The sequence below is a fragment of the Hydractinia symbiolongicarpus genome, chromosome 13, assembly GCF_029227915.1.
Source record: "Hydractinia symbiolongicarpus strain clone_291-10 chromosome 13, HSymV2.1, whole genome shotgun sequence".
Taxonomy (NCBI): domain Eukaryota; kingdom Metazoa; phylum Cnidaria; class Hydrozoa; order Anthoathecata; family Hydractiniidae; genus Hydractinia; species Hydractinia symbiolongicarpus.
Window position 1 is genome coordinate 20,520,467 of NC_079887.1, and position 110,372 is coordinate 20,630,838.

Below are 110,372 nucleotides of genomic sequence, written 5' to 3' on the forward strand. Positions count from 1 at the left end.
TTTTAAAATCTTTTAATTAATTTCATAATTTCTATATTAAATTAAATATAATTATAAACTTTAAAAGTGACAAGAAAATAGCTAGCTAAACAGCAAAACAAAGTTCTACGTTCTACGACTGATATAGTACAGGCGATTGATGGTGCTAAACTAAAAGTTTAGCACATGTTAATTGGGGTTACAGAAGGAAAGGTGTGTCTCCATTGACTCCTAGTATAAGGCTAACCTGGTTCACTAGTGTTTTGTCATTCTGCATTATTAATTTTACAAATGTGTTGGTGACCTATGACAAATAGTCAACACTATATTAATTTAACCAAAACAATAGACTGCCTTAAGCTTGTTACTTAAGGCCATAGATCCATACCACAAGCAGGGGGGTATAAATATGGAGTAGAACACAGTTAGCCTCTTGCTCTTGAACAGTTCAGACGTTTTGCAGAACACATTCAGAAAGTGGCTGCTTTTTAACATTGGTCTGAAATTGCTCAATTCAAATAATACTTAATGGCATCTAAAAAAGCAAAAAGCAAAGGTAAAACTCTTTTAACATACGACGAAATGATGGCTGAGCCTCATCTTAGAACTGCTGGCGAGTGGTCAGAGTTAGGCTTTGAAACTCTAACCATGATTGCGAAATCCTTTCAAATTTCAACTGAAGGCCGGTTTAGGTGCAGATGTCTATTTTGTCGACAGTGATAGAGTTAATTAAGTATTTTGTAAGTATAGAGCCTGTCAGTTCATGTCAGTCTGTTATAATGAGACAAACGTTTAATTGTCATTAATTGTCATGTACTGTCAAAAGTCGGTTGCCAAAATGTCAAAAGAAGCCAGTGGCCATATGGTGCAGGAAAAAGAAGCCTGTGGGCCAATCGTTACGATAAAAACCTCACCATAATAGACATGTAGTGTCATGAGTTCGTTGTCAAAATGTCTAAAAGAAGCCAGTGGACATATGGTGCAGTAAAAAGAAGCCCATGTGCCAACTGTTACGATAAACACTCACCATAGTAAGACATATGTGTCAAGTGTCATGAGTCCGTTGTCAAAATGTCTAAAAGAAGCCAGTGGCCATATGGTGCAGTAAAAAGAAGCCCGTGTGCTAAGGCATGTAGTGTGAATTGTCTAGTCTGTTACAATAGTAATTTATTTTAGTACTTAATTTTTAACGAAGCCCTAGCACCTCAACTATACCCCAAATATAACTGCAAACTATTTAAGAATACATTTTCTACCACTACTTTGTGTCGTTTTCACTTCTGAACCATACCAATTAATGTGTGGTATAATCGAGTTTCAATATATTGAAACATAAAAAATTTAGAAAATCTCTCAGTTGACAAGTCGACTCGTTGCATTTGTTATCTCGAGACAATAATTCAGGTTCAAAATAGTTATACGAATATTTAAAAACAATATTGTGAAATTTAAGTGGCTAATATTTTTGATTTTGAAATCAGTTTAAATGTTAACTGTTAAGGTAAGTTATTCCAAACTCTCATCTTTCTCTTCACTATCAAAAATATCGAAGAGGGAAAAATAATGAATTTAGTTTACTAGACTAAAGAGGTTGCTATGGTTCTGAAGTAACAACATGAAAGCACAACAACAATGACAGATAATGTTAGAAGTATATTTCTACACTTGAGTTTGGGGAAAGGAAGGGGGGGATGTCAGGTTTGGTATCAGGAGGCCCAAACCAGATGCATGTGTTTCCATCTTTATCCTTAGTAAGGCGTATCTTGTGGAAACGTCTGCGTATCTTGTGGAAACGCTAACTCACCTGGGTTGTATCTCATGGAAACACCTGGCTATCTCGTGGAAACGCTTACACTCAGCAAATATCATGGAAATGCCTACATCTGAGCGACTCGCTTGGAAATTGCCTACATCTGAGCGACTCACTTGGAACTCGTCTATACCTCAGCAACTCGCTTGGAAATTGCCTACATCTCTGCGACTCACTTGGAAATCGCCTACACCTCAGCAACTCGCTTGGAAATTGCCTACATCTCCGCGACTCACTTGGAAATCGCCTACACCTCAGCAACTCGCTTGGAAATTGCCTACTACCTGCTATGGTGTATCTCGTGGAAACGCACATTTGTTAGGGAAACAAATGCATCTTCATCCCATTTGGCTGACAAAGGAAGCTGGACATCCCACCATCGCGGGTGCAGTGCTTCTACCTCTGGACAAAATACTTGGCAATCGCAAGTACCCAAATTTTGGATCACCAAGAAAACCTTCAGGCAAGAGCACTGGTGTAAGCGAGCACGCGTCTTTGATGCCAATTGATCCCTCTGTTTTGTGTTGTAGATTGTTGTGTGTTGTAGTTCGTAGTATCTTTGCATGTTATAGTTCGATGTAAAAGACCCTCTGGGGCTACATCAATTGGTATGGTATGCATTCGTCATGTGTCGGATCATGGTCCGGTTATTGAGTTAACATAAGGGTCGTGGTTGATTGTAGGATTAGTTAATATGGGGACAGTTGTGGACATTGATGCCAGTACATGAAGTGATTGATGTACATAAAAGAAAAAGAAAAATATATAATAACAGGGTGGGTGGGTGGGCAAACCAAACTATTAGCAAAATGTGATGATGGAAACTAGTTGACTTTAGCTGCTCCCATTTTATATGTAGGTATTAGTTATAGTTACCTTGAGGGCCCCTAGTGTTCATGTCCTGTGACCACCCTTTTCACTAGTCTACCATTCTAGATTTGGAAGAACATTGAGTTTCTAAAGTATATCCTTCAATGATGCTAGTAGCCATCTTTGTTGACACTTGAATACTAAATGCAATCAAAGCTAAGCCTCTCAACAAGGTATAAATACTTACTTCAGGAACCACAATTAACATGTGGTGAACTGTTGGTCCATCACCATTTAGATATAGTTGGGATCTTTTACCTAGTTGCCATGGCTCCTTCACTTGCCTCCCATGAAATAGAACAATTTAATTTCATTTAACCCTATTCGGTCCGGGGGAGGGGGCAGATTCCGCCCCCCCCTGACGGTTTCTTTTTAATAACTCCTGATTGCTTTGTTATATGGCTATGATACTTACTGAGTTTAAACATTTATCTATTAGACACCTGCATGCTAATTTTTTAGGTCCCATACCTTTCAGAGGCTTTGATATTGGCCATTACTCGAAACTACCCCTAAAAATCTCTATGAAATCCTTATAATGGGGAAAATATAATAACTCCTGTTAGAATTATCCTTAGAACTTGAAACTTGCAACACAACTTTTTTTCATCACGAAGAATCATTTTGAATAATTTGAACACGTGACTAATCCGATTTCCCGATTTTGTCAAGTTTCACCCGAAAATCGGAAAAAAACGAATTTTCGGGCAATTTTTGGCAATTTTTTATCTGATCCATGTAAAAACCGGAAGATATGTTAAGTAACTTTTATTTAACTTTCAGAGACTTCTAACAGAATGTAAAAATTCGCTCTAGAACAAAAGTTATTATTTTTTAAGCAGATAGTGGCATTTTTAACAATTTTCAACCTTCTGATGACGTCACAGAAAATGTCCTGACGCAAGCAAAAGTTTATTGGCGCCATTCATGTACTATAAGTTTACCAAGTTTGATTCAATTTGAACAATCCTATGAAAAGTTATTAAGGGGGGGCGGAATCCGCCCCCCCCCCCCCCCCCGGTCATAGTATGTTCGTTAAACTCACACATAAAAACTCATCGTTGTAGAGTACAGTTCTATTGCTGTAGATAGGACAAAAGTTACAAAACATTTATATATAGTAATAGCTGAAAATATATACAAGCCTGAAATGAAAGTAGAACACATATATAATATAAGCAACAACAAAGCCAAGGTAATAACACATCTCTATATAATATTAATAAGCGTGAACAAAATATATATATACATAGCATAGCTGACAACGTAAAATATGTGAAAAGTCCAAATCCAAAGTAGTAGTAGAAAATAAAATATGTCATGCAAGGTGTGATGCCATGAGTCGTTGGGCAGAAAAGCGCTGAGCAAGGGGCATGTGAAGGTAAAGAAACATACTATCAGATTTCCAGTCCCCCAATAAGGATATGACATCCAGGGGAACACCTGCCTCTAAAGCAAAGGTGGCCCCCCCACGGCGAAACGAGTGGGTACCATATTGGGAGGTAGAACACCCTAACTCTGTCAACACTTTTTTCATAACGGACATGAAAGTCCGATATGTCAATATAGTGTTGGGTAGCACAAGGATTTGCGCCAACAAAAGGCTTGAGCATCAGGCAGAACACCTGGAGTGAGAGAAAAAGCATGCAAAATAGCCCGAACTGGACAAAGAGGAGAAGAAGGAATAGCCACCAGTGGAACAGTAATTGTGCGCTGTCCCAGTTGGATGGTCTTACTCCATCTAACTAGAACGAGAATATGGTCATCATGAAAAGTAAAATCAGACCGAACTAGTTGTTTGAGCGGATTAAATATCGTAGAAGATGCTGGCAATAAATGTGACTTACGGAACAGACCAAAAAATGAAACTAAACAAACAGCCCAAAATGAAGCATGAAAGCTACAATTTAGGTTAAGGCGAGAACGAATACCAAAAAGAAGAGCAGTGGTAATAGGAAGACGTGGCTTGGCCAGAACACCAAGCATACGCTTCATACCTTTTAAAACTGTGGATAGTGTCCAATTGTTGGTTAGAGGATTAGCATATCCCATCTCAAGATGTAGAAGGCCAACAAAATTTAGATACATACAAACTGATTGTGGTAGTAAAAACCTAGCCAGATGGGCAATATATAGGCATAAAAAATCTGTGGAGGCAGGCACAAGTGGCGAAGACATCTGGCTACAAACACATTCATAAGCCTAGCGATGCGTGCGATAGCTCTTTTTTGTATTCTCAGCATAGGTGGCCTGCCGAAAAAGGACAACGTCGTGCACCAACTCCGAAACGAAGGGGGGCAACTCTAGAGGAAGGAGAATACAAAAATTAGCTACCACAGATGGTATACTTACCAATGAGAAAATAATAAGAATAGGCAGACATATGATTGATGGCAACCATATCACAGACTGAAGTCAGTGAGTTGAGCTGCAAAAAGTGCAAAAATGATAATAAGTGTTGTCTTGAATGAAGACGTGATATGTCGTCAGCAAGGACATTCTGAGCACCAGCTACATGGAAAGCCTTCAAACGAAAATTGAAGGTAGTCGATAACCAAAACAACTGACGTAAATAGTTCATCATAACAGGGTGATGGGTAGTTCCTTTATTAAGCATAGCAACAGCAGCAGTATTATTGCAGAAGACATGGATAGTTTTGTTCTGCCAAGTGGGAGCCCAGCGAATAGCAGAAAGAACTACACACAGGGCTTCCTTAAAATTAATATGCAAAGAGGCAAGAGGGGAATGGTCTACCCATAGATGAGAATAGAACCAATCACCCTCAAAAAAGGCACCAACAGCGTCAGAGCAAGCATCAGTTTGCAGACTGGTAATAGGTCTTTGGTCATAGAAATCGCATTGTCCATTAAACACACCCAAGAACTGATCCCACCAAGCTATATCCCTGTGAAATTCGAGCGTCAAGCGACACTTCGAGGCAGAGGAAGACAAGGTGTTCATCAGATCCAGGACACGTCTCAAGAACGTTCTACCACCATACACGACTTTACAAGCCCAATTTAGGCGACCAGCAAGACGTTGCAACTCTTTCTTAGAGGCTCTCTGCTTGGTTAAAAAATGTGACACTACTTCCCTCAATGCATCCAGTTTAGCAGGTGGAAGAGAAAGGGTAAGTGACACAGTGTCAAGCAGAATTCCAAAAAAAGTAAGTTGCTGGCATGGAGGGACCAACTTAGCAGGGCTAAGCTGAAACCCTAGCGCAACAAGTAATTTACAGAGTGTGTTATAGGCCTCATAACATTCAGTCTGTGTTCGGCCAATAACAAGAAAATCATCTAGGTAGACAATAACGAGAGGAAAACCTCGTCTTAGCATCATACGACGAACAGATTGTGTAAGGCGATGAAATATTCCAGGAGCACTTCGACCTCCAAAAGGAAGTCGAGTATCGACCAGATATGAGTATCGAGTGCTTCCAGAAAACCGCCATTTTAGACCAAGCGCAGCATAGTTTGATGGATGAACAGGTACTGACCAATATGCATGGCGTAAATCAACCTTGGCCATAAAATATCCCTGTTTGATCATAGCACAGGCATCATTGATAGTTTGAAATTTTTGTTTTTCAATATCAATGTATGTATTGACACCCTTTCCAACTGACATGGAACAGTCATGTATAATGCGTACATTGAGTAAGAACATAGTTACCAGTTTTAAATTCATCCAGCAGAGTAGCTTCTACTTTCATATGAGCTGTAGGACTGGTAACAGAAAAGTAGTTATTCATTTCGGCAGGCAATAAATCAGAGTCCTTAGGAAGAAGCTGAAAACCACAGTGAATTACATTAAGGAGGAAGTCACGATCTGGGTCTTCAGCCAGTTCATTGGTCCATAAGTCAACATTAAGAGGAGTGCGAAATTCTGAGGGTAGTCAATTGTCAGAATTGTGGTTTTGTCCAGAATGAGGTTTGCCACAAGCCTGATTACCAATTTTGCGGTTGCAGACGTGGGTGAATTTACATTCTGTTTTCTGGCAACCTTTTTGGCGGTTAAAATTACGACATATTTCCACACTGGAAGAAGTATGTGTAGGAAACCCTGAAGACGATCCTGAGGCAGGTGAGCCTGATATTCCCTTGCTTAAGGTACTGGAAGGGTTACAGACAGGAGGGGAGGCCCAACGAGGTATAAGCATCACTTCATGCAAATGGCTATTGTCAAAGCTCCATGGATAGCCATAAGTGTGCTGAAGAATTCGATATTCATCGTCATACTTTAGCACAGACTCCCAGGTGTACTTTCTAGCCAACTCTAAGATCTTAATGGAATAAGACAAATAGTCACGTAAATCGGACGAGGTTGGCAATCTGGCAGAAGACAATAATTCATAAAAAATTCTCAAATTAGCTATGTTATATTGTTCCATGGAAAGAGATTCCAGTCTTGGCTTCTTATTTCCAATGGCCAACATTAGCGTAGTTTGCGAACCAGGATCAGTAGAAATAACTTTCTCCTGCTCCACAGGACGAAGCCGAGAAACAAAATCGACTATACGAAGTGGCTTACCATTTCCAGTGTTTGAAGAAAGTGCAGGGCGCAGAAACAATTCTGAACTACGGTCTTTTTGCTGGCGAAAAACATCCGATAGGGAGCGTGTTTGTTGTTGTGACAAGACAGTGCGATTGGTCAACAAATTGGCGGACTGTTGCGGAGCAAGCAAGGAAGCAAAAAAAGATGGCGGTTGTACGTCAAGAAGCGAAGGGCGGATTGTCTTGGACACGATTGGTTGGATTTACAGTTTGCTGCAACGGGGATGTGCTTAAAATTTGTGCTGGGCAGGCATTTCTGGAAGAAGCTGAGCGTAGCCTAGCTAACTCTGATTGTCGAGCAGCAATCTGATTGAGAAGGTGTTGCTCTTCTGTTTGTAAACTTTCCCTTAGGGATAGCTCTTCCTGTTCTAAGACAGCCAGCTGATTTCGAAGAGCAGCTAGCTGAGACGGTGAAGAAGATTTGTTTGGGTTGTTTAGGTGAGACTGCAGAGGCGAAGATCTTTGGATTAAAGACATTGGGTTATTAGCGATAGTTAAGGAAAGTGTTGAAGCAGCTGATGTGACAGTGTTGGTAGCGCTAGAACGACGACCTGGACAGTGACGACTGGGAATACCAAAGTCGTGTAGAGCCAGAAGTGCCTTGCAGCCAGGACATTTTGGGATACGTTTCTTTTTGAGTGTGGACGATTCCTCAAGAGCGACAGACATTGCACCAGATTGGAAGGTTTGAGAAGTTGAATCTTCATCTTCTGAGCCATCTGGCGTTTGAGTGGGTGAGATAAAATATAACAGCATCCATATAGGTGATAAATTCATGTTTAATTAGCCAAAGATTGGTTTGATTGCAAATTGATTGATTAGATATAAGTGGATTAATAAGCAGCAGACATAAGCATAAGAAAAACTGCTAGAACTGAAAAGGAAAACCATGAGGCAACTGCAGCTTAAATACTAGCAAGACTGCTGACCAAAATATATGCTGCTGACCAGAAAAGGCACATAGGTAATGGTGAACTAACTATGGGCAATACAAACTAGAGTACTGTAGGAAGAAAATCTATATATGTGTGCATTTAAACACTCATAAATATATATTTATGAGTCACAAAAACCCCGGACCGAATAGGGTTAAAAGAGTTTGGAAAGTTGTCTGGGAGTTTAATTTTTTCCAGTAATAATGCATGACATGAACTATATAGCTCTGACTCAGGTGATGTTGTATTAACAGTTTTGGTAATGCATATTAATGTTTTTTAACAAAATTTGTGCTTGATTCTTCTGATAAGGCCATTGAAAACTGACCTTCTGGTTAGCATGTATACATATATAGTGTCCAACAAGTAGATGTATGCTATTTATATTTCTTTCTTTAGACTTAGTATGACTGGCAGTAAAATATTTAGTATATTTGTGATATTAATATCTGGTGGTTTTCTTGTCTGGATTTCATACACAGAAACAAACATAAAGACCATTTTGCCATCATTTAATTCCAAACTGAAGACTCGAGAAAATAAAACCATTGTATTGTATACATCATTTTTTGGTGAACGACCTTGGTTATTTGTACATGAGCACCAAGATTACACAAAGACATGTGGATGTGATTTCAATTCGTGTCGTTTGACTTACACTACTAGTGAAGTTTCAAAAGCAGATGCTGTTTTATTCCATGCAAGAAACATGCCTGGCTTGGCAGAATTAGACAATTTAAATAAGGTAAGAAAACCTAATCAGAAATGGATATACTTTATTATGGAGAATCCACGCAATGCACCTGATGTGCGGCCATTGGATAAATACTTTGACTGGACGCTGACATACCGTTTAAGTTCAGATTTTAGAATGCCTTATGCACGACATATGCGAATTATTGGTGAAAAACCAGCGTTGAATGTAAATTATGCACAAGGTAAAACGAAGCAAGTAGCCTGGTTTGTTAGTAATTGCAATAACAAACGAGATAAATTAGTTTTTAAATTGGAAGAACTTGGTGTGCAAGTTTCGGTTGGTGGAGCATGTGCAAATAAATTCCCTCATCAGATACAATGCAGTGACCGTGATTGTAAAGATGAATTAAGAAATCACAGGTTTTACTTTGCTGCTGAAAATGGACTTTGTGAAGATTACATCACTGAGAAATATTGGTACAAATCTTCAGAAGTGAATACTATTCCAATAGTTTTAGGAGGTTCAAATTATTATGACTCTAAGTTGGCCATTCCTGGTTCTTTCATAGATCCATTTGACTTTGAAAATCCCGAAAAACTAGCTAATCATCTTCAGGAGTTGACTAAGAATAACACAATGTTTAATAGTTACTTTAAGTGGAAGACAGAATGGAAACTTTATGGTCTTGGCCGTGGTTGTGAAGAATTTATGTGTGATATATGTACAAAACTTCATGAAAAACCTCTGATGAAGAGCAGAAAATTATCTTCTCAAATAAACCCTCAACGAGAATGCGATCCAAAAGAAGCCGCGTTTATTAAGTGGCTATCATAATATCGCTATTTTCGCTATGTAAATAATTTTTTCATATTTTTTTGTATTGTATATAAATTTGTGTTTGAAAACCTGTTCTTGTTACACCATTTTTTATAAGATTCGTAAGGGTGATAGAGGATAAAATGTTTGGTGCATATTGGAGCATCTCTTTTCCATCACTTTTTTTGCCTAATACCTTTATTAAGACATGTTCAAAAGCATGCAAGGATGTGAACATTCAAAAAATGCCAAATTTGATCTCTCTGCTATAACTTAAAAATTATTTCCTTGATTTCCATGAAGCTTTGTATAAAAAACAGTCTTTTTTAGGAGGGGCGTGCGATCGCACAAGCACGCCTTGGCACACACCTAAATCGTTTCAGGTATGTGATTAATCGCACGCCTGAAAAGTTAATATTGAGTTTTCAAAATACGATACGATTAAAAGTATTTGGATTTTTTATTTTTATTTATTTTTTTTTATTTCAAAATATTTATACAGGATATGTACATTTCAGTTTTAAAAAACTGCTATAAATATGTGTCCTGTTTAAAGTATAAAAGTAATGATTTAAAAAAATAAATTATATATAAAATATGCTCTAAAATTACTATAGATATGTTAAAAAGTAAAAAGACATTATCAAGAATAGTAGCACTGGTAGAAAATAAGAAATGGCCATATTTGCTATAATATTTGTCTTTTGAAAAGGCAGTGATTGCTACATTAGAAAGGTTCAATTTGTTTGTTTTTTCTCCGTCAACCGTATGTTGTAGGATAAAACCCACTTATTTATTTCTATTCATTTATTTATTATCCGGTACGTTTATTTTATTTATTAATCTATCTTATATTTGTATAATCTTTGTAAGTTTTGCAATATTTTATTTAGTTTGAACATTTATTCACGTTACAAACGATAGTCATTCTTATTTCAATCAATTACCTTACATATGTGATGAAAAATATACACCACTTCCCAAACCATTTGCTGTATTTGACACGAACGTAGAATTGATTATTTTACAGTATGTTTGAAATGCTGAGTAATGAATTGCTCTTCTATTTTCTGCTCAATTGTTAACAAACACGCAGTTCGAAATGACTGTTAGACTTACTTCAATCATATATAATGCACCGCCTTTGTAACCTTTGTTGTTTGTAAATTGACTGTCCTTCAATATAAAGGCTGGTACGATATACACAACCATTGGCGTTACTGTTGCTCCATTTATAGTGGAATTTAAACCGTACAACACGAACGAATTGAAAGTTCATCGTAAATCCCAAAGGTCTGAATTGAGAAATAGAGAATTTTTAATCGTCACTAAACTCTCGTTTGAGTAAGGCTGGTAGTAACATTTCGAAATAAGCAAGTGTCAATCCTAAAACGAAACTTGCCAGTAATATGTATCAAATTTTCTGTCTTTGGGTTATCCCTTGCTTCACATTGAATGAATATTATTCTTCCAGAATACGTGGAATTGAAGTTAAGAATATTTGAATGATGAAAGTGAGTCATTATAACTGTTAAAAATATATTGAATATATAACCTTGTGCGTCATTAAAGTCATAATGTGATATGGTTGCAGTGGTGTTGTTAGCAAATTCTACCGCTCCTACCTTGTGAAAATCTATATTTGAAATACGCAGATGTCTGATTTCGTTACCTGTGTTCACCACAAGTTGATTTACGAGTGAGCAGTTATCACCGGTCGTTTTAAATGCGGATTGTAATTTTTTATAGCCAAATCAATCTTAAGGTGTATTGTTGATGAAATGTATCTATACATTTCATCAACAATGTATATCAGTTGGCTGATCTCTCCTCCATCGAGTCTTATAGTGTCTTTTGATTTGGCTCGGTTGTCGATTGCATAAGCAATAGGTGCGCACGGTGAAGTGTAGATGCCATATGTTTAGTTGTCATGACTTTTACTTTCGATACAAAGACCTCTGTATCCTCTAAAAATATTTAATTAGAATTATAGACAAAGCTTTTGAAGAAAAATATTCTGTTATATTTTCAGCTTCGTTTTTGCACATGTTCTAAGTGCGATTGTATTGGGTACATTATTTACCATGAGAGTTGCCAAATGTAATTTCTCAATTAATCGCCATCTCAAGGTTATTGCCAGCCTAATCAATCGTTTTTTTAATAAGATGTATTCCAAAGTACGCAAATTTTTGTTAGTTTTTTTTGTCGGTCTTCTGAGAGTTCAAAAAAGGGTAGATGCAACTGCATGACCGATATCATTGTAAATTTTAAAAAGGAATGGTATAGTCATAAATAAGTATTTACCAAAAATTGCTATTGGTAAAGAAGAAACCCATTATTGGTAGCTTAAGAGAAAATTGTAAGATAATTGATATCATCTATTGTTCTTATTTTATGGGACTCGGGTTGTTCTGAATTTGGAAAACAAAGATTTGAGCCTTAGGTTGTTCATATTCTATTTTTATTTTTTTTCACAAAATCTGAGGCTCGTGTTCTCGTAAAATTTTTCTTATAAAACAAAAATAGTGTATAGATTCTTATTAGTTGATCAACTTTAAAGAATTAAAGTAAATGCAGAGATTTTATAAGTAAGCGACTACTAATACCTTTCAAGTGGCTGCTGGAAAAGAAGAAATATGGCTTTACACCTAGACTGAAGCCGCCTTAACAAAAATGGAAGTCATGAATGCTTTATTGTTTGCCTAATTCCATTTGGACCGAAAATAAATTTATGTAGTTTTGCTTGTTTCGTTGATTTTTGTAGTTTTGTAGTGGATCAAAAATAAAAAAGAATGTAATATAGTAAAAAAAGCTAAATCTTTCTTTTCCTTTTATCAAAGTTTGTTGAAAATGGAACATTTAAACTGGTATGTGTCAAATAAAAAAATAATGTCGCTTCATGTTAGGAAAGTTTTAGTGTTTAATTTTTCTGGACTAACTTGGAAAAAATATCGTATCAGGCATTAAAAATGAATATTCTTCGCTTCGCTACGGTTTAGGCTGACAAACTCTTCGTTTTTGACCAAGAGTCTTCTTTAAACCAGCGTCAGATGGCTTAGTATACTTGTCGTACGAAGAAGGGATGAACGCCATAAATGCATCGAAATGCTGTTTTCGTCTGTTTGGGCCCCAAGGAAGCCATGTTGTTGGTTCAACAAAAAAATGCTGGCATCCGGGTGCTAGTCTATAATTCCCTTGTCCATACAAGGCCTTTTCTACTTCTTCCAAGTAGTTTTCCTTAACCCATTTTGTCAGATTGTCACTCACACGTTTAATATCGGTGCTTGATAGGTCGCTAAGTTTTTTTTTCAGCAGCCTATGCTTTAGTTCTAAGCTGTTGCTGTAAAACCGTCCATCAATTTGAAGTTTTTCTCGTGCAGACATAACTAAACATTGCTTAAATATATCTGTTCTGTGTTTTTTGAAACCAGAAGTGAAAACCAGGCATAATGTCGTCCCAAATAAATTTCAAACTTGTCAACTTGATGTCAAAATCCTCTTCATCGTCGGCATCTGCAAGCCCTTTGCATTCTAGGGTGTTTATTTGCATACCATATATATCTGCCATTATTCTTCCAACGTTTTTTTGATTGATTCCCATACTTTTCAATTTTGTTGCATCTGCTTGTCGGAGGTGTTGCGTGCACCATAAATGGCTTGCATTATGGAAGATGTCATTTACACCGTTGGCGATTGCGTGGTCCAAATCATGTCCTACTTTCTTTATATTGACGAGCTTTGGTTCTGCAATCACAATCTCACCAACGAAACTTCGATAGGAATTTTGATTCTTCTTGAATTGCCACTGACTCAGGCCTAAAAATAATATTTTATTACCATCAATAAACTAAAATAAATATAAAGTACATGTAGGAGTTGACAGTAGAATTTTTTTAACATAATAAATGTTGAAAAATGTACTGGGAATGTTGGATGTTTGCCACTGTCATCAATCAGTGTCTCATTCGTGTATGATGAATGAGTGAGCCACAATGACATATAGCATTCCCCAGTGAAACGTACATAACGAACAATGAATCCATTGTGAAGTAAGTGTACCTAGACTAGGAATATTCAGGCCTAATGTCAATTTAAAAATGTTTAATTTTAAGAACTTACAATGAAATATTTTTCGTTCCAACCGGTTTAGTTATTTTGTCATCTTTATCTGTGTCTTTTTGTCTTCACTAAACACAAAAATCAAAATATAACAATACGTACACTAACTTTTGAAGCATTAAAAAGTAAAAAAAGAAAAACAATATGTTAAAAAATAGAATTATCTACCGTTTAACTTCCTTCACAATGACTACTTTATCTTCAGATGATTGCTCAAAGTCTCAGCTGCTGCAAATACCAGGAGAGTAATCCTAAAGGGAAACATGTATCGGTACATTATATACTTATGCAACGGAAATTACGTGCAAAACAATTTCTGCGAAAATTATTACGCCAGAAATTATTACGAACAGGGAATAGTAGAACAAAGATGCTAATGAAAAATATCTACATACCACCGGACTATTGCACTGCTTTTCGTCATCCTCACTGCTTTCCATGCCTGGTCACTTATTAACTAGAATCGATCAAGGTCTTCTTAACAACTTTCTTCTTATTTAGTTTGATGGTTACACGTTCGCGCATTTGATATGACCTTCAACTTTTTAAACTCAACAAAAATAACTGCTGGAAAATAACAACCTGCGCGGCAGAGGAAAAACTCGAAAAAAATGAATAGTGAAATGAATGAAATTTTTGTTTCATGCATGTCTGGAAATTTATAACCTTTTTCTTTTGGTTTTTCTATGTCTGGGTATGATACATATGTAGATGATAATCTCGTCTCCAGAGCTCTTCTACGTCCATGATATGCCGACACATAAGCGTACAAGAGCCCTGGAGACGAGCTTGTATAATATCTTCAACATTCCTGCCCTATTAACGGTTTAAGAAGACAACTAAAAATGACATGGATCATGCATATCGCGAGCAACAACTATTTTATATTGAACAAAAACTAAACAAATTTAGAAGTTTCATTTTTAAATGTCTAGACATGTTTTTCTTTCTTTTTTCTTCGACACGAAACTTTTTTCGCAAAGTTACGAGAAAATGAAGCTTTCGGCCTAATTTAAAATGACCTGGGGTTTTGAAGATATTATCTGTGAAATAAATATTGCAGAATAAAGCGCTAATTTACTCTCGTGAGTCATCCGTGGGTCACAGAGAGAGAGAGAGAGAGAGGGAGAGAGAGAGCACAGGTTTTATTATTTGTTAACTGCTGGTTTCTGGTCCTTTTTGTTTGTTTCCTGCTTGTTTCCTGGTGGTTTTTGGTGGTTTCTGCTTGTTTTTGGTCGTTTCCTGTTTTAGTAAATACGGGCTTCTTCACCAAACCAAGCTGCGAATCAAACTTTTTTTACAGAAAGAGGAATATTTGGTTGGATTAGTATAATTATTTAACTGCCTTAATTTCAGTTCTATCAACGCTTAAGATATTCTCTTCATTGTGTCTATGTTTTCACATATTAAGATGAAAATATCATTACGTTTTCTAACCATGTGTAAATCTGAAACAAACCAATTTCAAGATTTTAGCTAGCTTACGTAGATTTCAAGGTAGCATCCTGCTAAAGCCAGCTAGCTGTAGCTAGCCTTATTTATTCTTATTTTAAAGTTTGGTATATTTTTAGCTATTTATTTTTATGTTAGGGTTGTGGCTCTCTTCTTAGTTAGCTATTTAGCTACTTCTGGCAGAAGAGTAAAAGTAGCCAAATGCAGTTTGGCTAGCTACAACAAAATTCTTAATCAATATTTCTTATGCTAAATGCAGTTAGTAGGTAGCGACACCTTTTATTAGAGTTATAAAAACTTACTCCACAAAATAGAATTTCTGAGTGATTTTCTTAGCAGCACAGGGTAACGACAGTCTGTTTTTCCCGTGTTCTTATTTAAACCGAAGTTGCAATGAAGTTTTTTGAAAAGGGTATTACGCCAAAACGCATTGACGACACAGTTTACCTTACTGAGCGCTCAGTCCAATGTTAATGACGGCTGTTTCCTGAGTTTCTGTTTATCCGAAGTTACGATAATGTTTTTTTTCAAAAAAGGGTATTATGTCTATATGGATGTGTCATTGTTTGCCTGTACTAATCCCTCAGCCCAGAGTAATATTTATTTTTGAATTTTTAGCAGGAGCGTTCTCTGAAAAATAAAAAAGGTTGGCCAACTGTTTTTGCTATAACAGAATAGCAACGAGTTGTAAACTGTGTTTTTATTTCAGCTAAAGTTGTAAAAAGTTACTTTTTGAAAAATATATTACACCGGAAAGACCATAATGTTCTGCGCCTCACTTAATTTAAGACATACTATACTAAAGCACTTCACCTGAATGTGTGGCACAGTTTACACTTCTTATTAATCGCTCTTCCAGGCGTTCAACGCCAGGTAACACAGTTACTTGTGGCTTAACCCGGCGTTTCGACTCCGGGTTCCCCGGCCAATTTAAATATTAATACCACTATTATTATTATTCCGAATATTTATACAGGATATAGCCACTTCAATGTTGGAAACATTGTTATCAATGTGGGTCCTGTGTTCTGAATGTATACATTAAATATACACCGGCAATACCTACCCAATTTCCCTCACATGGCATGGGTTGACCCGTAGCTGTTGTAAAGGCACTTGCTAAACATCCCGGCGCTGTAGACTGGACCACGGAACTTGTGATTACGAAGCGAACTCCATAACCAAAAGGCCACGCGCCAAGGCCACGGAATCGCATTTTGGATTTAGTCCTTTGGATTTAACCTTTTTGTTTCTTTCACCTACTTCTATTTTTTTTGTTTTGTAGGATCCCACTTTATGGCCAAATCTTAGATATCTTAAACTTGATAAAGATTTTATTCATGTCACTGGTATAATAAAACATTTCCAAAATATCGCTACACCACAACCAATAATATTTAATAAATTAATATGCTAAAGTGTTGTGTAGTATTTTTAGAGCATTAATTTTCACAAATCACATTTTTGTATATTTGTACTACGTGAAACATTTTGCAAGTTTAAGATAATACCACGGGATAATACCTATTTATTTCAAATAACGGAACTACATTAAAGTTCTTTACAAAACAGGCTACTTGCGAACTCGATAGGTATAGGGAACCAAATTACACACAAACAAGAATCCGAAATCTTTTAGCCTGCAAGGGCTTTTCACTTTAATTAACATAAAATTCACAGCTAATTCAGTTGACATTTTTTATCACGGAAGATTTATTAGAGCTGTCCTTTTTCTGATATAAACTAATCTTTTTTATTAAAACCTGTATTCTAAATCAAAAGCTACACTATCTTGCCACTAAAAGAGAGAAATCGCTGATTTTATTCATGAGTACAATATGAAGTTTTAGCCGGTCACAACATGTTTTAAAGTCGATTGCGTGTAGCAGCGGTCATTTAAAAAGGTCTCTTTTTGTACGTTTTTACATAATATGATAAAAATATTATCACGTTTTTTGCATGTATAAATGTGTAAAGGCTTCTTTCTATTCGACTTCATTTTTCGATATATCGCTAAAAGTTTTTTGTTAGTGTCTCTTAATTTGCCAAACTGCGCACGCTTGCTATATGCTGTTCTGTCAGCTAAATTTTATTCAGTTTGTTATAAGTGCTTTTTCTCGAAGCCAAGATTATAGGATTATGTAGCCACCTAGGTAAAAACTGAGTTATACATTATAGCTTGTTTCTACAGAATGTTTTAGCTAGTCTTTATTAAGTTCAGTATAGTAAGATAACTACATACTTAACAGTATTATAAATTTGGTTGAAAGTCTTATTGAGATAAAAACCTGTATTCTGCGCGCAATACAACATCAGTTTCCGAAACACGGAGATACGTGATACGTTAACAGTGAGTTAAATTTGTTTAATTGAATTTCCGCGCCCGAAGGCGTAGGAAATTCTTTAAAACCCTCGGGGGTTTTTTTCGGAGCATTTTTTGGGAAAAAATCGACCCTTGATTTCTTGTTACCTAAATGTTTAGGCGAAAATTGGTCCAAAAATTAAAACTACTTTATTTTTGACAAGAATTGGCACAGTTAACAAAAAAAGTATGCTGAACATGATGGTGACATCAAAATTTTGATTTCTTGTTACCTAAATGTCATTTTAGGCGAAAATTGGTCCAAAAATGAAAACTACTTTATTTTTGACAAGAACTGGCACAGTTAACAAAAAAAGTATGCTGAACATGATGGTGACATCAAAATTTTGGTTTTTAGTCACCTAAATGTCATTTTAGGCCAAAATTTGTTCAAAAATTAAAACTACTTTATTTTCAACAAAATTTGGCACAGTTAACAAAAAAAGTATGCTGAACATGATGGTGATATCAAAATTTTGGTTTTTTGTCACCTAAATGTCATTTTAGGCCAAAATTTGTCCAAAAATTAAAACTACTTTATTTTCGACAAAAATTGGCACAGTTAATAAAGAAAGTATGCTGAAAATGTTGGTCACATCAAATTTTTGATTTTTTGTCAACTAAATGCCGTTTAAGACCATAAACGTCTCAACCGCAAGACTTTCAGCCATGAATGATAGGCTGTATTTTTTGTTAGCAATTTCTTTTAAAATGTGAGTTTATTATGACACGTTTCGTTTTGTTTGCGTTTGTTATAAGATATAATGTCACTTGTGTGCTTTATCTTCAGAGCTTCATGCACCAAAACTCTTCGAATGTTTGGCACGATAACACAACGAATTAGTAGGTTGTCATCAAATATTTTGGTAGCGAGCGGAAATTCTTAGAGCCCCCAGGGATTCTTGTTAATTTTGAAACAGCAAAATAAAAAATGTCGAAAAATTTTCTTGGTAGAAACATTGTGAATTAGACAAGATACGAACACCGAAAAAGAGAGCCGGTGAACGAAGGGACAAACGAACGAAGGGACGCAAAAGCAAAAAAATTTGTCCTGGTTGATAATTGTCCGGCTCATCCATCAATTGATAACCTCGTATCAGTCGATTTAATTTTCCTGCCACCAAACACGACTCAAAGCTTCAGCCAATGGATCAGGGTGTCATACGATCTCTAAAAGCTTACTACAAGTCATTGTCTGTCCGACAATTAATTGATGCTATAGAGAAGAACAAACCACTTCCTCAATTTTCTATACTGGATGCAATGTGAATGCTTGACGTAGCATTGGAAAAAGTAAAAAAAATTATTAACTGCTTCGCAAAAGCTGGTATTTCAAAAAACTTTGTCAGTGGCTGATGATCCTTTCAACGATCTACAGGAGCAGTTGGATAAGTTAGCTGTTCACGTGCCTGAGTTTTTCCCCGAAGGAATCACTGCTGCTGACATTGTATCTGCTGATGACTCTGTCAAAAACACGGAACCAGTTATGACCGATGATGAGATCAAGATGATTATGCAACGGAAGAAAGCGATAATTACACTTCACATAATCAACCAAGTTGTCCCAAATCTGATGACGTTCGCCTAGCAATGGAGGTCTTGCGCGAGTACATGCTGTTCAGTGAAAATGGTGAGTGCATACACCAATGTATTCACCAAATTGACACAATTGTAGAGAATGAGTTAGCCTCCAAATTAAAACAAGTGGATATTCGAGATTATTATCAAAATCAGTAATCTTTGACTATACAAAATATGTTACTTAATTAGTTTTTTTTAAAAAAGAAAATAGCTCGAACTATTATCTTATTTTTCCTAAAGTTCGACTTAACGGGAGCTTCGCTTAAGTCGAACATTCGTTAAGTCGAACTAATTTTCCCAGTCCCTTGGACGCTCGAGTTAAGGGGAGTATACTGCAAATACAAAAATAGCTGGGGCAGAACAACTTGTCTTATCACCAAGTCCTGTCTTTAAGCAATAAGAAAAATAGTTACAATAATATCAAATATAAATGTCAAATATAGTAGCTATATTAATATAGTATAAACATAGTGATTATATCTAACTTTATTGCATCAGATAAAAAAGTATTCCAATAGTCCCCTCCCTGTTTCTAAATGAAAATGTGCTAAGAATAATAAAAATTTTAGTACTTTGTAATGATTTTTTGAAAATCTGGTATTATATTTATGTTGCATAAAACTAAACTTCGTTACTGCGAAATTTAGTTCTAGTTCTTCCCCCTCGGCAACTACCAACTATCCAACTCCACGACTCCACATTTACCCATCCTCAAAAAACTGTTGGTCGGAAGATAGAGCAAAAATTTGGATCCTTTGTGTCGAGTTTTTTTTAATATCGTCCCTTGTTGTTAGCCCAGCAACAAGTCTTAGGGACCAGGTTTACGGAAGCCGATAGGTGCTAAAAATCTTTCCCGAAATATGTGAAAATCTTTTTCAAAATGGTGAAAATCTTTTTCAAAATGGAGAAAATCTTATTCAAAATGGTGAAAATCTCTTCCAAAAAAGAAAGAAATCTTTTTCGAAATGATAAAAATGTTTCCCGAAAAAAGAAAAAAGATTTCTCAAAATACATGACCCTAACCTCGTTTCCAAGGTATCTTGTATCGACCACAAGAACACAGCGAAAGACTATGACTGCAAGGCGTAAAAAAGCTTGGTAACGAGGTACAAGACCTCATTTCTTTTAATCTCCAGAAAATACAACCGAATTGATATTTGGTAGGTGAAATTAGCTATTTTAGCAAAATTACAGAGTTAGAGACTTGCCCCTTTTTACCCAGTGCACACAGCCCCACCCAGGCGAACTACTGTTGGAACAAGTTTTTACTTTTTCGCCGCAGATACAGGACGCTAATCAATCAGAATACAGAGTTTCAAAATAAACGACCACTTCGCTATCTATTGGAAAACAGACTTCAACGGAAAAACGATTTCTCACTCCTTTAAACTTCCTAGTAGTTATTACTGGACTAAGTGTCATTAGGGATTCAACATGGGCGAATATGCAATTATCTAACTCTAAAAATAAGGTAACACAAAGAGTAGTTCATCTTTATTTTTCCGCATGTGATAACATGACGGTATACAAATGTGTGGAAGTGGAAGTTCTTAGGTGGCGACATTCCCAGAAAATCAATCGTAGTTGAAGTATGACCACAAAATTTTCCAGTCAACTACAATCCACACTCAGAGCAAAACGTGATGAATATATAATAAAGCTAAAGGACACAATGTCCATGGACTATTCCCTGGACTGTCCATTTCATTCTCTTTACTTTACTTTTCCCGCTAAAAAAGGGAACTTGAGGGTACCGCCATTATACTCAGCACTAGACCTTAACTCGTCCCAGTTCTATTTAGAGAAACATTTTCACCATCTTTCGAGAAACATTTTTACCATCTTTCGAGAAACATTTTTACTATTTCTTGGCAATAAACATTTTCACAATTTTTGAATTACATTATTACTATTTCGGCAAACATTTTTACCATTATGAATAACATTTTCACCATTTCGAATAACATTTTTACTATATTTTGAAAAACATTTTCTCACAATTTCGAAAAAGATTTTTTGCATCTATCGGCTTCCGTACAGGTTGGACTTTTTATATAACCCTGGACGTCACACGAAAATTGAGTATTGTGTAAGCGGCCAGCCTGGTATGATTTTGTTTTTGAAATGGGGAGTCTATAAAAAATGCAGATCTAAGCACGGAAATTTAAACAAAAGAAAATGGAAGTCATCTGGTCATTTTTTTGAAGTCGCTGATCTGTCTTCCCCTTTTTATGATGATAATTTTATGCTCAATAACAAGGAAAGAGAAAATCGTAGTAATTGGAACCAATTACGCTGATTTTCTCTTTCCTTGCATAGCCCTACGCGCATATTTAGCAACGTTCCTTGTTTTTGATCTTTGCTGGCTTGCTGCACGTAATGCTTTTTTTTTACACTTCCTGGGTTTGAATGGTTTTTTTTATATATAATACTACATAATGAGAATTGTATATTAAAAACACGTTTTATGTCTTTGCAACAACCAATTTTTGCTTTGTACCTAGCTAGCATCCATGGCTAAAGTATATTTCCACAAATGCTACAACAGACAAGTTTTTGTTGGGTATAAACTGAAGTAAAGTTGAAATAAAGTGGGTATAAACAGCAAACAATACACTGACCTGAATTTTTTATATGATATGCTAAGATTAATGTTTTAGGAACATTTTGACAGAAATGTTTGTTTGCCCCGAAACATTTAATAATCCTATTGGTTTAAAAGCAAGTCACATGATTTTTTTGCCAGAAGGTATAGCTATACATTTCAGATATGAAGGAATAGATTCTATTCCCACCACCATGAGGCAGGTAAACTCACTTTCAACGTTGTTTATACGCAAGTGAGGCACGGAATTTGGCAAAAAAGCCTTCCCATTTAGAGCTGCAAAAGTGTGGAATAATCTTCCAGACCAAGTGACCTGTGATGGAAGTCTGCTTTCGTTTAAGACTTCCATCTCTAATGTATTTGGCAAATTCTAATGGAGATCACTTTTTAACTTTTTAATTTTTGTTTTTTATTCTTTTTCTTTTCAATTTTCACAGATTATAAATGTTACTATGTTTGATTGAGCTGAGGCAGTCTAAGGTTTATCATTTTTTGTTTCTTTTTTGTTCTAGTGGCCCCCAGTGGAAACAATCCACTAACTATAGGTTTTTGTGATTTTCTGGGCTAGCCACTTTAAATATTTATTATTATTATTATTATTATTATTATTATTATTATTTAACTTTCGTTGGACCACTACTTCCTATCTTTTCCAGACTTGTGATTTGTAAATTCTCATTTTTCTTGAGACATGATAATGTCTAGCTATATTAGTCAATGATTGAATAGATAAGTGGTATTATTTTTTTAAAACCCTAGAAAATGGACATAAAAATAGTTTAAGGCTAAGTTACATTGATTACTTCAGAATATCTTGCTTCTTATTTTACAGTTTTACCCACTGGTAAAATTGCACCACCCCACATCCCATTGCTCCAGGCCATCTGCGATATGCGTGTTTAGGATTTCACTTTATTTTTAATCGCTTGTGTCTGGCAATGTGTGAAACACCAAGCGCAAGGTATTAGTGTTTTTCGTAAAAAGTGATGAAATTGTACCATCCTACACTAGCACTATTTGTATGCCAGGGTTGTAATGCTTCCTCAAAACTCCTGAATTTTCAATTTTTCAAGTCTTTTCGAAACTCCTCCAAAATTAGATTTTTTAACCACATTTTCCCCAGATCTGCTCAATTTTAGTTTTACAAAACTAGCTATATGAAAAAATATGTATAAATCTGCATCTCAGTGTGGTATTCACAGAGCAGAGATATGATAAAAAATTGATATTTAAGGGGTCATTAACAAATGAGTGCTTTTAGCATGGGTGAAGTCAACCGCAAATGTATTAAGGATAGAAGCAGGCAATTCTTCATGAAATAGTTTATGTAAAATTAGAATATTGTGACATTGGACAATATCAGAGAATTTGAGGAGCTCAAGATTACCATACATGTGACTGGATGATGCTCTTTGAGATTCAAAAGACATGAGTCGAATTGCAAAATTTTGCAAAAACGATTAACATCAAGACTGTTTGACTGACCCCAAATTTGATTACAATATTGGAAATGTGAATGAAAAATGGCATAGTAAACTAGAATAAGTTTAGCTTAAGCTCCATTGGCCCTCTTGAGCTTGGCAACAGTATCATTAATCTGAGACTTCCAGCCTAAATCAGAATCTAATAGAACACCAAGATATTTAATACAATTACTAGGTAAAGCCTTTTACCATTGATAAAAAGCCTAAAATCGTAATTAAGAGGTTTCCATGCATGTTTAAAAACAATGTGCTCAGTCTTACTAGCATTAAGAGAAATTTTATTGGCATTGAGCCAATGGCAAAGAAGCTTGAGGTCAAAATTCATTTATTTGGCCAATTGTTTCAAAGATTTACTGAAGTTTAAGAGATTGGTGTCATCAGCAAAGTGAAAAATTATTTGAACAATGCAGGCCGTTATATAAATTAATAATAAAAGAGGTCCTAAAACAGAGCCCTAAGGGACACCATGCCTGATAAGATTACTAGTGATGTATTTTCATTGATGGATACAAACTGTTGACGTCCGGTTAAATAAGACTTAGATAGTGAGAGTGTGGTACCACGAATTCCATAGTGAATAAGCTTTTTAAGCAAAATTTCATGATCAACCGTATCAAAAGCCTTTTGAAGATCAATGAACACTCCACGTGCATAATTTCCTTTATCAAGAGCATCCATAATGTTTTGAGAGTTATTCAGAAGAGTTTAAGAAGCCAAATTGATGCTTGTAGAGGGCGTTGTTTGCTTCCAAAAAACCATACACTCGTTTGTATATTATTTTTTCATATATTTTATCAATATATGAGAGTAAAGATATAGGTCGGTAATTTGTTAATTCCAATTTGGATCCTTTTTTATAAATAGGGATGGTCTTGGCAGTTTTTAGGTTTGTAGAAAAAAATACCAGTTGTGAAAGACAAATTAATAAGTTAAATTAATAAGTGGTATAGATAATTCAGATTTAACAAGAGTTAAAATATGGGCAGGAATACGAAATGTTATATCTGCAATTGAAGCAAAAAATTGTGCTAAAAATATAACAAAAAGTGTTTTTTTAATAGCAAATCTTTATATGGCTATCATGTTAGATACCAAAAATTGTAGATATGAGAAACAAAAACTTGATTTTAAACATGACTGGTAGCCCAGGTCAAAAAAATGCTTTTTTGTTTGCTTTATGCTCCTTTTCTATTTCCATATTTTCCACTGACAACAACTTAATCTTTATACCTGTCACAACAAAATTACTGCCAAGTGGCTTAGGCAAGGTGATTTTCTTCACTATGATAAACAAATTTTTGTGAAACATCTGTGTATTCCACATTCTGCATCAAACTAGCCTCAAAGTTTTCTTCTGGCACTAAATTTTTCTTTTAATTTCTAAGCACAACTTCCAAATGACAATGCCTGGATTTTAAAAAGTCTTTTCCACAGAAACTACAGTAGTCAATGTCTTTGATTTTTTCCTACTGAGCTCAACCAACAAATCTTTCTTTGTGCTGTGCTTGAAAAAGCTGTTGACACTGTCAATCATAACATTTTGTTTGAAAAGTTAAGTCCTACAACAGGCAAAATGCAGCCGACTCTTTTCGGCAACCATGGCAAGTTAAAAGAAGTTGAGAACAAAACTATCATTTATATGGGTATTCCTTTGAAGAGAAGCGATAAAAGTTAAATATCTTGGGGTGATATTTAATTAAAAAAAATGCAATTGGAAGAGCACATTAATGACATAAATAGAAAAATCTTTATTAAATATTCTAAAGTTAGAACCATTGCATCTTGTTTAACACCTTGTACTTGTCATGCCATATTTTAACCGCTGCTCCTCAGCATGGGTTTGTGCCACCCAAGGTAGATTGGGAATACTAGAAAAACGATTAAAATGTGTCCATACTTCTCTTGGGAAAAAGAGGGAATATTCATTGAAAAATTTACTTATCAAAAACAATGCAATTTCAAAGCTATAAAATCACATTACTCCTGATTACATGTGTGCAAGATTTCTTTGACAAAAAACTGCCATAATCACCAAACAAAAGAAGCTTCCAAAAACATGTTTACACTTCCCTTAGTCACACAGAATTTGGCAAAAAAGCCTTACTGTTTAGAGCTGCAAAAGTGTTGAATAATCTTCAAGACCAAGTGACCTGTAATTAAAGTCTGCTTTCTAAGACTTCCATCGCTAATGTATTTGGCAAATTCTTATTTTAATTTTTGCTTTTAATTTGTTTTGATTAAGTTAAGGCAGTCTAAGGCTTATCATTTTTTGTTTCTTTTTTGTTTCTGTGGCCTCCAGTGTAAAAAATCCACTAACTATAGGTTTTTGTGATTTTCTGAGATAGCTATAGATTATTATTATTATTACTATTATTATTTGAAGCCTGTACCCTCCTGTTGTATTAGCTGTATATTATTTTTTTGAATTAGTTTAGTAAAATATGCTGTTTTATGCACTGGTTTTGGTTTTACCTATCACAAGTTGTTTACAATGTGACAAACTATTGATGGGACAGTTTTTTTGTAATTTACCAGAAATAGACATTGAAACACAAGCAGAAAAAGGATGTGCAAAAAATAAAACTGTAAAAGTTGAATGTCGACTTGCAGAAGGTATATTCTGTGATGAAGCAATAAACACTGGCAACTATTCCAAATTCTTCAAAGACGCACCTTGCAGATATGTAGATGGGAAGTCATTTAATACTGCTTTATTATTGTCAATTTTTCTTGGGGTGTTTGGTATTGACCGCTTTTATCTGGGATATCCAGCTATTGGAATATTTAAATTTTGTACTCTTGGATTTTTTATGATTTTTCAATTTATTGATGTTGTCTTGATAGCAACACAAGTTTTAAAACCAGCAGATGGTTCCGACTATGTAATGGATTATTTTGGACACAGATTAACAAGAATTGTTTTAAACAATGACACATATTGTCTGCCCCCTTGAAATCCAATGCAATCATTGATGGAATGCCATGCATGGATACCGCAAAGATGCCTTTTGGGTCAAACAAGACAAAAAACTTGGGTTTGTTGTGATATAATGAAAGTATAATCACTAGAGTAAACTATTGAAATGGAAATGGACTTTAATATACTTTTTTAACACAAGAATATTATTTTTTCATTTGCCATCAAATAAATTTGATTTATGTAATACTACATACAAAAGTATTGAGGTGATTTGTCCATGATTAAAGGCAATTGACTAAATGTTCTATACACCTTGCTTTTTATTATTTTTTATTTAAAAAAAAGAGAGTTCAAAGGTATTGACATTTTAGAAAATGTGTGTTGCTATTGTAATATCTTTTAAAATGCTCTTGTATGGTAACAATTTATTTTGTTTAAAACAGTTATACTTTTCTGATACAGGTGCTATATATAAATAATTAGCTATGGGGAACATCTATACAGTTGGTCCAAATGAAGCTCTTGTTGTTTCTGGTAAGTCGAAAATTATTATTTAATAATATTATGCAAAAATGAAATGTGATGGTTTTCTGTGTGTCAAAATCATAAAAATATAAATGTTTTATAGTATATACTATATAACATTTTTTGTTATTAGGATGTTTTAAATTTTAAAGAAAAGTTGTAAGCAACATTCTCAGTAACCTTACTTAAATGCGTTATTCTAACTAGATAGAAAAAATTGTTTTCTCTAAATATACTGTTAAGTACAGAAATGATTATAAAGCACAAATTTTGTGTCAAAAATGCAAAAGTTTAGATTCTGGAAAAATGTAAGAGACGTTTTTTTAAATTTCCATGTGCTTAGCTTCGATGTTTTGCTAAATTCTTTTAGAATTAGATATGATCCTTGATTATCATATTTTTGCAAATTTTTATGAAAATCATTTAATTGGAAGTGTTTGCCATGGTGATAAAGGGTGCATTTTGTCTTCTGTTGTTAACTTTGGGAGATGTGTACAGTATGTGTGCAATAATTAACTTGTGCAATTACAGTAGTCTATCTATTGCTTTGAAGTTAATGCGCAAAAATCAGTACGAATAAGACTTTCTGAAATCAAATGATATCAGCAGTTCTGCACATCTATTGAATTTGAAATGTTCTTATCTTGTTTTAGGTGGTTGTTTTGGTCAACGAGTAAAAAGGACTATCGTTGGTGGCTGGGCATGGGCATGGGCTTGTGTATCAGACGTACAATCGTAAGTGTTTTTTTTTTTTTGCTTTTGAAAAAACAATATGATAGGTCAACATGTCAATTTTATTAGAAAATAATGAATTCTACTATAATAACGTATCAGTTTCATCTGATTACTAGCTAAATAACCAATCAGATTAACTGCATGGTGACCCTGGTCCAAGAGATTCTTGAAAAACCCTGGGAAAAGAAGTTTGTCCTGCTAAATCTTGAAAAATCATGGAATTTTGACAAACAATTAAATAAGAATACTTTAGAATCCAACAAATTCAATTTTTTTTTTTTATTCTAAATTTCTTGGAAATTTTGTCCTGCAAAATAAGAAAAATGCCTGCTATATCCTGCAATTTCAATTTATCTTGGGTCTATCTGAAGTTACCATGGACACCCACTTTAAAGTAGGTATGAGAATATAAGAGTTGACTCTCAAATAATCAGGTAACCATGTGATAACACTAAGTTTTAGTTTCAAATGTTTGTATGTTGCACTTAGAACCCTTATTTTTGCAGAATTTCTTTGGAAATCATGACTCTAAACCCCCGTTGTGACAGCGTTGAAACAGCAAAGGGTGTGGCAGTAACCGTGACAGGTGTTGCGCAGGTAAAGGTTATCAAAGAAGATGATCTGTTAAAAACAGCTTGTGAACAGTTTCTTGGAAGAAATCCAAAAGAAATTGAAGACATTTTGTTGCAGACTTTAGAAGGTCATCTCAGAGCCATTCTTGGAACATTGACTGTGGAAGAAATTTATAAAGGTATTTAAACAAAACTGTTGTTGTTGAGATTTTTATTTGTACTTTATTTCCTTCAATTTATTGATAAAAAGTAAATCTGTATTGCAACAGAGAATGTAGTTAATTTAACTTCTATTTTTTTGCGTGTATTTTATCAGACCAGCCAAATTTGGAGGGTTTATTGTGCTAGTTGTTTTAGAGCAATTTTCTGTTCATTGCAGTGTAAAATAACCCTCATCATCTAATTTTCTTCTGACCTTTTCTTCAGATCGAGATACCTTTGCTCAGCTTGTTCGTGAAGTTGCATCTCCAGATGTTGGTCGCATGGGAATTGAAATTCTCAGTTTTACCATTAAAGATATTGTTGATAATGTGAATTATTTGGATTCTCTTGGAAAAACACAAACTGCTGTCGTAAAGAAGGAAGCTGATATTGGTGTCGCAGAAGCCAATCGTGATGCTGGTATTAGAGTATGTGCAAATTCCTAACATGTTAATCGTGTTTCTCTCTTCTGCAAAGTAACAAATGATATTGAAGATTATTAAAATCTAATGTTAATTTTGTGCTAGGTATCAAAACTTTATTTGCTTAAAAAAGGCGTTGGGAGAACCTAGAAATGTGCGCTTGTGTACTTTATTTCTGTTTTTCTATGTGTGTGCAGTTCTTGAACGTTGAGTTTTAAAGATACCCTGTTAAAGTGTATTCCTTTATAAAAAAGATCTTTATACTTATTGTTGCTAAGGTTGAAAAAATAAAAAAAGATTTAGGATAATAAAATGTTCAATGTTCCTTGTATCATGCGTTCGGCTATGATCTATAAAAATTATTTTTTTCTCTCTAGGAAGCTGAATGTGATAAGGATCGTCAAGACGCCAGGTTTAAGGCTGATACCAGTATTGCTGACTCATCACGGGAATATCAGATGCAGAAAGCTGTATACGACCAGGAGGTGAACACTAAGAAAGCCGAAGCAGAGTTGGCTTATGAACTGCAAGTAAGTTTTCTTGCTATCTGTCAGAGAGTAAAATGTAAACACACTTAGCATACATTCGTAAAATATTGCGCATAAAAGATAAAAGTAAACTTTTACTAAACCAAGTTTTAATAAATGTCAGTTACTGTTTAAAAATTACAAAGAATGAACAGAAACTTAACGTTTCATTGAAAAACAGTCGTAATGATAATGATAATATAAACTTTTATCCCTGTATTGTTTACTTAAATTCTGTTTTAAACAATAGGCTGCGAAAGAACGACAAAGGATTCGAAATGAAGAAATAGAGATTGAAGTTATTGAAAGACGAAAGTTGATTCAAGTTGAGGATAAAGAAATCGAACGTCGTGATAGAGAACTTCAAGCTACTGTAAAGTCTCCAGCCGAAGCTGAAAGTTATAAAGTGCAAGCGCTCGCTGAAGCAGCAAAGTATGTAGCAACCTCCTGGTATTTTTGTGCATGTTTGATTGTTTGTTTGTTTGTTTATTTTAATCTAAAGTTTTTTTTAAAAAAAATTGCGCTAATAGATTTTTTTTCATAAGTTTTTTTCTACTAACCGTGTCGTCTGTCATCTACCAAGCTTCGTTTTATCACCATGTGTTAATGTGTTATTCTCTACACTAGAACAAAAAAAGTTTTGGCTGCTCAAGCAGACGCTGAAAAAATTAAGGTATGGTTATGTTGTTCTTTAATTCTTCTTATATTAAATGTCGCTTTACATAAAGAAGTTTTTAAAATACGAAAATTCAGGGTAAATTATCTCCTTACAAAAGGATTTAAGTAACCCTGACATTAAGTTGTGATTTTGTTTGTATAATATATGTATATTTTTCACTTTTACTTTCAACTAACAACTCGCAAATTTGCTAATTTTGCCCCGATTTGCGAAAGTTATTTTTTGCCAAGCATTTACACTTTGTGAAGATAAACACTTGCGGGAGAAACATGTTGACTTTTTCTCTCGTATCGTAAAAAAACTTTGTTATTCAACATCAGTCTTTCCTCTTTAAGAATTTTCGTTATAAATCTTTTTATATCTCTTTGTCATTCGCAAAAATTTACCTCATACCCACGTGGAAAAGTTTTGCCAATAAGGTTTTGAGTGCTAAGTCAAAGCCAGCTTAACGTAATTTAATCTGCTCGTCTTCTTAGATGATTGGTGCGGCTGAAGCAGCTGCAATTGAAGCAATTGGAAAAGCTGAAGCCGAACGCATGAGACAAAAGGCTGCTGCTTACAAGCAGTATGGAGATGCTGCTTTAATGTCTTTAATCTTAGAAGCTATGCCTAAGGTATATATTCCATCGTTGACATAAAGTAGGTACATGCGTTAAAAATGCACGTTAACTGCAAGGCAAGATAACGGTGCTAAACATGACCCATCTGGGTTTCTTCCTTAGCCTTTGATGGTAGCTGAGTTTCTGGAAAGCTAATTTCTTTTGGACCAAGAAAATGTGTCTTTAAAAATGGGTGCGTTGGAAAAAAAAATTCTAAAATATCTTCGAGTCAATTAAATCAGACCTGAATTAAACATTGCTAAAAGTAACTTTTTTTTCAGTTTTAAGAATATTACACGAGCAACTAGTACGTTAAGCCGATCATATACATAACGTTCTTACGACGAGCAATAAAACACAAGTTTTTAATACTATTAACTTTCATGTAAATGCATTTTGTTTTCTTATAGATTGCTGCAGAGATTGCTGCTCCACTGGAGAAAACAAAAGAAATTGTTATCATTAATGACGATAATAATGGTAGCCGCGTCAATAGCGAGCTTACTAAATTGGTCGGACAGTTACCACCTGCTATACAAGCTCTCACTGGAGTTGATTTGTCTCAGGTAAACATTACTCAGTGAAATAATTTTTTAGTTCAGGATCCTTTCACTCGATTAGTATACTATTTTCATTATTTTCAGGCACTTGGAAAGATACCTGGAGCACAAATTGCGTGAATATTGTTAAAACCTATTCTTGTATATAATCAATGTATGTGTAATAACTAGCCATAGTGGTCTTATTATTTCTTCCAGTCATGTGGAGTCGTGATAACGGGTCAATAATATTAGGTTCGCATAACACTTGCGTATATGACATGCAAGACTGGAGTTTTAATAGGTTCCAGGCGGCGCATCCTTTGTCCACCTGCTAATCTTCGTCTTTGCTCAGGTTCACATTATAGTGCTAAACTTGTGTGTCAGTCACCAAAATGTAAAACCAACAGCCTGTTTCGTAGCTTTTTAAATAAAGCTAATTTGTTTATTTTATTTTTTATATGGTTTTGTTTTCTTTATTTTTTTCTGTTGTATTATTATCTTACCGAGATTGATTTTTCTATTTGAGCAAAACCTCCTCTCATCCTCTGCTTACACTCCACGAAATGGAAGCATACCTTCTTGTATTATCTAAATTGTATACATATGGAATATATAATCATTTCAAATGTAACTGCGTGTTTCTTTTTTAATCTGCTCTTGCAAAGTGCATTTGAGCGTCAGCGTCAATGTGTAGTCAGATGTACAGTCAACAATCAAATTAACGAGAACTCTGCAAACCAGACACCTGTAGCAAGAGTGATTGTACTGGCAAAACCATCGTCTATATAAAAAGCAAATTAAGGGACAGTTTTTTGTTTCATGGAATAAACAACTATTGAGAATCTTCTCTGATTGGCATACTGAAAAAAAATAAGTGTTTAGTTTTACACAATCAAAAACTTACTCTATGTTAAACACTCCCCCTGTGAGTCAAAAATCGTGGCTGCGAGTAGCAAAAGGCTAACGACTCCAAAATAAAAATACAAATTTTATAAAATATGCCATTTTTTATCTCCCTAAATATCCTTGTAGAGCAGGAAAACGAGGCCCTCTAAAATTGATTTCACGATAAATTAACAGCGTGTGATGACATCATGGACATGTCCAGTTCATCTAACAGTTCGAAATTATCGAAACCTATGTTGTAACCCTCATAAAAGGGTTAGGGTTAATTCCACTGGTTTAGGGTTTACACGATTGGTAGCATTGTGGTAGTGTTCTGCCCAGAATGCGAAAACAGCCTGTTTATAAACAAGACGGCCGAATTATGTACGCATGGTCCGATTATGTTTTTTTTGCCCTGATTATGTCACGGTGACCGGATTGTGAACGCTGATATAATGGCTGACCAAGGCAGGCTGTGATTGGCATTTTCTTCGAACTTTTGTGAATAAACCATTACGAATTATTGTCACATGCCATTTTTCTCTGCAAGATAACACACCATTAAAAACTCGGCATAGCGAAAGAAAATAGTCTCGGCGTAATTTTTATCTGCATGATAAAACACCATTGAAAACTAACTAGATTTTGCGGATGGGTGGGTTCATTATTTTTTTTCGCAGGAATTTAATTCTGGGCATGACCTAAATTATTTTCCTTTTGCGGGAATTAAGTTTGGTGAAAAGTTATTAAACTTGCGAGTCCCATAATTTAGTTTCCACGAAATTTCGTTTCATTTGAGAACAACAACAACTTTGCCGCCAGGGCTGTTTGCTTCTCACGAATGATATAAAAGCCGGTCGGCCCCGATCATAAGCTGGCCCGCACGACTATGTTCGTTCATGTTCCTTTTATAAGTGCCAAAAAATAGTTTTTAACTGCCGTAAATATTAAGCCGATCTGTTCTGATTATGTTGCCCTGATTATGTATTTTCTGCCCTGTTTTTAACCAGGGCGGGCTGCCGTACATAATCAGGGCAGAACAGTAGAACGTTCGCTTCCAATGCGGAGAATCGTGGGCGCAATCAGCGGTCACGTGAATCGATCTTTTCCGCTCGACGTTCACTAGAGAATAGGATTGACGTCTTAGAGTGTTGTTTAGTGGAACTGGAGTTGTGCTTCCACAGGAGCTTTAAATGGTGAAATAGTTCTAAGGCGATTTTAGGCCAACGCCAAGCAAATAACGTTAAAAGATTTTTTTAGAAAGTTGTATTAAAGTTGTAATAAAGTTATATTAGCATAAAACCTTTAAACGTTTATTAAAATTCTTGTTTTTTTTCGAATTTCCGATTATCCGAACATTCGTTAATTCGAACAAATAATTTAGTCCCTTGCGTGTTCGAGTTAACGGACGTCTACTGTATATTCTATTCATTTTTATGCAAAGCAATTAAAGTTTAATTTGATTTTTAATTTTTGTTTTGAGAGAACATGTGGTAAACATTGTGGTAGTCAAACCGCATAAAAATCTGACGCACGAAAGTAAGTAATTTTTACAACAAACTTTTTCTGACACACTAGTATCCTTTCCACAAAATATCACTCTTTATCTCCCATTCTCCTGATTACAATTTTGACAAAACTGATTGTGGTAGAAAACGGAAGAAAATATTAACATTATTTTCCAAACCACCACTATCCTGCTTCTCATCGTAATACTAACGTAGGGTATGTTGAGAAAAATGGAATATATGTCGAGAAAAGCAGGAAATCGGGAATACATGCTTTTTTATGAACCAATGAAATTTAATTTAAACCTGGCAATTTTTATTTCTAAAGACATTTTAAACCCGATTTTGTCTTATCATAGAGGTCTTACTCAGCCCTAGTTTTTTTATTTATGCATTGCTGTTTTTGTTGCTAAAGATCTGTTTCCATTAAAATTCGATCTCTACAACATTTATTGTGCAACATCTCTTGCAACAACTCTGTTGCTCAAAACTTTTATGTTAATGGAACTGGCCTAATCTTCATGATCAATCGAGTCAGAAAAAAGAAACGACCACCAGCAATCGTTATCTAAATAGAATATTTGGTCAGGTTTAAAACTCTACACGAGTAGCACCACGAGCGACCACGAGTTACCGCGAGTACGCACAATAAGTGACCACGATTGACCATGATTGACCACGAGTGTCTACGAGTGAATACAAGTGACTATAAGTGACTACAAGGAACTACCAGTGATTTCGCGTGACAACACGAACGAAAACGCATATCCAGAGGTTTTTTATACAGCTACATAAACAATAACAGTGCACTTACCGTAGCTTAAACCTACAAAGGAGACCGAAGACAAGGGTTAACTTTTGGTGTTTTGCAAGTTCATACTATCTTATAATTGCATTTGGTGTGAAGTAATGTACAAATATTACATGCCTATGGAAACTAACCTTTGTATACTGTTTTATGCAAAATCAGCCGGGGGTCACCAACTGTTTCACACATTCGGGTGAAGTGCGTTGGTACAGGCATGCAACATGGCGTAAATGAAGTAAAGCGCACACAACATTGTTTCGGGAGGAATATTTTTTAAAACATAACTTTACTTCAATTTTGGCTGAAATAAAAAATAGTTTACACCCCGTTGTTACCCTGTCATAGCAAAAACAATAGGTGAATATTATTTTATTTTACAAAACAAGGTCTGTAAAAGTTATAAAAATAACCATGACACAGAAGTGAGCACTCAGGTAAACCGTGTCGCACATGCGTATAGGTGTAATACCATTTTTTCAAAAACTTTTATCGCAACCTCGGTTCAAAAAAAAATTACAGGAAATAGCCCGTTGTTACCCAGTCAAAAAAATTAAAAAGAATATTTTGCGGAATAAGTTCTCATAGGAGTAATAAAAGGTGTAGCACACAATACAAAGTATTTAGAAGAAAAAAAATTGAAAGGAGACCTACAAACCATGTTGATGCCGCGAATCACTTGGATTGGTTATTAGTGAAAATGGACTCTTGTCATTGGTCTATTACGCGTGAGCGGTCAAAATAAAGTCGGGGTTGCGGGGATTTTTGAGTCTTGCTAGTTGCGGTGACAGGCAGATATTATAATATAGATAATATAGACATATCTGCGAATAAGAATATGAAAAAATAAGAAATTGATTATTAGCAAGAAATTGATTACAACTATGAGATGAAGAGATAGGGAAATGCCGATGTTAGTGCAATCACGTTCAGTAATCGTCATCGTCATCGTCATCGTCATCGTCATCGTCATCGTCATCGTCATCGTCATGTTGTTGTTGTTGTTGTTGTTGTTGTTGTTGTTCCTCTATTCCTCTATGTGTCTATAATGGCCCCTAGCGTGCGTGGTAATAGCATCTTCTACAATTATGCGCTTATCATCATCCGCATTGAGTGCGAGCTTGTTTGTTTTTATGGGGTGAATATCATGCTTAATGCATCGAAAGGTCGTTTGGGTTCTGTAAACATTTACACCCACGAACAGACACCTCTTGTAGTTATCAAAACCCAAGGTCTTCCTCACCACACACCTCTCGACCCCCTTACACTTCTTATCCTCCCTACCACATAGTTGTTTGTAAGCGTAGGTCTTCGCCCGAAGGGCGACAAACTCGGTCATCACCTTACCGTCCAGCTCGTCCTTCATCAGACCAATAATCTTCTTATTCAAACCAATGGGCAGAGGTCTGCCATCTTTCATATCGTAACCAGAAGTGTCAAACCTCTTCTCCACATCGTCAGCGATATCTCTATAGAAATCATACGTTTTGATGTGGTAGACGAATGAATCCGTGTCCATGTAGCAAAGTTTTACATCCTCACCATACTTAGGTCTCATGTAGTCGTAATGGAACTCGTACATAACCACCTTCGATAGGTCGAGAATTGCCATTCCTAGGTAGATTGGCTTATTCAGTTTGATCTTGATCTTGGACATCTCTATGCCCATCAGTGTTTCCGAGAACCACGTGCTACCCTTGAAGTTGGGCTTCATCACCATCTTCTCGTAATTCTTTTGGTTGGTGGCCAAACGTATATCCTTTTGCTTACGTTGATTCTCCATTGTCTTCCCAAACACACTGTTGTTCATTAACTTGAAGAAATCCTTTTCGAAGTCATTCTTCGACTCCGTGCGCAGCTGTGTATTGAAGTCGATGTAAGGTTTCAACCATGCACTCTGATCAAATCTCAAGACCCTATGAACCTTATCCAGAACAAGACCGTGATTCAAAGCTTGAGCAAGCGCACGGATATGAATCACATAGTTCTTCTTGTCTGAAAGACACGGTGTCAGCTTCTCGACCCCATTGATAACCTTCCTCTCAGGCATGAAAGGAAGATCGTTATGAGAATCGTGAAGCTCCTGTGGATAGCTCACATCGACCTCAAGGATGTACCCCTCTTCACCGTTTTCCACAGCTAATTGCGAAATCAGTTCAGGTGTGAAGTGCGAGAGTTTACCGATGTCAACCCACTCAAACCCTCCAGTCGGTAGCTTCTGAATCATGGCCCAGCCGTACAAATTATTTGCATCGAGGTACTGGAGATAGCTATCCATCTCCTTCCTCTCCGATGTGTTGTACTTGTCCCCCATATACTTATTGTTGGCTTTGGCGTAGCGGTGGACAGCCTGACACAATCCACCCCTAATACCCCTCTCAATGAACAGGACCATCTCCATATCCGACAATAAATCTAGACTAACCTTGGTCTTTTTCAAACACACCCTCCAGGCTAATCCCGGAGCAGTGTAAAAGTGAGCCGGGTCTAGATCGTAGTTTCTCAAGCATGTTTCCCTAAAGGTCTCAAACACATCACTCAGAAGCAGCACATCAGTCTTGAGATATATATCATGGTACACACCAAGACTTTCAACCTTCATGACTCTCCAAACCTTCTGAGTATGCTCACAGTCAGCATCACTGATGTCACTCATGTTCAGCTCGCTGAAGAAGGCATCCTTCGACGGGAGCTCGGATTCAGTGAATCTATCGAATGAATTAACATATTATATATGGGTATACACCCTTTCTTTTCATTATTTTGAAATGCTCATCATTATTGAAGAATTTTCGAAGATTTTTACACTGATCATCAGAGAGATTGTTTACCAACTTATCCAGGCTACTAGCCATGAAACGAACCGAATCGATGAATCTTAATTTTATCTTTTTGGCTTTAGTCTCTCTATTTTTGTCAATGTATTCACCAACCTTAACATCCGTCGAGAAAGAGATATATTTCTCTTTATTTTCAGCGATAACGCTCATATTTTCTTCTCCATGCTGCTTCGCAAGCTCTTCGATAAATAGATGTGCATCGTAGCCACTCAGATTATGAAAGACAACCGGAATATAATTAGGCACTTTGTATCGGGTATTACATTCTCGATGGGCAGCCCCGCGAAACTTACCGGTAAAATGACAGTGATCTCTAACCTTGATGTCATCTTCGTCATCAAATTCTTCCATGCAAATGTGGCATTTAGTGGCATTTTCATAGCCATCACGTTCTTCTTTTGTCAGTGGATCCATTGCTTTCTGAGGAAACATGTTATATAACCTTTTCGCCTCAGAAACTACATGATCTACAAAGCGCGGAACACAATCCTCACCGCGGTAAAGCTTCAGAGGGTCCGGCACTTCACCATGAGCATATTTGCTATAACAACAGAAACCCGTGGGAACATGTTTACCAACTTTCTCGGTGGATGATCCGCATTTTCTCTCTTCTTCAGGCAACTCTTTTGTGAAAGCTTCGAAATCGGCATACATGATGAATGGGGCTTTGAGCTGAAACTTACCATCAGTGAAGGTTAAGGTGCTACCCTCCTCAGGGAGTTGAATCTTAGCAGCATCGTTATTCTTGCAATACTCAAAGTGCTCATCCCTTTTCTGTTCGCTTGGAAAACCAGAGAGACAATTCAAGCAATAATGCTCTTTATGTTCATGCTTCGAGTTGACTTTACTCAGGACACCGCTCAAGTTCTTAACAGCGATATAATGTCTCTTATCCCCCTCACACAGTAAAAACAAAACAACCGTCTCCTTACGATCCAGATGCTTAGACTTGCGACACATGTAGATACCTTCTCCCTCATCCTTTGTCAAAACATGCACAGCGACATCAGGGTTCCTCCTCTCGAAGAGATCTATCTTGTTTAGCGCCATTGGGAAAGTTAGACCATCCCAGTTATACTTATCATGCTTCTTAAGGATTGAGATACGCTCAGGATTACTTTTGATCTGATTGTGGTTAAGCGCGGCGATAATAGCCCATCTGAAACATTCATCATCATCTTCATTTTTAGGATTAATCACAGAGAATTTTCCACTGAAATTCTTAGGTAGTGGCAAGTAAGAGCTTCCTCTCGTTAATTTTAGCTTGTGAAAGTCCACATGCATATGCAAGATTTTATCGATTGTGAATCCACTGGCGGGTAGCGCAGGGTTTTCAATCTGCTCGATTATCTTATTACACATCCGATCGAAAACATCAGAAATGTAATCGTGGGCGTGCAGTATCTCCATATAGCTATTGAACGCTTTATCGACATGTACACACGGGGCATCAGCTGAGCTGGTGTCCTCCCTTACCCACTTCATCCACAAGGTCGCCTGAGTCTTCAACGACTTCTTCTGCCCGAGCACGTCCTTCATCAACCTTTTAACGATAGGTTGAACCTTTTTGAAAAAGACCTTGACATTCTTCCCGCCGTCAGGGTTTATCTTGAACCTTTTGTAGGAACCTACAAACGCTTCTTCAATAGGGGTATAGGGGTTTTCCTCTTTCACCTCTTCCTCCTCTTTCTCTCCGCTGCCCTTTTTATATAAACCCAGAACCTTATCCTTCATGGTTCTGTAAGCTTTACTCGCTTTCTCCTTTATGGCTTTCGGTAAATGATTTATTAACCATTCTCCCCATTCAATCAACTTACTTTTTACCTGAGGTCTAGTTTTAGCCATTTCTTGCCGCTCAAACAAATCCATGTCTTGTTGGCTAGGAATAATTGTTACAGATCTCGGCGCCGGCACAGGTCTAGTGGGTCTAGGCACCGGTACGGGTCTAGTGGGTCCAGGTGCTGGCACGGGAGGGGGTGCCAATAATTCGATCAGCTCAGCCTTTCTGAGTCTTGAGTAGCCACGTAGGCCGCGTTCTCTAGCGAGAGCTCTTTATTCAACAACAGTATTTTTAGAAGTCATGTTCGTGATATGTTTGTGATATGATATGGCGATTCGCAACCTTTAAGGTCTTTTCCCAACTTTCCAACTAAAAAGACTCGTAACATTTGTTACTCGCGTTAAGTAACAAACAAGCGAGGTCAGTTTATTTTTTGGAGGACCCCCTTCTCTTGTTATTATAACGTTTTTGAGAGCTGAGATATGCTCCTCTGTTGTTTGTCCTCCAGTTAGAACAGTATCCATACCATTTCTGTTTAGTATCAAGATCAAGAGTATAAGATGGATCCTTATCATTCTTTTCAAGCACCTCAATCAATTTAGCTTTATTCATTCTACAAACATATTTTATTTTACGAGATGTAGCCAATTCTTTCAACGCTTTGAGTTTCATTGATTTGTAATTTGATAGGGGAGTATCGCACTCTGGCGAGAGTTCTATTTTGTCAGTCATCTTTGTTGATTATATATAAGGAATAAAAATACGTTTAAGTCACTTTTGTCGTGCTACATCATAACAAAAAGGAGATAAATAACGGTGTGCATAAATAAAACATGTCAAACTCTAAACTTCAAGAGACTTACTATCAACCTCAAAATTTATGGAAAGGACAAAAGGCTGTTCAGAATTTAAGAGGATTCGGCTTCAGGCCAAAGGAGATTAAGAAGTGGCTATCAAAACAAGCATTTTGGCAAGTACATTTACCCGCCCCAAAACATGTTGAAAGACCACATTATGAAGTTACTACCCCTAATGATTTACATCAATTCGATTTATTGTACATGCCCGGTGACATACTGTATGGTAATAAATATAAGTACATTTTGTCGGGAATCGATGCTGCTTCCAGATACAAAGTAGTCCGACCTTTGAGGAGTAAGAAAGCCAAAGAGGTTGCCGCTATTATTGAGGACATCTACAAGGCAGGACCATTAACTTATCCGAAAACTTTCCAATGTGATAACGGTTCAGAATTCAAGGCAGATGTATCAAAATTGTTGGAGAAGCATAAGGTTGAAATTAAAAGAGCGACTACAAAATATAAGCATACCCACACAGCTTTTGTTGAGGCGTTGAACAAGATACTTGCCGAAAATTTATTCAAAATACAAGATGCTCAAGAACTGAATGATTCGGAAAAGGTATCATCTACATGGGTTAAGCATTTGTATAAACTGGTTGATAGGTTAAACGATACAAATACGCAGATGATTGGTATGAAACCAAAAGATGCTATTAAAATGAAAGAGGTGCCTCTTGCTAAACGAGAGAATTATCCACCTGAAGTAGAATTACCTCAAGATGGCCTGTATAGATATTTACTACAACCGGGTGAAGAGCATGATGATGGGCGGAGACAGGCAACCTACAGAATATGGTCAAAAAACACATATAGATTGCGTGAGGTAATAGCGCAACCGGGTAACCGTGTAATGTACTATGTTCAGGACGGACCTAGACGAGCTTTTGTAAAAGAGGAATTGATGGTAATACCTGAAGATACAGATTTACCTCCTGATTATGTGCAAGGTTGGTGAAAAGGGGGACGATACATAAAAAGTATCTTTACTTGTTTTTCTAGTAAAGATGACAAAAGCCCCGAGGATCGCGCGGGGCGGCTGACAGGTAAGGCCGCTATGGCTCAGTCTTGGGGGAAAAGGGGACGATCGCGCCACATAATGTCATAATTAAAAAACCGCCTTTCATGATTCTTTTGGGAATGCGTGAGACCTTTTGATCTGACAAAGGCTGCCCTAGAGTCCCAATCATAATTTTTTAATTCAACGCAAAGTTTTGAGGGCAGCCACGTCTTATATATATTTCCTCTTATGTCTTTGAACTCTGCATACATAGCTGTTCCATAACCGGCCTTGGACGCAGGTGTGTCTATCACACCCACAGATTTAACAAGGTAAATCACGTTTTCAGGTAGCTCTCTCCACTTTATGATTGGAACAAATCGTTCCATGTTTTGTTCAAATGTTTCAGCTGTTGGAAATTCCATTGTTTGTTTTGTCTATATGTTTACGATTATATCTCTTTATACCACTTTCAAATATATGAATGGTACACAGGCACACATTACGAACTTTGTTCTGGATTTAACGTCTTTTTTAGATTTTGAATTTCCGCCATTAAACTTTTCTCAAACTGATTGCGTGTTTCACTCTCCATCTTTCTATCTGTTCTGGTCATCTTTTCCAGGGCTTCGTAGTATATACCACCCAAAGCTTGAAATTCTTTGTGGCTAATATTTCCGTCATTCAATGCTTGTGAGATAGTGGTTTCAAACACGGCAATCGCAGATGTTACAACATCATATAATTTCATGGCTTTGTCGAGTTTCTTTTGATATTTTTTAATCAACGCTGTGATAATGCTAGCGGAAATAGAGCCGGATAGGGCCACACCACCTAATCGACAGAAACGGGAATTCCAATAAGAGTAGCGCCTGTTGCTATTGAACCAATACCAGAGGCAATGGTTAGGGCGCCCGCGCCGGCATTTAAAATCACTAATCGGTGTAGTGCTTTGTTGTATTTCTCATACTTGGTGTTGAATTTGTTTTTTAATTTTATCAACTCTTCAGGTTGAGAATTCACTATACTTGTGTTAAACTTGTCTTGCTCACTCGAATACTCGGGAGCGGTGGGTAACTTTGGATAAATCTTCAAACTCATTTTATTTTAGAGATAAATTATATTATTAAAAAAGAGAAAAACTACCCTCTAAATAAGTAAAATGGCAGACATTGACATTGACCATTTTGGAGACCATGGGAGGCCAGATGAGACAACAGATGAGACGTTTCCTCTCATACCCACTGGAGACCGTACGAGTGTACATGCATCGGGTGAAGAAGAAGCATCATTCGGAGGTCCCGGTCAGAATACTAGAGTTTTGCAGGAAATAGTTGAAGGGTTGTATGATAGATTATCTAAAAGATTCCAACCAAAACCTGAGGTGTTATATACCGACCTGTTTGAAATTAGAGATGGTGAACTATACTACAAAGACGATAACAGGCCATTGACAAACAATGGAAGACTAAGGGCTACTGGTACTATATCAGATATATTAGGCAAGAGAAGGCTGCGTAATTTAGGCTTTGACATACCAAAAGGTAAGATTACAGCCCGACAGGCAGCTAAGCTAAACAAAATACAAGAAGAACTACCCTCATCATCTAAAATAGAAACAGCAAGTGATGTAGAATTAGAAGCTATGTCTGGGGATGTGGTAAACAGTACGGAAGATTTAATTTCATTGGTCAAACAACAATCTGTAGACCATGAAGCAACCCAGACCGGTGATCTATTTGAATATCCTATGCGTGAATTGCTAGGATTGGATAGATCATTGAGAAACATACGAGGAAGCCTTCAGGATGAAGTTGCAAAAAAGGTTCAGCTCGAACAGCATATTGACAGAGAAAAAAACAAGTTTGAAGAGATGGAAAACACACCAAATATGACTGAGGAACAACAAAATGAAGCGAAAGAAAGGTTGAAAGGTTTGCAAAATGAGTTGATAGGTCGACAAAAGATTATCGATATTCTCAAAGGTAAACTTAACAGTCAAATAACAAGCATCAAGAAGACGATTACTAAACTCCTTGACAAAGATACCACACTGTCCGAAAAGATACGAACACTATTCCGTGAACAAGGTATCACTGTCGTCAGCGTGCTAACGGCATTTGGCATGGCTATTGGTGTCCTTGTGGAAGCTTTGCTACCCGGGGGTGGGGGGTCATCCACCGGTCAATCACAAAATCATGACAAAGGTGATGATAAAAAGGGCGGTGCAAAGGAATGGATAAAGAACAAGTTGAATGCGTTTGGGTCTCTCTTAGGGCGGTTGGCGGGCAAGGCTGCAGCGGCCCTACCGGGCATATTAGGATCCATCGTGTCATGGATACTCAATCGAGTGAAAGAAGTGGTGGGTTGGTTGAGTCAAAACCTGTGGGCTTTGATAGTTGGAATCGGAGGTCTGATATACACCTATCTCGTGACAAAGCGCTAATGCTCCTACACACATATGTGTATGTGTATGTGTATGTTACATGATACATGTAACATAGTTTTTGTGCTACCCATGTTTATCTTTCAAAATACCACACAATTCCGCCAATTCCGATCATGCTCAAAGTAATAAACGCCAACTCCCTTTCATGTTGATCCTGACTCGGTGTATAAAAGTCACTCAATACAGGTTCCCGGGGTAAGTTTATCTCCAAACACTCTGCTATATTCGCGCATTGCGTCGTTTAATTCTATGAATTTGCCTTGAGCTTTCTTTTCAAGTCTGAGCTGCTTATTAATAAAGTCTATTCTCTCTTGTCGTTTTTGCTGCCATTTGATTTGAGCCTTTTGTAATTGTTCTATGGCCAAATCATGACGCTTTCTTTCCTCATCAATTCTGTCTTTTCATAAGCTTGAAAAGAGATAGCTTGAGCCTGTAAAAGCCAAAGCGTTGGCTAAAGGGGTCATTCTCCAGGTCATTGCTCAATGCATTTTGATTGTTTATTCCCAAGACTGTACAGGCCCCCATAGAATACATGTGAATGATTGATTGCCCTAGGGACTTCACCATCTGACCCGATAGTTTGACTTCATAGATACTAAAAAGTTTCTTTACCTCTTCATCTTTGAGCTTTTGAATTTACTCCTCCGTGTACATTTTCCCTAGGTATAGCTTTTTATTTCCGGTTAACACACACTCAAGCAATTTTTGCTTTTTATCACCCCCGGGTAGAGATTCACCTGGAATATCATGTCCAATTAAATTATCGATTGCTGTTTCCGCCATTTTTAATAGGGAGAGGTATTTTTTAATACAAAAATAGCAAAAGCTCAACAGGATGCTCAATAGCATGAAGTTGACATATTCTATCATTTTGTTATATCTTCCTGTAGACTTCCTATTACTTCGCTGTATAAGAGTTTGCTATCTTCTTATGAGCTTGTTGAAATTTGTTGTATAGCAGTCTTGCAAGAGCCCATAGTATTCTTATAGCTTTGTTACAAGAGTCTTGTAACAAAAAACGTCAACCTGCTCAGCAAATCACATACGTTCTTGGGTGTTCCATTCTCATTACTAAATGTGTGTATTTACCATCTTTTAGTCTTTCCTTAACCGTCTGGATCTCTGATCGTGATTCAATGACATCATTCTCTTCATGAATAGTTGCGAGATCTTGTCTATCTTTTGGATACCACACATATAACATTTTAGCTTGCCGTCGTAAATTTTTAGGCATAGCTGTGTATGACTGTGTAAGTAACCATACCGAATGATTTCGATGCCTACCGCTAATTGCCAACTCGAGCAAAGGCTGTCTCTTTTTGTCCAATTTTTCATCAGCGATGATATCGTCAATCAGGAATAAGGTTTTGTATCCGGCACAGAAAAAGTCCATTTTCGTAATCCATTCATATAACATACCTTCCGGCTCAATTAAAATCACATAGCTGTCGGTCCAAAACCATTTTTGGTCCCTATATGTTTTATTCCATCTTAATGTTGGACATATAATCACGATGAAATCAAAGTGATCAAAGTATTCATTTTCTAATAATTTTACAACACGTTTAGATTTTCCACAGCCCGTGGGACCGATGAATAATGCCATGTGGGGCTCTTTCATGTAAAGTGTGTTACTTTGTTTCGCCATTTTACTAATACAAGACAGACATAAATTCACCGTTTTGAATGTTTAATTGAGCGTCCATGATTAGATATATATAGGCGTTTAAGGAGCCTGCGGTTTCGGCGGTCTTTTCAATTTGTAAAGTGATGCCTTCACTTGCATTTTCAATACGTCGACCGGTCCCATGCAAAGCATTTTCATGTATGGTTCTGAAATCTAGCCATAGAGCATATTTGTCTGTCAAGTAATCAGAGACTTTTACATCGTGTAATTGCAAATGTTTTTGGATTTCGTTGGCATTGTCATCCTTTGGTTTTTACTTCGGCAAAATACTTGCAAATTTCATTGTAATGTTCAAACGGCTGCATCCGTTGGGCAAAAAGTTGGTTAGGCTTACCTTCAACAATGACAGATACCTTTTTAATTTTCGGATTGTAGAATTTACTGGTATCTCGTTTGTAGGCTTGTTCGTCTTCAAACAAAACCAATATACCCTTCAAAGATTTACAAGGGGTATTGAAGGACCAATTCCAAGTAGTGTCCGACTTGTTTACCCTAATTTGTCTGTGTCTCAAAAACCTATCGTAGAGTAAAGCCATGTTTTGGTATTCATATGAAATGAATCTGGCCAAGGTGGGCTGTGTCACAACTTCGTATTCCAGAGATATGTTGGAGATTTTATATTTAGCGTCCGGGGCTACTCTTTGGCCTGCGGCAGATGTTGGGGAATTGGAATAAATAACTCGGTTATAGTCGTTAAATGTGACCTCATAACATAACATATTACCTAATCCAGCTTGATAATATGGGATCGTGCTATCTAACATTTCAAAATCGAGAGGAATGGTAAACTTGTTTTTGTATGCATCGGCAATGGCTTTGTCCGAGACATCAGAGGTGTCTTTATCTGAAGCGTTGATCCTCAATTTCATACAGTTTTCTGTACACCCCTCATCGAAGATGATACCTTGTCTTATTGCATTTCTTTTTTCAGACTTGGTTAGCCATAAATCTCTGTAGCACCCAAAAAGGTCAAAGTCATCAATGCTCAAAATCTCACTACCCTCAAACTTGACAGCCAACTTTTTAACAATCGCCCTTCCAATATTAGAGACCAATGTTCTTTTTGTGTCGGCTTTTGACTCGAGTTCAATGTCAAAACTTAGTTTCGACGTCCCGGGAATAATAACGTCATCACTACCCAAATTAGGAAACCTAACCAACAATAACTGGTTTTGATCAATCTCACTTGGATTGTGTGTGACAATTACTTTTTGGCGTGAGCCTTTTACGCCTCGCGCGGTTCTAAGTGAACGTTCAGGATTTAACCTTCTTCCGTATTCCATGTTTGTTATTACTTTTATTTTATTTTTACTTTTATCTCAGTTAGCGTATGTGAAGGACAATACCCATTGCTTCGTCTTTCACATTTTTTATCATATTACCATGCTGATCCGTGATTTTCAATGTGAGAGAGGTAAATACACCCTTTTTAAGTTTTTTGTAGTAAGGATTTTTAGGCTCAACATGTGTGACGTCTCCATCATATTTAGTGATGGGAAAGGTTAGTAAAGAATCGCTTAGCTTTCCATTCTCAAAATTTTGAGTGTTGTCGAGTTCGGAGAGATGCAAATTAATTTTGGTTATTTCGGCTAATGTATTGGTCTTGATTATTCGGGGGTCTTTGTCTAATAAAGCAAGTTCTACATTGCCTGCTTAAAATGCCTTCAATTCTCTGCTAGTGTATTTTCCTTGTGGTAGCAACTTTTCGGCTTTTCCATCCCCGGCAGACATAGTCACTTTTAGGGGAGCCGTGATTTGATAGGTAACATTGTCTGCAAACGTCTCAAGTAATGCAATTTCTTTTGAGCCATCCAAGTTTTGGATGGGGTAAGACAAATAGATTGTCTTTTCACTATTTACGTCATTTATTGTGATATTCATTCTTATATTAGAGAGTAGAATTATTTAAGGTAACAAGAATGGATAGCATTTTTAAATACAATCCCAATGCGACTTATAACCGAATGGGGGACAGGACCTTCAGATATTGAATGGGAAAGATTTATACAAACAAACGGTCGTTGTCTCTGAGGATGGTTCCTTTCCCGCAAGCTTTCCTAATATTTTTACTAATTACGTAATGGTTCAAAATGAACAACGTATGAAAATTTGGCAGGAACAACCATTTAAATTATGGCAAACCCAACTCAATTTTGCCAGTTGGTGTGCTTCAAGTGCTTGTGGGGTCGGTTCTGAACACCTGAAAGAAGGTCGCCCTATGATTTATATCGTTTTCATGTCTATTATCACATTAGACGAATCATTAAGCGCTTGCAGATACCTCTACCTTTTGAAGATAGTTTTAATCAATATGACAATCCTTATTCAAACGAAGAGTTTTTAAAAATCTGTAGTGAATATGGCGTCGATTCTGATCCTATGAAATTCAGAGGTCAATATTTTTTAGCTCATATCAAAAAAAACGTAAAAACTATCCAACCCCGGGTCCGAGCTATTTCACGGACGACTCCGTGACACGATGGATTGTGGAAAAATCTAATGGCTTTACAAAGATAGGCCTTGTAAAGAGTTCAGACAGTGTTAGGGCATATGCTTATCTTGTTCTTAGTTCGCAAGCCTCGGCCCGTTCTTCTATCTTAGGTAATGATTCAAGCGCTTTGACGGCTCAAAGAGTTTTTATGAACAACTGTGAAGACATTGTTAACCGCAGGGTTGATATTCAAGATGACATTAAACGTTACATTAAATTACGCTTCAAGAAAATTTGATTATTCAGTTGGACAGGGCATTTATATGTTACCCAGTGACATGAATCTCAAAATTAGAACAGGGGTGGTGGGTTACAACAATAAGATTTTAATATCGGGTGAAGATCGACGATTGGGATTAATCAAAAAGTCAATGCGACTGAATCACATAAAAAGATTCCTAATAAGCATATCGGCAATATGCTTATTCCTGTGCCTTACCACAAAGATACTACTACTGCACATGAGGATGAAAAGATCGCTCTTGTGATGGCTATGACAATGGCCTTTGGTATATGGTATGCGTTTCGACGATGACGATGACGATGATGACGATGACGATGACGATGACGATGGCGATTACTGAACGTGATTGCACTAACATCGGCATTTCCCTATCTCTGATGATGTAAACACAACGAAATCTCATTGCGATTTAAAATCTTATTTCGGGTAAATCTTTGTCGGGTCCATGTAAAGGCTATCTAAGACTGGAAGCTCTTATTTTTAGCATAGTTAATAGAAAAATAACTATGTTTTTATACTGCTTCAGCTCCAAATGTTTTTGTAAACTAGGTTCTTAAAAAAAACCTTTTTCCATCATTTATAAATATTCTAAATATTATAATAAAAAGACAAGATTTTGTGTTTCACAGTTGTTGTTTTTAATTGTTTGATCATAGAGCAGTCTAATATCTTAGCGATCTGGGAAAACGAAATCGCCAAATTGTTTTGTATTAGGGATACTGGGAATTCCCCTGATAAAATTCTGCTACTGTTATTGCTTGATTAAGCGTGGATATTTTTAACGAGGGAAAGTCTTGTATTTACATTTCATTGCAAGAACACAGCAAACACAGGTAATTTTTTGTGTTTTATTTTTTAAGAAAAAAAACTTACTATTTATTACTGAATTTTTGTGATATAGCCGTACATACAATGTTTCATTGTACTAGAGTTCCCTGTAAACTTCCCCCTTTTTTTTTTAAAAAAAAGGAAAGTCTGTTTCGAAGCTTCAGTAACTCTCATTCTTTTTACACTACCTCCTTTAAAATTTCGGGTTTGTGTACCAAATATCCAGAAAATCGGAGAAAATACGTTTAATGTTGACGTATTCTTTGAAACCGTTTGATACGTTCATTTATGCGTCATTTGAATGTCGAAACAAAAGTTTACGACAGCAGTATTTTCGGAAAATATTAAGTTTGCTCATTTCTTAAACACTCATGGAAAAAATAAAGGAAAGAAACTTCAACGATTTCGCGATTCTTGGCCTAAATTGCGAAAGATTTGATCGCGAAAATTGAATCAATTCAAAATCATTTGGATTTATTGTTGTTGTTGGCATTGTAGCACGGTAATTTTAGACTTCAGTTGGAAAAAAGCTGGGAAATTTTCATAGTTATTTTCATAATATGTTTTTTTTTAAATTTTAGATTTATGATTTTATTTTATTTTCTGTGGATTGGCATGTCAGTTAGGGTGCGCGTATTTTTTAACTTGATTTGTCTTTTGGCGGTGTTACTAATTTCTAAGCAGACGTTAGGTATGACCTAACTAACTCAACACTTGCAGTAGAAAAGGACTTTGAAAAGTAATTCCATCTCTATCCCAAGAATCCATTCAGTATATTTAAAGTAATATGCAACGACTATAAGCTAGGCGGGACGATTATATATCGTTTATTGACCGCATACACGCTGCAAATTAAATACAGCAGGTGCAGCTTCATAAAAAAATAGAAATTTAAGCCACGTGTTCGGATACGATTTAATACTCGTACCAATTACTCACTAACTAGCCAATTAATCGGTCACATCGTTGTCTTTATACATGTTCCAAAATGTTAAAAAAAGAAACAGATTGACCCATGTCGGGCGCCGATCCAGGGTTAGTCAGATAATTCGCGTGACTGAGTGTAAATTCGACGATACCGTTGTTGTAGACGGAACGCGTTAATAAATCCGTCCAGATTATTTTTTTTAACGGCGTAAAGCTATGATTTACAGCCCTTTCCATTTCGCCTATGGCGATGTTAACGTCATAGTTGGTACGTCGCTACCATATAGACTGACAGTCTCGTTCCCAGGGCTCTTTTTATTTCTTATCCAGGCTCCAACCGAATAAAAATAAAGCAAAGCTGGAAAGAAGACTACTTCTGCTAAAACTTTCTAATTCATGATCCTTTCTGTTACGTTATTCATTATCCAACTACTCAAGAAGGCCTGCGAACGACCAAAGAAACATAACGCGGAAACTCTCTTATGTTTTCTGTTCAAAGAAGTTTTAAGGAAATTTGGACAAATTTCAAGAAATAGATATTTCAAATATTTTTTTATCAGAATCTATGGATCGATAAACTAAGATATTTCAATTAATATCCTACTTAGAAGAGAATTATCATTCTTTCTTTTTCTTTTTTTTGTGATTTGCCATTCCACTATCAACAGTTGTAACCATATGTTTATTGTAATGTCCAAAGTAATTTTCCCTTTTCTCAACTTTGTTAACCGCTATCACACGATTATCTAATACAGTCGTAGGATGTCTTTATTTAGACATTTTTCAAATATTTGACTGGTTTCATTGATTTTCGTGACTTAGACTTTAGCACACCATTTTTGCAATTGCAGTTCGAAAATAGGTATAATGTTTGAGAATAGGCTCGTACATTATTCCTTAAAAACGTTTTTTATTGAATGAGCCGTTGATTAGCAGTCTGTTATTTCCATATGTTGCTTATCTCTAAAAAATCATCAAGTTTTGACTCAGTGGTTTTTACCAACTTTCATTTCATACTGACTAACCATCATATTTTTACCCATCTTTGCTTTTCCCTTTTCACAGTTTAAATTCTCAAATAAAACCGTCTTATAAAAAAAGAAAGAAAATTCGTCCATTAACAATCGCTTATTATCTATTTTTAATTCAAATAATGTTCGCTTTGAGGGAAAAATTCCAAAAAATAGTTGGCAAAAACTCTTCTCGTCCTTTTAATACCGATTTTTTTACTCATTAAGTAGCGACTTTAAGTAGCACCGGGCAGTGCTTAAGAGGCTATACAGAATCCAGTTGAGTTCTTTTGCAACGATGCGGGAGTTAAACAAGTAAAAATTGTGGTTTTCGATAAAGATTTTCTTAACCGTGTATTTTTTAGCACATTTCCTTCTGTCATATGTAAGTTGAGTTACTTTGAAAGATTACGCAAAACTGCTTATAAAATGATATAATCACCATTTTTATTTTTTTGATTCGAAGCAAGTTTATATTCATGTGCGTTTCAGCTGTCAATAAAACATCAACAAGCCATCATGGTGAAACGCCCTACCCAGTATTGTTAAATAAGTTGAAATATTATGATCACTAACGTTAGTAGGAGATCAATAATGAAGTTTGAAAATATCTTAAATTTTGTGAGATGTCACTTTTCGAAAATTAGTTTACCAAGCACACGTGGTGTAATATGAGTTTTTGAGAACCATATAAATTGTTTTCGCACGGCAGTAACAAAAAGACTGAATGCTCAAGTGGGTTCCAACGAACAATTTAGGTACGCTTCACTTTTTATAAGAATAAAAGATTTCAGGTTAAAAACAATAGGTCTATTGTTTAGAACATTAGAGAAGTAAGAATAATGGTCAGCCTGCTTACAATTTTAAAGGGCCTACGAACCGGTTAAAATGTTCACATTCCGCATATCCCGCGCACATATTAAAAATCCGGCAAACGCGTTTTGCGCAATGAACAGACCAGCGCACTTTGCTCGCTTGTTCAATATTTTTTTCGAAAAGTATATTACAAAGAAATATTTCAGCGAGACTCATTCTGGATGAAAACATGATTAAGGCTGGAGAAAATAAAAATTCTAGATATATCTATATGTTCGAGTCTGTAAATTACATACATGCCGGAAAAATAGCCATTTTTGTTTTTCGCCGCCATCAGCTCGACTTTCGTGTGAGTCACTACAGTCGTAGCCCCCTTAATATTTTTATAAAAAAATGTGTAGCTAATTTTTTTGTGCAACTTATAAAAAATGGCTTTTGTTTTCCAACAAGTATAACTTATTAGGATTTGTCATTTGCTATTTTTATGAATGACGTAATTTTCATTGTCACTAAATTAAGCGCTAATCAACTTATCTCAATGAGTATATTTTTTAATGACGCGATACTATCTAAAATTGAACTTTTCGCACCATTGTTATCGCATGCAATTTTGAAATTCCCTTCGCCGTTCTCACTGTCATATAATTAATGAACTATAAATTAATAATCTTAACTCTTCGATCATTGTAATAATATTTGATGTGGTCATCTTTACTTTTTCTGAGGGATATATTCTTTCTGTTTTTAGGAGGGGTTACTAGATTATTTCATTGTTTTTATTTTCACATCTTCTTTCAACAAAACCAAGCCACTGCTAAAATTATTTGATCATTCTACAGGACAACGCAAATTTTGTATTTTCGCGCGCTTTAATAAATGCAAGGACTCGATGTATGGCGTATCGTCAAAAAGAGAGATCCTGCCACTACGAAGTGGATGTGTGGATTATATGTTTTCCCAAAGAAGGTTTTTTCGACCGTAATATACATTGGGAGGAAGAATTAATCTAAAACAAATTCTGGCACTGTCAAGAAACTCTATGTATCTCCATTTTAAACCGAGAGTGGCAATTTACACAACAAACACATGAAAGAATAAGAGAATAAGATAATAAACTTCGATAATTTTTATCATTAGACACATATCTTTAATTTCTTAACAAATTTTAAATATGCTTTGATAAGTTTGATAAGAAAGCCCTGCCTAAAGCATGAAGATACATACTCTAAAAAAAAATTTTTGGCGAGTTTTTTAATTTCGTGATTTAAAGTTTAAAATATTTACGTAGTGTTTATATTTTTTCGATTTTTAAAATTTTGTTTGCCCGTGAAAAATCCTCGTGTGCGCCTTTCGCACATATCCCGATCTTCAGATTATTTACCACCGCACATATTCCGAGCAAAGCTATTTCGCCTACCGCACATATTCCGCGCATAGCTATTTCGTGCATCCTTAGCATAAAGTAGCAATTTGGCTACCATTTGAACACAATACAGATATTATTATTACTAGTATATAGTTGCAACTACTTGCCGCCCTTGTTTACCATGATACGACAGTTGTTCTTTCAAAGCTGATACATATGCACCCCTTATTTTCCAAAGCGATGATTAGCCCCAACACCAACCTTTACCCCACGGCTGATTTTCTTTTTATAAACCCTGGGGTTGAAGTTGCACCAACACGCGAAGTGAACAATGAAAGGATACTCAGTGCGTTTTATCTGATCACGTGTGCACATTCTAACTCCGTAAGCTTCTATGCTAGGTTCAAATCCAGAAGTTACATGCACATTCGACTTTGTTTCTAGTGGATTTTTTCAAGAGCAGCAACAGTCTATAACTATTAGGATCCGGAAAGAATAGCAAAATATTTCCAGTTAAATTTTTTAAAGAATTATTTTGCACAGTATCACAGTGATATACAGCTAAATTTCTTGCTACATTCTACCTCACTATAAATTAGATTATATTTACAATTGATACTTTCAAAATGTTTAAAATGCAATCTGTGAAGCATTTAAAATAAAACTTTATAAAATATTTATTTAAAAAAGAAATTAAAAATCCCAATCAAAAAATAAGATTTTAGGACAAAATAACACTTTGTTCAGACACACGCATAAAAAATGTAAAAGTATATATCATACAACATAAAAATATAAAAAAAATCAGGCCGACGATTTCTTTAAAAATATTAAAGCTGCAGGTCTACTATAGACCTGCAGCTTTAATATTTTTAAATCAAATTTATAGGTTAAAAAATTTAAAGGCATAATCTATAAAATCTGCAAAAACAAAATCTATTGATATATGCATCAGTTCATGTTAATGGTGGCAAGTTTTTCTGCAACTTCAAGCCAAAAAACCTTGTGGTTTAACGTATCAGACGGACTTTTCCTTTAATCATTTACAAGTACGTCCTTTATATTTCCAGTTAGGATCTCCATTAAATTTGTCCTTTTTTTGACTCTAAAAAAATATATAATTGATCAAATAAGCAATCCAAAAATGAAGTTATAGTTTAAGGATTAACCAGTCACATGCGGGTAAAACAGACAAAAATCATTTGTCAACAACTATATAATGGGTCTATTCAAAAATGCGTACATACTATAAATCGTCAATCTTATACTCCATTGTATGCTTTGCTTTCGACTTACCCCTTTCCCAAGTTACAGATCACCCCTCCCCGAAAAATCAACTTAATGACTATTAATTATAACACGTTACTTGAAAAAAGGACAATTGGTAACTGTGGCAAGTCTAAGGTGTTAAAGTTGAAATAACCACGCACTTTTTGCAGAAAAGATACCTAAAAAAACGTTTGTCATGGTGGGTGGGTGGTTTCGTCAGGAGCAACTGTAGAATTTGTCCAGAAAAATCTTGGTTATCATATAAAAGCTGCAAACGCAAATACGCACTTCTAGCTACACACAAAGAATGAGAATTTCCAAGTGGACTCAATGAGTAAGTGCGTAACTGTGTTTCAGTTTATATTTTATTAAATTTTTTGTGTACATTTTCTGAAGTTTGACCGAACGTCAATTGGACGTTTGGAAAAATGCAAGTGCTCTCTCTTTCCCAAATCCAAACTTACACATTTTGCACAGCTGAATTTCAGGGGTGACTACTTTACAGGACTTTACAGAACTTTACATAAAGAAAAACAATTAAAATACTGCGGCTACTTACATTACATAGACATATAGCTAACTCCCTCCAGGGTGTAGGCTTTTTTAGCAGTGTTCAAATGATGAGTCCAGCATGGAAATTGATCTAGGTAGCTATCAACATTATCAACAAAGTATTTTTCACAGCTATGTTATGCAAGAATGTATAAAGTTGTCATCATTAAAATATTCTTCCAGATCACTGTCATCATTGCATCAGTGTCAGTTACACAGTGATCCTCACTCAAACCTTTCTATGGTCGCCGCCATGAGTTTGATTGCCCAAACCTGGCTTTTAAGTACAGCTCCACAATTAAATTTTTCTTAGGTTCTATTCGTTTATTTTAAAGTTTGTGCTACTTCGAAGCTTTACTACTTAAGTAGTTTGTTTACACGGACATTTTTCTTATAAAAAAGGCGGAAAAACTGGGGCCTAAGTAGTTGTTTTGTATAAAAATCAAAACTATTTTTTTCGTTGAAGGCGTTGCAACATCACAGAAACTATGACAGCTGGCTAAAGGACCACCAAATCGCAAACCTACTTCGTCCTTACAAACATTGAGTCAAACTTAAAACAGTCAGAATGTGTAAAGCAAGCAATCAGATGATCAAATCCCAAAAATTTAATACAGGCTGCATCAGTCTCCCCCAAGCTTCAGATGTACAGAACTGATGAAACCCCGGGGGAAAAGGGGCGGCGAGGGAAGAAGGTCCCCCTACACACTTTTTCAGAAGTATTTTAAATAGCTTCTGAAACACTATTTTCTCCATTATAGCTAACACAGTAAATCTTTGGAATATTAATAACGTTTTTAGCCAACCTAGATAACTTAAATTTAAAGATGGTTGGGCCTGTAAAGTCAGACTGAATATGATAAGAGAATCTTACAAAACCAAGATAGTTTAATGACAAAATCTTGATGGCTTAGTTAAATAAAAGTGTTACCCAACCAGTAGATGTATATATTTAAAAAACAAAAGAATGTGAAACTCAAAAAGGGACTACACAAGCGACACTGAAGCTGTGACTGTTCGAACTTTCATTTTTATTATCGTTAACAATTTTAAGTTAGGGGCGTCATGTTGGAAATATTGAATTTTTGTGGCATGTCACTTGTTTGATTGTTGGCTGTGTTTACAACACGACATTCCATAAATTTGTAAATAGTTGTGAGTTTTTAAAATCTTAACTTATTGTATAAAACTGCAGTTTCAATCTCACAGGATGATGTTGTTTTAGCTTCCAAGTGTTTAAAATTTACTTCTTTCTTCCGTAGGAAACTTTAATCTGATCTGGCTTCAAAAATAGTTAATTTTATTTGTTCAACTAAGTCAGATACCAACTAGCAGTTCTGCAAAATTTTTGATTTAGCGCCACTATTTTTGAAGCAAGGGATAACCAAGAGTCGCAGTGTTTAGTTTTTAAAATAAAGATTGCTTTTTAGTCAAATCTGCTTGTACTAGTGTCGTAAAGTAAAAGAACATTGGCAACAAGAACGATGCATGGATTTAAATTATTATAAAATCTCATTGTTGGTTATGTTGATAAAAAAATAGAATTATTTTTTGAATCTGTTATTGTCTAGCATTCTAAAGCGCACGTAAACGCGAATGTTTCGCTAAACACATCACGTGCTTTGATTAATTTACGTCAAAAATTTTTCCATAAAATCTCTATAATAATACGCAAGTTCCGTGTGTCTGTCTGTCACTTTTGCAAAGTGGATTACATTCTTCAAAATTTTCTTTAACAAATTCTATAAAACATCGCCTATAAAATTGTTCTGTAATTTACCGATAACTTTACCGATAAAATAGTATTGACGTCAAAGGAAAGTTAATTAAGATTAGTGAAGCCATTACAATGCACTTAAAATTTTGAGGCCAAATAACTTGGAAACGAGGTGGTGACGTCAATGTTTTTTCACCACGTGGGTAGCTAGGGACAACCTGGGACCAATTTGGGTAAGTTTTCCAAACCTGGGTCCCCGAATCCGTTTCGGAATGGACGGGTTAATTACGTCATCAAAAATCTTCAAACCCTATTATCTCTGCAACCGTTTACTAAAAGTACATGATCCTATACATTTTCTTAATCAGTGCTTCAAGATCTATACGATGAAGGCAACAGGTATACGAATTTCTTAAAAAAAATTTTGGGTTTTGACGGTTCATTGCTGACGTCAGCAAAATTTTTAAAACCTTATATCTCCTTAGGCGTTTGTCGAAAACATATGATCCTATACATTATTTTGATCAGCGTTTTAACCTCTACACAGTACAGGCAACGAATAAACTAAACTTCGCCAATTTTTTTTGTACCTGCACTGCTGACGTCAGCAAAAAATCTAAAAAAACCTATTTTCCATTGTCCCTCTGCCTAAGTGGATTACTCCACGGGCCTTATCGATTAGTCTATATAATAATACGCCAGTTCCGTGTGTCAAGGAAGGAAGCCCTGGCCAAGTTCTTACCCAGTATCTTTTTGAATTGTTTGGCAATTGGGTTAAGAGTCACACTGACTGACTTTAAACAGAACTGGCCGGTATCTATCCCAGCTACCTCTAAATCACTCTTTACGACCTTTGATTTTATCGACATCTTTCTTTTACAGTTGTTAGCGTTTCGATATATTGCATCAAGATCGGATAGATCTGTTACAGATTTGGTCCTAGAAATGGAAACGTTAGAGAATGTAAGCAATCAATCTGACAGTGATAGTGATATTTATTAACATATAATTATATATTATCGTGTTTGTATTTGTTAAAACATTTTGTTTCTTAGGTAATATTTTTTATATTTTCAGCTATACAATTTATTTTACTTTAAATAGATGTGCAGCCGTACTTTAATTTTGATCAATGGTAGCCGTACCTAACCTAATTTCGTTTTTATGGAACATTTGTAGCATTTGAAGATGTTTCTTATACGATAGGACCCAGCCGTACCTTAATATTTTCCAGCCGTACCTTATTTTAGCTAGCCGTACCTAACTTAATTTCGTTTTTATTGTACATATTTTAGCATTTGAAGATGTTTCTTATACGATAGGACCTAGCCGTACCTTAATATTTTCCAGCCGTACCTTATTTTAGCTAGCCGTACCTAACCTAATTTCGTTTTTATGGAACATTTGTAGCATTTGAAGATGTTTCTTATACGATAGGACCTAGCCGTACCTTAATATGGTCCAGCCGTACCTTATTTTAGCTAGCCGTACCTAACTTAATTTTGTTTTTATTGTACATATTTTAGCCTTTAAAGTTGTTTCTTATATGATAGGACCCAACCGTAAAATATATGTTGTCTTATAATTTTCATATTTTTCCTCTCTTTTCCTAACCTATCCCCTTTATTTTACTTTACTTGATAAGTCGCATTGAAGTTCACCGCTCGTACTAACCACTTTTTTATTGCCAGCCGTAGCTACTTAAATTGTTGATTTGGGAATCACCTTCCCGCGCTCTCCCCCGTTTGGTTTCTATAAGAGCAAGATGTTTTGTTAACATTTTTCGTATTTTGCGAGTTCATTGGCGATTGACAAACAGAAATTCAGTGACACAACAAATTTACCACTACGATTAGCTCAGTTTTTTCCATTAAAATACATTACCTCACCTTAAAAAGAAAAGTGTATTTACGTACGGCTAAGGTACGGCTTAGGTACGGCTGTTAGGTACGGCTAGCTTTACCTAAGCCTACAAAACGTACATTTTGAGGCAGCTAGCTATAGCTAGCTTTATTTATTCCTATACTTTTAAAGTTTTTATTCAGTTTGGTATATTATTATTTATTTTTATGTTGAAGTTTGGTCTACCTAGCTAGCTCCTCTTTTAGCTACATCCTGCTAAAAAGTGAAAGTAGCCAAATGCAGTTTGGCTGCAAGTGATAGTAGCCAAATGCAGTTTGGCTGCAACACAATTCTTAACAATTCTTATGCTAAATGCAGTTGGCAGCGGCCACTTTTAATGCTGATTTAAAAATTTTTTATGCAAAATAAAATTGCTGAGTAATTTTTTAAACTGAACCGGGTTAATGCCAGGCTGTTCACTGATTTCTTTTAAAACCGAAGCGATAAGGATTTTTGGAAAATGGTATTACCCCTATGCTCATGTATGACACGATTCACCTGTTAAGCGCTCAGCCTGGTGTTAACGACGGGCTGTTTCCTGTGTTTTTATTTAAACCGTTGTGATAAATTTTATTTGGAAAATTTTATTACGCCTGTTACTCATGTATGACACTATTTACATGTTAAGTGCTCAGCCTGGTGTTAATGACGTGCTTTTTCCGTGTTTTTATTTAATCCGTTGTGATAAAGTTTTTTTACCTGCAATAAACATTGTGATAAAGTTTTTTTACCTGCAATAAACATTCAACCTGGTGTTAACAACAGGGTGTTTTGTGTGTTTTTTATTTAAATTGAAGTTGCGATAAGTTTTTTTGGGAAAAGGCTATTATGGCTATAACGCATGTGTGACACCATTTACCTGTACTAAGTGCTCAGTCCGGTGTCATGATTTTTTTGTTAAGGTTTACTGAAACGTACTCCTCAAAATAAAATAATATTGACTATTTTCTTTTCTTATGACGGGGTAACAACAGGTTGTAAACTGTGTTTTATTTCGGTTAAAGTTGCAGTAAAGTTATATATATACATATATTTTAAAAAGTACATTACAACCGAAACACTATAATGTTGTGTGAGCTTTACTCAATTCACGACATATTCTGCATACCTGTACTAGATCACTCCAATTATGGAGTTTTTTTAGTTTTTTTATGGGGTAACAACTGGGTTTTTTCTGTGTTTTAAGTTAAACCGAAATTGCAGTAAAGTTTTTTATGAAAAGGGTATTATGCGTTCTCGGCCCACTGTCATGATTAAGTTTTGAACTTTTACGGAAACTTATTCCGCAAAATAAAATAATATTGCCCGATTGTTTTTGCTATGGCAGAGTAACAACGGTTTGTAAACTGTTTTAATTCAGCTTTTGTTGCGGGAAATTATTTTTTTTTAAATATCTTACAGTCGCAACACTGCAATGGTGTGTGCCCTCCACTTGATTTACGACATACTGCATACCCGTACTAAAGCGCTCCACCTCACCGGGTCGCACAGTTTGCGGTTCACCCGGCGTTTCGACGCCGGGTCTCCACGGGATTTATCGACTAGTCTATATAATAATACGCGAAGTGTGTCCGTGTGTCTGTAACAGGCAAAGTTGATATGGTCATTTTCCTTTGATGTTGCCGAAAAAAATCTTTGATGTTGCCGAAAAAAATATGTCTTCTTTGTCGTGAAAATCCGCGAGTTTTGTGTGGTTTGTTAAATGAAGTTCTAGCACAAAGTAACGGAAATTGTGTTTGCAAAAAAGATGGCTGTCCTTTTTAAGCATTTGTCTTCTCTTGCCTTCAAAATAAATCTTTACAAAAGCATTTAAAAAGGGGCATGGTATATAAATGAAGTATAGAAAGGTTTCTGTAAGGTTTGTTTATGTTTTTTAAAGTTTTGATGATATTATTGATGCGTGACATGTTTGTTAGCTAGCATCAACCACAACAACAACAACTAGCTAGCTAGGTAGCTAGGAATTTTAAATATGTAGCCATGTTCTTTATACCTAGCTAAGTCTCCAGTTTATATTTAAGTGACCAGCTATTAGCTGCTGTAGCTACCTTATGTTAGCTTCAGTTTTATGTTGCTTTTTACATGTAAGCTAATCTTAGTGGTCTTTGCTAAGAATGTGACTGTAACTTATTTTAATTGACATTTTAAGCTTAAATTAACAAGCCACAACAACTTTTAAAAAAGTATTACATAATATTTAAGAAGAGTTTAAGGACTGTTTTTAAGCAAATAATGTATTTTTCACAATTTGTGTATGCAAAAAATGTATTTTTCACATTTTGTGTAACTAAACTTATATACATCGGTTACATGCAATATGACGAAACAATTTTTATTTAACATGTAGTAATTCTGGTACCTTAAGTGTAGTGATTTTTGTTGTTCTAGATGTTCTGACTAAAATGTTTTTGTTTATGGCATTTTGTCTCAATTAAGAAAAGTTTCAACTTTTTTGAGGGAGTACAACACCGAAAAAACTTGTGTTTTTTTATATTTTGTATAAATTCTTACCGGGCAGGACTCTGTACAACATACCGAAATGACTGATCCCTCTCTATTTATAAATTTGATGCGTTCCAAATCACAGTTTTTTGAAATTTTGGGTAATATTTAATGAGTACAAGATGCAAATACTGATTTTTGTTGAATCAGAAGTATTTCCTACAACCATTCTTTTTTTACACTTTTGTGGAGAAAAAGTGTATGCAATATCATCAGAATAACTGATTTTGTTGCAAACTGTTTTTCTTTTTCACATTTTGGATTGAAATATTGTTATAAAGGGCATATATCAATAGACATATATATATATATATACCAAAATAATTAAATTCTGCAAACTTTGATTTTGTCGTTCACCTCTCATCTTTTATATTTTGATTAAACTTTTGAGGAAAACCATAGGAATTATTTAGAATTTGTATTTTGTGTTGCAAATTTAGTGCAAAAATTTAACTGTTGTGAGGGAGGACCATATGCAATTATATATACTAAAAATAATAATTTAATATTCTACAAGTTGTATTTTTGTATGCACTTAAATGACTGCTTTTTCTGAGTTGAATTTGATGGGTTTCATATCAATTTTGTGGAAGATTTTATGGCTGAAGACAATATAGAACATGCCAATTGAACTGATTTTTGTTCATAATTTGATTTGCTCCTCATAAACCTTTGTGTTCTATATTTATTGTAAACTTTTGTGAGGAAGGACCATATATATATACAATGTTTTCAAAATAATGATTTTTGTTGATTTGAAATTTACTCCTTGCTCATTGCTTTTTCGACATTTCAGGTTAAAATGTTTGGTAAAGTCAGTATGGATCATTAGACAAAAAATTGTTTTGTTAACCGGTTAATTTTTACATTTTGTGCATATTTTTGCGGGAGAGGATGGTATGCAACCGAATAAATGATTTTTCAAAGTTTAACTTTTTGTTTTTAGGTGTTTTGTGTTTGTTTAAGTTTGGCCTTTTGATATTGTTTAAAATGCGTAAAGAACTTATTTCATAGATCTGTGCTTACTGTTGCAAGCCTTTCTTTTCGACACTTCAGTTAAAAATATTGAAGGTTTTCAACATAATCACATAATAAGATGTATACATATTTGAGATATGTGTTATTTCTGACATTATTATTATTGTTGTCGCAACTGTCTGGGTTGTGACTGTCAATGTTGTAACTTTCTACTAACTAGAATCACATAATAAGATGTATACATATTTGAGATATGTGTTATTTCTGACATTATTATTATTGTTGTTGTAACTGTCTGGGTTGTGACTGTCAATGTTGTAACTTTCTACTAACTAGAATCACATAATAAGATGTATACATATTTGAGATATGTGTTATTTCTGACATTATTATTATTGTTGTCGTAACTGTCTTGGTTGTGACTGTCAATGTTGTAACTTTCTACTAACTAGATTTTACACCTTGCACGCCGTTGTTTTTCATATTTTGTCTGAAGTTTTGTTGGGAGGATTTCATGCGATTTGACATTTGATATTTTGTGTTAGATTTTAAGAACTTTTTTGTTAAATTATGACTTATATACTTTCTTTTTATGCATTTTCAGATTATTTTTTTTAGTAAAAGACATATTCAATATACTGAAATATTTGCTGATGTCATCAAAATTCAAATGACAGAACTTTTCAATTGTTTTTCTGCCTAAGTGGATTTTTCCACGGGCCTAATCGACTAGTTTTAAATATTTCGCTATTGTTTTTATTTTTATTTTTGAAGACGTTGCATTGCCGCGGTTTTGCGTTAGTCCGCGAAGAGACAGACAGACGACGGCTATTATTATAGAGACTAGTCGATAAGTGGAAAAATCCACTGATGCAGGATAAAAATTTTGATGACGTCAGCAACCTATCCATTAAAAATTTAGAATTTTTTTTTCAAGTTGCATCTATTGTGTAGAGATTAAAGCGCGGATCAAGAAAATGTATATGATCATGTGCTTTTGATATGAACGGTTAATGAGATATAAGGACGGGTTTTTGTTTAAATGTGTATACCTGTTGCCTTCATCATATAGATCTTAAAACGCTGACGAAGAAAATGTATAGGATTATGTACTTTTGTCAAACGGTTGCCAGAGATATCAAGGTTTAAAGGTTTTTTGATGACGTCATCAATCCGTCCATTCCAAGATTCGGGGACCCAGGTTTGGGAAACTTACCCAAATTGGTCCCAGGTAGTTCCTAGTTACCCACGCAGGAGATGACGTCAGTTATTTCCACCCGTTTCCAAGTTATTTAGCCTTAAATTTAAAAGTGCAATGCAATGGCTTCACTAATCTTAATATACTTCCCTTTGACGTCAATATTGCTCTAACGTCAAAGATTGCTAATTTACAGAACATATTGATAAGCGATGTTTTATAGACTTTATCAAAGAAATTTTATCCACTTTGTAAAAGTCACAGACAGACAGAACTGGCGTATTATTATATAGACTAGTTCTCAACCCGTGAAAAGATCCATGGGGTTGCCAGCGCTTTTTATATCGCATTTCGTGCTTCCGTAACATGACGGTTTTCTCGCAGATACACAGACAAAATACGGCTGCTATTAAAGAGAAAAGCTTCAAGCCTTATTCACATGTAAATAAATTTTTGTTGATCCTAAAAAACAGCAAAACAACGACAAAATGAAAGAAGGAAGTGAGGTGTAGGAAGGAAGTGAGGTTTTTGCTTCATTTCAAGAGGAAGAGGAAGTAACATTACAAAACATAACTTCTTGTTTTTGTATAAAACAAATGTTGAGAATTTTTATTTTATACGTGAGGATAATTATGAGCATCGTTAATAGTAAAATGATATAAATGATATCTTGGACAAAAATCCGGCATTTAATAGAGTGAGGCGTTTAATTAGAGGTATGAACAAGTAAGATTTTATTCTCTTACGTTTAAATTTTAGCAGAATCTGAATGTGATTATTTTTTACACGCCACAAATTTCCCCTTTTTGTGTTTTTTTGAGAAATAGGAAAATATACGAACAGTTATTTGGATGTTGATGATGTCATTGTAAAAACATAGTAAAAACAACTGCCTGGAAATGATTATTTCTTAGTGATTCTCGACTCAAATATTTTTGTTCTTGTAATCTATAAAGGAATTTAGCCTGATTACGTTCATAATGTGTTCTCTGATAAAAAATATCGTGCTGACTCATGTATTTAAGTTTCCTTTAAAAAATGAACGCCGCAGGATGACAGCTCAATTATGTTATGTTCTCAACATTGAGTGTTGTGAATATACACGATCACATGTGTTGTGGCTTAGATGAGCGTCAGAGGTAACGAGATAGTGAATTTTGTAAGAAAATTAAATGATAAAGTTAGTTTTACCCAAAACCATTAGGAAAGTAAGTTTCGTTTGCTATATTGTCAGATCTATTATTATTATTACCCAAGATTCCTGCAAGCCCTCTTTTTGTTTTATCTCGTAGATACAACCTGATCGTGTCGCTGTCTCAATATAAATGAGACAAAATGAATTGGAAATGAGGTTGGTTTTAATAATAACATGTAAATTCCGGATAAAAGCGCAGCTATCTTTTCCGTTTTTATGATCCATTTTTTGTTTTCGGATAATTCTTTCTAATCGATAAGATTTTGAAGTCAAGAAAGATAAAGATTTGTTTGTTCAGGGATGCTTCTTATAAAAAAAAGGAATTGATGGAACAAAACTAAAAATTTATTAAAACCTGACATACCATTTCCCGAAAATAAGTAAGTCTAATTTGTTGATTCTATCTTTGCTTGTTTTTTATATATGAATGACGTAACGAAAAACGACGGCTAGTTTGAAACACACACATACAGAACAACACATGCAAGCGTAGATTTTTGGGCAAAAATAGCAATATCGACTAATCTACGAAATAACGGGATAAAACAATCGAGTTCCAGTTTTATCACTAAATTTCAATAAATTGTTCTTGAGAATGATTAGAATAGAGGGCTTAATTTGACACTACAGACTGACAGACAACAACAACATCTGCTTTCTGGTCCAGTTCGAATTTAGTGTGTTGAAAATAGCCGCCTTTGCAGTCGCGAAAGAGTATACAAGTAATTTAACGAACACAGGAAATACAAACGAACTAATTTCTTTAACAAGCCATACAGTGTTTTTACAGTATTATTCTGTGTATACTTTTGCTTTTACGAAAACTAAAAGCGCGTTGTCATCTTCAAAGATATTCTTCCCTCCCACGTGCTTGTTTCAATGGAACTTTGTTTTCGGGTGAGTACAATGTATAATCGATACGATCTTTCAAACACTAAAATACTCTACGAACAGCATAACATGACGTTGTCCGCGGTCAGACTAATAATTAATGTTGTCTTAATAAAAATTCAAATAACGACAGTCTGTTTAAAAGAGAACACTGTAGTCATGCTATTCGTGGGAAACTTGGATAAAGAAAGTCAACTCCCCGATCCCTCTTAAACAACGAGAGAACCTATTATAGTGTTGCTACTAAATAAATTCATTTGTGATCAATTTCAACATATAAACATTTTCCACTCCCGACTATTAGATTTCGAGTTTAAAAGAGATTTCTATCTTCTGCCCTCCCCTTCGCCCCAACCTTTCACAACTAGGCTTCACATTGTTTGCGAACGCTAGATTTAATATTAACAAAAATCATTAGCAGGACAAACCATTGGGTTGTCGAAGTGACAGGCGGTTTTACTACGAACACATCCATTTAACCATCAAGTGTATATTTTACAAAAAAAGTCTAAAACTGACTATTGCGTAATGCGAGTCACGTTGTGGTAACCCAAAACATAAAGTAAGTTTATCTCTCTTCAAAAACTTAAAAATTTGCTGAACATAACGATAAACATACCTTTGCAACAAAATCAAAGGGAAAGTTACAAAACTTGATACGCGAGAAGAAGTTTAATTGACTGAGTGACTTTCTTTTCTTCCGTCATGTCTTGAAATAGAAATTTAAGAAGTGACCTCAAGTATCTGTAATGTTTGAACCCAACAGATTCCATATTTGGAGGTTTTACCAAATAAGGAATAAATAAGTTATATTGATTCTTAATACTAAGTAGATAATGAAGAATAATTCGTATAAAAGCTTGTTCGTATACATTTTGATACTAAAACCCTTTTTAAAAGTTAAAAGTCAAATTAATGGAACACCAGGAAATTTGTTTTTTTACAATTGGTTTTAACACTGGTCAAACAGTATTCCATGTGTAACGTAATGTAAAAAAAAAACAATCTTTATTGCATTTATTCAACACAGTGATTGTTAAAGCCTGGGAAAAAGGTTGGTGCTTTGTTAATTTTTCTTTTTGTGTTTTTTTATTGTTATTATTCAAGTCCCATAAAAAAGTAATTTGCTTTTGTTTGTTTGTTTGTTTGTTTGTTTGTAAAACTGGTAAAATAAAAAGACTAATAGATCTTTTGATTAACCAATTCGGCATGGAACTAATGTTTGAATCTTTATTTATTCGTAAATTAGTTTCAATGTCTCTTTTAATTCGTCACCTTCTCTTGAAATATAATACTGAAATTATCTTAAGGATATCAAGTAGTAGGGGCGTAAAAATTTTTCTCAAATTCATTTAAATTCATAACTTTATATTAATAATTTAAACATTTGCCAACAAAACTTTGCATGTTTTTACATGGTCATCCATACGTAAAAAAGCTGGACCATGGAAGTGGCTATTACTGAAATCTTTTTTTTAAATGGATTTATAATACTTCTGCGATCTGTTGTTTATATTTTTAAATACAGGAATAGATGTATGACTGTTATTCTCAACTTTTGTTTTGACCACTCAAAACTCTTTTTTTTGCAGAATACACAGAAAGAAACTATTATTTTGATGGATTCATGTGATGATCAAAAAAGGAGTGGGTACGAAGTTAATTTAATCGATGATTTACCACAAAGATTAAAATGTCCACTTTGCAAGAATCTGATAAGAAAACCCATTCAAACACAAAGAGGAGAATTGGCATGTCAATTTTGTTATGACGTCAACAAAAGGTATGGTTACGTGGTTTTGCTCTTGTTTGTTTTGGGAAAACAATATTGTTCATATTCCATGTTTGATTTTTGCGTTCTACCAACCTCTTCCCCAGGGTTCTTCTACGCCTATGATGTGCAAATAAGATGGCTTAGTCGTCAGCAAATTTATTTGGTAAAGGGGACTGAGAAGAAGTTTAGTGTTCAACAGCTGTTTAAAGCGTTTTAAATTCACCAAAAATGCATTTTCGTACCCACAGCCTGTCCAGTGCTGACGGCAGCATAGAATAAACATAGAAAAACGTTGGGAACGAAGGTGATATTTTCTTATTCAAAATGCAATTTAGAAATTATAATGTTTTGTTTGTTTACACTATCGATGCATTAAAACAACCTTGTTCTCATGACCTTTAGCGTTTCTTTTTGATGACGAGATTATACCTATCGTATGCACAATTCACATAATATATTTTTACTGAGAAAGTTGATTCATTAACCCTTAGGCTACGGAACAAAGGCGAAATGCCGATATACTATCTATTGGTCATAACTCGTGCTCACTCAACTTTAACATATGAAAATAGAGGCCCCTAGGTTGAGGTTGCAGACGCCCAGAAATCGCATAACGAAAAATTTGTCAACGAAACGCAATGGATATTTCTAGTTTTTCGAAAACATGTTAAGCAGTTTAAAGGTTGAAGGCTACGCAAATTTTGCACCTGACTGCGCTATTCATGTCTTGTACACGTATAGCTGCAATTAGGTGAAAAGTAACCATCCTTATGTGTTACTGCGCGTTGTTGTTCGGTTCACATAAAAAGACAGAATTTTGTAAGATTCAACAGTTTCTTTCCAATAATAAAGTACAAATCCTCAAAATCCGTAGTAAACTGTTCTCGCTGTTCACAACGCTAAGCAACTTTTTTACACAGAAATACAACTCTATTTATACACAAAAGTGACACAAAAACATAACAATTACTGCACAGCTACGATACGCACGACTAACACACACAATGACATTAGCGCACCACAAGGGACAACTCAAACACACAAACTATAATTGTCTCTAAACGAAATCCCATAGGGGCCATTTCATCTGGCTCCCCTCAAGTTCATCTTGAAAATTGTGGCTCCTCGTCGGGGATTCGATATTCTAACAATTGTATCAATTTCGTGATTGGTCGATCCAATATTGTACCAGCACGGCTACCAAGCTTCACGCTACAACTCCGAACCTTTCCATCTGCACCCGTTTTTACAGCCACCACTCTTGCCAGTGGCCACCGTCCTCTTTCACAATCCTCATTTTGCACCATCACTATATCACCAGCAGCAAAATTTCGTTCGTTTTTATTCCACTTTGTTCGTGTCTGTAGTGAACACAGATATTCGCATTTCCATCGTCTCCAGAACATATCCAACACATACTGAGCTCTTTTCCACTGTTTCCTGCAATATAACGACGCTTCTTCAAAATTACCAGGAGGCGGTAAAACTACCTTTGATTTCATCGTTAGAAGAGCAAGTGGTGAAATTGGTGTTGCACTGTTTGCATCGCTGATTGCTTCGACGCATAAAGGTCTAGAGTTAACGATACTTTCTGCTTCTGTTAAAATAGTGTGCAGCGATTCTTCACTCAAACGCGAGCCATTATGATTGAAAAGATCTTTTAATATTGCGCGCACAGATCGAATCTGGCGCTCCCATACTCCACCCATGTGCGAAGCAGCAGGTGTATTCCTCTTCCAGAGAATCCAATCACAACCAACACTTTGAAGGAATTGTTTAACTTTCGCATTGTCCATTTGTTTTAATGCCTTTATGAACTCGGTCTCGGTGCCGACAAAGTTAGTGCCGTTGTCGCTTCTCATCGTTCGAATGTTTCCTCTTCTAGCAACAAACCGTCGCAAAGCTAGAATGAAGGAGTCAGTTTCCAAGGTGTTGACAACTTCAATATGGACGGCTCTGCTCGCCAAACAGGTAAAGAGGCAACCATATCTTTTTACAAACTTTCGATATGGTTTTATGACCAATGGCCCAAAGAGATCCACTGCGCAGTATGTGAAAGGTGGGCATGCGTCTACTCGATCTTTGGGTAAATCTGCCATGACTTGCTGGCCAGCTCTTCCCCTCAATATTCTACATCGTACACAATGATGAATCAACTGTCGTACTGCTGAGTTGATGTGTATGATCCAATATCCACGTTGCCGAATTTCTTGCAATGTTATTCCTCTCCCCGAATGGTGAGTGTTTTCGTGGCACCATCGGAGCACAAGTTCGGAAAACCAACTTTCTTTGGGAAGAATAGCAGGATATTTGAATTGATACGCTTCATCCATGTTGCACAATCTTCCACCAACTCTGAGAATTCCATCATCGTCAATGAAAGGACTCAATTTGTATAATTTGCTGCATTCTTTCAAAGCAGACTTCTTAATTTTGTCGTTTCGTCGATCTTGTCTCCATTCCTTTGAAGCAAGAGCTTTAATTTTAGAGGCAAAGTGTTGTTGTTGTACTAATTTTATTAAACATTTTTCGGCTCGTTGAAGATCTTCAACGCACAGCACTGGGGGACTCGCCTTCTGGCTTCTTCTTGTCATCCCATGACTTGGGGCTTTTATTTTCATCTTCAGAATGTCGATAAATCGACCGACCAAGGCCATGACCCGTATGCATTTCTGTAGCCTGGAAATTCTTCTCTCGAATGTACATAAGATTCCAGAATCAGTTGCTGAAACAAATACTGAAACGTTACGTTTAAATTCGGGATCATCAGTGACATTGTTTTTCGCTGGATCGTAGGCAGCTGGCCATGCTTCCCTTTCTTCCCAGAGAAACTGAGGTCCCTTGAACCATCTACTACTCTTCTCTACATGTTTCAAACTTATGCCTCTCGAGGCATCATCAGCTGGGTTTTCATGGGAAGGAACGTGATTCCATTGATCCAACGAAGTATTTTCTTGAATTTGTTGAATTCTATTTGCCACAAAAATATGAAAACGTCTTGATTCGTTATTAATATAACCCAGTACTACGTTGCTGTCTGTCCAATAACATTCGTAGTCTACGACAGGCATTTCTTGCTTCAACATTACTCCGACCTTTACGGCCACAGTTGCTGCTGTCAACTCCAACCTTGGTATTGAAACCATCTTTATTGGAGCTACTCTCGATTTTCCAAGGAGTAAGCAGCAGTTGACGTTTCCTTCTACATCTCTGATGCGAAGATACGTAGCAGTTCCGTAACCTTCATTGGATGCGTCTGAAAAATGATGGAGGGACGTTGACTCGATCTCTTTGAAATGAAGTGGCTTGACGCATCGGTTAACTTCCAGTTTTTCAAGAAGGACGATATCTAATCGCCATCTTTCCCAAGCGCTTCGAAGAGGTTCAGAGATCTTTTCGTCCCATGATGTTTTTTCTTTGCAAAGATTTTGCATAATTTTTCTACCCTTCAACAAGAACGGCGCTGCTAATCCAAGCGGGTCATAAATTGAGCTTATGGTAGCCAACACCCCTCTCTTCGACAGAGGTTTGTCTTGCATGGTTATGCGAAAACCTAGTTTGTCGTCCTTTATCGAACAATGAACACCGAGGGCCCTTTCGATCGGCAGCGATTCGTTTTTCAAGTCCAGGGACTTTATGTTCTTTGCGCGTTCTTTAGTAGGAATGGAATTGATAACCTCTCTGCTATTTGATATGAACTTTGTGAGGCGGAAGCCACCTTTGCTGCAAATTTGTATCGCTGATTTGATGATTTTGATGGCTTCTTCGATACTTTTCACGGATTTCAAAAGATCGTCGACATAAAAATCCTTCATAATAACTTTCACAGCCTCCTCACCAAATTCACTTTCGTTGTCTGTTCCACTTCTTTTCAGGGCATAGTTGGAACAACTTGGGGAGGAATTTCCACCGAATATATGGACAGTCATGCGATGATCTACCAAATCTTTAGAGGTATCCCCATCAGGCCACCAAAGGTATCGCAAATAATCCCGTTGATTCGGCGGCACCTTAACCTGATAGAACATGGACTCGATATCCGCCATAAACGCTACTGGTTCCAACCGGAATCTACACAGAATTCCAACTAGCAGATTTGTCATATCTGGGCCTTGCATGAGTCGTCCGTTCAGGGAGACGCCTTTGTATGTAGCAGTACAATCAAATACTACTCTGATCTTCCCAGGCTTACGCGGATGATAAACTCCATGGTGGGGAATATACCACACATGACCAGGTTCCCCTTTAACTTCCTGCTTTGGAACCATCTCAGCGAAACCTTGGGTCGTCAGGTTGTTCATGAACGTGAGGTAATCCTCTTTGAAGATCGAATTACTTTCAAGCTTCTTCTTGATCCATTTCAGCCTTGCCAAGGCCTGACATTTATTATTTGGAAATGGAAGTTGGTTTATTAAAGGCAGCGGGAGTTGATATTTTCCATTTACAAATTTTACTTCCTTTTCCATTAGTGATAAAAATTTTTGGTCGTGAATGGATACGTAATCACTTTTAATATTCTTGAATGCGTTCATTTCTGAAAAATCAGCATCGTACATTCTTTTCAGCATCCCCTCAATTGTTACATCCCGTAATTCATCTTGTTGAATTAGGTGAAGTGCAGCAACTTTGTCAGTGGAGGAATCTTTCACAGCAATTCTGTTGCATCGAATTTTCTGCTTCTCCCCTTTGCGACGAAGCAAAGGTCCGACAAGACTCCATCCCAACCTTGTTTTTAACCCATATGGTCCATTTCCATCGGATGGAATTACCTTTATCGGTTCTAGCGCTTGTGGGCAATTGGCTCCAATAAGCAAACCAATCGGTATTCCAGGATCGTATTTGTGAAAGGAATGCTTTATATGTCGCAAATGAGGCCATTCAGCAACTTTCTCGGGAGTAGGTATTTCCATGGGATCTATTGGAAGATGTCTTCTACTGTAACAACTCTGTATTGTTACTTTGAAATCTCGTGTAATGGGCTCTACCATCAAACCGGTTATTAGACAAGAATCTTCACGACTCTCGCTTGTGAGAGTCTTCACGACGATCGTCGACGAAATACCGGTTAAATTCAAGCGATGAACGATTTCATCGGTTATGAACGTACCCTGACTGCAATTATCCAACATAGCATAGGTGGTGATTGACTCAGCAGACTTTGGATGCGACAACACCACAGGCACTACAGACATGCTGATGATTTCTACGTTGTTATCTGTCTTGCAACAAACAGATTTCTTCGTTCTTGCAAATGCATTTGAGATTTCAGGCTCCTCACCTTCCTTTTTATCATTATTTTCCTTGTCGTTCTTGTTGGTCCTCTTTGGTCGGATGAAACCATGCAAAATGGTTGGGTGCCTCTTTTTGCACGTCTTGCAAGACAATTTGTTTTCGCAATTTCTTGCTTGGTGATTGCTGGTAATTGGTTCCAAACACGCGAAACAAAGCTTCTTCTCCCAAACAAATTTGTTTCTTTCCTCTACGTCTATTTTCATTATTTTTCGACAATCTTCCAATTTATGTTTGTTCGAACAGTAGAGACAATCTCTGGTGACGCCCGTCAGGTTTGTTTTAAGTTTGGGTGGATCTTTCTTGTTTTTCACGTCATTATCCTTTTTATTCTTCATTTCACTGATGGCTTCTCTAGAGTAGAGAGGATCATTTTCAAGCGTTGTCTCTTGCTCCATGAAGTCAACAAAATCCCTCAGCTCCGCTTCGTGATGGTTTTTCCGACGGACGTTGAGAACCGTCCGATTCCATCTTTGTTGCAAGGCTTGTGGGAGCTTTGATTGAAGTTGTCTGAGGACTTCTGGAGAGTTTAGTTCGCTTTTTATTTGTCTCTCCAAACCACCGTAGCATTTTATGAGGAACGTATAGAACTTTCTGAACGCTTCAGAATCACCAGCACGGAGAGTGGGCCATTCTCTGAGCTCCTTTCTGTAGGCATTTGCAATTCTGAATTGATCACCGTAGGTTTTCTTCAGAAGATCCTTTGCTCTTGAGTAGCAATGTTCTGATGTATCATATATACAGCTTTTGATCAATTCTTTTGGCTCACCAGTTGTGTAATTGATCAGGCGAGTCAATCGACCTTTATTACTTTTGATCTTGGTCTCAACAACTGCTTCAAATGTGGTCATGAAGTATTGGAAGTCAAGCACATTTCCATCAAATGGGTCAATTTTGATGTCTGGTGCACTTTGCTGTAGCAGTAATTCGCATAACACCCTTTCTGTGTTATTTCCAAATGGGTTTGGAGATTCCTGCTCATTGGTAATGTTCCAGTCTTTGTTAACATCAACTGAATTATCGACCACTTGCGGTTGCGCGGTGTTTTGTGGCACGTCAGGAAGAAATTTGGGAATTTTCTTTACCAACTTTGGATGACTAGCGCCTTCATAACCGGAGCCAATGACACCTATACAACCATTATTCACCCAAGATTGGCACTTCGCATATGAGCGGATTTGTTCATCATCCGTGTCCAATGGTCTTGAGAAATGACTTTTTTCATCTTCGTCCTTGGCTTCTTCATATATGCTGAGTTTTGCTTCTGCCAAAGCAACCTGCTCTTTAAGCTCCAATCTTTTCATGCTTGCTTCAGCTTCCAGTTTTGCTTCTAAAAATGACGCCTTTGTCTTCAGTTGCGCTAACTCAGCCTTTTGATCCGCAGCACGACTACGCAAGGAAGATACTTGCGAACGACCTGAAGATCTTGTCTCTTTCGAACGTGTCGAGGGCGATCTGTGCGATCTATGCGACTTTCCAACTGACTTCGGGTGAATAATAACATCAGCTTTTAGGCTGGTAGTTGCCCGATCAACAACGGGGAACTTTGATGATTTAGGAGTTGTGAATCCAAGAGCGTCATCTCTCAACAGAGCATTTGTGTTTTCGTCAGCATGAAGCTTTGATTTTTCATACTGGTTCCACGCCCATTCATTTCTTTTTAGCCAATCATTACAATGATGCTGAAAGAGTCGAACCCTATCCTCAAGTCTAGTCAATTCTGCATTTAAATCTTCCTTCAGTTCTTCTGAATTCGCTAATGCCATACATTCATGGCTGTAAGCTTTAAATTCAGACAGTTTTACGCCAAGGATGTCCACGTTGTTAAAGATGAAGGCATAATTTTCATCCGATAAAGCAATATCCATTTCTGCAATCAGTCGATCAATCTCAAGGAGCACCTTTCGCTTGAATGATTCCTTCAAGGAAAATATATATTCCTTTCCCTTGCTAGTCATTTTCTTGGTCCGAGCAAGTGGGAGAGTATCTGAATAAGACATGATATGACGGAGATAACGTCACCAAATCTACAGCAGCTTGAACCAAGCAGAACCAAATAAACGTTGGTTGAAGAACACGAGACAAACAAATTGCCTCACTACAGCACAGGACGACGGGAATAACAAGATTGCAGCACGTCGAAATGTGGATATGACGGAGATAACGTCACCAAGACTACAGCAGCTTGAACCAAGCAGAACCAAATGAACGTTGGTTAAAGAACACGAGACAAACAAATTGCCTCACTACAGCACAGAACGACGGGAATAACAAGATTGCAGCACGTCGAAATGTGGATATGACGGAGATAACGTCACCAAGACTACAACAGCTTGAGCCAAGCAGAACCAAATGAACGTTGGTTGAAGAACACGAGACAAACAAATTGCCTCACTACAGCACAGGACGACGGGAATAACAAGATTGCAGCACGTCGAAATGTGGATATGACGGAGATAACGTCACCAAGACTACAGCAGCTTGAACCAAGCAGAACCAAATGAACGTTGGTTAAAGAACACGAGACAAACAAATTGCCTCACTACAGCACAGGACGACGGGAATAACAAGATTGCAGCACGTCGAAATGTGGATATGACGGAGAAAACTTCACCAAGACTACAGCAGCTTGAACCAAGCAGAACCAAATGAACGTTGGTTGGAGAACACGAGACAGACAAATTGCCTCACTACAGCACAGGACGACGGGAATACCAAGATTGCAGCACGTCGAAATGTGGATATGACGGAGATAACGTCACCAAGACTACAGCAGCTTGAACCAAGCAGAACCAAATGAACGTTGGTTAAAGAACTCGAGACAAACAAATTGCCTCACTACAGCACAGGACGACGGGAATAACAAGATTGCAGCACGTCGAAATGTGGATATGACGGAGATAACGTCACCAAGACTACAGCAGCTTGAACCAAGCAGAACCAAATGAACGTTGGTTGGAGAACACGAGACAGACAAATTGTCTCACTACAGCACAGGACGACGGGAATACCAAGATTGCAGCACGTCGAAATGTGGATATGACGGAGATAACGTCACCAAGACTACAGCAGCTTGAACCAAGCAGAACCAAATGAACGTTGGTTGGGGAACACGAGACAAAGAATTGCCTCACTACAGCACAGAACGACGGGAATACCAAGATTGCAGCACGTCGAAATGGGGATACAACGGGATAACGTCACCAAGACTACAGCAGCTTAAACCTATCAGAACCAAATGAACGTTGGTTGGAGAACACGAGACAAACAAATTGCCTCACTACAGCACAGGACGACGGGAATACCAAGATTGCAGCACGTCGAAAATGTGGATATGACGGAGATAACGTCACCAAGACTACAGCAGCTTGAACCAAGCAGAACCAAATGAACGTTGGTTGGGGAACACGAGACAAAGAATTGCCTCACAACAGCACAGGACGACGGGAATACCAAGATTACAGCACGTCGAAATGTGGATATGAAGGAGATAAGGTGACGTCAGGGGTTTGGTGACCAGGCGTGAAATAAAAACGAATGATGTTTTAGTCGCTGACTTCTGTTTCGGATAAACTAAAAGAAAATTGTTGTATTTGCTCACCGAAATATCTTTCTGCTTTCTTTGATGATCATCTTTTTGTCGAGAGTAAATTCTTCTTATCACGTCCTGTACCACGTATAAATTTTCTCGAACCACTACTACAGCAACTTGAACCAATCAGAACCAAATGAACGTTGGTTGGAGAACACGAGACAAATAAATTGCCTCACTACAGCATAGAACGACGGGAATACCAAGATTACAGCACGTCGAAATGTGGATACAACGGAGATAACGTCACCAAGACTACGGCAGCTTGAACCAATCAGAACCAAATGAACGTTGGTTGGAGAACACGAGACAGACAAATTGCCTCACTACAGCATAGAACGACGGGAATACCAAGATTGCAGCACGTCGAAATGTGGATATGACGGAGATAACGTCACCAAGACTACAGCAGCTTGAACCAAGCAGAACCAAATGAACGTTGGTTGGAGAACACGAGACAAACAAATTGCCTCACTACAGCACAGGACGACGGGAATACCAAGATTGCAGCACGTCGAAATGGGGATATGACGGAGATAACGTCACCAAATCTGCAGCAGCTTCAACCAAGTAGAACCAAATGAACGTTGGTTGGAGAACACGAGACAAACAAATTGCCTCACTACAGCACAGAACGACGGGAATACCAAGATTGCAGCACGTCGAAATGTGGATATGACGGAGATAACGTCACCAAGACCACAACAGCTTGAGCCAAGCAGAACCAAATAAGCGTTGGTTAAAGAACACGAGACAAACAAATTGCCTCACTACAGCACAGGACGACGGGAATGACAAGATTGCAGCACGTCTAAATGTGGATATGACGGAGATAACGTCACCAAGACTACAGCAGCTTGAACCAAGAAGAACCAAATGAACGTTGGTTAAAGAACACGAGACAAACAAATTGCCTCACTACAGCACAGGACGACGGGAATAACAAGATTGCAGCACGTCGAAATGTGGATATGACGGAGATAACGTCACCAAGACTACAGCAGCTTGAACCAAGCAGAACCAAATGAACGTTGGTTGGGGAACACGAGACAAAGAATTGCCTCACAACAGCACAGGACGACGGGAATACCAAGATTACAGCACGTCGAAATGTGGATACAACGGAGATAACGTCACCAAGACTACAGCAGCTTGAACCAAGCAGAACAAAAAGAACGTTGGTTGGAGAACACGAGACAAACAAATTGCCTCACTACAGCACAGGACGACGGGAATACCAAGATTACAGCACGTCGAAGTGTGGATATGAAGGAGATAAGGTGACGTCACCAAGACTACAGCAGCTTGAACCAAGCAGAACAAAAAGAACGACTCTTTCAGCATCATTGTAATGATTGGCTAAAAAGAAATGAATGGGCGTGGAACCAGTATGAAAAATCAAAGCTTCATGCTGACGAAAACACAAATGCTCTGTTGAGAGATGACGCTCTTGGATTCACAACTCCTAAATCATCAAAGTTCCCCGTTGTTGATCGGGCAACTACCAGCCTAAAAGCTGATGTTATTATTCACCCGAAGTCAGTTGGAAAGTCGCATAGATCGCACAGATCGCCCTCGACACGTTCGAAAGAGACAAGATCTTCAGGTCGTTCGCAAGTATCTTCCTTGCGTAGTCGTGCTGCGGATCAAAAGGCTGAGTTAGCGCAACTGAAGACAAAGGCGTCATTTTTAGAAGCAAAACTGGAAGCTGAAGCAAGCATGAAAAGATTGGAGCTTAAAGAGCAGGTTGCTTTGGCAGAAGCAAAACTCAGCATATATGAAGAAGCCAAGGACGAAGATGAAAAAAGTCATTTCTCAAGACCATTGGACACGGATGATGAACAAATCCGCTCATATGCGAAGTGCCAATCTTGGGTGAATAATGGTTGTATAGGTGTCATTGGCTCCGGTTATGAAGGCGCTAGAAGTCATCCAAAGTTGGTAAAGAAAATTCCCAAATTTCTTCCTGATGTGCCACAAAACACCGCACAACCGCAAGTGGTCGATAATTCAGTTGATGTTAACAAAGACTGGAACATTAACAATGAGCAGGAATCTCTAAACCCATTTGGAAATAACACAGAAAGGGTGTTATGCGAATTACTGCTACAGCAAAGTGCACCAGACATCAAAATTGACCCATTTGATGGAAATGTGCTTGACTTCCAATACTTCATGACCACATTTGAAGCAGTTGTTGAGACCAAGATCAAAAGTAATAAAGGTCGATTGACTCGCCTGATCAATTACACAACTGGTGAGCCAAAAGAATTGATCAAAAGCTGTATATATGATACATCAGAACATTGCTACTCAAGAGCAAAGGATCTTCTGAAGAAAACCTACGGTGATCAATTCAGAATTGCAAATGCCTACAGAAAGGAGCTCAGAGAATGGCCCACTCTCCGTGCTGGTGATTCTGAAGCGTTCAGAAAGTTCTATACGTTCCTCATAAAATGCTACGGTGGTTTGGAGAGACAAATAAAAAGCGAATTAACATCTCCAGAAGTCCTCAGACAACTTCAATCAAAGCTCCCACAAGCCTTGCAACAAAGATGGAATCGGACGGTTCTCAACGTCCGTCGGAAAAACCATCACGAAGCGGAGCTGAGGGATTTTGTTGACTTCATGGAGCAAGAGACAACGCTTGAAAATGATCCTCTCTACTCTAGAGAAGCCATCAGTGAATTGAAGAATAAAAAGGATAATGACGTGAAAAACAAGAAAGATCCACCCAAACTTGAAACAAACCTGACGGGCGTCACCAGAGATTGTCTCTACTGTTCGAACAAACATAAATTGGAAGATTGTCGAAAAATAATGAAAATAGACGTAGAGGAAAGAAACAAATTTGTTTGGGAGAAGAAGCTTTGTTTCGCGTGTTTGGAACCAATTACCAGCAATCACCAAGCAAGAAATTGCGAAAACAAATTGTCTTGCAAGACGTGCAAAAAGAGGCACCCAACCATTTTGCATGGTTTCATCCGACCAAAGAGGACCAACAAGAACGACAAGGAAAATAATGATAAAAAGGAAGGTGAGGAGCCTGAAATCTCAAATGCATTTGCAAGAACGAAGAAATCTGTTTGTTGCAAGACAGATAACAACGTAGAAATCATCAGCATGTCTGTAGTGCCTGTGGTGTTGTCGCATCCAAAGTCTGCTGAGTCAATCACCACCTATGCTATGTTGGATAATTGCAGTCAGGGTACGTTCATAACCGATGAAATCGTTCATCGCTTGAATTTAACCGGTATTTCGTCGACGATCGTCGTGAAGACTCTCACAAGCGAGAGTCGTGAAGATTCTTGTCTAATAACCGGTTTGATGGTAGAGCCCATTACACGAGATTTCAAAGTAACAATACAGAGTTGTTACAGTAGAAGACATCTTCCAATAGATCCCATGGAAATACCTACTCCCGAGAAAGTTGCTGAATGGCCTCATTTGCGACATATAAAGCATTCCTTTCACAAATACGATCCTGGAATACCGATTGGTTTGCTTATTGGAGCCAATTGCCCACAAGCGCTAGAACCGATAAAGGTAATTCCATCCGATGGAAATGGACCATATGGGTTAAAAACAAGGTTGGGATGGAGTCTTGTCGGACCTTTGCTTCGTCGCAAAGGGGAGAAGCAGAAAATTCGATGCAACAGAATTGCTGTGAAAGATTCCTCCACTGACAAAGTTGCTGCACTTCACCTAATTCAACAAGATGAATTACGGGATGTAACAATTGAGGGGATGCTGAAAAGAATGTACGATGCTGATTTTTCAGAAATGAACGCATTCAAGAATATTAAAAGTGATTACGTATCCATTCACGACCAAAAATTTTTATCACTAATGGAAAAGGAAGTAAAATTTGTAAATGGAAAATATCAACTCCCGCTGCCTTTAATAAACCAACTTCCATTTCCAAATAATAAATGTCAGGCCTTGGCAAGGCTGAAATGGATCAAGAAGAATCTTGAAAGTAATTCGATCTTCAAAGAGGATTACCTCACGTTCATGAACAACCTGACGACCCAAGGTTTCGCTGAGATGGTTCCAAAGCAGGAAGTTAAAGGGGAACCTGGTCATGTGTGGTATATTCCCCACCATGGAGTTTATCATCCGCGTAAGCCTGGGAAGATCAGAGTAGTATTTGATTGTACTGCTACATACAAAGGCGTCTCCCTGAACGGACGACTCATGCAAGGCCCAGATATGACAAATCTGCTAGTTGGAATTCTGTGTAGATTCCGTTTGGAACCAGTAGCGTTTATGGCGGATATCGAGTCCATGTTCTATCAGGTTAAGGTGCCGCCGAATCAACGGGATTATTTGCGATACCTTTGGTGGCCTGATGGGGATACCTCTAAAGATTTGGTAGATCATCGCATGACTGTCCATATATTCGGTGGAAATTCCTCCCCAAGTTGTTCCAACTATGCCCTGAAAAGAAGTGGAACAGACAACGAAAGTGAATTTGGTGAGGAGGCTGTGAAAGTTATTATGAAGGATTTTTATGTCGACGATCTTTTGAAATCCGTGAAAAGTATCGAAGAAGCCATCAAAATCATCAAATCAGCGATACAAATTTGCAGCAAAGGTGGCTTCCGCCTCACAAAGTTCATATCAAATAGCAGAGAGGTTATCAATTCCATTCCTACTAAAGAACGCGCAAAGAACATAAAGTCCCTGGACTTGAAAAACGAATCGCTGCCGATCGAAAGGGCCCTCGGTGTTCATTGGTCGATAGAGGACGACAAACTAGGTTTTCGCATAACTATGCAAGACAAACCTCTGTCGAAGAGAGGGGTGTTGGCTACCATAAGCTCAATTTATGACCCGCTTGGATTAGCAGCGCCGTTCTTGTTGAAGGGTAGAAAAATTATGCAAAATCTTTGCAAAGAAAAAACATCATGGGACGAAAAGATCTCTGAACCTCTTCGAAGCGCTTGGGAAAGATGGCGATTAGATATCGTCCTTCTTAAAAAACTGGAAGTTAACCGATGCGTCAAGCCACTTCATTTCAAAGAGATCGAGTCAACGTCCCTCCATCATTTTTCAGACGCATCCAATGAAGGTTACGGAACTGCTACGTATCTTCGCATCAGAGATGTAGAAGGAAACGTCAACTGCTGCTTACTCCTTGGAAAATCGAGAGTAGCTCCAATAAAGATGGTTTCAATACCAAGGTTGGAGTTGACAGCAGCAACTGTGGCCGTAAAGGTCGGAGTAATGTTGAAGCAAGAAATGCCTGCCGTAGACTACGAATGTTATTGGACAGACAGCAACGTAGTACTGGGTTATATTAATAACGAATCAAGACGTTTTCATATTTTTGTGGCAAATAGAATTCAACAAATTCAAGAAAATACTTCGTTGGATCAATGGAATCACGTTCCTACCCATGAAAACCCAGCCGATGATGCCTCGAGAGGCATAAGTTTGAAACATGTAGAGAAGAGTAGTAGATGGTTCAAGGGACCTCAGTTTCTCTGGGAAGAAAGGGAAGCATGGCCAGCTGCCTACGATCCAGCGAAAAACAGTGTCACTGATGATCCCGAATTTAAACGTAGCGTTTCAGTATTTGTTTCAGCAACTGATTCTGGAATCTTATGTACATTCGAGAGAAGAATTTCCAGGCTACAGAAATGCATACGGGTCATGGCCTTGGTCGGTCGATTTATCGACATTCTGAAGATGAAAATAAAAGCCCCAAGTCATGGGATGACAAGAAGAAGCCAGAAGGCGAGTCCCCCAGTGCTGTGCGTTGAAGATCTTCAACGAGCCGAAAAATGTTTAATAAAATTAGTACAACAACAACACTTTGCCTCTGAAATTAAAGCTCTTGCTTCAAAGGAATGGAGACAAGATCGACGAAACGACAAAATTAAGAAGTCTGCTTTGAAAGAATGCAGCAAATTATACAAATTGAGTCCTTTCATTGACGATGATGGAATTCTCAGAGTTGGTGGAAGATTGTGCAACATGGATGAAGCGTATCAATTCAAATATCCTGCTATTCTTCCCAAAGAAAGTTGGTTTTCCGAACTTGTGCTCCGATGGTGCCACGAAAACACTCACCATTCGGGGAGAGGAATAACATTGCAAGAAATTCAGCAACGTGGATATTGGATCATACACATCAACTCAGCAGTACGACAGTTGATTCATCATTGTGTACGATGTAGAATATTGAGGGGAAGAGCTGGCCAGCAAGTCATGGCAGATTTACCCAAAGATCGAGTAGACGCATGCCCACCTTTCACATACTGCGCAGTGGATCTCTTTGGGCCATTGGTCATAAAACCATATCGAAAGTTTGTAAAAAGATATGGCTGCCTCTTTACCTGTTTGGCGAGCAGAGCCGTCCATATTGAAGTTGTCAACACCTTGGAAACTGACTCCTTCATTCTAGCTTTGCGACGGTTTGTTGCTAGAAGAGGAAACATTCGAACGATGAGAAGCGACAACGGCACTAACTTTGTCGGCACCGAGACCGAGTTCATAAAGGCATTAAAACAAATGGACAATGCGAAAGTTAAACAATTCCTTCAAAGTGTTGGTTGTGATTGGATTCTCTGGAAGAGGAATACACCTGCTGCTTCGCACATGGGTGGAGTATGGGAGCGCCAGATTCGATCTGTGCGCGCAATATTAAAAGATCTTTTCAATCATAATGGCTCGCGTTTGAGTGAAGAATCGCTGCACACTATTTTAACAGAAGCAGAAAGTATCGTTAACTCTAGACCTTTATGCGTCGAAGCAATCAGCGATGCAAACAGTGCAACACCAATTTCACCACTTGCTCTTCTAACGATGAAATCAAAGGTAGTTTTACCGCCTCCTGGTAATTTTGAAGAAGCGTCGTTATATTGCAGGAAACAGTGGAAAAGAGCTCAGTATGTGTTGGATATGTTCTGGAGACGATGGAAATGCGAATATCTGTGTTCACTACAGACACGAACAAAGTGGAATAAAAACGAACGAAATTTTGCTGCTGGTGATATAGTGATGGTGCAAAATGAGGATTGTGAAAGAGGACGGTGGCCACTGGCAAGAGTGGTGGCTGTAAAAACGAGTGCAGATGGAAAGGTTCGGAGTTGTAGCGTGAAGCTTGGTAGCCGTGCTGGTACAATATTGGATCGACCAATCACGAAATTGATACAATTGTTAGAATATCGAATCCCCGACGAGGAGCCACAATTTTCAAGATGAACTTGAGGGGAGCCAGATGAAATGGCCCCTATGGGATTTCGTTTAGAGACAATTATAGTTTGTGTGTTTGAGTTGTCCCTTGTGGTGCGCTAATGTCATTGTGTGTGTTAGTCGTGCGTATCGTAGCTGTGCAGTAATTGTTATGTTTTTGTGTCACTTTTGTGTATAAAAAGAGTTGTATTTTTGTGTAAAACAGTTGCTTAGCGTTGTGAACAGCGAGAACAGTTTACTACGGATTTTGAGGATTTGTACTTTATTATTGGAAAGAAACTGTTGAATCTTACAAAATTCTGTCTTTTTATGTGAACCGAACAACAACGCGCAGTAACATTATGGCTGGTTATTTCTTCCTTCTGTTGATAACTAAGTTACATTACAAGCTAGACATACGTTTACCAATGCTAAAATTTCTTCATGCTACACAACTCACTTCTTGTTGAGAACTACACATTCATTGGGCGATAACTATTTGACTTCTTATTTCAAGCACCAGAGGGTGTAATCTTGCCTTTTGGTACACACTCTTATACTCTTTATAGTTCCGGTCTGTATTTTACACGCTTTACACGCTACATAGTAATTTTTTCAGTTCTAACCTGCAGCAGTAAAATTGCTTTAAAATCACTTTAAAATAAATTTGGTTAAATGCTTGTTCTTATAACTTCTTATAAATATTATTTGTTTTCTGTATCAAATAAGAGAACTTTTTTCATGTTTATTTCCAGAGACAACATATGTCCAATTGATCACGAACCAATCACAGACAACACCGTGCACCGTGATCGATTTCAAGAACAGATTATCATGAAAATGAATTGTTATTGCATTAACAGAGAAAGAGGATGTGAATGGCAAGGTATTGTTGCTGAAGCGGAGGTATGGACGTTTTTGTGTTCTTTTTATACACACCACACTAGGAAAAGTTCCCGCTTGCTTGAAAGGGTGATGACGCAGAGAAGATGAGGTGCTGTTGCTTACGACGCTTCATCGGTCGAGTACAATTAGGCAACTTCACATAAAATAAATAAGCATCTCCAGCATTTAAAAATGATCATTGTCTCAGTGGTATTCTGCGACTTTTACGGTATGTGAAAATTTGCGAGGTTTAGTGAAGTCATTCAATCCAATCTTTTCTCTCCCGCATGATCCAAAACATAGAAACACCTCCTTATTACAGCGAAATTCTTTATAGCAGACACTCTCTATAACGAAACGGATGAAAGAAAAGTCAAACTGTCGTAACAAAACTTCTGTTTAGCAGAAGATTTACATACATTAAAAATTTTCCTCAGCGATAAGACAAATTTCTGTTTTTTTTAAAGAGAGAGTGCGTGCTCAAAATGATCCACACAAAATTTACTTAAATCCCTTTTTAGTAACAATTATTTTATCTCTTTTTTTAAATGTGATCAGTTTTTTTATCGAGCGAATTTCTTTCTAGCGATAGTAAGTTGTTTTCTTAGGTTTTTAACTTTCAGAGCTCCACTTTTTTTTGCCCTGTAAACTTTTGATATTGCGGTGCTTCATCTACACTTGTTGGTCATACACTGCATTTGACGATTTCATTTAGGATCATCATTCGCTTTGTCCCTACAAACCTTCAAATTGTTGTTTCTGTCAACTGGAGATAAAAGAAAAGTCCACAGATGAACATCTCACACAGTGTCCAACATTAATTGAAGTGTTCAAAGACGGAGCGTGTTTTTTTCACAGCATAGGATGTCCTTTTCGGGTAAGCAATGGCCAAACACCTCGCGTTTTTTCCGTAAACGAAATATCTTTAATATCTTTAGGAAAAAAAATAGTTAAAAAAAATAGTTAAAAAAAAATAATAATAAAAAAACAATGCACTATGAATGGACTTTAAAACTGGGCAAACTAATCATTATGAAATCATTTTTTCTTGGTTTTTTTGCCACAAGGTAAGTTTTTTTAACCTTTAAAACAATAATACTACAAATTTTGTTCTATTCAGCCTTCGTGTATCGAAAAACTTGCGAGACACTTACAACGTGACGCGTATCAACATACCTACTTGCAGCAAGTCAAACTAACTCAATATAAAACTGAATCAGAAAATCAACAAATGGAATACAAACAGATTGCAAATAATACCAAAGAGATGGAAAAAAGCTTCAAACGTCAAATTGAAAATTTAACATCTCAACTTACTTCCATTCAGACGCAAATGGTTAGGATGCAACAAAATCTTAGAGAGTCTGTAACTACAATATCAAATATTGAAAACAAACGACCAATTAATGGCGAGCACAAACAGCAGGATATGTTAAAGACATTTCAAGATTCAATTGGAGATGTAAGTGAGAAGATGTCAACAATTGATTTGAAACAACAATTACTTGAGAACACGACTTATGATGGCCGAATTTTGTGGAAGATTGATCAATTTGAACACAGGATGCAACAAGCCATTACAGGGAAGGTTACCGCACTACATAGCGCGCCGTGTTTTACAAAAAGATATGAATATAAATTTTGCGGTCGCTTGTATCTTAATGGTGACGGAATTGGAAAGTGTTCGCATCTATCCCTGTTCTTAGTAGTAATGAAATCAGAGTATGATAATTTACTGGATTGGCCATTTAACAAGCATGTTATGTTTCGCCTAATCAATCAACAGAATTATGAGAAAAGCATTCAAGAAAGTTTTCTTCCTGACAGTAACTCTTCTAGTTTTCAAAAACCAGTCAGAGAAATGAATGTTGCGGCTGGGTGTCCATTATTTATCACAAAAGAGAAGTTGTATGATGAAGGATTTGTGAAAGATAATTGCATTTTTATCGAAATATCTGCCAAATGAATCTTTTGAGCTGGATTTAACAAGAAGCAGAATTTTACTATTGACTTCTACACTGTCAGCATATACCATGAGGTTGATTACCTGCTGACAGTTTTGTAGATTTACTTCTTCAACACGCGATTTTTTAAAGATTAGATTCACTCGAATTTTGTTTATAATAGGAAAGTGGTTTGAACGCTAAAACAACAGGCTTGCTCAAGCAAAGAGGTTGTAAGTATTTTTAAGCGTCAATAAGAATTCTATTTATGCAAACTCAACTTCTTTCTCGAAATTTATTTTGTCAAGTCTTTTACAGAGTTTATGATATATAACATATTATAATATATAACATATTATAAGTTATTATATAATTGTTGTTGTCTTTTTTACTAACTCGGACGCAAAATAATGCCATTTGGTACACGAAATGCTTAGAGTGAGAAGTAATTTATATAAAGTATAGTACTGAGCCTATTTATCTTTTTTCATCTTAGTCTAACATATATTTATATAATTTATTGTTGTTTTTTATAATATATTATATTTATTATTTATTCGTTTGGTAAGAAGTTTCAAAGCGCAATTTATTGAAGAGTTTTGTGTGGTGATTTATCGTTCGTCTTTTGAGAAAGGAAGGATAAAATTGGTGTCCATTTGAAAGTTGCATTTTAACTAAAGAATTATTTGGCTACAACTACACAATTACTGTTCAATGAAATGAAATAAGTTATATTTCCAGAAAGGAGCACAAAGCTGTCTGTTGTGTCTATACTATTTATAAGTGCAAGGGAAAACTCATAAATTGCACACTAAATTTCAATCCAACGTTGAGATTTTCCCCACTCCTACCTCTATTTCTAAAATCCCAAGCACTCAGAGAACTCCTGTAAAGCGTGTTGACGATAAGTTTGTTCAATACTTTCTATTCTCTAAAAAATCGATGTTTACATTATGAATATTTAAACGTCAAAAGATACAACTTTTTTTCTCCCAAACGTTTCATTGACATTTAGAATGGTGCACTACGATTTGTGGCTCATCCCTAACTAATATATCTAACTATATATTTAAATATCGCAGTAATGTATAACTTTATTATTTGTTTATATATATATATTTATAACTTTATAGAGAGTATACTAGTTTATCTTATAAATTTTCGGTCCTCAAATGTGATTGGTCTAGCAAAGGTAACTACAAAAAGTAGTTTTCGCCATAAAAGTTTTAGGAACTTATTCAACTGCTTGAAAAATTTGTTGAAAATAAAAAAACGCTATGTAGGCTTGTTCTTCTGTTTAGCTTTTGTAAGCTTCTTGTGTTTAGTTTCCAAGGTTTATATTAGCACAGTTTTGTGCCAGTTAAACCTTGGTAGTTCTTTTCCGTTTAAACTTTTACTTACTTATATTTTGGCTTATTGTTATATGAAAAAACGTGTGCTTTCCTGAATGTAGAGATTGAAAAAAGTGAAGGGTTTGGGAAAGTTGAAACGACTCCTACAAATCACTATTAACTACTTGTAATACTTTTCTTCGATGTTCCAAACCCTTTACTTTTTCATTATATATTATTATATATATTTCATATTTAAAACAAAATTACATATTACCACATAGAACTAATGATTTATATTTTTTAATTCCCCAAAAGCACCTCTCACTAAAGCCTGTGACGCACCTTAGATCATTCGTAATTTCTCATCATTGAATAAAGTCAATTTAGAGGTCTCTTAACAGTTATTGCACTGTTACAAGCTATGAAATATGCAAAAACTAACAAGTGAAATATTTGAATTCTTCACTAATTGTTAGAAACTTTTTACTCGCAATTAACAAAGTTTTGCTTGTGCAGTTTCTTTATTTTTATGTATGTAGGTATGTTTTTTCCAAAAGTGTATCAACCACAGATAAGCCCCTATATTTCAAGTATCTCATTGTCCTGTTCGTAGGTTATACAAAACGAAGTTCTGCATTATTATTAGATCACAAAAGACTCATTTAAAACTGGATTCAGTTGGCAAAGTCATGGTTAGTTGCAGGAAAAATAACTGAAGCTAGTAACTTCTACTCGTTCTTTCAATGGAACAAATGTCCAAAATACGTTCCAAGAGACATTTTGTTTCAGTGATTACGAATGTGGAATACAAAAACAACGTGTGTAAAAGAGATAATTGTGAAGGTTAAGGAGGTCAATCTCCTGTCACATATGGCGCTAACGCAAACACAGGCAGCATTAAACTGCTTTGTTGATTGATATCAGCTGGATATCATGGATGTCAACTTTCTACGTACGATGCACGGAATTGAAGATTATTTATCACCATTGCACGAAGATGTTAAACACAAGTTTATTCCAGCGATTACTGGCGGTCATATCGTCAATGGCAATAAACGTAAACTTCTGGCTTTTCCTCCTTCGAATGTTTGGGAATCAAGATCTTTTCAGAAATTGCACCAATAGAGCACAGCAACTCTAGAAATATGACAACTGTCAACCAGATTTTAGAGACGAAGAAAAGAGAGTGAACAAACAACAAATCAAAACAGAACTAAGATGCAGACAACAAAATACACGTGATTTGTTGCGACTGGCAATGAGTGAAGAAGAAAAAGAATTAGCAAGTTTAACAGAAGAACAGGGGTCTTAATAATGCGATCTTAATAAACAACAATTTGGGGACGCTATAAATTTTCTTTATAATTGGTCCTTGGAACGTTTACCTGCTTAAAGCATGTGAATATCGATTTGAATTGAGATCTCTTTTGTGTAAAACAGGGTGGATTCATGACGTTACGTCCTAATGGAATCTGAAACATCGCAGCATCTCTTCTTGCAGAAGTAGGTAAAGACGTCAAAAAGGATCCGAGTCTGTTAAAGCTCACGGATGAATGATTTAACAGGAGAACAGCAAAACTCACAGATGAAGCAAAATTAAATGTCAGTGCACGTAAATTTTGGATCCCTGACGAACGGGGACTTTTAGATATAAGGATTTTTAACCATTGCTTTAAAAGGTACAAGGGTCTGGAAATGCACAGAAATTCTTTAATCAACAAGAGAGACAAAAAGGCAATGCAAATATCTCGTCCTTCAAATGGAGAATGGTTCGTTTACGCTTCAAGTGTTTACGACAAACGGTGCAATTGGTGAAGAATGCAAAGCTTTTTACAAGAGACCAGATGATGTGGTTGCTAAGAAAGAATGCATTTCTATATCAATTGCATCCAACCTTATTCGGAAAAACATTTGCTCTTGCACAGAAAAAATGTTTGATCAGCATCCTCCCCCGCCAAGTAAAAGATAAAACACTGACTTTTCGATTGTTTCTCGGTTGTCTGTCGTCATTGATCAACACAAGTTCATTCACTTAAATTATTTCTTCAATTCTGTTCTGTTTCGATTGTTTTTTCGATTCTCTTACTTGTTATACTAACAGTCCCAGAAGTAGCGTAAATTGCCGGAAAATGATTCTTGCTTACGTGAGCTTTGGTGTTCAATTTTTGTCCAAAGAATAAGTGATTAGGTGTTAGTACTTCAACTCCTGGAGTACGTAAATGTTAGTGGACCATTGTTTATAATCAATTCAATTTCGTTAATAATTATTCGTAATCAACTTTATATCGTAATTGTGCAAAAATTTTGTTGATCGTACCAATCTTTCAAACATTCTACGGGCGGCTGGTAGGTTAAACTTTTATTTAATTTTCTTTTGGGCACTAAAGAGCAGGGTCTCTTGGATCTGATGGATCTCCATTTATATCCATCAGACATACATGGAGATCCATTATCGGAAATAATAATGTTAGATACACCACGAACAGAAACAAAATTCAAGTAAATTGCTCAGGTCGAAGCACAAGTAAAGAGGAATATCCATGCTATACACATAAGGTCGCTCTCAACAGCACTGCAGATAACTCAACCTGCGTAATCGAGACTAGTATAAGTGAACACAAAACTGTCACATTTGAATCTCGAACCAGTTGAGCAAAGTTATTGTGATGCATTATGTACTGTTGTGTGTAGCGAATGCACAATCGTCGAGCGTTCATCATTACCAATAGTAGAAGAAGGTATATGGTCATATTTAGTCTTATTTACGTTACTGATGGAACGATGAAAGACTTCTAAAAGAACTAAGTTTATCAATTTTAAAACAGTTTAAATTAATTTTTCTATCTATGCAGTGGGACTTGCTTATTGGACTGTCTCCTTTGAAGAAACATTTCTCCAAGCTTCAAGTCACATCAACATCATTACACTCAATCAAACGACAATCACTAGGACCAACATAAAATCGAAACCATGGAACCACAATTTATTATTCTTAAACTCCGAAAACAAACAAAACTCGTGGAACAATCTCAGCAGGACGATTATCATTTGACCCAACATGGAACCAATCAGAAATACAACCAACAGCACGAATTTTACTGACACGACGTTGAATATAAAGTTCGCAATGTTTATCTGTGTTTGCAATCCAGGATAATGCGATTCTTGAATAATAATCTTCGATATTGGTATGAGGAACTAGAAATGATAAAAGTTGACATTAATGTGTAAACTTAGGAACCAACATCCTTGGCACTCTAAACGTGGTATAATTGATAGTTTGAACGGTGTTATACGACACTATAACCATGCTACAATATCCAGACAAATCAATAAAACGCATTTATGTGCAACTTTCTGACTTGCATCCCAAAACCCATGTTATTCAAGAACGAAAGTCACCATACCATTGCAACATCCCAACATCTTCAACAAAACTTATCCAGACACGCACGTTAAAATAACACTTTGAAATGAAACACGACAGGATTAATGAGATCAAGATGGTCGTACAAAAAAAGCAGCGAATTGCAAAAGTTGTCTTTTGGTTGCTACATTAGGTGCTTGTAATAGTGTAACCATGGGAAACGATATACGGTCTATGTCTTTCTGCCACGTCACGTCCAATACCTTTGTAATACTGTTCGATGATATTACATTGTTAACTATAAGTTCTAAGTGAGTGAAATTTAAGTCGAATTCCCTTAAATGAAAGGACGCCTTGGCTAGTCTGGATTTACAAGTATTAAAAAATATAAAAGCTTGTTGATCTTCATCTGCACCACTGGACAGATCGTCCATTTCTATAAATAAGCAATGGATTAATATGACCGAAAGAATGATAGCAGGACGGGTGACGATGTTAGTCGAAAAAGTAAACGGCATTTTTGATATAAGAGCAATCACGAAATTCAGGATATAGTTCCATTTGTAAAAATGCCTTTTCTATATCAGCAGTAAAAGGTGATACTCTCCAAACCCGAAAATGCAGCAATGCGCCAAATAATGAAAGCATCCGTGGGGCTGTTGGTTTTCGACTTCAGTGACTTACACAAAAGTCAAGTTGTTGACGGTGGAAAATTTTATTAACCAACATTTAGCCTAAAAATTTTTCAGTTGCTTTGAATGAATCATGTGCGTAGCCTTTCATTATAATATATTTTCATAAAGGAAATTCTACCTTATTCTTCATTATTTGGGCAAAATCTATTTTTTTTATTTATCTAAATTTAGGAACTCTTAAAGTATAACTAATACAAATCCCATAACAACTTTCAAATCAAAAATTTTGTACACAAGTTATTTCTGGTTTGCACGAAATTGGCTCATCGGACGGTTAATCATGACGACTACGGTTTGACTAATAGAATTTGTGTCCGTCTTTTATTAACCCCTTGTTAAAGTTTGAATGTCTGAGAACACATATTTCGTACAAAGGGCAGTGACGAAAGGGCAGTGCACACTTATTACCCAAAACTTGCTTGAAAAAGCAATACGACACAAAAACGAAGACTCCAAAATACAAACATAGTATGTGCTTTTGGCAGACGAAACTCGCTTTCTTCTCTTCATAGAGTCAATTTTATTCTGACATTTATAATCAACATTTATAAAGAAATATATATAGTTGTATTTTAATTTATTTCTCAGATATCGATGTGAAAAGATTAGACGTCGGAATTCCTAATTAGCTGCGCGTGTTCTGAAACAACTAACCGTGGAAGAAATGCTTGTAAAACACAGAACAGACTCGCTTGGATGGCTCGATAATTTCGTTGACAATATATCATTATTTCGTTGATAATATTTTGAAAAAAATCACTGTGTGGTGGATATATCATAATGAATTGTTGATATTATGAGCTTGTGTAAGACGGCATACATGCTAGACATCATATATCGTATAATGATATAAACGACTCGTTGAATATTGTTACATGTGAGCAACCATAGTCTGTGAAGATCTCGCTCTGTAACCAATATTTTATATTTAAGAAGATTTTTTATTCGCGACTAAACCTAATGACATTATGAATCGATTTTTTATGTGTACTATATTACTACACGTGTTAACTCGCTAATTAAAAAAAATGAAATTAGATTGCTGCTTTTGAAGTGCCTGCATTTGATCTGATGAAAGTGGGACGGAGTTTGATAGCTCCTGACACTTGAAAAGAGGTAAGTATTTAGCAGCTTTAGATTCGACAGACGTTCTTTTGAAGTGAATACTGATACCACAATTGCAAACGTAAGATGCTTTTAATAATTCAAAGTAGGATTGAAGATACTTGGGATTTTTTTGCATTTTTCTGCATTGCTAATTAATCTAAACGCTTTGAGAAAAAATAGTTTAACCTGGCTTTCTGATTTCACCCCGGAAAATAACATCTTCTACGCACCATCAAAGATAACAAAAAGTAAAATACAATGAACTAATCACCTGAACAAACTACAAGGTATGTATTGAAAGCAGTAGTGACTCATAAGTTGACGACTGTACGCAATTCGGAGTTGAGAAGACAGGTAGGGGTGAATCCACATTCTTCATAAGAGTGTATTGGCGATGCCCAAACAATACTATTTTTTTAACTCTCCTGCCCGTTTACCATACACGTTTGGAATTGTCAATCACATTTTATTAAAACACAAAAACAGAGCGCCTAATGAATAAATAAAAATAATAAATCTGATTGGCTAGACTAAATCTTTCCAGTATCCAGTATGTACATTCGAAAACAGGGAATTTAAGGTTTTTTTAACAAGGCGTACAAGTAAAAAACAACTGAAATATTTACACAGATGTTACGTTACACAGCACAAAATACGTTCTGCTATTTGTCCGTTTTTTAAACTACTTTTTGAAAGTCCAGTGTATAGCTGTTTTAGAGGGATAAAAAAGTAAAAAAAAAAAAAAAAAAAATCAATTCATGTTCGTGGTTTATTTGCATGAAATAAAAATAACATAAAAATATCATATTAGTAGCTGTCAAAATAATTTACATCCTTAAATTTACATCAAAAAACTAAAACTCAGACCATTTAATATACAAAATGATGGAAAAAACTTTCATGCGAATTATGAGGATATAAGATGCAACCACTGTGTGTCTTCTAAAATATCACAAAATCAGTCTTTTTGAAGTAACATTGTCATCAATTCAGGTAAACGAAAACGTTGTCAAAATACGCCCTCCGTCTGATACGAATTACCTTGTTCTTTACTGCAGCAGATTGCTCTGGTATTATTTATGATACCCATGATGGAGTGTGTTTGCAACGCAATGTTACCTTTGAGCAGGAGTGTAGCGTGAATTATTAATACCGAATCCACTGGCCGTAGCGAAGGAAGAGCGGTTTACACGATACTCATGTCTCGGTGACACTCGGCTACTTTTGTCCATGTCAAAGTATGTTTTTTCATAAGGCGATTCAATGGTCCGCAGTAACGTTTGATGCGCCGCTTCTCTCGGTGAAAGTCGACCTCGAGGTGGTGATGACGGCGGAACATGCTCGCGATAAAGCGTAGCTGGCCGTTCTCGCATGTGTAAATGTAAAGGATTGTCAAATGACATCAAATCACGTTGATATAAACTTGCTGGCATACGGCGTCTGTCAGGCGATTCGACAAATTCAGCACGACGAATATTATCGCTTAAAATACGAGCTTTTTCGTCATGTCCTATGGGAGGTGGTCTAGTGTAAGATTTTGACTTTGGCGATGGCAAACCAGCTACAGACTTTAATAAATGTTCGCGATAAGTTCCTAGGCTACCATATGATGAGTCATAGTCTGGTGTCACATGATGACCACCGACATGTGAACGAATATTACGCTCGTCAGCTGTCGGCAGAAGTCGTTCTAAATTCGGTGCACCAGAACGGTAATGTGATGAATGTAGAATATCACCGAAATATGTTTCTTTTTCTTTCGGAAGTAACGCATTTGGGTGTGGGTTGACAGCTAAATATTAAAAAAAAATTAATATTGCTATGATAAGGGCGTAACACTTGGTTCAATAGCGAAGGCGTAATACAAATTGATTTTAAAAAGTTGTCGTTCACTCACAGTTTAAGACACCGTCACAAAAAACATGGTAAAGGAATGGTGACTGAGATAAATAACATTGATAATATCAGTAGACATCAGACGTCGTCTTTTTTCAGAGCGACGTATGGGCGACGTATTTTAAACGCACGGAATTTGATAGAAAAGCGAAGTTCAAAAGAGTGTGAGTAGAAAAAAGAAATTACTGAATTTTTTTTCACCTGTTCTATGATGCACCGGATTGATCAAATCGGAGTGATGCATGGAAGGCAGTAGTTTGCGATGGCTTGAGTATAATTCGCTCTCAAATTTCGGTTGTTGAAAGGAAGAAGGTCGCGTCGCATGAAGCGATGATGAGCCGGCCCCTTGAAACGCTTGAAAGCCACTGCGATGTGGACGATGATCGGGTGAAGGCTTTTGAAATCCAACTTTCTCAGTCTAAAACAATCATGTTATAATACATTAACACTGCATCTAAGGTCCCAATATCCAAGCTCTAAGGTCTGGGAAGAAAAAAATACCTTTTGTTGAGTTTGGATAAAATGAGCTATTTGTACGTGCATCGATGCTCTGGATTTTTTGGCACGAATAATAGGTGGCTAAAAGCGAGAAAATAATTAATGAACAAAACTTATCAAAGAAAATTAAACAGATTAAACAGCTGTAAATAAAAGTTTTTTAAAATACAAGTGTATACCGTACCTTAACAACAAGCGTGGAAGATGGTTGATGATGCATGTGTGGACCGGGTATTATAAAAGGTGGAACGGCCATGCCAGGATAATACTACAAAAAAAAGAAAAGTTACATTATATCATCTAAGGTATAAACAATAGATCTTCTCAAACAAACACAATATCTAATATAACTTCTAAATGTCATGTATAGTTCACACAGGTCGATATAAAAACTTTAAATTGACACACACTCGCAAAAAAAAACTAACAAAAACATACCATATGCGGTGGCAACGGTTGACCAGGGTAAGGGGGATGAAAATGTTGATGTTGATGTTGATGCTGATGCTGGTGTTGGTGCACATGTCGCGATTCTCGCTCCTTTGACGCGCTGTTAGTTTCTATGGTGATCGTCTCGTGACGCTTCTCGACGTGTCTATGTTTGCCGTCAACGTCGGCTTTATACTCTGAATCTAAATAACAATCAAGCAAACCATTTTTAAAATAGTTATGGTTAAAAAAACATGGGGTCCAATCACAAATCAAAAAGTGTGTGTAATCTTTGACATTTTAAAATTTCATGCAGAAATTTATTTTAAAGAAGATACACAAGCAAGAACTGATTTATCGTTTTGACATTTAGCACAACATGTGAATTACTTAGAAGATAAAAATATATGAACTTGAGTTTACAAAAAATTGTTTTAAATTCAGGTATACTCGATACAACAATGAGGCATGTAAAAAATTACCTTTTACAATGACGTGTTTGCTCGTCCCATCTCTTATCGGAATACGAGAATCTCCATCTGGGCTGGCGGAGACCTTTTGGAGCATTTCTGATGAAGTAACTGGTTTACTGAGTCTCATATTTGCAGGTGTGTCGAGTTTCATACCGACTGTATCGTCATATCTCATTGGAGATGACTTATCAAGCCGTAAGTTCGAGTTATCGAGTCTTAAGCCGAGAGATTTGTGCATGACCGGTTCTCTAATATCTTTACTGTGTAGCAGTTGAATGTGTGATGGTAGGTTATACGGACCGGTCAACCCTAATTCTGTTGTCTTTTCATCCGGTTTGGAAAAGTTTGATTCATGCTTAACGATTTCGTCGGAGTGTCGGAGTGGAGTAACACTATCTCGTTCTGACAAAAGAAATTTATTTATTTATTTATTTATTTGAAATGTTATAAAATGACAGTTGACAAGAAGCAGACACCCGTACTCTTTTACTTTTAAACATGTCTTGAAAAATGCCATCGGGAAAAAGAAAGTATTTAGTAGAAAAAAAATAGTCATTCTTTTAGAAGACAAATTGAATGCGTTTTTTCCACGTGTTGATAACTGAAGAACAGATTCTTTATTATAAAAATAAACACTTCCATTTATAAGCGCGTTACTCGTAAATGTCGCAAACTTACATTAACGGTGAGGTATTAGAAGTGAAAATAAGAAAAACAAAGATAAATAAAAAAATACAAACCTATTTTATCTTCTAAATTCACATCCTCTTCACTTTCTTCTTTCGTCTATAAATAGAAACAGTTGTTAAGTTAGAACGAAAGAATATAAAAATTAATAATAACACAGTGGTAAGAGAAATAAATTAAAAAATTGTTCGTGATTCTTTAAAGGGGATTCCTGTTAGCATAATAAATGCTACGCAAGTGCTTCTTCACTGCATGTCTGCCATGTTTTCTGCAAATACTAAGTCAGCGTTACACATATATTAGACTTAGACACTTTATTTTACAGATGCACGAAGCCTTATGCATATCTGGGTGTCTTTCTCTTTTTTCTAATGATAAATGACAACAGAAGGCTTGGAGGACGTGTCTTAACTTTTAGCATAGTAAAAATAGAATATCGAGCTACCTTCACTTTAACGGGTAGCGGTGAGACATTTTCTTTCCGATCCTCTAAATACTTCACATTAATGCTCGTATTTGGTGATTCCGCGTTATCAAGTGCGTCATGCGGCGTCAATGAATGTTCTTTCGATGTGTCTGGCGCGTAGTTAGAGTCCTATAACACAACAAGTGTGATATTTGAGATATTTAATATTTAATTTTTCACATAAAATGCCGTCGTGCAACCTTCGTGCAACCTGTTAAAAGCGCTTTTTTATTTTATGACTATTTTACTATCTTCACTGATTTATTAAAAAGCCTGATAATTGTAGGACGGCAAAATTCTTTGCACATTAGACGTGTATATGTGTTTCGAAGATAACCCGATAGAAATATTGGTGAAAAAAGATTGGTTTTGATGAACATATAACAAAAAAAAATTAAAAATGATCGAAACATGGAAACGGTAATGAACAATGAAGTTCACCCCTGCAACACTGACTAAAAAATAGTAGGCCACTGGAATACAATGCATTCCGATATTAAGCCAGCACAATGACGGATTAATTCTGCATTTGTTGTCAAGGGAACGGAATACATACACATACGACAGGATTTTTATGACAGGAAAATTATTTACGTTACATAATGAGTGTCGAAAAAGGGACGGCATTTATTTGCGCGTCACGAATGATGTGAAAAGTATCTTAACGAACTACTTAGTAACCCAAAACCTTTTAAACAAAAGACCGCAATTGAATAAAAGAACAGAACTCTGATTTTAATTGAACATGTTTATAAAAACAAAATTTTCGTCCACAAAGATTTCTTCCGTGGAATCATCTAAAACAAACATGGTCAAAGCGGCCATTTTCTATAACGGACACTAGCACACGTTACGATGATTAAGTCCAAGTCAACCGTTTATAGAAAGATCTTTACAAACCACACATCTACATGGGACATTTCTGCTCCGGCGTGTGTTCTGCATTGCCACGTTGAGCACGTGGTGTCTCAATTAGACAACTGTCTAAGATATCAATCCTGTTCTTGTGATAAATGCTAAGCAGAAAGGATAGATTCACACTTTTATATTCTTTAAGACTCGGTTTGAACCCAACACCTCCCGTACTGAAACCGTAGCACAAGACTACCGGACTTTCTTGCAACAACAAACAGTATCCGCCTACTGTAAAAATTCAAAAATACATTACGGAGCACAGTTTAATGTTTTTGATTTGACCTAATTTTAATGGCGGAAGATAAAATAGAGTCCTCTGGAAATGTTTTGATAACCTGACTACCATCAAAAACGAAGGTTGTAAGGTTAGGTATGTTTGGTATTTTCACAGACAGTGGGAATAAATGACGAAATCATTTATTGACCTTTTTAAATTGCATGTCAAAAGATGTCGACAAATTAATTAGTTGAATTGATGCCAGTCATTAGAGATTTTATATTGTATTAATTCTTCTTACCACCGTAGAAAGGTGTACCAACTTTGTACAGAAGCGTTGACAATAAGACAAAAAAAGTTGTTTGGTTGTATGCAATAATTGGTTGTAAAAGACTTTTATAATCACTAACGTCGTTTTTAGCTCTAAATATCTATAGATTTTAGTTCGTTATATTTTTAAGATTTACGCAGAGCAAATCTCATAAAATCCCTTATACTGTCTCTTACACGACGGAAATATATAGTCATATAGTGACAATTTCTCTGTTATGTAGGTATACAACAGACATACAAGTAATATTGACCATATTTTTATGTGAAAGCAGAAAATTACAACAACAAAAAAAACAAAAAAAACTTACCCCATCGTACTTTTTTCTCTTTAATTTCTTCTTCGGTTTTAAAGTCCATTCTTCGTCATCTTCCTTCTCTTTCTTCTTCTTCTCGTTCTGCTTTTTCTTGGAACTTTTACTGGAATAATTTCGTCGTAATGACGTCACTCTTTCGCTACTTGCTCTGCTTGCGAGGAACGAATTCTCTGGTCGAGTGGGGCCATCAGCCTGTCAACAAAAGCATGAATTATTAGCAGCGTGAAAAAACACCCTGCATGTAAACTCTGTTGGAATACATTACGTTAGGCAAAAAAAAAATGGACGCTCTAATCGAACAGTAAAAATGGACTTCAAGATAATTCTAATTTCAACTTTTACTTTTAGACGTTGCATTTTTTTTTTTTTTGTAAATATCCATGATTTTTTCATAATTGAACCGGATTTTTTGCCACTAGCCGTTTCAACATTGATAGAGTTGGGTACCAATGGGAAATGAAATTAATCCCCCTTTCTGAGCCTCCGTTTTAAAGTTATGTGATCCCGAGCTATGAACATTAGATGGCATAACAAAATTTTAGCTTTTATTAGAACGTGAGCGCCTGTCGGGCTTGTAGGCTAAAAACAATCAAAAAAAAATTAAACTGAATATTTTAAATGATCATGTATAGCTAATTTCGCATACGAAAGAACTTAGAAGAGACATAATTTTGGTCTTTGATATTACCTGTTATATCGCGAGAAGACAGAACATATTTTATTAAAAATAGAGTATTTTGAGCTTTTTCAGAAAGTTCCGCTTGAGAAAAGATATTAAAAACCGAGGAGCATGGCCACATGTACGAATTACATTGATGAACAATTACAACGATATTTGTTCCTAATTAACGTAACCACAACGAAGCTGATTAATTCTGATTAATTTTAATGCCTTATGCCAAAAACGATGGGCCACGGTAGAGGTTATTACGCTAAACTTTAATTCCAAAAAATAATATCAAACTGAAGAGTATTGCATCAGTATATTCACTTAAAAAAATCCAGATTCATGTATCTTTTATAGCAACGAGTCCAAGCTAAATGTTCTAATTCGTACTAAAGTCCAGACAAGAAATTTTCATTAGTTTCGCGAATTTTATGTTCACTGGGAAGAGATTTGGTTTTTCATAACATTAAAAATTCTATTTTTTTAAAAGTTGGCATTAGAAGAGGTCGAAATTCACTTTTGTCTATCGACCTTAAAACCTGTACAATGAAGCTTAATATTGCTAATTTGCCGTCGTTTGATCCTTCCAAAAAAAAAAAAAAAAAAAGTAACGTAGATTCATCAGAGAATATATATGATTGGATAATTAACATAATGGTACGAATTGTGTGTCTTTAACTCAACAAACCTTCGCCTTTAATGAAGTGATGACAAAAAGTCACGGTTCAAAACTTCCGGGACGGGAGCGAATGGAATTCGATTTGTTTTTTGTTGTTGTGCGACTTTAGAAACAACGAATTTTTCTCATTGTAGCATCACAAACAGATATGGCTGAGATTTATTTACTTAGAATGCACCATTTCTTTACATTTTTCTGAAAGTTTATATTCTCAAAAAAGTTCTTTCAGACAATTAGCGACATTTACATCTCGTAAATGTTAACTACGTTAAAGGCGTTTCTTATTACGATAAAAAAATTGAGGTTAAATGAGATTTTCTCGTATGGAACAACCCACCCTGAGTTTTTAAGAATTCCTCTTCGCAATGTGACGCTACAATACAGTTGATAAATGATTACGCAATATTTAAGAAAAACACGCTGGGAAAATTGACAGCTTATAAAAACAACGGATGTATAATTAATAAAAGCTTTAAGATGCTAAAAAAAATTAAATCTTACGCGTAAGATCCTCCTAAAACCAAAACAAGAAATAAAAATATATTTACAATGAACATAAAAATAAGAAATAGACAGAAAAAAAGATTCGCAACAACGGAATATCAAAATGGATAATTGTGTGGGTTGAATGCAAATAAAGGGAACTTAATCTGAACTCTTAATTCAGTTTCTTCATTTCTTAAAATAAAATGATGTGATCGTCATTACACGAACAAATGACATCAAAATAATTCTGAGGTTGTAAACAATGGTGGCGACACTTCACATAATCTGTAGTGAGAACCGAACAGTCCCGCCCACACAGGTTCACATAATCTGTAGTGAGAACAGAACAGTCCCGCCCACACAGGTTCACATATTGATATTTTAACAGCAAACTAAAACCCTGAAGCAAAAATAATCTAGAACAATATTTTAATGGTATCTATATGCGATGCATATAGATACTAGCTATTGAATGTCCTAGGAATCATTTTTAGGTTTCCATGTGGAAAAGATTAAAAACAACCAAAGTTTCTCCATTATTATATTAGACGAAGCAAAAAGTTAACACGCCAAACTATTGCTATATTATAGGTGTTTTATTTTTCAGGCCAGAGTAATTCTCAAATATCTAAATAATACTAGAGGAGATTAGGCTAATATGAACGAATCGGGGATATAGGATGGACAAAACTTCAATGTTATTATTCACTCATTACAATCTTAACATAAATATGTTTTATTAAAAACGTTTATAAAGGCGAACCATTTATATCGTTCCGGGGGTAATGTTAATAAAAAATTCTCTTTGAGAAAACGAGATAGAACGCTAGACTTTACCTACAGGATTGAGCTAGCTATATAATCCTTCCCACGCGAGGAGGTATCTTACAACATACCACAAGAGGTATTTATGTAGCTATGTAAAATGATGACTTGTTTTTATTTATAAACTGTATCAGGGATCCAAATAATAGGTGCCCGTTTAGTAAAGCGGGAATATTATTTTCAATAAAGCGTTTGGTTTGTGCAGGTAAATATTTTTCTTCTTCTTTAGGAAACATATATTTTTACAAAATATGTACAAAAAGGTGTACAAAATTTAAGTCAAGTTAAAACAAAACAAGAGAAACATTAATTATGATAAATGATAAAGTAAAAAAAAGTTTGCTTTTTGTTGTTGCCGCTAAGTTGTGCAAAAAAGATATACATCGCATTATGTGAAATACGAACAAAAACATTAAAATAGAGTTTTATTTTGAGTGAAAAATAAAAAACAAGCAAGGGGCTGGGAAATATTTCCTGGGGTAAAATATGTTATTAAAAAGTGTGTTGACATTTTTTTGTGACAGTTGTGTCAATAAGATTAGAGTAGCCGAAAGGAAACGATAAAATCGACATCTTAGCAACTTAAAGTTATTATAAACCAAAACCTCACCATGGCTTGTTTATTTCCCGCCTTAACCAGAAAAAATAAGAAATTAACCCTAAAGATATTTCAAAAAAATCCAACGCTAGACATTTTATCATATTGTTGTAAAAAAATTATGCAGATAAGAAAAATTAAGTTAATAAAAAAAACGCTGTGCTTGTCACCATGTAAAAATCAACACATGGACATTAATGACAATGACGAATATGAGAGTAACATAATGAAGCAATTAAATGGAATACCTAGTTTAATTATAGGTTGCAATTTTCATCATTAGAGATTTCCATATGAATTTATGATTTAGTATAATTTGTAAACACGAATAAAGGCTTTATATTTAAAAGTTTAAAAGAAAGTTCGAATAAAACACGCTGGCCAAACAGTTTTACGAAGGTGATTGTAACGCTTGTTCAATATTTGTTTTAATAAGGTCTTTTATTGTGATTGATGAATCCATTTAATGGTAGAGAAGAAGGTCCACGTGTAAACTAATAGGTGAATGATTACACAAACTGGGTGATCACACAATTTATGCAAAAAAATTAAAAATGTTTTGGGGAGATTAAAGATCTTACCATTTTAGAAGAAGAATTATTTTTAAAAGAATATAATTCCAAACATTTTTTAGGATTAACAGAGGATGCGAGAGAGTTAAAATAATCTTTGATGGAAGAGGATTTAACAAATAAATTATGCATTGAAAAAAATTTTAACATCGTCGTAAAACTGAAAAAAATATAGCTAGGATTTTATAGGACATTTTTTTCTAATTTTGGATTTCTTAAATAATTTATAAGGATTTAAAGAAACAATATTTTACGGGAGTCTTGGCAATCCTACACAGAAGAAGTGACTGAGCTAAGACAATCTTCTTTTATGATCCTTTTTTTATAAGACTGAATCTGAAAAATTAAACTTGTTTTCAAGTTCTTGTTGTTTTAACTGCTTCTTTGAAGCAACGGTATTCCACACATGAATTTACATTCACTGGCTTCTGATAACTTCGTGACTTGCTTCCTTAACTAATTCTTCTAGATTAAAAATTAATATCGATTAAAAATAATAAAAAAAATGCAATATAAAAAAGTAAATGTTATACACAAAGCATACATATTACACCCACAACTTCGTACAGAATTAATATAGAATCGATATATATTGATATAGGTTTGAGAAAGGGGTCCGTAAATTTATCTGGTCTGTAAAATCCCTCTTTAAGTTATTACCCATTATAAGCTCGATATCCTGTGAGTTACAAACGTTACGTGTGCCGCTGATGTGACGTGCGACAATCACTTTATATCGTGCGTCACAAATTGTTACACGGTTTTTTTATAAACAAAAACAGTACTGACTTTTTAAAAAACTACTTGTACAAGGATCCAGTTGACGTAGAGTTAACACTTAAAAAAAAATTAATAATCCTGAGCGGAAACAAAACAAGTATGGCTATAGTACATAGAAATTCCTTCTCCTTTTGTACAATATGTTTTTTGTTTTACGTCTTCAGTTTTATAACCTATAAATACATGCAGCTACTTCAACCTTTGTGTGTTACAACTTAAGAAACGGTTCTTTTGTGTCGGCAAAAAACAAACAGAAACACACAAACAGGAACACACAAACAATTTTAACCTAAAATTCACAGTGCTGAGCATTGCAGGCACATGCTTAGCAATCGTAACCACAATACTGAGCGTTTATTCTGAGCACGAGGTTCCATTTTCTTTTTACTTTTTAGAAATATCACGTTTAAAGATGTTAAAGAGAAGTATATTTCATAAATGGTAGAGTGTGTGTATGACCGACGTTTTAATTACAGAATTACCTATTAAGACAAAATTGTTGACAAATGTCATGGTAGGTAATTAACATCATTAGTGCAAAAAGATGACGATGTCAACTCTTGTCTGCAGGTATATTAAAGAATTGTCCATAATTGAAACGTGTAATTACATCAGTATATGTAAGGTAATTGATGGCGTTGATCATTTCCTGCCGCACACGTAACATAGGTGAACCTCAAATCTCACTCGAGCTATATTGAAAAGAGCAGTTTTAGATGGTTTTTTAATGATATAAAAGCAACAATAACAACAACAATATATTGCTAACAACGAAAATGTCATTAATAAATAACAACTAAAAATCTCAAAAATTCTCTTCGATATATTTATAGGAAAACAATGCAGGTGCTACATGGGAACACGCACAACGCGAAAAATCTGCGTCATCAAAAATGTCTCGAGTTTTCGCTATTTTGTTCTTTTTAAAGTTCTCTCTGATCTTGCCCAATCAATCAATAATCAATAGTTATCATATAAAAATCAACACAACTTGTGAGGATTAAACAGTTGAACCTAATTGACAAAATGATAGACGAGTAGCTAGCTAAAATTATTTTAAATAAATTACCTTGTAGCTAGCTAAAAACTTTTCTCCATAGATCACTTTGCAGCTAGCTAAAATTATATCTTAATAAATCACTTTGTAGCTAGCTTATGTAGACCTGGCTATGCAAAAAAAACTTTATAAGCGAAAGGACTAAAGTAAGTTAATAAGACTAAAGTTTGGTTTCAAAAAAAACGTTATCTAGCTATAGTTGTTCTGTTTCATAATGGCATTCCTTCCGCAAAAGATAAAAGCTGAAAAAAAAAATTAATTTTGTAAATTTTTACCAATGGCCAAAAAGCTTGAAATGAAAATTAAATAAGAATATTATTTAAGAGAACTTGTAATCATGAAAAGTTAGGCTTCTGTTTTCATTGTTTTTAAGAGTAGTTTGAAGGTGCATTGCAAATGCGGACAATAGCTGCGTAGAAAGGTAAAAAAAAACAGAAAAATAAACAAACAAACAATTACACTCTGACTAATGTGGACAAAAAATAACACACTGGCTTGCTATTCGTTTTATTTATAGATTATATAAACTTTAAGTTCGTATAAATAAACAAAACGCAATTAGCAAACACAAACAAATTCATTTCCTGTTCTTATTACACGAACAGATAAGGGAAGGGGTATCGACGTCATCTATTTAACAACTGTTCATCAACAGAATGTTTAGATGTTACTCATTTTGCAAGTTCCTCAAAATGAAAAAGATTTGTGAAATACCAAGAAGCAACAACAACAACTGCTCACGGGGTGTATTCTGGTGCCGTTTTGACAAATTTGCTAGCTATTTCGACGATATCGGACAGATAAAATGGCAGTTTTGCGCTCCATTCCATCTATAATAGTTTTCTTCGCTTTTTAGGCTATTAGTTTGCTTTACATAGACAATAAATATTATAATTCAATTCCAAATACTCTTTTCTAAAAATGCTGAGGGTGTCACAGATTTAATACAGCAAAATCCGATTCCTGAAACCAAAGAAATTAACGAAAAAAAAAATTAATATAAAAAAAACGCAATTCGGGTGACGAAAGTTTTTTTTATATAACATTAAAACCTTTTTCATATAATGAGAACATAAGCAATTTGTAGAGAACAAAAAAGAATTCTTAATCTTTGTTTCGTGTTCATGCGCTGGCATGTTAGTTCCATCAATCGCGTTTTCCAAAAGAATACCGTAAAAATGCAGTGTCTTTTATAAAAGGACAATCTAACAACGTGGTAGCGAAGTATTTTATAATTTCCGGTGCTTTGTATGCCGGATATGTGTGTTGACATCTTAGCATGAAAATATCTCTGACGAGTATACATTGACGAAATCTGTGGATGTTTCATGAAGATACCTTCAAAGTTTTACCTTTTTTCAGTTGTTCTAAGTTGTGAGCTGGTCCTATGCGCATGCGTGCTAATTTACCCTTTATCTTCAAACTCTGGATTGTTTTTAATTTAAAAGATTGGTGTTACAAAATAAGGGTCGATGTTTTTGTTACAACGACAAGGAGTTGCAGAGAAAGCTTGACAGGAAGAAGTTTTGACTAATACGCATTGACGGTCCTGTCTGTTGCTAGATATACTTTTATTTTTTCGAATTCTAAAAGTTTCTTCAGAGAAACATATTTTCATGAATTAAATTGTATTTTAAAAAAAAACCGAAAGAACAAAAATGGTACCGATTACCCAGAAAATGGCGCTAAATACGTGAAACAGGAAACGTGCTTAAAAAATTCGACCATATTATTCAGAAAATCAAGAGAAATGCTGAACAAGATTCGAATTTTAAAAAGTTTTTGGGGCTAATTTATCCAGGGGGTAAATGTGTAAAACACTCAGGAAAAGGAACCCAATTTCACATTCTGAGTTTTATTTTATAGTGTTATCCATGATCATGGTGAATTTTTTATTATATAAACAAAAACTTTCTTATCAAAATAAAATCAAATCCTCCTGGTTAATACGAGGCAACATTCAAGAAGATAAACAGTTTCAAAAAAGTTTTTATGATTAGTGTTGCTTGGTTCCCTTTAAATCTCGTCCACCCTGTAGGTTAAAAAAAGGTAGCAAGAATTATATCAGTATTTTTGTAACATCCAACTAAACGGTAAAAAAATTGCAAATTTTTGAAACTGTTTTTGAAATAATGTGTAAAGATGGAAGGAACCTAGAATTTTAATAATTCGCTTGCGCAACCAATTATTGTTTTGTCGAAGCCTCCATACAAGGAGCAACACGCGAGATTACAATAAAACGAACATGTAACTTAAAAAGTTGGCTAACAATTTTTTTTATATTTTTTAAAAAGCTCTTTTCTTTTTCAAGATATTCACATTTAAAGAATTTCAGATTTAATTATGCTGCATAAATTATGATGTCATATTTAAGTAACAGCAAATTTGGACATTTTCTTTCATCAGTAATTTTAGACGTGCTAAGGGATGTGCATTCAAACTTTATCAATGCTTAGATATTATAAAGGTTAATTGATTAACTTATTTTTTTTTTTGCCAAAATGACACTCCTGTGCTCGACCTCCTAATTTTTTGCTGATGACCCCCATAACTTAAGATCTGCATGTCGGTTTTTTAATCGTTTTACCGAGTTTCTTCTAAATTTCCTGAAATTTTTTCAAATTCCTCCCAAATTTTTTTAAAGATGTATATTCATGAACAGGTGATGAAATTCTAGTTTTATACCCGTCTAGAGTTCTATATTTGTTTCAAAATAGATATTATAGATCTCCGAAAAAGTCGAGGAAAGGCATAAAATTTTATATTAAAAAAAAATTAAAAAATGAATCATCCTCTTCATTTCCTCTGATCACGGTACGATTAAAAACCTTTAGTTGCTTTCATTGTGTTGGTCTGTAATTAAAAGTGAACTAATTAAATTCAAAAACATTGTGATAACGGTTTTAGCAAGGTTATGTGATGGACCAACATTCATCCACCAATTCATTATTAATTTATTTTTTCTTCTTAGCCGGCGTTTAGCATACCTTGTTAAGTATTTATAATGTTCTTTCATACGCATGTCTGTTTCACAATACGAATATTTAAAGTATGACAAACTTATCTTGGTTTTCTACAATCTTCACTTTTTCTCTCCATAACCTCTCCTAACCCAAGACCACCCTCCGCCATATTGTTTGACAGTTGGACTACTTAAATCAGCAGATGTGTGGTGAAAAAAACCCGGGTCGCTTGTTATAAAGAGCGAATTTTGATTTTAATATTTTTACGTTTTGATTAGACTTTATAAATTAAATTTGCATTTAGTATTTCACACGTTAACATGCATAAGTTTTGTTTGTTTGGAATGAAAAGAGGATGTATTCAAAATAAGATAAAGAAGTAATACAATGACTTAAATAAAAAGTGTATTACCTTGCGTGTAGAAATACCAGGGAGATTTAAAAAAAAAACACCTCCTTTGTTTAGACTTCCTTGGAGATACAAAATTTGTTATAACAAGATTAACAAGCTTTTATACTATATCAAAAAATTTAAACCACGACCGTGACTACTGGAGAATGATTTTAATGATAGCTAGTTTTATAAAGACTACTATCGTTTCGTGGATATGTTATTTGAAGCAACAAAACCTAAACCTGTTCTATAATTTTGTTTGTACACCTTTGTTGAGCAATAACTTCAGTCTCATAGTTTTAGATATTTTTGTTCAGGAGGATAGCGCTTAGTTTCACCATGCAGCATACGCAGTACAAAGGAGAGGATAGCCTACCAACGAAGTTAGGGCTTCCTAAGTCGCTATATATTGGCCCTTACACTTTAAAAACCAATTCGTCGCTCCCCCCTGGATTCGCGAATAAAAAGTAGCACTGTACGAATATTTAAATTATTCCTGCCAGCAAAAACAATTACTACGCAGTTCTCACATCCCGCAAACAATAACGTCCCAAACAATTACAACGTGATACTCAAGTACCGCAAACAAAAACGTCCTCAAACATTTACCGCGTGTGGTACTCACGTCAAACAAACATAGAAAACCGCCGCTTGCGAAATGTCTATAACACTACTCTCTGTTTTCAATGAAAGGATAAAAAAAAAAATTTTCAAACAAATAAAATTTTGTTGTGTTAATACCTTTAAGTTGTAAAGAAGTAATTAATTTTTATGTTCGTGCAGCGAACATATTAAATCCTCCTCAAAATGAAACGTATTATGTTTTAGAAAAAAAAAATATGTTAGACTAATCGTCCTAATTTCCGCGAGTTTTCACGCAAAAAATAAATAACCTTCTCATATTTCTGTCAAACAGTATTGACAGTTATGGTGTGACAAGATTTTCAAGTGTGTCAATTTACATCGTCTCGAGGTTTAATCGTTAAAATCACCCAACAAAAATGCACTGTTTGATACATGAATTTTCACGGAGATTCAGCTGTTTAGCACGACTTCAAAAATGCGTTGGAACTTTAGTTAGAACTGAAAAACCACGTTATTTCTACCTCGAGTCCTCAGCCATTTATTTAAAAGCTCTATTTATTAAGTATTGTTAATTCCCATCGAGGTGGGTGTCCGATTCATTTTGTCACTGCGATAAGTTAATTATTCCCTGGAGGATAACATATTTTGTGAACTGTATACACAATTAAAATATTTAAACCTTATAAAAAAGAGAAAAATTAGCAGTCAGTAAAAGAACATTAATAATAATGAGGACATACAAATAAATACGTGAGGGAGAATATTTGAAATAAAAAGTTGTTAATCATTTAAAGATGTGTTTTAATGTTTTCTTTACAGTATTTAAACTGACTGCAAAAACATCGTTACTTTAATGTGTCCAAAAAAACTTTTTTATACTTTCCAACTAATATTTATTTATCTAATACGTTTAAAATTTATATTCTATTTCTTTCAAAAATAGTTTAGTATTCATAATCGGTCTTTTTTTCAGATGAAAAAAACAGCTGCCTTTTTAGAAGATTAAAATTTTAAACTAGACAAAGTTTTAACATGCTTACTAAAACAGCAACAACAGCAGGCAAAAATCTTAGACTTCAAGGAAATTTACCTTTCGGGTTTAAGTAGCCTAACCCAAAAGCTCTTTTAACGCCACAATTTGACTCTTAAATGTTTTCTTTGAACTATAGGTTGAACTCCGAGAAGAAATACGGTTGTTTGATTGTTGTGTTAACAGATAGTACAACCGAAAGTAGTAAAAAATTATCATTGTTCTTTTTGTAAAATGTAAATATGACTAAGTAACTAAATGTTTCTTGTTCCAAAAAATCCTAAATTTGAACGATAGGGTCAGCTGTCTTCAATAGAGCTAAGTTAGCCCCCTTACTGAGCTAGCCCACGTACCAGGCTTTTTCTTATATATAATCAGTTCCATACTATTTTCTTGTAAATAAAATAGTAATAATCAAAGCGTCCAGCATATTTAAAAATCCCTAGGAAGGTTTTATGCCCGCGTCATATTTTCAACCCCACCCAAAACACAACACCTCCGTGCTCTTTCCTCTTTAAAGGATTTGTTAGATAAATCCTGGAGGAAGGTTAGATAGCTTGTATAGATTTCATGAAAGTTCTAAACGTCAAAGATTTATAGAGAATATCAGAAAAGGAAGCGCATATCAAGTGCCGTTATCGAAAACAAAATTATTTTTACATACCTCTAGGTCACCTAAAGTGGAATAAGATACGATTAAAAAATCGTCAATAACATCCTCGTCCTTAACTCCCATTATTTTTCTTTTTCTTCCTGGCTTGCCTTTACTTTTTCCTGTAGTTGTGTTTAACGCTGTTACCCCCGTCTCAATTTCATTCTGATCTGTCTCTGTCTGTCTCGATTGAGAAGGAACTTTTACCATGTTCGAAACATTGCTGTTTTTTTCCACATTTTCTTTATCGTTTTCCATTTTAATTAAATTCACTATTTAGCTATATATTTCTTCTATATTAGTATATAAAAATGATAAAAAACTTATTTTTTCTTCACCTTATTTTGAACTTTTAAAATAAACATTTACATCTTTTACGTGCACGCGCTATGAATGTTAATCGCTGAATGAGCTTTTTAAGAGCGGTACAAATAACTATGAAAACAAGACTGCTTTTGTAAAAAAAAAAACGTTCTGAAAAATAGCACGCTTTTTTCTTTTGTTTACAAATGTCTATTATAAATCAATTTCAATTATATCTCATAACATGACATCTTTTAAGTGTAAACTTTTCTTAGCACATTCAAACTCTATAACTCACTCTGTTTTTCTCTTCCTTTTTTCTTCTTAATTCATCTTTTGGCACCCGTTCATACAGAACTGGTAAGACCATTGAGAATAACAAAGATTCACTCATTAAAATTTTATGCCATTTGCGACTGTTGTTACCGTTCTGTCTCAGGGTGGAGAGCAATCTTGTTACAAAAATATATGGGGATAAAACAATTCTGACATAAAATTATCTGTAATAACCATAAAATAAAAAAGAGTGAACGATTAGGGGGAGGGGGCATAGTAAAGCTAGGGGAATAGAAAAGAGGAACTCATATGTGAGTTACGTTACGTGCAATTTTTTGTTTTAAACTTTTCAACTTTAATATTCTATTCTTATATAAAAAAGTTTATAGTGATTTATAATTTATAGCATTTATAATAAAAGAAA

At 35.8% G+C, this 110,372-nt stretch overlaps 7 protein-coding genes and 1 long non-coding RNA gene across 10 annotated transcripts; 5 read left to right on the top strand and 3 right to left on the bottom strand.

Annotated features, from left to right (window-relative positions):
* Window positions 1-4,219: 4,219 nt before the first annotated feature.
* On the bottom strand, window positions 4,220-4,837 carry LOC130623190 (uncharacterized). Its single transcript, XM_057438673.1, has one exon. It carries the CDS (start codon window positions 4,835-4,837, stop codon window positions 4,220-4,222), a length of 618 nt encoding a protein of 205 aa, XP_057294656.1.
* Window positions 4,838-8,554: 3,717 nt separating this feature from the next.
* Window positions 8,555-9,679, top strand: LOC130623191 (3-galactosyl-N-acetylglucosaminide 4-alpha-L-fucosyltransferase FUT3-like). The gene has a single exon (XM_057438674.1). The coding sequence runs from the start codon at window positions 8,555-8,557 to the stop codon at window positions 9,677-9,679; it is 1,125 nt and encodes a 374-aa protein (XP_057294657.1).
* A 15,913-nt stretch (window positions 9,680-25,592) lies between these two features.
* Window positions 25,593-26,493, top strand: LOC130622954 (TM2 domain-containing protein 1-like). Its single transcript, XM_057438414.1, has one exon. The coding sequence runs from the start codon at window positions 25,706-25,708 to the stop codon at window positions 26,216-26,218; it is 513 nt and encodes a 170-aa protein (XP_057294397.1). The 5' UTR covers window positions 25,593-25,705; the 3' UTR covers window positions 26,219-26,493.
* Window positions 26,494-26,638: 145 nt separating this feature from the next.
* Window positions 26,639-31,617, top strand: LOC130622953 (flotillin-2-like). Its single transcript, XM_057438413.1, has 10 exons — window positions 26,639-26,718; window positions 27,363-27,444; window positions 27,951-28,195; window positions 28,443-28,645; window positions 29,017-29,169; window positions 29,417-29,598; window positions 29,794-29,839; window positions 30,322-30,459; window positions 30,855-31,010; window positions 31,089-31,617. The coding sequence occupies exons 1-10, from the start codon at window positions 26,670-26,672 to the stop codon at window positions 31,122-31,124; spliced, it is 1,290 nt and encodes a 429-aa protein (XP_057294396.1). The 5' UTR covers window positions 26,639-26,669; the 3' UTR covers window positions 31,125-31,617.
* A 26,674-nt stretch (window positions 31,618-58,291) lies between these two features.
* Window positions 58,292-58,789, bottom strand: LOC130622958 (uncharacterized). The gene is made up of 2 exons (XR_008981126.1): window positions 58,653-58,789; window positions 58,292-58,620 (listed from the first exon to the last, which is right to left on the bottom strand). It is a non-coding gene; the product is annotated as an uncharacterized LOC130622958 (long non-coding RNA).
* Window positions 58,790-62,822: 4,033 nt separating this feature from the next.
* LOC130622952 (TNF receptor-associated factor 3-like) lies at window positions 62,823-86,971 on the top strand. Of its 3 annotated transcripts, XM_057438411.1 has the most exons (6): window positions 62,823-63,315; window positions 63,892-63,950; window positions 66,278-66,468; window positions 83,278-83,428; window positions 84,123-84,284; window positions 84,528-86,971. In XM_057438411.1, exons 3-6 carry the CDS (start codon window positions 66,305-66,307, stop codon window positions 85,371-85,373), a joined length of 1,323 nt encoding a protein of 440 aa, XP_057294394.1. In that variant the 5' UTR covers window positions 62,823-63,315; window positions 63,892-63,950; window positions 66,278-66,304; the 3' UTR covers window positions 85,374-86,971. The 3 variants fall into 3 exon arrangements, with proteins under 3 accessions (XP_057294394.1, XP_057294395.1, XP_057294393.1); XM_057438412.1 differs by lacking the exons at window positions 62,823-63,315; window positions 63,892-63,950 and adding an exon at window positions 63,971-65,739; XM_057438410.1 differs by lacking the exons at window positions 62,823-63,315; window positions 63,892-63,950 and having other exon boundaries at window positions 65,763-66,468.
* LOC130622946 (uncharacterized) lies at window positions 72,935-83,260 on the top strand. Its single transcript, XM_057438405.1, has 2 exons — window positions 72,935-73,438; window positions 76,708-83,260. The coding sequence occupies exons 1-2, from the start codon at window positions 73,425-73,427 to the stop codon at window positions 82,550-82,552; spliced, it is 5,859 nt and encodes a 1,952-aa protein (XP_057294388.1). The 5' UTR covers window positions 72,935-73,424; the 3' UTR covers window positions 82,553-83,260.
* A 5,637-nt stretch (window positions 86,972-92,608) lies between the features above and the next one.
* On the bottom strand, window positions 92,609-109,875 carry LOC130622949 (E3 ubiquitin-protein ligase Arkadia-like). The gene is made up of 10 exons (XM_057438408.1): window positions 109,382-109,875; window positions 98,076-98,273; window positions 96,282-96,431; window positions 95,890-95,935; window positions 95,159-95,551; window positions 94,686-94,879; window positions 94,432-94,515; window positions 94,251-94,328; window positions 93,951-94,167; window positions 92,609-93,645 (listed from the first exon to the last, which is right to left on the bottom strand). The coding sequence occupies exons 1-10, from the start codon at window positions 109,625-109,627 to the stop codon at window positions 92,969-92,971; spliced, it is 2,283 nt and encodes a 760-aa protein (XP_057294391.1). The 5' UTR covers window positions 109,628-109,875; the 3' UTR covers window positions 92,609-92,968.
* Between the last annotated feature and the right edge of the window lie 497 nt (window positions 109,876-110,372).

What these genes read in the sequence shown, in the direction of transcription:
- LOC130622952 (XM_057438410.1), top strand. Translation starts at nt 66,131, where the DNA reads ATGGAAGTGGCTATTACTGAAATCTTTTTTTTAAATGGATTTATAATA. An exon ending in TGTTATGACGTCAACAAAAG is followed by an intron (nt 66,469 to 83,277) that starts GTATGGTTACGT and finishes GTTTATTTCCAG; the next exon opens with AGACAACATATGTCCAATTG. An exon ending in GTATTGTTGCTGAAGCGGAG is followed by an intron (nt 83,429 to 84,122) that starts GTATGGACGTTT and finishes GATTTCATTTAG; the next exon opens with GATCATCATTCGCTTTGTCC.
- LOC130622954 (XM_057438414.1), top strand. Translation starts at nt 25,706, where the DNA reads ATGCTGTTTTATGCACTGGTTTTGGTTTTACCTATCACAAGTTGTTTA.
- LOC130622953 (XM_057438413.1), top strand. Translation starts at nt 26,670, where the DNA reads ATGGGGAACATCTATACAGTTGGTCCAAATGAAGCTCTTGTTGTTTCT. An exon ending in ATCGTGATGCTGGTATTAGA is followed by an intron (nt 28,646 to 29,016) that starts GTATGTGCAAAT and finishes TTTTCTCTCTAG; the next exon opens with GAAGCTGAATGTGATAAGGA. An exon ending in TCTTAGAAGCTATGCCTAAG is followed by an intron (nt 30,460 to 30,854) that starts GTATATATTCCA and finishes GTTTTCTTATAG; the next exon opens with ATTGCTGCAGAGATTGCTGC.
- LOC130623190 (XM_057438673.1), bottom strand. Translation starts at nt 4,837, where the DNA reads ATGTCTTCGCCACTTGTGCCTGCCTCCACAGATTTTTTATGCCTATAT.
- LOC130623191 (XM_057438674.1), top strand. Translation starts at nt 8,555, where the DNA reads ATGACTGGCAGTAAAATATTTAGTATATTTGTGATATTAATATCTGGT.
- LOC130622949 (XM_057438408.1), bottom strand. Translation starts at nt 109,627, where the DNA reads ATGGAAAACGATAAAGAAAATGTGGAAAAAAACAGCAATGTTTCGAAC. An exon ending in CCACTTTAGGTGACCTAGAG is followed by an intron (nt 98,274 to 109,381) that starts GTATGTAAAAAT and finishes TTTTGTTGACAG; the next exon opens with GCTGATGGCCCCACTCGACC. An exon ending in TTATCCAAACTCAACAAAAG is followed by an intron (nt 94,168 to 94,250) that starts GTATTTTTTTCT and finishes TGATTGTTTTAG; the next exon opens with ACTGAGAAAGTTGGATTTCA.